The 115,586-nt window shown below is 36.1% G+C and overlaps 10 protein-coding genes and 10 pseudogenes across 13 annotated transcripts; 13 read left to right on the top strand and 7 right to left on the bottom strand.

Annotated features, from left to right (window-relative positions):
* Window positions 1–5,422: 5,422 nt before the first annotated feature.
* On the bottom strand, window positions 5,423–9,168 carry LOC120216730 (putative MO25-like protein At5g47540). Of its 2 annotated transcripts, XM_039214079.1 has the most exons (11): window positions 8,702–9,166; window positions 8,227–8,388; window positions 8,029–8,147; window positions 7,876–7,950; window positions 7,574–7,667; window positions 7,225–7,284; window positions 6,830–6,898; window positions 6,314–6,412; window positions 5,952–5,996; window positions 5,748–5,850; window positions 5,423–5,664 (listed from the first exon to the last, which is right to left on the bottom strand). In XM_039214079.1, exons 1-11 carry the CDS (start codon window positions 8,819–8,821, stop codon window positions 5,600–5,602), a joined length of 1,011 nt encoding a protein of 336 aa, XP_039070010.1. In that variant the 5' UTR covers window positions 8,822–9,166; the 3' UTR covers window positions 5,423–5,599. The 2 variants fall into 2 exon arrangements, with proteins under 2 accessions (XP_039070010.1, XP_039070011.1); XM_039214080.1 differs by lacking the exon at window positions 5,952–5,996 and having other exon boundaries at window positions 8,702–9,168.
* A 2,182-nt stretch (window positions 9,169–11,350) lies between these two features.
* Window positions 11,351–13,387, bottom strand: LOC120216803 (annotated as a pseudogene).
* Window positions 13,388–13,511: 124 nt separating this feature from the next.
* Window positions 13,512–17,195, bottom strand: LOC120216736 (annotated as a pseudogene).
* A 2,896-nt stretch (window positions 17,196–20,091) lies between these two features.
* On the top strand, window positions 20,092–22,470 carry LOC120216733 (annotated as a pseudogene).
* A 1,762-nt stretch (window positions 22,471–24,232) lies between these two features.
* LOC120216734 (mavicyanin-like) lies at window positions 24,233–25,217 on the bottom strand. Its single transcript, XM_039214083.1, has 2 exons — window positions 24,954–25,217; window positions 24,233–24,720 (listed from the first exon to the last, which is right to left on the bottom strand). Exons 1-2 carry the CDS (start codon window positions 25,126–25,128, stop codon window positions 24,368–24,370), a joined length of 528 nt encoding a protein of 175 aa, XP_039070014.1. The 5' UTR covers window positions 25,129–25,217; the 3' UTR covers window positions 24,233–24,367.
* Window positions 25,218–44,046: 18,829 nt separating this feature from the next.
* Window positions 44,047–46,233, bottom strand: LOC120216802 (annotated as a pseudogene).
* A 1,340-nt stretch (window positions 46,234–47,573) lies between these two features.
* LOC120216729 (2-oxoisovalerate dehydrogenase subunit beta 1, mitochondrial-like) lies at window positions 47,574–49,603 on the top strand. The gene is made up of 2 exons (XM_039214078.1): window positions 47,574–47,675; window positions 48,498–49,603. The coding sequence occupies exon 2, from the start codon at window positions 48,510–48,512 to the stop codon at window positions 49,578–49,580; it is 1,071 nt and encodes a 356-aa protein (XP_039070009.1). The 5' UTR covers window positions 47,574–47,675; window positions 48,498–48,509; the 3' UTR covers window positions 49,581–49,603.
* LOC120216808 lies at window positions 48,326–48,412 on the top strand (annotated as a pseudogene).
* Window positions 49,604–59,971: 10,368 nt separating the features above from the next.
* LOC120216801 (heterogeneous nuclear ribonucleoprotein 1-like) lies at window positions 59,972–62,517 on the top strand. Its single transcript, XM_039214122.1, has 4 exons — window positions 59,972–60,187; window positions 60,457–60,470; window positions 60,785–62,097; window positions 62,336–62,517. The coding sequence occupies exons 1-3, from the start codon at window positions 59,972–59,974 to the stop codon at window positions 62,085–62,087; spliced, it is 1,533 nt and encodes a 510-aa protein (XP_039070053.1). The 3' UTR covers window positions 62,088–62,097; window positions 62,336–62,517.
* Window positions 62,518–63,510: 993 nt separating this feature from the next.
* Window positions 63,511–66,704, top strand: LOC120216731 (ACT domain-containing protein ACR11-like). Of its 2 annotated transcripts, none has more exons than XM_039214081.1 (10): window positions 63,511–63,877; window positions 64,307–64,373; window positions 64,461–64,583; window positions 64,713–64,807; window positions 65,441–65,525; window positions 65,602–65,661; window positions 65,811–65,866; window positions 66,079–66,184; window positions 66,333–66,401; window positions 66,567–66,704. In XM_039214081.1, the coding sequence occupies exons 1-10, from the start codon at window positions 63,747–63,749 to the stop codon at window positions 66,627–66,629; spliced, it is 855 nt and encodes a 284-aa protein (XP_039070012.1). In that variant the 5' UTR covers window positions 63,511–63,746; the 3' UTR covers window positions 66,630–66,704. The 2 variants fall into 2 exon arrangements, with proteins under 2 accessions (XP_039070012.1, XP_039070013.1); XM_039214082.1 differs by having other exon boundaries at window positions 63,512–63,877; window positions 64,316–64,373.
* A 395-nt stretch (window positions 66,705–67,099) lies between these two features.
* On the top strand, window positions 67,100–67,595 carry LOC120216735. The gene has a single exon (XM_039214084.1). The coding sequence runs from the start codon at window positions 67,148–67,150 to the stop codon at window positions 67,478–67,480; it is 333 nt and encodes a 110-aa protein (XP_039070015.1). The 5' UTR covers window positions 67,100–67,147; the 3' UTR covers window positions 67,481–67,595.
* LOC120216800 lies at window positions 67,590–68,601 on the top strand (annotated as a pseudogene).
* Window positions 68,602–69,060: 459 nt separating this feature from the next.
* Window positions 69,061–70,829, bottom strand: LOC120216728 (annotated as a pseudogene).
* Window positions 70,830–72,713: 1,884 nt separating this feature from the next.
* On the top strand, window positions 72,714–75,840 carry LOC120216798 (polyadenylate-binding protein 7-like). Its single transcript, XM_039214121.1, has 8 exons — window positions 72,714–72,769; window positions 73,638–73,897; window positions 74,069–74,175; window positions 74,247–74,436; window positions 74,551–74,843; window positions 74,940–75,092; window positions 75,179–75,394; window positions 75,623–75,840. Exons 1-8 carry the CDS (start codon window positions 72,714–72,716, stop codon window positions 75,818–75,820), a joined length of 1,473 nt encoding a protein of 490 aa, XP_039070052.1. The 3' UTR covers window positions 75,821–75,840.
* Window positions 75,841–77,373: 1,533 nt separating this feature from the next.
* On the top strand, window positions 77,374–81,540 carry LOC120216727 (TMV resistance protein N-like). The gene is made up of 6 exons (XM_039214077.1): window positions 77,374–77,876; window positions 77,959–79,057; window positions 79,203–79,243; window positions 79,582–79,822; window positions 79,905–80,813; window positions 80,898–81,540. Exons 1-6 carry the CDS (start codon window positions 77,389–77,391, stop codon window positions 81,504–81,506), a joined length of 3,387 nt encoding a protein of 1,128 aa, XP_039070008.1. The 5' UTR covers window positions 77,374–77,388; the 3' UTR covers window positions 81,507–81,540.
* A 4,191-nt stretch (window positions 81,541–85,731) lies between these two features.
* LOC120216797 lies at window positions 85,732–87,716 on the top strand (annotated as a pseudogene).
* A 4,677-nt stretch (window positions 87,717–92,393) lies between these two features.
* On the top strand, window positions 92,394–102,332 carry LOC120216796 (annotated as a pseudogene).
* Window positions 102,333–102,719: 387 nt separating this feature from the next.
* Window positions 102,720–104,530, bottom strand: LOC120216724 (ATP-dependent 6-phosphofructokinase 2-like). Its single transcript, XM_039214069.1, has 2 exons — window positions 103,833–104,530; window positions 102,720–103,697 (listed from the first exon to the last, which is right to left on the bottom strand). The coding sequence occupies exons 1-2, from the start codon at window positions 104,478–104,480 to the stop codon at window positions 102,876–102,878; spliced, it is 1,470 nt and encodes a 489-aa protein (XP_039070000.1). The 5' UTR covers window positions 104,481–104,530; the 3' UTR covers window positions 102,720–102,875.
* An 814-nt stretch (window positions 104,531–105,344) lies between these two features.
* On the top strand, window positions 105,345–109,316 carry LOC120216722 (annotated as a pseudogene).
* An 871-nt stretch (window positions 109,317–110,187) lies between these two features.
* Window positions 110,188–112,881, top strand: LOC120216726 (ras-related protein RABB1c-like). Of its 2 annotated transcripts, XM_039214076.1 has the most exons (7): window positions 110,188–110,448; window positions 110,580–110,719; window positions 110,801–110,883; window positions 110,964–111,168; window positions 111,264–111,341; window positions 111,529–111,600; window positions 111,643–111,679. In XM_039214076.1, exons 1-6 carry the CDS (start codon window positions 110,403–110,405, stop codon window positions 111,586–111,588), a joined length of 612 nt encoding a protein of 203 aa, XP_039070007.1. In that variant the 5' UTR covers window positions 110,188–110,402; the 3' UTR covers window positions 111,589–111,600; window positions 111,643–111,679. The 2 variants fall into 2 exon arrangements, with proteins under 2 accessions (XP_039070007.1, XP_039070006.1); XM_039214075.1 differs by lacking the exons at window positions 111,529–111,600; window positions 111,643–111,679 and adding an exon at window positions 112,511–112,881 and having other exon boundaries at window positions 110,197–110,448; window positions 111,264–111,332.
* Window positions 112,882–115,586: the final 2,705 nt, after the last annotated feature.

The raw sequence follows: 115,586 nt of genomic DNA, 5'->3' as shown, positions 1-115,586 counted from the left end.
TCTGTTCTTCACTCTGCCTGGCCAGGGCAGGTGAATTACTACTTTCAGCGGGTCTATCATCTCCCGCTTCATTCCTAGAACTACCTCGTCCAGACATCTATAAAAATACAACCATATAGTTCTATTAGCAAAACAACATACTTACTATTCCATCAGATCAGAAGTTTCTACTATTTTTTGTGTATGTATACATTATCAGACACTCTAGACTCCGGTTTATACCGTGAATCGACTAAACCGTAGCTCTGATACCATTAAATATAACACCCCTAACTCATATTTGACACGAATACAAGTCCGAGATGTCACATTGACTTTTCAAACTTTGATTCTTAAAGAAAAATCCTGGAATTTAAAACTTTCATTAAAACAAAATACTTTAATGTACATAAAAGAGATAACTTAATACAAAATTGATTAGAGCACTTGTAATTAACCACTTATTACATACCAACACTTATTACACAACAAAATACATACTTTGTCAATTACTTCTGATCTAACTTCTTAGTAATGTTGTTGTCCGTGCCACTGCAATTCTGAATCTTCTTATTTCTTGGTACCTACGTGTAAATCACTTATACGCTAAGTCATAGACTTAGTGAGATAATAAATGAATATGCAACAATATCTTCAAGAATATACATTCTTACCATTTCCTTCATGATATTTCAATATACATGTATCTATTACACAATAACATATATAATCATATCATGCATGTACAAGACTTACCTTCTTGTACCACTTTCACTTTACTTTGTATTTCAATTGCCCATGTATATTATTGAGAATAGAGGTATGTGAGTACATAGAGGTTGTGCACTAATACTGTCACCACAGCTCGTATCAATTCCCTCATAGGGCACCGAACCTTAGTTCAGTATTCGTCCCGAAAGACTGTCATATATGTCCCGTAGAACCACTACATCCCGAAGGACTATTATACCCTCGACTCTTGGCATGCCAATTACACCTATAGCTCTCATATCGTATACTATGGGCATTATTCTTATATTTCATATGTTCATGTACTTATGTCATTTCTCTTGTGATCATGTAGTTCATGTCATTTCATGTCATTTCTCTTGTGATCATGTAGCTCATGTCATGTTCTCATATCATATATCATATCACATGTGTATTTGAATCTATTCATATATATACATCATTTATCTAATCACATGAACATATATATGCCTTATGCATGTATTACAATAATTATCATGTATGCATGTTCACAACTATTGTATTATGAAAATCAATATAGGAATTAGACTTATCACAAGTCTTTTTCCATTATATTATACATATAGTATACACTCACCTTAGCTTTGCTTTGATTCGATTCTAATCCTTTGATCGTTCCGGAATAAGCTTACTTTTAGTATCTACATAATCACACATGGATCTATAACAGTATTATAGTTAATATACCTTAATGGTTCACTCTTTAGATTAAGATAAATGCCAATTTCCTCTTTTAATGAAGGTATACATCGATGCACTACTTGTGCATCGGTGCATAAAATGCATTCGATGTTTTATTATTAATGGGATGCATCGATGCACTAATTGCATTTGATCTTTTTATTTTAAAAGAGTGCATCGATGCACTACCAGTGCATCGATACACCTTCAAACACTTTCTGGGTTTTAACCTTGATGCATCGATGCACTATGAATATGCATGATGCACTCTGCCCAGAATCCTCTTTTGAACCCAAAATTCATTCATTTTGGATTAAATCCTTCATGTTTAATCATCTTTTTCATTCTTAACTATAGTACACATCCTTAAACCAATTTATACTCATTTATTTCATCTTAAACCTCCAATTATATCCTTCATATAAAATTCAAGAATTACATCAATAATTCAACATGTTTGAATTCCACTTTTAACACTTCGTATATCTTAACTAGATTGATGAAAAGTCAAATTTAACTTTCAATTCTAGTTATGAACTCTATTCCAAGATTTCATTTAAGAACTTCTAATCTTAAATCTCTCCTAACTCCATCATCCTTTGATGTTAAGATAACTTAAGCTTTCTTTAAGCTTAGTTATCATCTAATAATCAAAACTCAATATTAAATTTAACAAGAAACTCAATAATCAGAAATCTTACCTTTGCTTTGGTTCACACGCACAAGGAAGAAAGAAGAAGAAGAGAACTCTGGAAGCCTTGGGTGTTTTCTCCCCTTTCACCCACGTGTATCCTTATATCTATACTTATCCTTTCTTTAATTATTTTTCCTTGCAATTACTCTATTGTCCTTCCATTCCTTCTTCCTTTCAATTCCATCCTACACAATAATTTACATATAAATCTTTATATTATTCATTCATTTTATTTTAACTACCAAATTCTGAGACTTTACAATTTAGTCACTAACCTGGTATTGAGGATGTTACAATACCTATGTTGGACAAAGGGTGGTTGCCACATTGGACCCAAAGACTCCATTGCTGCTTTGATCCTAGCTCCGCGATCTGAAATGACACATATTTTTTCTCTCGTGATAACATATGCACATAAATTTTGGAGGAAAAAAGCCCAAGAATATGTATCTTCTCCTTCGACAAGAGCAAAATCAACTGGAAGAATGTTGCGATTGCCATCTTAGACAACTGTCAATAATAAAACTTGCCTGTATTTTCCATACAAGAAAGTCACGTCGATCTGGACCACAGGCTTGTAGTATTTGGCAGCATTAATGCACTGTGAGTAGCTCTAAAAAACTCGGTAGAATTGGCATCGATCGCGAAGAACTCGATCATTATGGTATGCATAGGAGGTTTCGAAGTCCACAATTGTCCCAGGATTCAACATCCGCACCAACCTAAACCAACCTGGAAGTTTGTTGTAAGATGTATCTCATTCGCCATGAAGTTTAACAATGGCATTTTGTTTTGCCAACCAAGCTTTTTTATAGGAGACGGTGTACCCATACTACGATTGTATAGCTGAAATCAACACTGCAACAACTATATGAGATCTTGCTTTTACCATGGGCATGATGGCTTGGCATATCACTTCAGAGTACAAGTTGGGATGAACTTGGTTGACCCCTCCAGTACAACATGTGTGAGGACCGTTGTATATTGTTAGTTCCCATATATTGTTTTTCCTCTTCATTTTCGATACGCGAACCATCCAATTGCATCCGTTTTCGTGTCGGGCACAGTAGCATACATATTTTTCGGTCGTCGATCGGTTGACTCTGGACTGAACAGAATTACGGATATTGTAATTTTTGATAGCCATCATCGCTTCTTCTTTGCTTGAAAACTCCATGCCTAAAGATAACTCACCATTATTTATTGATGAGTAATATCCATAGTCACCGAGATGAGGCATATCCGCAAATTCTGGCCCGTACATTGCACCATAATCAGCTTCATACATGTGTGCAGGAGGGTCAGTTTGTGCCATATTTCCTGGAACTTCATCATCATCGGAGTTGAATTGCGGTGATTCTGGGTGAATGAATAGTCCAGTCTCAGCACCATCCGCACCAGGCTCATGAAGTGGTTCTTCTAGTGGAGATGATTGTTCCTCCATGCTCTCCACATTTAGGTCGAAGAACCTACTACTTGCACGTCTTCCCCTTGAACTGGAAGGCATATCGACATTGAGATCGAAAAAGCTCGCAGTCGAATGCCTCCCCCTGGAGCTTGAAGCCATCGTGTCAAATGAAAACTGCACAGAATGTTGCGTCGATGACATCTCCATATGGTCAAAGAAATTTGCAGATGAATGCCTTCCCCTTGAACTGGACGCGGTGTTTCCATACGGATTGTTCTTGGACCCACCTCGGTACATATCGTAAGGAGTTGCGGATGAATGTCTCCCCATTATGGCATTAAAATCATTACACATTACTGTAGTCGGGCTGTCAACTTGATTAACTTGTTCAGCCAGCCCATAGTGTGAGCTTAAAGATTGACCCCGAACAGCACGCACTTGAACAAAATGTGCATACATCTCAACAGCGGCGTCTGAATAATTACTTTGAGCTTCAACCATCATTTGAACATCATCATTGTTCGAAAGTTTGAACGCTGTATAAGTTAATGGCAACAATGATGTTGGAAATCTGTACTGCAACGACGACATTCTTCTGTTACTTCCAACATGAATCTTCCTCGAAATCTTCGTTATCAGCTCCTCAAGAGTTATGTTTCTCTTGAATGATATTTTAACATGCTCATTTGATACGAAAACAACGCCGGTTTCATCTTCTCAAATTTCACCATTATAATAAACAATAGCTGAAAGTCACGCCATTCTTTGAGTTTAAAAGTACGACAATATTTATATCTGCAAAAAAAATAACTTAAACAAACATGATTAAATAAATTATATATGAACGAAAATATAACACAATTTTTTTTACACATCAACGTAAATAATTTAAATAATATAATTTTATATTATTACCTGCACCGCAAAACTATTTCGACGTATGCTCCCGCTTTTCAATTTTACAAACATAAAAATTAATTAAAAATAATTAGTATAATATTTTTTCAAATAATGATAATAAACAATAAGTATAATTAAAAAAATTATAACGAAATTACCTTATAACGAAAAATCACACGAACTTCTAAATCAAATATAAGAAGATTGCCAGAATTATTACTCGTTGACGGAATTGTTGTATTAATTTATAAGAGAGGAGAGATGCGAGAACCGGTATTTATAAACATATAAGGCGCGGTACCTGTATCGCGTTATATGTAATTACTATATAGCGCGGATCAGGAACCGCGTTAAATATAATTTTGGTACGGCGTATAGCGCGGAGCAGGGGGCGCGCTATACCCCACGTGTAACCCAGTCAGCGTATAACGCGTTACAGGGGGCACACTATACTCTACGTGGCGCCAAATCAGCATATAACGCGATTCAGGGGGCGCGCTTTACTGCTACGGATGTTAGATCAGAAAATATAATCTGACCGGTGTTAGATCGATATATATACCGATCACCAGTGATTTTTGAGGAAAATCGCCAAAACCATGTTATATTTTTTATTTGGTCAACTGAAATCAGTAAGTTAAAGAAATTAAAATAATAAATCTAAGAAGAAAAAAAGGCAATGAATTCAGATGTCTATATTCGTATTCATTATTTGTGAATTCAAATAATAAGTACAAAGTAATGCAAAATCAAATAATAAATATGAAGATTAATATTCACACATACTTTGAATCTATGACGAATGCTGAAGATTCACATTCAAATGTGATGTGGAAACTTGAAGGTTATTCTACTCTAGTCTTGAGCTAAGAAGATCCATGGAATATGGCAATGTGCAACCAAGAAACCAGTCTATTAGTCCTTTTCCTTCCACAGACAAGACGCTAATGTACCCATCCATCCAATTCCAAACCACTTAGAATTAACGATGACGATGAAGAAATATTTTATAGTAAGAACCTCTTTTACATATATGTATAATACTGCACACGGGTCCTAAAAGGACAACAACAACGCTGTATGAATCACAATCAACTGTTTTAATAACATTAAAACCAGAAATAACAAGAATATCATGTATTAAAGCCAACTATGCCAGGCCAGTCTTAAAGATTAAGGGCGGCTATTTCTTTCACAACTTGAGCCTTGTCTGCCTCAAACTGTTCGTCCGCTGCAAGACATTCAACTGGAAAGATAAATAAAGTGTCAAACATATAAACTTACATGGAAAAAGGTTCTGTTACCGTAGTGTACCTTTATCAGGTTTGAAATCAGCAAACAAACGTAAAAGCTTGCTTTTATTTGCAACCAGTATGCTAACAATATCTGGAGGCTTGTTTTGATTTGCGGCAAACAACTGTAGAAACACAGATATATAACCAGAGAAAATGATGAGCCATTTAATGTTTCATATTACTATCTAAGTGACCCAAGAGGGAAAAGAATTTAACACGCCACCTTGAAAACATGAAAAGCTTCTAATTGGATGCTCTTGCTTGATTCCTGCAGAAAAGGATTTCACTATTTAGTGTTTGAATTCTGTAGCTGTGTTTTAATACTTGAACAAGGAAAATCTGTGGTTGCAGCTACTGTGCTGGTGATAGCAATAGTCCAGTACTACACTTCAACCCTAAACTAAATGAATAACAATATTTCCAGACATAGGCCTATCATTCTTGACTATAGTCAGTGGCAACTAAAGCTTCATGTTGTATTTAGTATATTGCTAGAATAAAATAAACCAACCAAGACATCAAACATCAGAAAAATAACATTCGAAAAAACAAACATCAAATAAGAAATCTGGGGAAGTATCATACCCTTAGAAGATTCATAAGAATCCTTAAATTATCCCTTGAGCTCACATATCTGGTCATCACAGCTGAATTTGAGCGGTCCAACAAAATATCCCCCAATAACTGTAACATAAGAAGAGAATAGAGTAAACAAGATATAAAATGTCTTCTAAGACACAAAAAGTTAAGCAGCAAGTGACACTGCCACATCTTATTTCGACAAATTTAAAATAAAAGGGCTATCATAATTTTGACATTTTAAAAAGGGTACTTCAATTGGATTGAGTTGTGATCAAATCTAACGCAACACTTCTAGAGATACTTCTCGAAACAAATTCTTGATGTTTCAGGTCCTAGAAGTGTAACACAAATGTTCTACTCCATGTCCTTCTCAAAACTCGTATTTTCAGCTTGAAATCAGAAAATGAATCCTTTTAACTGATACGAACTCAAGCATGTTTAAAAGCACCTGGCTTTCATTTTGATTGAAATTGAACCACTTAAATGCATGCTGTTTCTTTCTCAACTCAAGTGTCATACCTTAATAGCTTGTCTTCTCGTAATGTAGTTGATAGATTCTAGCAGCTTGGAGTTATATTCTGCAAAAAACTGAAACCAAAAACAAGCTGTTTATTGAACTCTAATCGCTGAAAACTTTCAACATAAATAGAGGCGTGAAGAAGAAATTCAGAGACTATTAATATAGCTATTGTACCATCATTACAGTTTAAAATCATTTGATAAAATTATCTAATCAAACATGACAGAGCAAATAAAATAATTCTAATTGAAACAATTTAAGGTTGAGAGAATCGGGGAGAGAAAAAAAATACCGATACTTCTGAGCTGAACCAATTATTTAGTTACCATGATAAGTATTTAACATCAAAACTTCATAATTTATAGGATGACAACAATAAAGGAGTAGAACTCACCCAGTCATAGTTCTTGGAAAGAAATTCAGCTACAGTCGACTTATGCCTTGTCAGAAGCTCCTGTAAAAAAATGAAATATTACATGACAGTAGCAGTAGGCAGTAGCGACGTAAAGCACTCGATGAAGGAAAGGCAGGAATGACTCAACATCAAACAACTATGTTTTTCTTTTTTTGATGTTAAAATTGCAAAGCAAATCTAGCCCCTACTTTAAAAATTACAGCAAACAGAAAGTAGTTCTGAATTAGATTCCACTGACAAAAAATTGGTGATGGTGGTTGGGGGAGGGGAGTAGGAGAGATCATCTTAATGTAGTTTAAACTTTAACAAGCGGTATCCAAATTTCAACCTTAAAAGTTGCAGCAGCATCAGCAGCAATGTCGAAATTTGGAAGTTGTATATAGTCAAAAAACTTCTTCATGTGTTGAGATTCCAAAACATACCTGTAAATCAGACAAACATGACATATATAGACAACAATATATCAAGAGAAAATTTGTTACAAAAAGGAGATAAATCAAAGGTAAAAAATAACAGGCAAGAGTGCCTCTTCAGTGCAACATCAGAAGGAATGACTTGGGCTAGCCCATTAGATTCACTAAAAGGATGAGAAGCTAAATCTTTAAGGAATAATTGGATCCCTATGCTTACCTTGCAACAGTCTGATGACGTATGCATTCTCTTAACATTGCACCATAATGTAAAGCCATGTCTGTGTTCTCATAACTGAGAAACAACATATAAGAATCAGAATGGTGAAATAGTAATCATAAATTCTACAAACCGTTTCAGATTGCCACTCACCCTGCCATTAAAATATCCATAAGATCTATGTTGGCCACCAAATAATCAGAAGCAATCAACCGCGACTGCACTTGCTGCCTTTGCAAATTTGCAACAACTTGAGTTGCATCTTTCCTCGCCTGTAAAGGAAGGTACTTGTCAAATAATCGTAGAAACAACGATTAGGATAAACTAATAGTCAATTGGTGTTACTGTTACCTCTAAATTCAATTTAGGAAGACAAGTGATCAAGGGTCGTAGCGTGTTTTCTCTAAAGAACTCCTGAGTTAATTGCGCACAAGCTTCAGAGACTGGCTCGGATTCACTATTTCCATAAAGAATACACTTCAACTCCCTTATGTTTTTACATAATTCTGCCATCTGAATCAAAATTACGATCAAATGTTAGGATTAGAGTTCGACGTAGAAGCTATGCTACTTTCAGTTGATCAATCAACTTCTCAAGCTCTGTAAATCCACACCGAATATTAGCCGCAAAAAAGAAATTGATATACATTTAATTCCCATAGAAACTAAAATCCCTAGCTCCAGTTAATTGAACTCATATCGGATCTAAAATTCGAAAACATTTAGATTTCAAAAATAAAGGAGGAAAAATGGTCCAGCCAGATCAACAAAGAAAAAAATAGAAATAATTAATGTGCCAAAATTAAAGGTGCTTGATGAAGAGAACCTTCTCTTCGCGCTTGGATTCACGGCTATCGGGGGAGCGATCAGCATAGATGAGGAGATCACGCGTTTGCCGCACGATGTCAACGGGAGTTCGCGGCTTAGATTTGAAGAGGCCCTTCATGTCTGTAGGCGATGACTTGTCGCAGATGTTTGCCGTAGTGGCGGTGTTAGGTGGCGCAGCTGGTTGCGAGAGCCTCTGCGCAACGGCTCCGCTAGCCGCACCGCCTTGCTTCGATATACAGATTCCTATTCTTTCAACAAAAAGTCACTCAGTTTATTACGTTGGCTTGTTTTTTTCTCTTCACAGTGATGAATGATGGTGCGTTTGGCTTTTGTTCTCAGTGTTTTCCGCGATTTGGTTATTGTGATTGATTGCTATTTCATCCAACGGCTGCCGTTGAATTTGCTTGCATATGAATCACTCACGCTAACTGTTGGTTGGTCGGTTACTCATTGCCGATTTGCCGTTGTTTTTGTTTGGGTTCAGCTGAGCTGAGCTGCGTGTTTAGTGCTCTTCGCTTGCGGACCGACATAGGATTACGCGACATCACAGATTCAGTAGGACCAATAATAGATTGACACGTACACAAATTCGAGTTAGAAAAGTGGGTGACCATTTGGGTGTGGCTTTACTTACAGGTTTTTTTCGGCTTGGATTAAAAATTTTCAAAGGAAAAGTTGACTTCTAAATCACATGGATATTGATAGGATAATTTTACTGTATAACCGCCTAATTTAAGATTAAAAAATTGTGATGAAATGAAAATATTTAAAAAAATAATATTTTAAGTTATGTTTTATAACAAAATATTATATTTTTCATTACATTTTTTATTATATCTATTTTTCATCATTTATTAGTCTTAAATTACTCTTAAACTAGTAGCATCTAAGTTTTCTTTTAATATTTTGTGTCGTTTTTTTTTCTTTGATTTTTGTTTGATCGACGGCGACAATAATTTTAATATTGATTATCGATTGTCGGTGAATATTACTTCTGTTATTTTTATATTATGTCTTTATATTTTTTCTTGAATTTTTAAATTTTGAATAAACATCTATGTCCTTGTGGCACGCGTTTCCTCTGCTCTTATAACACAATCTTCATATTTTTCGAAACGTTTTTTCGCATACTTTTGCAGTTGTTTTGGCTTTCGCACAAAAATCATCACAACATTTATTTTCTGATAGATTAGTCGATGGTCACGTATAGTCAGATCTTCTTTTAGTAAAAGATTGTTTGTCAATATAATCAGAATTGTGCAGCGAAGCAGCCTATTATATTATTTGACTCGCTCTCAACTCCTTTATAATTTCTTCAAGCATCTCATTTGACAGAGACAATGAGTTTATATGAAGATTAATGATTTTTTATATTCGTTATCATTCTAAATAGAATATTTTAATTTTCTTCGTATTTTAAAGTTTATTATTTACTTTTGTTTGAGTATTTAGATGATTATTATCTCTAAATTTATCTCTTTATTCTGATGTGATATAATTTTTATTCATTATATTAATAAAATTTAGTTGTCATTGTTAAAAAAAATTACCCTTAAACTTTCCCAAATTAATTAAGTATTTTAACTATAATATTTAGAAGTCCAGACGAAAAGCATAAACAATGCTTTTATATTGCTTCATAGATAAGGATAAGACCCACAATAGAAAATTTTAATTTAATTTAATTTAATTTTTTATTATGGTTATTAATATTGTACTATTTTAAATTTACAAATTATATATACAAATGCTTGTATTTATCCAACATTCAATTATAATTGATGTATTTATTTCTTAAATTTGCATATTGAAATCAATATTAATTTCGTATATATAAAATTAAACTAAAATTAAAATATATGTCTATAATTGTTTTAATTTTAATGGTAAAAAGCTAGTTAAATATTTTTTATTACTTTATCAATGTTTATTAGATTTGTTAAAATAATAATTACTTAAATAACTACTAATTTCAAAAAGAATTCTTATAATGTCATTAATTATAAATGTAATTTAAAAATAAATAAGTAAAATGAGTAATTTCTATAAATTATGGCATAGATTTAGTTTGATTAAATAAAAAGAAAACCTTCCTTAATTTCCTTTCTTCCATTTTCACATGCAAAGAAGAAGAAAAACTTCCATTTCCACCTTCAGTATATTCACATGCATCCCCTCTAATTCAATGCTGGGCCTAGGGGTGTAAACGAGCCAAGTAGAGCTCGAGTATTACCAAACTCGACTCTAACTCGAAAGCTTTATATATAAGCTCGACTCGACTTGAAAACTCGCAAACCTAAAATTTTTAAACTCAACTCAAACTCAAAAAATAATATTAAAAGTCGACTCAAACTCAAAAAGGCTCGAATTCAAAAAAAAATCAAGAGCTCAACCAAAACTCAAGACTCAAGCTCAATTTTGAGCTCGATTCAAGCTCAACTTTGAGCTCATTTGAAGCTCGAAACGGGTTAGTTTTTAATTGTTGAAACCCATCTTCTTTTATAGACTCTCTTTACCCTTTATTCTCCAAGAACCGCCGATGTGGGATATTAACTACTTTCAAACAGCTCAGCAACTCTTTTGTAAAGCACCATCTTCACCTTCATGCTGCCTTTTCCTCCATTTTCCTTAGCTTCACGAATCTCTTCTATTTATTCTTTCTTCCACTTGCTGCTTTGATCTGAATGTCTTCTCCATACAATTCCCCATGTGTTCTTTTTTCAACCGCATCACTCCAAATCACATATCATGTTGTTCCCTCCAAGTTAAGCATCTTTTTCTTCCCTCCAACAAGAGATCCTTCCATTGTCAATCCTCCTGGACTCTCCTGTGAAGTAAGGCAGCTTTCGGTAGAACCATCAACCCTCTGAAAAAGCAGACCAGTTGGCATATCTTCTTCTTGGCCACATGCATTCACGACCTCAGCAGATTGGGCAGAGTAAAATCCAAGTGGATCCACTGAATAATTTCTCAGCATCTTATTACCAACGTCCAGGTTATCTGTTTTGATAACTTCAACACTTCCGAATAAAATGATCAGCAAGCATCCTAGCAAATCTGCAAGTGTTTTTCAGCCTATATAGGACACATAATAACATTAGCCAGCTTGACGATGGTCTTCACACTCTGATCTGGAGGGTTCTATCAAACATATTGAGTAGGGTTTTCCTACAATCAATCAATTATATAAGCCTCATAACAAGTTTCTCCATATCAGAGAAACTATGGAATTGGACAAGACCCCAGAAACATTTAATATGCACTGCAACACTTTTAGTTACTTCATAGCTACATTCATAACAAGGAAATAACTACAAAAGGAAGAAAAAGATTACCTCAACTTGCAAATGTAATTTACTCTGTACTTCCATCTGTGCCCTTAATGCCTCCCTCACCTCATAACCCCTGCACGTAAAACTCATTTACATCAAGTAGCTTAAGATTTGAAATCCTGGCAACGAAACCATAGTTTCAAACAAGAGAGGAAAATTCTCACTCGTTCATGTCAGAAGTTGGCAAGTTGATGGTATAGTTATTGGTTCCAGGGCTTTCTAAAAGATATGAAGCTGACATCCCTTCATGAAAATGAAGAAAAGAGAATTCAGTTTGTATTTCAATCACATTTGTTTAAATTTTCTTATTTGTTTTAAATGTTCAGGTGTCATTTATGTTATTTTCCATATTATTTTAGCTTAAACCGAATATGATCAATTGCATATAAGACCCTATAGTTTATGCGCATTTTGTATTTAAGTCATTGGTTTAATTCTAATTTTGTAAGTTTAATTTTACATTTACATGAATTTAATCATCATTCTAAAGTTAGTATATTTAGCTTAAATTAGTCCTCACCACTAGATTTATCTTGATTTAGTCTCTGTTTAGGATTTTTTTCTTTAATTAGTTGTGTATATTTATTTTTTATGTTGATATATTTATGTATAAATATGCGATTTATTTATTTAACAGTCACATAACATCATTTTGCATAATTTGTATGTTACCTTCATGTGCATAACTTAACTTCTATCACATAATCAGATTTAGATTTAAGGTTTAAGGTATATAGTTTATGATTTATGGTTTATAGTTTAAGGTTTATTGCAAAGACATTAATTAAAATTTGAAGATAGTTGTATTATATAATTTTTAATATATTTTTAAATTTTTATAATTATCAATAGTGTATTTTTAATAATGTAATTTAAAAAATCTAAAATTATAATATAACATTTTTTCGAGCTGCTCACGAGCTTTTCGAGTCGAATATCGAGTAGCTCGTTTAGACTCGTTAAGAACTCGAGTCGAGTCCATTCGATTCGAGTATTTATCGAACCTTGATCGAATCGATCTCGAGTAGCTCGCGATCTGTCTCGTCTCATTTACAGCCCTAGTTAGGCCTAACTGCTAGGACCACCAGCATCTTCCACTTTATTACGCCAGTATTAATAACATTAGCTATTAACCAAAACAAATAGCAGTCAAAAAATTAGTTAAACTTGAATTCATCAAACAAGCTTGTGCCGTCAGCTAGTGTAGTCAATCAATCTATATTTGATCACTCCATTATTCGGGTTTGATTACGTGAATGATTAAATTTGGTTTTTACGCTACTCAATGAAAATGTTCGGTCTTTATGTGGCCTCTGGGCTGTTGCTTTCAGAAAGCCACGAGGAGTGGCCATCAACAGGACCGATGCTCAAACGTTAATGGCAGTGAAATGAAATTGCTTTTGCTTGCTGCAAACAAATAATAACCGAGGCCTGTTAAAGGTTTCTGCTGGCAACGAGCTGATCATTTTTACCTGGTATGGGCCAACAAGATAATCATATTATTAAGTATCTAAAGTTTCGGATCACCGGTATAAAGTCAGCCGAATGCAACAATAATGATTTGGTTCTTAAAAGAATTCGGACAACATGATGACGGTTATTAGTTCTTTAGTTATAATCTCACAGGAAACTGAGTCAGTGGACAAAGGCATAAAAAATTGTGGTGCAAGTTTTTCTTGAGTCTAAGCCTAGAACATGGTTTCTAAAGGTATTTCATCTTTTAGGAAAACTTCACCTCAAACCAACCTCTTCTGACGACTGTTTTATATGTTCCAAAGGTGTTCACCTGATGAGTTTTTTCAACACTGCTTCAGCTCGATGCTCAAACTTGGGGAGTGCCCACTCATGTTGGACAATGTCAAGACCATCTTTCTCAGCACCCAGGCTCTAATAAGAATGATAATCAAAGGATTAGGTGGCAGGAAAAGTTGAGAAATAAATCAAAATCCTTTTTATTCTGAATTTCTTTACAGGATGCTTTATAAATTTAAACCATATATCAATCAAATGAAGGCAATGCCTCCCAAGCAGTTTGGTTCATTTTCATTGAACTAAAAGTTGCATGTAGTTATAATCATTTTTTCGCTATTGATTTGACCCCAAAGCAAAGCAAAATGAAAGAGGGACACAACCTGGTGATGCTGATAAAAGCATTGGCTGAAATTCCTCCTACCACAAAGATTCTAAACAGGTAAATATCAAACTCCAAAATCATGGGCAGTTACTAAAGCCGTGGAGGAAAAAACTAAGCTCTAGCCTAAAAGTTAGGTCATTCACAATAATGCCTGAAAGAGAGCCAAACATGATTTTCTAATGAAGCAATAGAACATGGATATGATGAAAAGCCTGACCCGCATGCACATCAGCACAAACCTATATGAATCGGGCAGCCCAAGCTGCACAGAAAATAAAAGCACAAAAGATTGTGGCAGCACAATAACAGGTAGCACACTGCTGGTGCAGTATTGGGTCCATCATCATGGGAATGGAATGCCAAATTCCCTCTCTAAACAATTTTTCTAATTGACAAGCAAGTATTGCGGACAAGACCAAATCATAAACAAACTGGCCAGCCGACGGCAACAGCAATCGTTTTTCCCTTTTGCTAAAACGCTTAACAGCCATGTCTCTCCTACATGTAAGGATGAATCTAATATATATTCCACAAGCCATTCTCTTAAGAGATATATAAATAAAGAACTCTTGGTAAATAAAAAAAGATGGATATTGTAAATAGACAACTATGTTTAGCTTGTGGTATAACTTAATTGGTTGTAAAGGGGCACGTACAGATTCTTTACTTGTTCTTACTTGTAGCAATTCACTGCTTAATTTTTGGATATAATACAAACACAAAGCTTATCCACAATATATATATATATATATGGATACATTATCAAACATCTCCCTGCCTCCAAGATAGTGGGGCAAACATTATACAAGTTACATGCTCAAGAAATGTAACATCAACAAAATGATTTGGGAATGAGTAGAGAACTTGTCATAACCCATAAGTGTATTAATAAAAGGTAGCACACCTTTGTTACCTGTAGGACCAATCAAATTCTAAGCTCAAGGACTCTTTGGAAGACAAGTTGTTCAAACTCTGAGGCTGAAACCTGTAACTATTATTCAAAATTCCCTATTCAATACCTTTTAAGGCATCGTCCTAAGCTCATCTGCCACAACAACCCTAATAAACTTAAGTATTGCAAAAGGATTTAAACTAGACTAAGACTTGAGTGTTAGTAAAATAAAAATTTTAATTTGGTTCCTATACATGCCACTTAAAAAAAATAATCTCCATTAAAGACATAAATAACAGGATTTTGACTAATATAAGACCATGCGAAACAATTGAATTGATACCTTTGATGGATCAAAGCCAAATCCACTCATCTGCATCATACGCTGTGTATCATCCGTTGCTGCAAAAATAATAATGATAATAACAAATAAAACTACAACTTTTGTAACGAAGCCTACAATAGATGATAAATCCAAGAACCGAAGAAACTATCAATTGCTATCTAATATAAAACATGATAGGAAGTTTGTGATCCAATACTAACCATTTTCCTCTCCTAGAATCAGACTAACTAAACCCCTCAAACCAAACAAATTGAGGAAATACCTGGACATTAAAGAATTTGTTAATAATTGGTGTAATACTTAGTCAAGAAAATTTCTCAACAACAGAAGAGATCAGAGAGAAAAACCAATTACAAGGACATTTATGAAAAGCTTCTTGCATATAAAATAAGACCATTACCATGAGCGGCTACTAACGTAGCTCACATCAACTGTGCTAAGGTCAATTCCATTCTGTAACATTGATCTGAACCTTTGAGTCAATGGGAAGGGTATTTTGGCTGCAAACGAGAAAGCAAATAGAAAAGATAACCACATTATCATTTACCAACAGAACAACAATAACAATAAATAAAAAGCTCAATAACACTACGTGATCAGTTAAGTTAGACTTTGATTATGCACAACAAAAGATTATGTCATCACCATGCAGAAAGAAAGAAAATGGTAAAGATCCATCTAATAAGAAAGGTGTTAACTTTGGCAACTTCAGTACATCAGATGCATTAAATCAATTTTGTAAATAGATCAGCAAATTCAATCTCAAATGTAGCATGAAAGGGGAAATACTTAAAAATTTTGGAATGAAACCAGTAATAAAGAGCCAGACCTGCAACAAACCCAGAGAAGAAGAAGTTGACCCAAGCAAAAGTGAGAGTCTGACAACAAAAAATTTATAAAAAAAAGTCAGTTCTCTATCATGAGCAACTACACCAAAGCAAGCGAAAACCAAAGGAGCAAGCACCATAAAAATACCTGAGGTATAATCATAGAGTGGTTTTTCTTCATCATATCCATGGCCATGGGTCAGAGAACATTTGAGCTTAAGCGTTTTGAGCCTGCCCCTTGGGGACAAACAGTAATCCATTTTCCTACAAAGTGCCACAAAATTACCTTTAGTTTATCCTTTTCTGAGAGGGAAAGGAACATACACTTGATGGATCATTTTCATCAATTTAAACTGATTTTAGCGAAGCTAAATATTAGCAGATCTACAGTCTATCGATTAGTTGCAATCCCAACAAAATAATTATTTATCTACTGCTAATGTGCAATCGGCTAACAGCACAATAAGCTTCTAAACAAGAGAAGAAGAAAATAAGAGTCAAATTTCGAAAGAAGGAATCACTAGTAAAATTTATGGTCATAGAAGTTTTAAAAGAAGAAGAAGAAGAAAAAGGCTAACCTCATTTTGCTGAAATAAACCCTACGTGAGCGAAAGGACTTGGGAGGGATAAAATTAGCAGCAGCTCGCAAATTCCGAGCCCGAACAATAACTTGCCTGGAAATATAAAATGGGGAATCGATGAAGCTGAGACATATTTATTTTTATCGAATTTTTGTTATGTATGTACGTCTCTCTCTCTATATAACAGAGCTGGGAGAGATACCCCTCTTTGACGATCTTAGGATCGGGAACCTGAGAGGAGCGCATGAGCTTAGAAACAAAGTAGCGGAGGATACCAATGAGAACCATCACCACTGATAGAGGTATCAGCACCCAATCTCTGATCGCCGTATCCAGCACCAGATCTGCCGCCATCACTACTATTTGCTCCTCCGTCCAAAACAAAGAGCTTGATTTATGTTTTCTCCCTACTTCTTTACATTGAATTGATGTCATTTCAAGGGTAAAACAGGGAAAGGCCATTCAAGTATTAATAACCTTTTAATGTAATCACTTATGTTTGAAATGTTATATTGATCATTACTATTATCAAATTATCACAAATTTGTCGCTTGAATATTAAGTTAAAACAGTTGCGAAAGTTTTTATTTTACGAAAGATTTTCATATGAATCGCTTTCGTTGGTTCAAGTAATTTATATATATGGTCTCACTTGAAACATGATACCTTTTTCTATTTCTTGTAATATATTATTTTTTAATACGCGGTGATTATAAAATAATATATGTTCATATATTATTTTAATATATTGAGATCGCACAAATCTTATAGACGCATCTATTCAAATCTTTTCTTTCTTTTTTTTGAGAAAATGATATTTACTTTTACCATTGAAATCACTCAATAATTTTGTTTAATATACTAATGTGTTGGTGAGGGAAGTATGTAGGCATGTTTCTGCTAAAGAGTGTTTTGAAAAACTAGGGCAGCAGTTCAAACTTTCCTTACAGGTTTGGACATCACCTATTTGTTCCTCGTGTCACCTATTTCCTTACAGGTTTTGCTCACGTCCAGAGTAGGTTTCTCAATCAATACAAACCAGCTCATCACTAATCAATATTCGATTATAAAATTCAGATGAAAGCAGTTGAGACAGCAGCAGAGGGATTGTTCGCCTAAAATTTATTACGAATTTAAAAAAATGGGTATTTTCTGGAACAATGCATAATTGATCCCCCCATGAATCAGAGAATATTAAAAATAACACCATGCAGGGACATTTATTTTCACGTTAGTCATGCATAATCCTTCCGATTAATCTCTGATTCATCAATCTTTCCAGTAACAAGTTGAAATGGTGATACGAGAGTACGACTTAACAATGGAAAGTACTGAAAAAGAACAATTCTCGAAGCGTGTCAAAATTTCCTCCGAACTCTCGCCCCAGTAATAAATGTCATAGAAATTGGAAGTCTTAAAACTGCGTGAAGCGACTTTGACGACTGATCCAGAGGGTTGGCATCTGCAAGTACGACATTAAATTCAGAATCATTACTTGAGGCTCGAAGAGTTGATTCAGAGTACACAAAGTGTTAACACTTCAAACTGGGTCTGAGGTAAAATAAAACAAAGGGTCAAGAGCAGTTAGCATAGGTTATATAGTCTACCAGAGAAAAGTAAAAGTAGAGTCTCTGTCTTCGCCGATTCTAATCACATTTACCCCCGCCCTTTTTATTCCAATAAGTATATCTGTCTCCGAGAAAAGGTCAAAATCCATATATTAAACAAAGAGTTTAAGCAATGTAGGCTCTAGTGCTGTATCTCTCTTATCTCCAGCATTGTCCTGTTAAATAAGAGATTTTTATAATCGAAAAGCCAGTTCTTGAATCGTGGTCTTCTTGGAAGCTAGTGCGGGAGTGACATTCACGATCTCTCCACGCATGTAAATGAACTGAACGTTCAACGAATCGTTCATGAATCGTGCAGCAGAAAATTTGTTTATGTTGGCTTATTTATTAAATGAACGAACATAAATAAGATTTTGTGTTCGTTTAATTAAATGAACGAACATGAACATAGGTCTCGTTCGTTCATTTACGTTCGTGAATGTTCGGTTATGTTCGTTTAGTTATGTTTGTTTATGTTCATTTATTTATGTTTAATCCAATCTTCTTAAATCAATTTTGGTGACCAATTTCTAAGTATTTTAAAAATATTAATTAATCTAATATTCTGATGACCAACTCTATCTAAAACTAAAGAAAACATCATACTTCTTTCTAGAAATAGATGGGAAGATAAATGTAACAATCGGAAGTATACGAGCATCGGTAAAGAGAAAAATATATAGAATTTGCAAGAAAACAAAACAAATGTTTCTATATAATTTATGAAAAAGAGTGTAATAGCGGAAGTAATAGGTTTTTCAGGAATAACTCATTAATAAGTAGAAAATACACTTTGACAATGAACTTTTGTTTTCATAGTTCTTTTGTGTCCTTTAGTTGTGGAGTAGACTTTAAGTACGTTAAAATTTTAAATGTTGGTTTAGCAATAATATCAGTTATAATATATAGCATCGAAGGGATTTCGGATCTATGTTATTGCCTTGTAGTCCAATTTGTATCGTTCGAAATCTTCATGCTGTTAAATTTTCTACTTTGACAACGGAAATGACCATTATTAACAAACCTCACTAAAGTCTGACATTGATGTCACAAAACTTTTAGCCGACGAATTTATTAGAATAACATAATAGAAAAAGATTGGTCATATGTAATCATGGACCACTAAGATAAATGTTATAGTTTTAAATTAAAGTCGTGTGAATCATTTAATATTTTTAAAAGATCGATCGAAATATTTGATATCTTCAAACATTTCATCGTTACTAATAAGCTCTTATGCTATTTATCACTGTAAATTTGGTTAATTTGCATTGTCGATTATTTTTCATAAAAGAACAATGGAAGGTAGGGTCTCCAACGTTTATGTTCGTGTTCGTTTATTTATTAAATGAACGAACATGAACAAGTTATATTCCTTAATAAACGAGCATGAACAAAAAAAAATTATTCGTTTATATTCGTTTATTTATTAAATGAACGAACATGAACAAGTTATATTCCTTAATAAACGAACATAAACAAAAAAAATTATTCGTTTATGTTCGTTTTCATTTATTTATTAAATAAACGAATATGAACATACATCCGTTCGTATTTACGGGCCACCTTTCCCTCTCTCTTTGTTTCGTTTCACGAATATACATATTTTCGGATGGCCAAATGGCTTCCTTGAGTGTTTGAACATTCCTTCGACGAACCCAGCTCCCTCTTTTGCTGTCCATTCCCTCTATTTTTGTTTTTATTGGTGTCTTTTCTTGTTTGAAGGGTTACCCTGTTCTTTCCTTGCTATTTGGTTTCTGTTTACCTTTCTGAGATTCTTAGACCCATCTTTTCAATACCATTATTATAATTTTGTTTTGAATTGGGATTCCCCTCAACTCTTGTTGTTTTCTTCTGAGATTCTTCGTAGACCCTAGTGGTATTTTTTGGCTATTATTTTCTGTTATTTTGCGCTTTTGGCAACTATGTTAGTATTATATATTCTTGGTGAGTGAGTTTTGCCCCTTTTCTCTTTGTACCTGTTTGATGGGATGTTGATGTCTATGTCAGTTGGTGAGGATCCAAGTTCCAAGAGGGGTTTGACAAAGATGGGACTGTTGTTGATAGTAAAGCTTCAGAGACAAAAACAGCATCAAAGATGCCTGCAAACGGTTATAAAGTTGAAGGGCATAACCCTGGGTTCAGTAGAAAAGCCAGCGAGAGTTCTTTTTGTCCACCTGAAGATGAAGACGACGATGACGATGAAGAGAGGGGGATTGAGTTGGGCCCTAACCTTAAAGAACAACTCGAAAAGGATTAGGTTGGTTTGCTCCATCTCTTCCTTCATATTTCAGTTTCAGTTCTTTTTCCCCGCTTCACTTTTAGCGCTCATCTTTTATTTTCTTTGAATTTGAGGATTCAGGATGATGAGAGCTTAAGGAGGTGGAAGGAACAACTTCTTGGGTCCGTGGATTTCGACTCCGTTGGAGGTTTGACTTCTCATACTCTACAGATCTATTCTTTGAAACTTGATGGTTTCTTTGACGGTTGATGAAGTTTATATGGTGTATTTATAGAATGGAAACTGATCTTGAAGTTCAATAAATGATTTCAGCTAGCAAGTTCAAAAGTTGCATAGTCGGTAGAGCATAATTGCGCTTTCTAGAGCATTAGTGTTGTCTTTGATCTCCTCCGTGTTTCCATTCTCTGTTGCAAGCACTTAAAAATCTAAGGAGAAAGAAAAGAAGAAAGGTTGCCCCTTCTTTGTATCCTGACATTTGAATCCATTGTTTATGAAGGTATAGAAAAGCTGGAACCTGATGTTAAGATCCTGAGCTTTGCAATCAAATCACCTGGTAGGCCTGATATGGTGCTTCCAATTCCGGATAACGGAAAGCCTAAAGGCCCGTGGTTTACCTTAAAAGAAGGTAGCAAATACACCCTGCAATTCACTTTCCAAGTGAGCAACAATATTGTGTCCGGGCTCAAGTACACTAATATGGTTTGGAAAACTGGTGTCAAGGGTAATTCCTTTTTATCTTTCCCTGTGGTTCGTATGGAAGAATTATATTCTTTTATATAAACTTTAGGTTTGATGTTCTTCTCGATGAATTGTTGTACTTGTATCAGTTGATAGCACGAAAGAGATGATAGGGACCTTCAGCCCCCAGGCAGAGCCTTACACACATGAAATATCTGATGAAACAACTCCATCTGGGATATTTGCTAGAGGATTTTATTCAGCTAGAAGTAAGGTAAAATAAACAATAAATTTTTTTTTTTCGTTATCCGCTATACACTGTAATTGCACGAAATGGATCTGGGTTAGTATGAATCTGGTTTGTCCATCGTCCAACTGTTTGAGCGGGTATGAATCTGGTTTGTCAATCGTCCAACTGTTAGGGCTAGTATGAATCTGGTTTGTGTTGCTTTTATTATAACAAGCTTATGACTTATTTTGCTATTGTTACTTGATTTTCTTGTCAGATGGTCTCTCTCTCTCTGACACACACACACACATATATGAGGAAATCATTATTTTGAATCCAGTTTTCACCACCAGGCAAAAACTCAATATTGATCTTTTCACCATACAGACTTCCAGAGAAATGACCCTTAACAATCGATTCAGATCTTGAACAATGCTACATCAATGATCCCCTAATGTCCAAGAACTAATACACTAATAAAGATCCCATTAATAAGTTGTCCGGATCCATGTGAAACAGGATTTTGGGATTCAAATTTGTGGTCATCTCATGTTGTAGACAGGAAACCATAGTTGAAACTTGTACAATTTTCAGCGCACGAGCCTTACTAAATGTTTCATTACTCTGTTTTCTCTGTTTGCAGTTTGTCGACAACGACAGCAAGTGCTACTTGGAGAGTGAGACTAGGAATGGCAATCGTAGATGACATGCGAACGAATCAATTACAGTTAAATCAGTTTGCTCGTGCCCATTGTTTGTCAAATCACCTTTAGATGTAACCATAGTTCATTTCCTGTTTGTATTTGCTCCTGTGTGAGAGTGAGACTAGGAATCATCTATACAATGGAGAGAGTTAATCAAAAAGCGTTCTGCTTTACCTGAGTTGCAGTTAGACATTAATTTAGGATGGATTAATAAAAAGTTAAGCTTTTGCTTTCAATTTTCCTTCATGTTGTGCCATTTGGTGAAACTTGTAAAGGGGTTGTTTCATAATTGCATGATGTAATCTTGTTTCCTTCACTGTTAAAGTTGAAAGTTGGCCAAAGCATAAACACGAAAATTTGACAGATTTAGTGGCGGAATTTTAGCTAATATCTTCAGTTTTGAACAATCAATATTAATTTTTGCTAATATCTCCAGTTTTGAACAATCCAGATTTAAAATAAGAAATGTTGACGAGCAAACCTCACTTCTTGGACAGAACTACTTCCGAGTGAAAACAACTTTTCAGGTTGCCACAAGTGTGTCAATGTGCAAAGCCACAACTTTTTCGTTCAACAGTTTTATAGGTCCCGTACCAAAGAGCTTATGGAACTGTACAAGCCTCGTTTGAGTTCGACTCCATTACAACCAGCTTTCAGGGTCTCTAGAACAGAACTTTGGAGTTTATCCTAATCTGAGTTATTGTGAGTTAAGCCACAACAGATTGGAGGGGTTGCTTTCAGTTAACTGTGGAGGATGCAGAAACCTGGAGCAATTAAAAGTTGCTGGTAATATGATCAGTGGCCAAATATCTGAGGACTTTGGCATGCTGAGCCGACTACCTCTCTGTACCTCTTCAATTTGAGCAATAACCATTTAGCAGATGAGGTGGCACTTGAAATTGGAAAGCTCTCAAGTCTTGACGATCAAGATCTTTCAGAAAACAAGCTAGATGGGAGAATCCCAGGCCAACTTGGTGAATGCTCAAAGCTACGTAATTTGTGCTGGAAGAAGAACTACTTCAGGGGACCTATCTCATTCCACCTTGATTATATGGCTTTGTTGGGGTCACTTGTTCTTAGTCAAAATTTGCTCACACGGCAATACTTCCAGAGCTTGCAAAGTTGACCATGTTGGAACAGATAGGCATCTCACACAATATGCTGTCAAGTCCAATCCCCTCTTTATCCAGTATGATGACTAGCTTAACATAGATCTACTTCTCATTCAATGACCTGGAAGGACCCGCTCCAAACAGTGAATTCTTTTGCCATGCTTCCCCATCAGCGTTCAGCAACAACAAAACCTATGTGGCGAATTTGAAGGTTTGAGCCCTGAAGTAACACATCAGTGGAGACAAAAACCTATAAAATGAACCACAGGCTCCAATAAGTATCAGGGATGGTACTTTCTTTAGCTCTGTTTATTCTATACGCACACTCCCGTAGAGCAAAAATGAGCAGGTAAAGGAAACTACGGTATCAAAAAGGGGAGCGGGAAATCCACTTCATTTCTGAATTATGATGGGAAGATCGTGTACAAAGATATAATTGAAAAATATTGTATTGGGGTCCGGTGGAACTGGAAGAGTGTACAAGGCAAAGTTAAGAATAGGATTTGTTCTGGCCATCAAAAAACTATCTTCTCCAGACGGGGAAGAGGAAGAGCGGTAGATCAGATGGGACGTTTTATCAAAGAGATTCGATTGTTAACAGAAATACGCCACAAAAACATCACCAAATTTTATGGATTTTGTTGCTAAGGGCCGCACAGGTTCCTAGTTTATGATTATAGTGAGAAAGGAAACCTAGCTGATGTCCCAAGGGATTAAAGCCAAAGAATTGGAGTGGAGCAGCAGGATCAAACTTGTGAAGGAAGTTGCAAATGCTTTGTCCTACATTCCATAAAATACTTGAAGAAAACTACTTTAGCTTTAACACACTGTTATTTTCATCATGATGTTCTTTAAGTTTTACAGGGCCATGTCGCAAGTATATCGAATACATAATTTGAAAACTAAAGTAGATTTTCATATAATAAACTCTAGCCTAAGAAGTTAAATAGTGCAGACAGACGGGTCACAACTCGCAACAATTAAATAGCCATATAGCGAACGCAAAGCCAAAGCCCGACCAATAATAACACAGAGCTCCCATGAAGCCGGACTGATCCGGAAGGGGTTGTGGGCGGCGCGGCGGCAGCCACTGCGACTTTGGGCATTTTAGCGTCGGTGTTCCCTAAAGGCCCCACCTCTACGTGTAGCTTTAGACCGTTCTTGCAGCTCTCAGCTTTGCTGCTTACGAAATAGCGGATCCCTTCCCCATCCAATGGGATGCCATTTAAGCCGTCCGTGTACATTCTTAGGGGGTTGCTCACATCGCACGACTCATATTCTTCCTTGCTATTTAGCTCGGCAATACTCTCCTCCGCTGCAGAGTAGGCGAACCCTGTGCAACATTTCAAGTTAACCATAATCAAACAGAGAAAGACATGAGGAAAGCAGTGATTTTCATTCAAAAAGTAGGAAGCTTTGATTTTTTTTACAAACCAAAAGACGACGAAATTTAACAAAAATTGGTTATTGTATCATGGGGTCGTACCATATATATATAGCGTTTCTGGTATGTGTTTCTATGCTATGCTAAGCTAATTGGAAAGGAAGAGTAAAGCAAAAGCATACAGATTTTGTCTCCAACACTGAAGCTCCTACCGGAGGACCAAGATGCCACGTCGGAGGAAGGGTCCCACCCTTGATCACCTCCGACTACATGGTGCACTTGTGCTCCAGCCTTTTTCCCTCCGAGGGTTGCTTCCATGACAACCACTGCGACGATCACCATCTTCAGAATAGCCATTTTCACGGCACAGGGAAAAAAAAGTGCTACTGCTTCTTCGAGAGAGAAAAAAATGAAAAGAGAGAGCGGAGTGTTTGTTAAGAGCAAAAGAGGCGCTTTTTAGAACGGTGGATGGAAAGGTCTCCTTCAACAATGCTCTGGGCATTCGGAGTATTAAGGACTGGGCGGGGGCAGGATCCCCATGCACGGCCCATTACTATTAACAACTACCACCAACAACCATTCTAGTAAAGGAACATGTATGTACTCTATTCGATGTGTTCATCTTACTTTCCAATTGCATATTGACCATATTTACCACACCATGAAATGGAAGTAGTATAATGAATCAATATCATACTGTAAGAAATATAATACCAGTACATCTTACTGAACTGTGCATTAATAGCTTTGTATGAGCATGCGTGGCCCATTAATTTTTCTACAGTTCTACTTTCCAAACTTGTGTCATCCACCATTGCAACGGATACATTGATTTATACACAGCATAGCGATTTGCTCATTTTTTAACTATAAGCTGACGATTTTAAAGTTTTAACACTGATAACCCACAACTCTTAATGTGTATTTTCTTCATAATCTTTTTCGCTAGTGATCAACGTAATTGAAAGCATGTGAAAATTCGAGGTTTCCTCGAAAGTATCGTCCTGAAAAATATAGTCATAAAACAATTTGCAGCCATATTTTTCCCATTTGTCATTATGCGAGTATGTATACGCCCACGGCCCAGAATGTTCCACCCCAACACTCTTTACATGAATGCAATCAGTCTCTGCCCCGTGCATGGTCCCGCCCCAAAGTTTGTTTTGCCATTTGCATTTTGAAACGTGGTCCTTCCTTTGTCCATTTCCATGGGTTTTTTTTCCCCTTCATAAAGCAAATGATCATTTCCCTTGGGACGAGTCCCCTTCTAGGTTTCCACATCGTTGGAAGATCCACCCGCCAATTCGCTGCCTTTTTAAACTCTACCAATACCCACAAACCAATTTGTTTTCATTTCCTATATAAAATTATAGTAGGGGCAATAACGAGTACTGTTCCTCTCCGGTCTCCGAAACATAATTTGTCATTGAGTATCAAAACCAGTCAACTGTTCTATATAACACCATCACATTGCCAAATTTAATCAGATATATAAGAATATGGTTAAATGTTTAAATAAATATTCAATCTTTTAAAGTATATTCACATAAATATTTAATCTTTCAAAATAATTGGATAAGGGTTTAATGTTTTTAAACCTATTTAAATAAAATTAAAACTTTTCCAATTTGATAAAGTGAGAGCTGGTACCCACCTTTTTAAACCAATGTTTAAAAAATTAATTCAATTTTCATTAAAATCGTAAAAGATAATATTATTTAAATTAAGTAATGATATCATAAAACTAAAAAAATCAGATTATATTAAATTTAAAGTATACAAAAACTCAAATTAGTTTATAGGAAAAAAAACTAAAACCAATACTGAATGCACATTTTAGTCAACTTCGCTATTCAAATAATAATGTAATAACTCAAATTTAAATTCGAATAATAATACTCGAAATTAATAATAACAAGAGGATTTCAAAATAAAATTTACAAATACAAATTCCGATTTTATAAAAGAATGGAAGTATCTGATTTGCTGCTATTGCTATATTTCAAGTTTTCAACTGCAAATTGCTGTGCAAACCCCCCACGTTAGGAAGGAATGCTTAGCGGATGGTATTTATTTAAAACATGGATGACATAACAAACCTAAAGCGTGAGAAAATTAGAGAGAAGAAGAAAATTCCAAGGAAATCCAGGGGCATTTTGTTTCTCTGGTAACATTATTGTGTTATATGTAGGGATCGGTTCGGTTCCGATCTTGATCGAAAATTATATATCATTCACTTCACTCGACCCAACTCTAAAAATATACACTCTTCATCTTAATTGAATCCAATCCGAAATAATATATATTATTATTGTGAGAAAATAATATATAGAGGGTATTATTGTAATTATATCTAAATATATAAGGTGAAATTATAATTTTTTTAAAATCGGATATTTTTTATCCTAAACCCAATCCGACCCGACCATACCCGAACACAACCTTTAAAAAAAATCAGACTTGACTTGACCTGAACTCGATTCTTTTTCAAAAAAATTCGACATATTAAGTATGGTCGGTTGAAACCCATTGAGTTCGGGTGTCCCGTGCCCTCCCTAGAGGTGGGTATACGGGCTACCCGCCCGTTTAGCCCGCGGGTTTTGACGGTGCGGGCTTAAACAGAGCGGTTTAAAAAGCTCACATTCATAAACAGTTTTGAATTTTAAGGCCCGCGACCCATCCATTTAACCCGCTGGCTAAACGGGCTTACCCGCGCCCCGTTTAATAAAACTAATTTTAAATGTTGTAAATGCAATAAAAAATAATGTTTTAACTTACTACACCTTTAAAAATGATTAAGCAACTTGAAAATGAAGGTAGCACCGTCAAAATAATAAATAATATTTAAATTTTATTTTAATAACCAGAAATGATTATAAAATAATATTTTAATTTTTTAATCATATATATATATATATATATATATATATATATATATATATATATATATAATGATATAATTACTTAAACTCAATTAAAAACACAATATTCATTTATATCACCAAATTGAAAAATATAAAACAATAATCACATTATAATTTTATAAAACACGATTATTCAAGGCTATAATATGAAGACACAGAAGTGTCTGCAAGCAGAAATTCAAACATAAAAATTCAACAAAGTCAAACATTATACAAATCTAACAAAAAAGTTGTCAAGTAGTCTTAATAATTGTATTTTATGGATACTTTAAAGAAAGACTAAAACATAATATGAAAATATAAAATAAAATATTTACAGTATAAGAGTAAATTTAAAAGATACAATTATACTAAAATTGATAAAATATAAGTCATTAATTTGTTAAAATATATTTATTTTGTAAAAGCATTTAAAAGTTGAAAAATATGTTTTCAATTTTTTCTTTTACTTTTCTTTCTTATTTTTAATTCAAATATTACGTGTCATGTGATATATTATTAGAATATCACGTGACTTTTATAATTAAAGAACGAAATAGATAACATACTTCATGAAAAAAAATGTCAAAATTAAATAAAAAAAATCTTTAAATACCAAAGTGATAATGATGTAAATTTTATAAGACTAAAATACTATATAATTTTTTTAATTTTTATTTTTTAAAATGAAGAATAATTTGATACATTAATTATGTATATTTAAATGAGAAAAAAATATCAAGCAGCGGTAGAATTATGACAAACGCCCTAATAAATTTAAGAACTACAATAGTTATAAGTAACATCATATTTATAGGTAATTTATTTTCTTTTTCTATAAAATTCTTTAAGTTTATTTTCTCTAAAATTTTATAAATTTTAAATTAAGAGGGCTTTAGTGGGTTTCGCGGGTAGCCCGCGGTTATACCCATTAAACATGTGGGTTTAACGGTCCGGGTTAAAAAGCCCGCAATTTAAATGATCTTCAATTTTTGAGGCCCGAAACCCACACGGATCGCGGGTTAAACGGGTAGCCTACGGGCCTTAGCCCATATACCCAGCTCTAGCCCTCCCTACTTCTATGAACTCAAAACGCATGGTCTCATTTTGCTACGCGACAAGCTCCCAAAACCATCCATCAATTTCCCTAATACTTACTTTTGCCAGACGATCTAACGTGGCTGATAATGATTGGATCCCTGTTAATCTTTTTTCTCTGAACATTATTCTTGTTCTTTTGATTGGACGTGATTCATTTTTCCTCTGAGATTTTGATTTCCCGTTTTATTTATTTGTTTCTGTAAATTCTTTGGAGTTCAGGCTGTGTTGAAGAGTTCTTGGCCACTGAAGTCGATGCAACTAAGAAAAGCCAGCGAGGTTCATCCAAGATTTCATTCCTTTGATCGAAGAAAACAAGACCTCGATCAGAGCATTGTTGAAAGTAAACAAATAATAATGGGGCGGCTTGAAAAATGGTTTTGGGTGGCTAATGTAGTCAAAATTAGGTAACCAAATTGTTGAAAAAATAAAGGGATAATTACTAAATTTAATCCCTAAACTTTAGGGTATTTATAAATTAGTCCTTAGGTTTCAACTATAAATACCCTAGCTCATTTAGCTTCAAAACAATCCCAAAGCATTCTAGCTTTCTTCCAATACTAGAGAGAATTTAGAGAGTTTCTTGAGAGTTGTTTTCTCCTTTTTTATCAAAAGAGAATTATCATTGTTTTCTCCTTGGTAGATCGATAGAGGTTGTAATTCCTATTTTCTCATAGTGAAATTCTTCTACCGTGTCCCGTAGTTTTTACCCTATAAAATTTAGGGGTTTTTCACATAAATTTTGTGTCTCTTTTATCTTCATTTTTATTTTCTCAAATTATTAGTTGTGATTTTGCTCTATCCGATAGTCGTCTTCCGCAATAATTGGTATCAGAGCCAGATTAGAGTGTGTAATATCTGCTTATTGTCTTTGTGGTTGCCACCAAAAGGTGGATCCCCCAACATAAGAAAGTAAGAAGTTATTACCCATTCTTTGAAGGTTCTAGAGAACTATTCACGATAGTGAAATAGTGGGAGCTATCCGTAAAAGAAGCTATGACAACGAAATTTGATATTGAAAAATTCAATGGGAGAAATTTCTCATTATGGAAATTGAAGATGAAGGCCATCCTGAGGAAAGACGATTGTCTAGCAGCTATCAGTGAAAGGCCGGTGGATTTCATAGATGACAACAAATGGATCGAAATGGACGGGAATGCTATGACAAACTTTCATCTAGCATTGGCAGAGGAAGTATTGTCAAGCATCGAGGAAAAGAAGACAGCTAAGGAGATATGGGATCATCTCACCAAACTGTACGAGGCCACATCGATGCACAATAAAATTTTCCTTAAGAGAAAATTATACACTCTCCGTATGCCAGAATCTACTTCAGTGATAAAGCACTTAAAATACGTTGAACACTTTATTTTCTCAGCTTACATCATTAAGCTGTAAATTAGGAGAACAAGAACGTGTCAAACTTCTACTTCAAAGTCTACCGAATTCGTATGATCAACTCACCACCAAATTGACAAACAATAATGTCACCAGTCTAGTCTTCGATGACGTTGCAGCTGTTGTTCTACAAGAAGAAAATTGGCGCAAGAACAAGGAAGACAGACAAGTAAATCTGCAACAAGCAGAAACATTGACAACAATGAGATGGAGATCAACAGAACGTAGCCAAAGCAGCAGTCACAAACATGGTAGATCGAAGTCGATGAGCAAGAAGAATTTAAAGTGCTACAACTGTGGAAAGAAGGGTCACTTGAAGAAGGATTGTTGGAGTCTAAATAAAAACTCCAATCCACAAGGCAATACCACAAACACTTCAGATGATGGAGATGCTCTATGCTGTGAAGCGTCAACCATCGTGGAAGGAAGAAAACGATTTGCAGATATATGGCTCATTGATTCGGGAGCAACATATCACATGACCTCAAGAAGAGAATGGTTTCATCATTATGAACCTGTCTCAGGAGGATCTGTGTATAGTTGCAATGATCATGCCTTAGAGATCGTTGGCGTGGGAACCATCAAATTGAAGATGTACGATGGAATAATCAAAAGTTGTTCGAGATGTGCGGCACGTGAAAGGCCTGAAGAAAAATTTATTATCTTACGGATTGTTGGATAATAATGCAAGCAAGATTGAAACACGGAAAGGAATCATGAAGGTGTTTCGTGGAGCGCTTGTGGTGTTGAAAGGCGAAAAGATAGCTGCAAACTTGTACATGCTGAAGGGAGAGACTTTGCTAGAAGCAGAAGCCTCTGTTGCCTCATGTAGTTCAGATTCTTCAATGCTATGGCATCAGAAACTTGGACACATGTCAGAACAAGGAATGAAAGTTCTTGTGGAGCAAAAGCTACTTCTAAGCTTAACAAAGGTATCACTTACTTTGTGTGAGCATTGCATAACAAGTAAGCAGCACTGGTTGAAATTCAACACGTCAAATTCTAGAGGCAAAAATGTTCTAGAATTAGTTGATTCTGACGTATGGCAAGCATCAGTTACATCCCTAGGTGGAGCAAAATACTTTGTCTCATTTATTGATGACTACTCTAGGAGATGTTGGGTGTATCCTATTAAGAAGAAGTCAGATGTGTTTTCAACTTTCAAAATCTTCAAAGCGCGGGTGGAACTTGATTCTGGAAATAAGATCAAGTGTTTCAGAACAGATAATGGAGGTGAATACACAAGCGAAGAATTTGATGACTTTTGCAGGAAAGAAGGCATCAAAAGACAGTTCACAGTGGCAAACACTCCTCAACAAAATGGAGTGGCAGAGCGGATGAACAGAACCTTGTTAGAAAGAACAAGAGCAATGTTGAGGGATGCATGCCTAGAAAAATCATTATGGGCAGAAGCAGTCAATACCGCATGTTATTTGGTGAATCGAGCTCCATCAACTGCAATAGAGCTGAAGACACCAATAGAGATGTTGTAACATCCTCCATGCCGGGTTAGTGATTAATTTGCAAAGTTTCAACAATTGGTGATTAAAGTAGAATAATTATATAGTTAAAAATAATGGTTAGTAAATATGAAATGTATGTAAGGATAAAATGGTCATTTGTAAGGAAAAATTATAATTAAAAAAATATTATGGGGTTCTATTAGAACCCACGTGGGGCTTGTGGAGGAAACAAATGTTTCCAGAATCCTCTCATTTCTTCTTCCTTCTTTCTTATCTTCTTCTCTTCCTTCTCCAAACGTGAAGCTTGCAAGTAAAGGTAAGAATCTGAACCTTGGTAGTTTCTTTGATTTTTAGATTGGAAATGGAAGTTTGGATGTTATATAAGCTAAAGGAAAGCTTATATGACATTAAGACAACAAGATAAGTGTTTTAGAGATAGATTTGGAAAATGAGTTTTTAGATGAAATTTTGATATGGATGAGTTTTTGAAGTTTGAATAAGATTTTTGACTTGTCAATAAGTTAATTAAGAAGTATGAGGTAATAGAATTGAAATTAGAACAAGTTGGAATTTGAGTAAGATCTTCATTCTATATGGATGATTAGTTTTTTTTTAGTTTAGAGGTATTGAATGGATAATAATTAGTTTAAGTAAGTGTATGAAAGCTAAGAGTAGTAAAGAGAGTGAAATATGTATGTTTGAGCTGAAATGAGATGATTTCCGAGCTCAAAATAGGATTTTTGGGCTAGGGGAATCGGTACCCATTCAAGGGGAACCGATACCCCCTCAACGAATATGAATTTCCAGAATGCTAGAGGGAATCGATACCCCCAGGGGGACCGATTCCCCATGAAAAAAAAGAAGAAAAGAAGAAAAGAAAGAAAGACTAAGCTATTAATTCCTTAAGTTAGTAAGCTATTAAAGCTTAATTTCAAGACATAGACATCTGATAATCATCTTGGAAATTATGTTTATGTAGATACCGAGCCTACACGAGTTCGGGAACAATCTACAAGTAGGATCGATCGAGGAAAAGGCAAAGAAATATAGGTGAGTGCATATGCATAGCATGATTATAGAATATACTCCATTCTAGACTTGTGATAAGTCTAGATTTATATCTTGGTACATGAGCATATTCTGTATATGAGACATGACATGAGTTCATATAAAATGCATTATATGACATGAATATGTGGGAAAAGTTATGAGCTATGTGAAAAGGTAAGAATTTACATGTCTACGCGATATAGACTACGTGAAATGTAAAAGCCCATGTTATGTAGATGAGAACTATAGGTATAGTTGGCATGCCAAGTGTAGAGGGTCTACGCGGTCCTTCGGGACATATGTATATTCTTTGGAACATGTGTGAAGTCTGGAAAGACGCATACTTGATCCCTAGTATATGTATATGATTCTTAAGGAATTCTATGTGGTCCTTATGGACATCATTATATGGCACTACGGTGCAATTCTACGCGGTCCTTCGGGATATATATATATTCTGTGGAACATGTGTGAAGTCTTGGAAAGACACATACTTGATCCCTAGTATATGTATATGATTCTTAAGGAATTCTATGTGGTCCTTATGGACATCATTATATGGCACTACGGTGCAATTCTACGCGGCACTTCGGTGCATTTATACGAGCTGTGGTGACAGCATAGTGCACAACCTCACATTACTCAGATACCTTAGGTTCTCAATATGCTATCATGGGCCAATAAACTTATTAATACAAATTCATGAATGTTAAAGTCATACGCTTACAGGTATGGATATCGATGATGGAGACTACATTGATTAAATACATGTTTGCATCTCATTTCATATGATCATGACATTTTCATTACATTGCCTTGTTATTATTATTGCCTCACTAAGTCGATGACTTAGCGTGTGAGTGTTTCACACGTAGGATCCAAGAAAATAGACGAGACAGGTGAAGTAGCTTGACAGCATTACTCCTGCAACCACCAGATCAGAAGCAACTTAATCAGTAGGTCATTTTGTTATGTAAATGGCAGTTGGCATGTAATTAAAGGGTTAAGTTGTGTATGCTCTGAATATTTTAGTAAACTTATATTACAATATGTATATTATCGTATTTTCTTAATATAAGTTCAAATATTTTACTATTATTTGTTAAGAGTTGTGTTTTAAAGTCAATGTAGTATCTGACTCATATCCGGGTCGGGTACGGGTTGGGGGTGTTACATTTAATGGTATCAGAGCTATGGTTTAGCCGATTCTAGGCATAAACCATAGTCTATAGAGTCTTTAAATGGAATACATGCCAACAAATAGTGAGAACTTCTGATCTGGTATAGTATGAGTATGTTGTTTTGCTAATAGAACAATGTTTTTATTCTTATTAGATGTCCGGACATAATAGCTCCCGAAGTGAAGCGGGAGAAGATAGGCATGCTAAAAGCAGTAATTCACCTGCCCTGGCCAGGCAAGGTGAAGAACAGGCATCTCAAGGAGTGCCTGTGCAAGATCAAGATACGTTCTTCAGAACGTTAGACGCTATTCTGACGCATCTTCAACCTTCTGCTCCACTAACTCAAAGAATTAAAGTAGCAAAAGAGTTGAGAGGTTTAGGAGCTCCCGAATTTAAGGGAGAAGCTGAGGAAGGTCCAGTGTCAGCGGATCTTTGGTTGAATGATTTGAAAATCATGTTAGATGGTCTCCACTGTTCCGAAGTGGAGAAATTAGATGGAGCTGTATCTTTATTGAGGGGTCAGGCGAGGATATGGTGGACGAACGTCACCATGAGGATGTCAACCGACCAGTTGACTTGGTCTTTGTTTTTAGAAGAATTTAAAAACAAGTATATTGGAGATCAGTTTATCCGACAAATGAAGCAGGAGTTTATGAATTTGAAGCAGATGAGCCGCTCCGTATATGAGTACGAATGTGAGTTTAATAAGCTGAGCATGTTTGTAGCTGAGCTTGTGCCTACTGAAAAAGATGCTTGCGAGTGGTTCATGGAGGGCTTGCGCCCTAGACTTAAAGAAATGTTGATAGTATTAAACTTGTCCTCGTTCCAGGAGGTGATCAATCGTGCAAAAGTTCTTGAAAGGGCTCAGAATGAAAGATTTAGGGACTCAAGAGTTCAAACATCAAAGAGAACGACTACTTCTTCTAGCTCAGTACCAACAAAAAGGGGAAGAGACTCGGGATTTCGATCACAAACTAGATCAGAATCAGTTGCATCGTCTGCTAGGGGAGCAAGTCAGGCAAGACCTAGACAGACGCAGTCAATGGAATCTGGTGCTGGGAGATCTACTCCGAGTCAAGGGAGACAGTGTCAGCACTGTGGGAAAAACCATTATGGGGCTTGTCGTATGGCTGCTGGGACTTGTTTTCGATGCGGAGATGACAGACATTTTATCCGGGATTGTCCTTTGATTGTTGGTGAGCCTGCACCATCTGGAAGAGTTGGTTCTTCCTCACAAAGAGGACGAGGAAGAGGCAGAGGAAGGAACCCGTCTGAATTCTCTGCTCAACCTGAAGTTCGATCCACTGCTCGGGTATACAATCTAAAGACAAGTGAAGACCGTGATGACCCTGATATTATAGCAGGTACTTTCAGTTGTATGAATTAGTATGGTGCTGATTGATCCGGGTTCTAATTATTCTTATTACAAGTAAGTTAGTAAAGGAGTTGAGGATTCCTATAGAAGCTACGGTAATGTGTGATAGTAACTAATCCGTTAGGGCATAGTACTCAAGTGGACAAAGTCTGTAAGGGGTGTCCCATAAGGTTCAGGGAATTGAATTCCCTGCTAATCTGATGGAATTACCCTTTGACGAGTTTGAAGTGATTCTGGGAATGGATTGGTTGTTTCATTATTATGGGAATGTCGACTGTAGATTGAAAAAGGTAACCCTGAAGAGTCCAGAAGGAATAGAAGTTAATGTGATCAGTGAAATGTGTAATCCTTTAGCAAATGTAATATCAGTGATGTCTGCCAAGAAATTATTGCTACAAGGATGTCAGGGTTTTCTTGCAAATGTGATTGATTCAAGAGCTCAAGAGAAAAGGTTAGAGGAAATTCCAATAGTTCGAGAGTTCCCTGATGTTTTTCCTGCTGAATTGCCGGGATTACCTCCGGATAGAGAGGTAGAATTTCAAATTGAAGTAATGCTAGGAACCGCTCCAATTGCAATGACACCTTATAGAATGGCTCCAAAAGAATTGCAAGAGTTAAAGAATCAATTACAAGAGTTGCTAGAGAAGGGATTTATCCGACCAAGTGTATCGCCTTGGGGAGCTCCGGTGTTATTTGTTAAAAACAAGGATGGATCAATGCGTCTCTGTATTGATTATCGACAGCTTAATAAGGTGACCATCAAGAACAAGTATCCCCTTCCGCGCATTGATGACTTGTTTGATCAACTAAAAGGAGCTTCAGTATTTTCGAAGATCGATCTACGTTCGGGTTATCATCAATTGAAGATCCAGGAGAAAGATATTCCGAAGACAGCTTTCAGAACGAGATATGGTCATTATGAATTCATCGTAATGCCATTCGGAGTAACGAATGCACCTGCCGCTTTCATGGATCTTATGAACAGGATTTTTCAGCCCTACTTGGACCAGTTTGTTGTTGTCTTTATTGATGACATACTGGTGTACTCGAAATCCCATGAAGAGCATAGCACACACTGAGGATCGTCTTGCAAATTTTAAGAGATAAAAAGTTGTATGCCAAATTGTCCAAATGTGAGTTCTGGTTAAAGGAAGTAATTTTCTTGGGGCATGTGATCTCGGCAGTTGGGATTAGAGTAGACCCTCAGAAGGTTAAAGCTATAATGGATTGGGAAGTTCCTAAGATGTGTCTGAAGTTCGGAGTTTTCTTGGACTTGCCGTTACTATCGAAGATTCGTTAAGAATTTTTCGATGATTGTGCTGCCTCTAACAAAGCTATGAGAAAGAACGTACCATTTGTTTGGACTTCTGAATGTCAAGGAAGTTTCGAAGCTTTAAAGAGAATTCTGACGGAAACTCCGATATGGTTCAACCGGAATCTGGCAAATTTTGTAGTATACAGTGACGCATCCCATACGGGTTGGGGTGTATTAATGCAAGAAGGAAAGGTAGTAGCGTACGCATCGAGACAGTTGAAACCACATGAAAGGACTCATGATTTAGAAATGGCTGCTGTAGTATCGCTCTCAGGATTTGGCGTCATATCTTTATGGGGAGGTTGTTACTTATATATGGATCATAAGAGCCTGAAGTACCTGATGACTTAAAAAGATTGAATTGAGGCAACGTAGATGGGTAGAGTTCTTAAAGGATTATGATGTGATAATTGACTATCATCCGGAAAGGCTAATGTGGTAGCAGATGCTCTGAGTAGAAAGACGTTTGCAGCTTTACGAGCTATGGATGCAAGATTATCTTTAACGGAGACGGTGGTCTTTGTGCAGAATTAACCCTTAAACCAGCATGGTTGGAACGAATAGGAGAATTGCAAAGTAAAGATGAAATGTGTTTGAAAAGAATTGAACAAGTAAAGAACAAAGAAATTAAAGACTTTGAGATTAAGTCAGATGGAATCTATATTGTAAAGGAAGAATTGTAATACCCGACAATGACGACTTGAAGAAAGAAATTTTATCAGAGGCTCATTGCAGTCCGTTAACGATGCACCCGGGTGGAACCAAGATGTATATGGATTTGAAGGATCGATTTTGGTGTCAGGGATGAAGCGAAGCATCACCGAATTTGTGTCTAAGTGTTTGATGTCAACAAGTCAAAGCCGAGCATCAAGTTCCATCAGGATTATTGCAACCGCTTTTCATTCCTCAATGGAAATGGGAAAATGTTACGATGGATTTTGTTTCGGGGTTACCCTTGACTCCGAACAAAAGAGAATCAATCTGGGTAATTGTTGATCGATTAACTAAGTCAGCGCATTCCTTCCGGTTAGAACGGATTTATCTATGGAAAAGTATGCAGAGCTGTATATTAGAGAAGTTATTAGATTGCATGGAGTACCTGTTTCCATAGTCTCTGATCGAGACCCTCGATTCACTTCTAGATTCTGGAATCTTTGCATGAAGCGTTGGAATCGTTTAAACTTTAGTACGGCTTTTCATCCTCAGACTGATGGGCAATCAGAGAGAACTATTCAGATATTGGAAGATATGTTGAGAGCATGCGTAATGGGATTTAAAGGATCATGGGAAAAGTATTTACCGCTGGCAGAGTTCGCTTACAACAATAGCTATCAGTCGAGTATTAAAATGGCTCCCTATTAAGCTCTTTATGGAAGGAAATGTCGTACGCCTTTGAACTGTAGCTCAAAGATAAAGAAGTGATTGGTCCTGAGTTGATTCAGGAAGTAGAAGAAAAGGTCCTGATAATTCAGAGTAATCTCAAAGCTGCAGCAGACAGACAGAAATCATATGCAGATCTAAAAAGGAAAGAAATTGAATTTCAAGTTGGAGATAAAGTGTTTTTAAAAGTGTCCCCATGGAAGAAGGTGTTGAGATTTGGTCGAAAAAGAAAATTGAGTCCTCGGTTTATTGGACCATATGAGATTGTAAAGAGAGTAGGACCTGTAGCATATCAGCTAGCTTTACCACTTGAGATGGAAAAAATACATGTCTTTCACGTTTCAATGCTTCGAAGATATCGATCGGATCCCTCCCATATCGTAAATCCAGAAGAGATCGAGGTACAACCGGATATGACTTATGAGGAAGAACCGATTCAAATTTTAGCTCATGAGGTTAAGCAATTGAGGAACAAGACTATTCCTTTGGTCAAGTGTTGTGGAGAAACCACAAAGTAGAAGAAGCAACGTGGGAGCGTGAGAAGGATATGAGGAATCAGTATCCCCATCTCTTTCTTATTGAAAATTCGAGGACGAATTTTCTTAAGGGAGGGAGATTTGTAACATCCTCCATGCGGGTTAGTGATTAATTTGCAAAGTTTCAACAATTGGTGATTAAAGTAGAATAATTATATAGTTAAAAATAATGGTTAGTAAATATGAATGTATGTAAGGACAAAATGGTCATTTGTAAGGAAAAATTATAATTAAAAAATATTATGGGGTTATATTAGAACCCACGTGGGCTTGTGGAGGAAACAAATGTTTCCAGAATCCTCTCATTTCTTCTTCCTTCTTTCTTATCTTCTTCTCTTCCTTCTCCAAACGTGAAGCTTGCAAGTAAAGGTAAGAATCTGAACCTTGGTAGTTTCTTTGATTTTTAGATTGGAAATGGAAGTTTGGATGTTATATAAGCTAAAGGAAAGCTTATATGACATTAAGACAACAAGATAAGTGTTTAGAGATAGATTTGGAAAATGAGTTTTTAGATGAAATTTTGATATGGATGAGTTTTGAAGTTAGAACAAGTTGGAATTTGAGTAAGATTCTTCAATTCTATATGGATGATTAGTTTTTTTTTAGTTTAGAGGTATTGAATGGATAATAATTAGTTTAAGTAAGTGTAAAGCTAAGAGTAGTAAAGAGAGTGAAATATGTATGTTTGAGCTGAATGAGATGATTTCCGAGCTCAAAATAGGATTTTTGGGCTAGGGGAATCGGTACCCATTCAAGGGGAACCGATACCCCTCAACGAATATGAATTTCCAGAATGCTAGAGGGAATCGATACCCCCAGGGGGGGCCGATTCCCCATGAAAAAAAAAAGAAGAAGAAGAAAGAAAGAAAGACTAAGCTATTAATTCCTTAAGTTAGTAAGCTATTAAAGCTTAATTTCAAGACATAGACATCTGATAATCATCTTAGAAATTATGTTTATGTAGATACCGAGCCTACACGAGTTTGGGAACAATCTACAAGTAGGATCGATCGAGGAAAAGGCAAAGAAATATAGGGAGTGCATATGCATAGCATGATTATAGAAATATACTCCATTCTAGACTTGTGATAAGTCTAGATTTTATATCTTGGTACATGAGCATATTATGTATTATGAGACATGACATGAGTTCATATAAAATGCATTATATGACATGAATATGTGGGAAAAGTTATGAGCTATGTGAAAAGGTAAGAATTTACATGTCTACGCGATATAGACTACGTGAAATGTAAAAGCCCATGTTATGTAGATGAGAACTATAGGTATAGTTGGCATGCCAAGGGTAGAGGGTCTACGCGTCCTTCGGGACATATGTATATTCTTTGGAACATGTGTGAAGTCTGGGCCTTAGAGATCGTTGGCGTGGGAACCATCAAATTGAAGATGTACGATGGAACAATCAAAGTTGTTCGAGATGTGCGTCACGTGAAAGGCCTGAAGAAAAATTTATTATCCTACGAATGTTGGATAATAATGCAAGCAGATTGAAACACGGAAAGGAATCATGAAGGTGTTTCGTGGAGCGCTTGTGGTGTTGAAAGGCAAAAGATAGCTGCAAACTTGTACATGCTGAAGGGAGAGACTTTACTAAAGCAGAGCCTGTTGCCTCATGTAGTTCAGATTATTCATGATATGCATCAGAAACTTGGATACATGTCAGAACAAGGAATGAAAGTTCTTGTGGAGCAAAGCTACTTCCAAGCTTAACAAAGGTATCACTTACTTTGTGTGAGCATTGCATAAACAAGTAAGCAGCACCAGTTGAAATTCAACACGTCAAATTCTAGAGGCAAAAATGTTCTAGAATTAGTTCATTCTGACGTATGGCAAGCACCAGTTACATCCCTAGGTGGAGCAAAATACTTTGTCTCATTATTGATGACTACTCTAGGAGATGTTGGGTGTATCCTATTAAGAAGAAGTTAGATGTGTTTTCAACTTTCAAAATCTTCAAAGCGCGGGTGGAACTTGATTCTGGAAATAAGCAAGTGTTTCAGAACAGATAATGGAGGTGAATACACAAGCGAAGAATTTGATGACTTTGCAGGAAAGAAGGCATCAAAAGACAGTTCACATTGGCAAACACTCCTCAACAAAATGGAGTGGCAGAGCGGATGAACAAAACCTTGTTAGAAAGAACAAGAGCAATGTTGAGGGATGCAGGCCTAGAAAAATCATTCTGGGCAGAAGCAGTCAATACCGCTGTATTTGGTGAATCGAGCTCCATCAACTGCAATAGAGCTGAAGACACCAATGGAGATGTGGACTGTAAACCAGCTGATTATTCAAACCTCCATATATTTGGAAGTTGTGTACGTGATGTACAACTCCCAAGAAATCTCAAAGTTGGATCCAAATCCAAGAAATGCAAATCTTGGGGTATGCTGATGGAGTCAAGGGGATCGCTTGTGGGATACCACTGCCCGCAAAGTGATCATCAGCAGGGATTTATCTTTGTAGAGGATAAACTACAAAGAAAAGAAGACGATGATAGCACTGAAAAGTTAGAGACTACACATAAATGTGGAAAAGGAGTTTGAACAAGGTGATTCTTCTGAAGCAGAACCAGCACATGATGAACAAGAACCAGAGAGTTCTGAAGCACCAACAACTCGTCAATCAGATCGTATGAGAAGACGTCCCAATTGGCACTCAGATTATGTTATAGAAGGTAATATTGCATACTGCCTTTTAACAGAGGACGGTGAGCCATCAACATACCAGGAGGCAATAAAAGCTCAGATGCTTCATTGTGGATGATGGCGATGCAAGAAGAAATCGAAGTCCTTCAAAAATAATACATGGGACCTTGTGCCACTACCACAAGGAAGGAAGCCGATGGTAACAAATGGGTCTTCAAAATCAAGCGAAATGGTGATGATCAAGTTGAGAGGTATCGTGCAAGACTGGTGGTCAAAGGATATGCTCAAAAGAAGGTATTGATTTCAATGGAATATTTTCTCCTGTGGTTCGACTAACAACAGTTCGAGTAGTTTTGGCAATGTGTGCTACATTGGACTTACATCTAGAGCAGCTAGATGTTAAACAGCTTTTCTTCATGGAAATCTTGAAGAAGAAATTTATATGCTCCAGCCTGAAGGTTTTGAAGAAAAGAAAAGAAGAACTTGGTTTGCAGGTTGAAAAATCTCTGTACGGTCTAAAGCAGGCGCCGAGGTGTTGGTGTAAGAGATTTGATTCCTTCATTATGTGCCTTGGATACAACAGACTTAACGCATACCCTTGTGCTTATTTTAAGAGGTCTGGTGATAACGATTTGTTATATTGCTGTTGTATGTAGATGACATGTTGGTTGCAGGACCCAACAAAGATCATATTGAGAATTGAAGGCACAACTGGCTAGGGAATTTGAAATGAAGGACTTGGGATCACAAACAAGATTCTAGGGATGCAAATTCATCGAGACATAAGTAATAGGAAGATTTGACTTTCACAAAAGAATTACTTGAAGAAGATCTTATCAAGATTCAACATGCAAGATTGTAAGCCAATTTCTACCTCTCTTCCTATTAACTTCAAATTATCCTCCAGTATGAGTCCTAGCAGTGAAGAAGAGAGGATGGAGATGTCTCGAGTACCGTATGCATCAGCAATGGGAAGTTTAATGTTCGCTATGATATGCACAAGACCAGACATTGCACAAGCAGTGGGAGTTGTTAGGCGGTACATGGCGAATCCAGGCAAAGAGCATTGAAATACAATAAAGAGGATCCTGAGATACATCAAAGGGACCTCAAATGTTGCATTATGTTACGGAGGATCAAATTTACTAATCAATGGTATGTAGATTCTGACTATGCAGGGGATTTGGATAAAAGCAAATCTACTACATGGTATGTGTTCAAAGTTGCTAGTGGAGCTGTAAGCTGGGTTTCAAAATTGCAGTCAGTTGTGGCTACATCCACAACAGAGCAGAATATGTAGTAGCTACACAAGCCAGTAAAGAAGCAATTTGGTTGAAGATGCTATTGGAGGAGCTTGGGCACAATCAAGAGTATGTCTCTCTGTTTTGTGACAGTCAAAGCGCCTTGCATCTAGCAAGGAATCCAGCATTTCATTCAAGGACAAAGCACATACTAGTTCAGTACCATTTCATTCGTGAAAAGGTGGAAGAAGGGACGGTAGATATGCAGAAGATCCATACCAAAGACAACATAGCAGATTTCATGACGAAGGCAATCAATGTTGATAAATTTACTTGGTGTCGATCTTCTTGTGGACTGTCAGAAACGTAAACAACATGATGGTACAAGGTAGAAAGAATGGTGTGAAGATATGATTGTTCTAATCAAATCTTCAGTGAGAGATTGTTGAAAGTAAACAAATAATAATGGGGCGGCTTGAAAAATGGTTTTGGGCGGCTAATGTAGTCAAAATTAGGTAACCAAATTGTTGAAAAAAATAAAGGGATAATTACTAAATTAATCCCTAAACTTTAGGATATTTATAAATTAGTCCTTAGGTTTCAACTATAAATACCCTAGCTCATTTAGCTTCAAAACAATCCCAAAGCATTCTAGCTTTCTTCCAATACTAAAGAGAATTTAGAGAATTTCTTGAGAGTTGTTTTCTCCTTTTTTATCAAGAGAGAATTATCATTGTTTTCTCTTGGTAGATAAGAGAGGTTGTAATTCCTATTTTCTCATAGTGAAATTCTTCTACTATTGCCCGTGGTTTTTACCCTATAAATTTAGGGGTTTTCCACGTAAATTTTGTGTCTCTTTTATCTTCATTTTATTTTCTCAAATTATTAGTTGTGATTTTGCTCTATCCGATAACCGTCTTCCGCAACAAGCATGTGGGGCGATACCACCTTTGGTGTTCCTTCTTATCAACGGATCTAACATAGGCAAGAAAGATGCACTAACAACCCAAGCAAGAGCAGTAATAGATGCTTATAGTCGGGAGGATGCATTAAACATCGTAGGGGCCAAGTGCATCTTATTATTTTAGAAAAATGATTAAATTTAACCTAATGTGTTAAGGAAAAAAAAGAAAGAAAATAAAAAAATTTACATAAGCATTATTCTTAAGAAAAGAAAATTAAAATTTTGGTCCTTATAGTTGATTGAATTACTTTGTTGATTAAACATTGTTACCTTCACCATAAAATGCAACATGTATCTCATGTAAAATGCTTAGTTTTGCATCAATTCTGCGTATGCATTTATACGTCGAACATCAAGTAATGGTTTCTTCATATCGACAATTGATGTATTCGTTGAAAGTTAATTTTGCAGGATGAAAGCTCTTCTATTATTTATCATGCATTAGCTGGCAAAACAAATGTGTTTTGTCATACTGTACCTTGTGGAGACTTCATTATATAGAATATGCAAAAGAAAACGGTGGAACGTATGAATTATAAACTGAAAATCCTTTTGTGGGAGTAGATATCAAGAAATTTTTCATTAATAAGATTTCTTGTACAACAACATTATAAGTTTACCAATGGACAGTAAAAGTAAAACCGAAATCGGGTGGAATTACAATACTCAAACAAGCCAATTGATATGAAGGCCAAGGCCTAGGAACTAAGCAGGCGTGGGGCTACCCCTGGACTTTCTCCTAAATTCTTTGGGTCTGTAACCAGTCTCTAGCATCTTCTCAACCTCCTCGAACGGAAGTCCTTTAGTTTCAGGAACAAACGTGTAGATACAAATAAAGCCAGTCGTACAAAACCCAGCAAAGAGGAGGAAGGTTCCAGCTGAACCAATAGCTTTGGTTAAGGTCAAGAAAGTCTCGCTGACAATGAGATTGGAGATCCAGTTGGACATGGCAGCTATCCCCCCACCCAAACCTCTATACTTGAGTGGGTAGATCTCAGAGTTGACAATCCATGGCACAGTTCCCATGCCAGGGGAGAAGCAAATGATGTACAACCTAGAAGTATGATTGCCACGAACCCTATTTTGCTCGGACAACCCACCTCGAACCAAGTACGATTTCCCCCTGACATCCATCCTTTAGCTCTGTAGTCGCCGCCAGACAAGCTCCTGGAGAAAGCTGAAGAACAACAAACCAAGTGAATATGAATATGGTACATGGTTTTGACGAGTGTAAAAGAATTGGAGAGGTAAAATGTGCTTACGTGATTAGCTTTATTAGCACAGAAACCGCATTCAGCTTTAAGGCAAGACATGCAGTTCCATGATGCTGGATTAGCAGCTGACGTATAACTGGGGCATGTAGCATTTGCAACAAATTTCGTGGATTCCGACGGGTCAATCTTGGGAGCGTGGAGGGAAGCTTGCCAGAACACGGCGGACAACCCTAGGAGGCATACGATGATACCCGCCATTGAAATGAGCATCATCTTCCTCCGCCCGGTTCTGTCAACAAAAAACATGCTCACCACAGACCCAAGAGCATTAAGACCCGAAGTGACCAGAGAAAGTGTCATTGCAGTCTTGTTCGAGGCAAACCCTGCGAACTGAACTATCATTGGGCTGTAATACATCACCGTGTTGATGCCTGAGAATTGCTGAGCCACCTGGACTATCACCCCGGCATAAAGTCCCCTTCGGACTACAACGTTTCCAAAAGCACCCTTCAACTTTTGCTTCATAGAGTCCCCAATCTCTTGCTCGACAGCCTTTTCAGTTTCCACAGAGATTCTCAAAGTATTAATCTCCTCGTTAACTTCGTCAGCAGAATATATCCTTTTCAGTATGGCCTTGGCCTCTTCCACCTTGTTCTGAAGTGAACATAATGAACAATATATCATCATCATAATTGTTATTGCCTCATAAACATCAATCAGACAAGATTTTAACCTGTCTGTAAAGCCATCTAGGAGACTCGGGAAGTGTCAGCATCAACATAAACTGAACCAGGGCAGGGAGTCCAGCTACACCAAGCATCCAATGCCAGGTTCCTGGAGTCTGAAACACAATAAAAATTTGTTGTAATTGAAGTGGAAGTTGACTCCAACATTCCTACACTTGAACTTGAGACAATAAGAGATGATAAATTTCGAACTATAATGGTCATTATGACATACACGAGTGAATGCTTATGACATACACGAGTGAATGCGAGATTGACTACGTAAGCCAGAAACTGCCCTGTTGTAATAAGCAAGCCGTTGGTGCTAACAAGTGCACCGCGGATTCTAGCAGGGGAAGCTTCTGATATGTAAAGAGGTACGGTCATAGAAGCCATTCCAACACCTAAACCAACGAAAATCCTTCCAAGAATAATCATCCATGGAGCCACAGAAACAGCCATCACCATGGAACCAACAAAGAAAAAAATATCAGCAACCAGAATCGATATTCTTCTCCCGAACCTGTCATTTATCCACCCTCCAAATCCGGCTCCAAATATAGCACCCGCCACAGCCATACTCACAATGGTTTCCTGCAACAACGTCATCATCATCAAGTTATCAACAATATTTCCTCTTAATTTCTCCCGCAAACACCGGTCCTAACCTGTAGCCATGTTTTCCTGTCAACTTCATTGAAGTCCTGTCTGATATAAAGTAGAGCACCCGATATAACTCCTGGAATCCAACATTAATGGTCATTTATATCAGTAAATAGAATTATGAGAGTGGGTAAATGTTATAGACGCTTTTTACCTGTGTCATAACCAAATAGAAGCCCTCCAATTCCAGCCGACAATGCAAGCTTCACAGCGTAAGGAGTCCTCCATGTTGTCTTCCAGCATTCAGTAAACTCCATCTCGTCTGCTTTTGCGCCACCACCTTCCGCCATCTTGTCCCAAATGCAAAACGAAATTTCCCTTGTTGAAAATAACAAAATAAAAAAGGGTAAGTTAGAATTAGACACTTGTTTCCTTTGTTCGAATTGTATGGTCTCATCCTATAAATAGACAAGAAGGTTTTACCAAATGTGACGGCCTCTGATATGGTTCAAGTGAACTGTTTGATTTGTGTAGTTGCAGAATGATTATTAATTCCAAGTGAACGAGTTAAATCTTCTTTGTTTTCAACGTTGAATAAGCCGATGTTGACAGTGTTTTAATGGTGTTTGCCATTGTCTTAAATTAACTCCTTTTTTTACTATGTTTAGAGTAGTAAAATGTAGCTGTCTGAGGTTCAACACAAATTTCTGTGTCGCACAGACACCATCAATTTTAGGACATGACAATTATAGGACGTCCTTTTGAACTGCCTTTTACTTTTTCTTTTGAGGTTGAATTCATGTGATGAATGGGATTTTGCTTTTACTGCCAAATCAACCCAACGGCTCTCTTCGATTTTATTTGGATAAGTGCCTTTTATTTCTCCAAAAAGTAAGCAAAGATTGCTACTGCCAATATTAACAATACTTTGATGCTTCTAATTTAACAAGCCAAGTCTCATCCCTAGTCTTACTGTTGGAATTAAATAGAATGATATTGATTTACACTGTCGTATTTTATTTTATATATATATATATAAAACAATATTTGTTTAAAAATAACTCTCAACCATTTAACATTAAACTTTCACACCCATAACATTTCCGCTGTTCGAACTCAGGACATTAAAAAATAAGAACAATTCTTTTACTTCCGAAGTGACTATATATAGTGTAAAAAGAATTGAAATGTATAATATGACGTGATATCAATTAAAGGAACAAAAATGTAAAAAAAATGAAATTATCACAAAGTTAAACGTCACACTTTTATCCTAAACCTTAAACATAGTTCATATTTAACAAATTAATATCCCAAGTTCAAATTAATCCTAGTTTAGTTCAATCTAAAGTAGTCTCAATTTTAACCTAAATCAAACCTAATTTGTTCCAATATAAACTAAATTAAATTAAATTAATTTAAATTTTAGTACATAATCTTTGATTGTTATAAATATATATATATTTATTTAATTTGACTGTACACGAGTAATTAGTCCAAAATATAAAGGTGCACTCGGTCATATATATCAAGGGGGAAAAACCCATAAAATATGTAGCTATTGGGTTTTCGCATTGGGCCATCTGAAATTTAGGTCTTTGTGCTCCATTAATATATTGGATTCTTAATTCTACAACAGCAAAACCTAGTGAGAGGCGCCCACTAAGTCAGGGCTATAAATCAACACAAGATCACCTCCTGCGTTAGCACCAGTAGATTCTTTTCTTCAATATTCGCGTCCAAATCTTTTAGTCGTTTCGCTTAAAGTTGATCTGCGTAGGAAAAGTTACTAGTATGTTTTCTTGCTTACTTTTTGCATAAAGCGTTTCAAATTTTTGTATTTTTCCCAATTTATTTCCTACTTTACGTATTGTTTTTTTTCTTCTTCATGATTTTGTGATAAATCTACTGTTGGGGGGGCGTTTGGAACCCTAATCTTTGAATTGGGGCAAACCTGATTTTGTTTGTATATCTCTAAGATAACGTCATATAAAAATGATCATTGATGTAGACGGTGCTTCCTTTGGGTAGTTCCCCCATCGATAAGTCTCTCATATTCCATCGCCTTATGAAGCGGCGTCGCTGCTTTTACCATTTTGGACTTGCCATGGGACGTATATTCCAATTTTTTTTAATTTCACACTATGTAGCTTTGATTTGGTTTTACTGATGGTAGTTTGAATATGACGGGGGATCAAAATCCTTTTCTTCATTTGAGGCAAATCGATAAATTATCTTTGTATATCTCAAAGATAACGTTGTATAGTAATGATAGTCGACGTTGATGGTCCTCCTTTGGGGGATTTCCTCTGTCAACGGCAGTCTCATATTCCATCGCCTTGTGGAGCGGCGTTGAGGCTTTTATCATGTGGGATTGGCCATGAGACTCACATAGCTGTTTTGTTTGTTTTATTTAAAATAAGAGATTTGGTTTGATGTTGTGGGCAATGAGGATATCAATCACAAAATACCTCTTTCGGTACTGATTGGCTTCTTAAGCTTTGATGTTTTTCTGCAATTCTGATGCCCTTTTAACTTACAGCCTTTTTGAATCCGTGTTCTTTATATGTTCATAGTGAAATTCGTTTTCTTGCATTTCGTTTGCTTGTTGCAGAGAGAGAGAGAGATGGCTTTGAGAAATATTATGGGCAAAAGGGTCAGGATTGGGCTTATGGGGAGGAGGCTACTTTCAACTGCCACCTGCGATGTTGAGAGCGGCAACTCTAAATCCATCAACCTTTACTCTGCTATCAATCAAGCCCTTCACGTTGCACTTGAAACTGATCCTCGTGCCTTTGTTTTTGGAGAAGATGTTAGCTTTGGTGGGGTTTTCCGTTGCACAACCGGACTCGCTGATCGATTTGGTAAAGCTAGGGTTTTCAATACTCCCCTTTGTGAGCAGGGTATTGTCGGGTTTGGAATTGGCCTAGCTGCCATGGGAAATCGTGCCATAGCGGAAATCCAATTTGCAGATTACATTTACCCTGCTTTTGATCAGATTGTAAATGAAGCTGCCAAGTTTAGGTATCGGAGTGGCAACCAATTCAATTGTGGAGGCTTGACAATAAGAGCACCTTATGGCGCTGTGGGTCATGGTGGACATTACCACTCTCAATCACCTGAAGCGTTCTTTTGCCATGTTCCTGGCATTAAAGTGGTCATTCCTCGTAGCCCACGGCAAGCAAAAGGGTTACTGTTGTCGTGCATTCGTGATCCAAACCCTGTAGTATTTTTTGAACCAAAGTGGCTTTACCGTTTGGCCGTTGAAGAAGTGCCTGAGCATGATTATATGTTGCCTCTATCAGAGGCAGAGGTCATTCGACAAGGCAGTGATATAACACTGGTAGGGTGGGGAGCACAACTCTCCATCATGGAACAGGCCTGTATTGAAGCAGAAAAGGATGGAATTTCTTGTGAACTTGTAGATCTGAAAACTCTAATTCCCTGGGACAAAGAAACAGTTGAAGCCTCAGTCAGGAAAACTGGAAGAGTTCTTATTAGTCATGAAGCTCCGGTTACAGGAGGATTTGGTGGAGAGATCTCGGCTTCCATTGTTGAATCTTGCTTCTTAAGGTTAGAAGCTCCGGTAGCTAGAGTGTGTGGCCTGGACACCCCATTCCCTCTTGTTTTTGAACCCTTCTATATGCCAACCAAGAACAAGATATTGGACGCCATCAAAGCAACAGTGAATTACTAGAAAAATTCCCAAATAAAATTTGCTTCACCAGGATATCAGTGTTGCGTATAGCAAGAATTATATGTATGTTTATGTAAATCTCAACTCTTATAATAATAAAAAATGATATTAGATTTGAGATCCAAAAAAAAAATTTATTCTCTTCCTATCGTATGAATGCTTTATTACTTCTAGAAAGGGAAAAAATTCTCACCCTCGAAGAAAAATCATGTATGGAATATTTTATTAAGAGAAAAGTAGCCTTTCTTTTTAAGTCTGATATCAATTTTCCATTGGACATATTCCCTCATTGTATTTGGTATCATTTCAAGTTCAACATTTGCTTTCATATTGTTTAATTTTTAAGGCAATGGACAACCTAAATTCTTTTTAAAAATTCCCTTCTATTGTTAATGGTTCTCCTTTTTCTTTCTTTAACACCACCGCTAGTTGATGGCCATGAGATCCAACACTACAGGTATCGACCCGATCGAATTGGTTTTTTGGAAAAAAAAATTAGGTTCGGGTTGGGTCGAATCAAGTTTTTTAAAGGTGGTGTTCGGGTCGGGTCGAGTCGGATTCGGGTTTAGAGTGAAAATACCCGACCCGACCCGGGAAAAAATATAATTTTATCTTATATATTTATGAATAATTATAATAATACCCCTATATATATAATGTTTTCAATTAAATCCTTGTTTTTTATTGAATAAAAATAATATTTTTTATTATTTCAGATCCGATCAGATCGGGTTCGGATTTTATCTAAAAAAATTAGGTTTGATTCGAGTTGGATGGAGGATATATATTTTAAGGGTCAAGTCAGAGCAAGTGAATGATGTAAAATTTTTAAATCGGGGATTTGTCAAAACTCGATCCATGCCCATCCCTAACCGCTACCCATGCACATTGAATCTTTCAGCAAGAGGTCAATGTCTATTACGGAAAATAAAAATAAAAATTGAATTGATGATAATTTGAATGTTTTTAATAAAATGATTGAGAAATATCCAAAGCCTTTAATTGGTAAATTCACTAAACTATTAGCAACTGTCGTTAGAATGAAATGCTACACTATTATTATTTCCACGTGTAATCAAATAAATTTATTTGGGGTTATTGAAATGAAATAAATTCTTATCCTCCTTACTCCAAGATAAAGATCTTTCAATGAAAATATTATTATCATCTCAACCTTCACTTTGATTTATTCACCCTCTTTATTTATTCTATCATTAAAAAATAGGGTAAACTACTCAGTTGGCCACTTAACTATTTAGCCATTTTACTTTTGCCATCAATCTTTTAATTTTATCAATCACACCACTTAACTATTTAATTGTTTCAATCAAGCTACTAGCCGTTAACTGTTGACGGAAATGATGATGTGACAATTAAATGGAATTGGCATAATTATAGTTATGTGGCTTAATTGAAATAATTAAATAGTTAAGTTGTCAAATGAGTAGTGGTTTTTAACGGCCACATCATTATTTTTGTCACTGTTAACGACTAGTGGCTCGATTGAAACAATCAAATAGTTAAGTGGTGTGATTGACAAAATTAAAAGATCGATGGTAAAAATAAAAGGGATAAATAGTTAAGTGATCAACTAAGTAGTTTACCTTAAAAAAATAAACTAATACACATTAATCTGAAGGTTATTTAGTAACGACAGTTGTTTTTTGATGATAAAAGTGATGAGTTTGATACTTTTAGCATGATGGATTGTGAGGTGACGGTCCTCGCCTAAAAAATTTAAATTCTTATTGTAACCTTTCAAGATCCGATCTTGACGTTATGGTCGAATCCAAAGATTATATTGATCACCGAAGTGATATTAAAAAAAATTTAACAAATAAATTTTCAAATAATTTATATAGTTATTACTTTATCATAAATTATGCGGGCAAACAATGTATTCAGGAAATCACAAAAGCATACCCAACAAATTCAGTATCACAAACAAACTTGAATGCAGACATGAACTAGTAAACTCTTAACTAGCCAACCATCCTCTAAGTTTCACAAGACGCATTCCTCAGAACCTGCAATCAATCGAACCCCAAACAGAATGCAATGAATCACATAAACAAGAGCAGTAGACCTCTAAACAAGACAACGCAAGGCACGGGATACAAAAATCAGAATACTTTTAGAAGCAAGCACCATTACATATAGTCACAGAACAAGAAACGTTATTCAAACACGTCACAGATAAATCATAAACGTGTTTGATAACCAATCAATAAATTAAGTAGTACAAAACAAAAATCATATTAACATAGATAAAGACACGCATGGAATCAGATAAATCAACATGACATTGATCAACATTATTTTTAATTCCAGATTTAATAGAAAATTATTTAACAGGATTAAAACAAATTTCATAAAAGAATTCAAGGAAAAAGGAGATGTGATGACTGATATAAGTAACTATATTAATTTCACGAGAATGGATCGGCTGGCTCTAAAGAGTGGCGGCGTAAGGTTGAAAACAAAACTAAAGCTCACGTCAATAACTTTATAGGGTTTTTAATCCAAAAATATAGTTCTGTTAACTTAATATATTGATAATAATAACAATATCCTCTTAAGCAATACTGTTCAAAAAAACAATCAAACAATATCCCATAATAAACATTAAAATAAATAAATAAAAATAGATAAGAGGAAAAATGGGCGGTGGATTAGAGCTAAGCAGGATACGGAATCTCAAATTCATTACGGGTTAATCACGCAAAAGATCCTCAAAGCTTTTGGAGTATAAGAAAATGCCCCAAATATTTCTATGATTTTCGGAAAGTATCTTTAAAAGTTCGCATTTATTCAATTTAAAAATTAAACCAACAAAAAATTTTGAATTATCAAAACTGAAATATTAACTAGGTATTTATATTGAAAATACCCGATTTTTCGGGTCGGGTACCCGACCCACTAAATTTTTTGGGTTTCCGGATCGGGCTCAGGTCACAAAATTTTGCTTAACCAGGTACCCGCTGACCCATTACCCGATTTATTATATATTTATTTATTTTTATTTTATTTTATATTAATTTTTTATTTACAATTCTCAAATTACTTCACTCTAGCATTCTAAATTCCTAATTTCTTAAATTATTTCACATTAACACTCTAACTTATTTTTTAAAATATTTATTTTAACTTCGAAACATTTAAAATTTAATTATAATTTTTGTTTTAATTTTTAATAATTTTTTAATTATGTAATTTATTTTTTAAACTTTTTTTGTAAAATATATATTATAGACCTTTAAATTTTTAAATTTTTAAATTTTTCTATATATTTTTTAAAATAATATAATTTAAAAAAATAAAAAAAAAAAATATATGAACCGGATACCCGGGTTTTACTAGTCGGGACACGGGTCGAAATTTTGGTACCCAAAAATTCTGGTACACCCCTTATTAACATTGATTTTGGGGCGCGACACTTAAATATTTTAGATATTTTTATATTTTTTATTGAAAATCTATTTTTGTCTTTAAATTTTATAAATTTATCTCCCTTTAAAATTTTATACGTTTATTCTCTTAACATAAACTCTTACATTAGGACTTTTAGTGCGAGCTAGAATTTAATTGGGGGGTTGAGAAATGTGTTCAAGATTATGGGAGAATAAAATAAAATATATTGAATAAGGAAAAAAGTGAAAATTAGAAAGTCAAAAACATGTATAAGTGAGAATAAAATCTAATTTTAAAATGTCATGTCATCATTATGCTAGTAAATTAATTGAGTGATAAAAATCAATGGTCAAATTAAAAAAAATCTTTTTTAGTAAACAAAATAAGAATGATAAGAAAGTTAAATGATGAAATGTGTAATTTAACATTTCATTATATAATATACGTGATTTTAGTTCCAGTTAAATTAGCACAGTACCATAATTTCTGTTCTGGAATGATAATTAAACTAATAAAAGTAGGCAATTACAGAAATATCAATAGAGATTAGAATGTGTGAACAATGGTAGTCTAATAATAATGACGGTGGTTGTGGTAATCAGGGCCGTGGCTGGGGACGCAAATTGCGCGATCGCGCAGGTCTCCTCAAAAAAGGGGTCCAAAAAAAAATATAGTGGCGTTTTACAAATAAACGTCATTATAGATAGACCTATTGCGACATTTTTTCAATAAAACGCCACTATTATTGCGGCTTTATTGATAAAACGCCATTATAGATGGATTTATTGCGGTGTTTGTCAAGAAAACGCCACTATTATTTCCCCGAAATCGAATATATCTAGAAAATAGGGGCCCATTTATACGAATTTGTACATGGCCCTCGAAAACCCTGCCACGGCCCTAGTGGTAATAATAATATAAAAACCCAACTAACTTTAGTAGACCCAAAGCGTTAATAACACGTTTGGTTAACAGAATGTAATATTACATTTGAAAATAAGATTATTGGAATGTAATATTACTCTGAGAATATTGTATTATTTTGTTTGGTTTTCTTAGCAGAAATGTAATATTATAGTGTTTAGTTAGAAGAATAAAAGATTACTTTGATGCATATTTTACCAAATTATCTTTGTGATATATATTTTTTTAACAAATAAAACTTTAATATTGAATTATAAATATTTGATTGAAAATTTATAAAAATATTTGAATGAAAATTTATAAAAATATTTTGATTATTACACTATATAAGTTTAAATAAAAATACATTTAACATATAATTAATATAATTAGTATACTAAATTTATAATTTTAAATACATCATATTTATTTATATAAAATATAATATAACATGAATAATAATATTGTGATCTGGAGTAGACAAATATATTATTTTTAATGTATAAGATCTATTTTTTAATAACTCAAAATTAAATATTATTTTAAATATTTATATTTTTACGATAATATTATTTTCATCTCATAAAATTATAAAATAATTAATATATTAAATATTAAAAATATAAAATAATTGTAACTACTCAAATTTATTAATATTTTATTAAATTAAACTCTTTTTATATTATTATTATTAATTTTATAATTTAGAGTATAACACGAAAAATAAGAATTGTAAGGGATTCATATGAAAATATATATTATTTCAAGGGTATTTCTTTCTAAAATGGTGGAAACTGTTCATTACCTAAGAAATTGGAAGTAATGACATTCCCACAATTTTAACATAAAAATGCTACTATTGGTAATAAGTTATTACCTGATAATAATTTTTTTCGTGAACTAAACATGATAATACAATTCTGAAAAAAAATTATTGTCACACCCTAATTTAAAGGGCTAAATGTTATTAATTTATATTGAATTAAAGTAGTAATAAGGGAAACGTTGAGGACAAAGAGTATAATTTTACCATTTTTATATTCTAGAGAGTTTAAAACTCTCCCATTTTAGGAGAATTTTGAAAATGGTAAGTTTTTTTTTCTATCTTATTCCCCATTTCCTATTTTATTTTTCTCTCTCTTCAAGAGAATTTCATTGATATTTCATAGCCGATCAATCGTCTGTTGACAACACCATCGACGTCAATATGTTCTTGGCATTGAAAGGAGTCGATCAGCGATCGTGGTGTCGTCGCTGTCGTCACCGTTGAAGGAGGTGAGAAAAAGGAAGTTTGATCGTTTGTAAATATTGTTTTTCGCCATTCTTCGCTGCTCATCATCACGAAAGGTGCTTTCACGAGAATCCCAAGTTGCCGATCTACATATCTGAAATATTTGGTCGCCATCTGACCACCGACGTCGTCATACGCGCCCCACGCACCGCCAACTGTGTGTGGGTTTCGTCTGTAGCTTAAGGAGTTTCCAGAACCAGTCTGGATCGGTTCATACCGACCGACCAAGCCGCCTAATCGAGCTAACCGAGCCATCTTATCGAGCCGATCGAGCCACGATCGAGTCGATCGAGCTGTTAACCGAGCTGATAGTTGTTGACATTTGACCGACGGTTGACCGATCGTTATTCGGGCATTGACTTTTTTTAGGACAACCTATCATGTTGTAATTTATATTGTTATGAATCCGAGATATTATGGGATGTCGAAATCAAGTGTGAGGGCGATCGAATGAAGTTTAATTGGTCAATCGATATGCACGAAAATTGAGGTAATATGTTGAGACTGAATAAATGCATAGATGTATATGATTGGTATATTATGCATGTTTGGTTATAGATGGACTCGAACCGAATACGATTTAAGTGATAAATTAGTTAAGACTCAATTGAATTGCACAAAGGAATTGAAAGATTGATAAGAAATAAATTTAAGGTTAGCGATTAATCAACAAAGGAATTAATCTTAGAATCCTTAAACTTTGAATATTATCGTTAAATGTTTTGATGTAAAAAATGCTTGAAAAAATTACAAAAAATGCCCTTATGAAGTAAAAAGAGAACGAAATTGACCCAAATAGTGGAATTAACCTGATAATTCATTTTTGACCTGATAGAATTACATATCCACCGACTGAACTCCTGACTTGTTTGGAAGACCTGTAAATCGGTTGGAAGACCTAAAATTCGGTTCATAATCCTCGTGATCAGTAATAACTAAAATAACCCTAAAAAGTCATCCTTGATCTGATAGACTACTTATTCACTTGATAAATACTCGGTTTGTTTAGAAACATCATGATTACCGATTTTAATTCCTGAGGCGGTAAAAGATTTTGAATTTCTGATTTTAGAATAATCACCCAATGATTAAATTACTGGAAATGATATATATATATATATATATATATATATATATATATATATATATATATATGATTGAATCAAAGAAAATGATTGGAATACCCTCGTTCTTAGAAATGACAAAAATAACCTCAAATGTTGATATAACCAAAATACCCATGAATTTTAAAAAGACCAAAATACCTTGAACTCTAAGATGACCGAAACAATCTTTAGTACAAAAATGATCTGACTTCCCTCATGACCTAGAAATAAGTGAATGTTATTGGATAATTCTTGAAACACCAAGAAAACCTAAGTATTATATCGCCCCTAAAGGTTGTGGAGTACGACTCAAGTACGTCAGTCATCTTGGAGACTGTTGCAATACATAAATAAAACAAATATCATCGGAATACGTACAATGCCTCAAGATCCGTTCAATGATGGTTCTGAAGATGATCAGTTCGACTAGTGTTGTCAGTAGTAAAGTGTGAATATTCTTGAAGTGCATCAATTTGAGTGGTTGACAGGTATCGCAATGCTGAGATTTGTTCAGTTCGAGTTGACTCGATATCTTGATAAATCGACATGAATCTTGAATATCGTAATTCATCATTTCACCCTTATTGGATTAAGTTGCTAAGAATCCAATAAAAATCAAAGTGTCCGAAGGCCTAAATAATGGAATCGCTCTGGTTATATCTGAAATCTTAATTTATTATGATGTAAAGGTCTTTAAATACCTTTCTGATACACCTAAAATCCTAAATTATCCTAAAGTATCAATATCTGAATGTCTGTTTAGATCCGTTAGCAATTAAACCCTTTTAATAGGGACATCGATCCTTAAATCCGATCAATTTTGCATAAATTCATATTTTCTATTCATGATAATTTCCAAGCGCCTTCGAAAAATATATGATCCTCTAGTGTGTCCCTATTGAAATAAATGTTTTCTTTGATTTATATAAAGTACAATTTTTTTATTCTGACACAAGGTACAATTAGCTTCTGATTTTTGATATTATTGTCTTTTATCTGATTTGTTTTATTGAGGTACTGTCTGGGTAGGTGTTTGGAGACTCTGAGGTTCAGCTAGTTGGTAAATCCTTTTTGTTCTAATCATTCATATTAGACTTATAGATCCTAGGGGTCTAGGGTAAGTCCTTATGAATGTTTGTTCTAGGGTACTGCATTTGGTGTACGGTTGGAGGGAAACTATGTATTTTAAATAAAAACCCAACTTTTGATTTCTTTTTTCCAATATTATTGGTTCTATCTGAAATTGTTTTATTGGGGTACCTTCTAGGTAGGTGTCTGGATTCTATGAGGTTCAGCTAGCTGGTAAATCCTTTCTGTTTTGATCATTCATATTGGATTCCTATATCTTAGGGGTCTAGGGTAAGTCCTTATGAATGATGTTCTAGGAAACTTCACATGGAGTATTTGGATGGAGGGTACCACAATGATTTTAAAAACTTGTTTTTACTGAAATAACTAATATTGTTTTTAAACTATGATTACATTTTATTCTGGTTTTGAAAGAACACACTAGACGTCTGTTTCAAGCTGTGAACCTTGTCTTCCGAATGCTTCCTCTGAGCTATAAACTACTTGTCTGTTACATGAAGAAATAACAGTGGAACCTCAGCTCATCATGAAAACTTGTAGATGTTTGAATCAATAAGAAATTTTTTTATGTTTGTTATTTATCTGCATATCCTTAACATCACATGGTAGTTCTGTATTACTAAGCTTCCCAAAGCTCACTCTGCTATTCACCATTTCAGGTTAAAAGATCGATCCAGTGTAGCTATCGAATTCAGTAATGGGAGTTCCTTCGGCTTTTCTTATAGAGTATGGTACAAGTGTAATTAGGAGGCATGTAGGTCACATTTAATTTTAATATTGAGTCTGAAACTTTTATGATGGGAGGTATGAACGCATTCTGTTTTACGATTTGAAAGTTTTCTACACTTTGTATTTTTATATGTTTTAATAAAAAAATTAAATTTTTCTGTTATTTTTATTGTGGGTCGTTCTAGTGCCCCTAATGTGACATATCAGATTAGATCGGGTCACCTATAACAGTCTAGGATTGCTACAATTATTCACCTTGATAATAATATTTTCCGCAAACCAAACTCCCCGTGTCGTGTTAGGTTGTGAGAGGCGGCATGTGTTTTACTCCTAGAAAATGGAAGGGAAGTTGACATCATGTTAAATTTGCCACAAAATCATTTTATTTTGTTAAATTACCATGAATTTACTACTACTCAATAAAATCTGGATGTATTGAAATGTCTTCTGTCACTTGCCATTAATTAATTGTAGAGACCACGAAACATCGCAAATCCAATAATCGAATTTTAAATATTACTATAAATAACATAACCAGAATCACCCAGCACCTTGATTTTGTTTTCCCCCTAATTAAATAACGATCTATAAGGCATTAAGTTGGAACTCAAATTGAACCATTGTTATTATTTGATAAAGTCGTATCCTCGTCTTTCTTCGTAGGCTGGAGCCGACCACTTGCCTGCCTGTCAGGCCAGACGGTAATTAACAACAATTAATTAATTCCTCAATGTTTTTTTATAATATATCTTCATATGGGATAGTCCAATAATGAAAATCTATACAATCATTATTCTTATTTAATTTGGGATAATTAAATTAAAGAACCCTTCAAACAGCTTTATTTCCCCACTTTAAATATATATAATTGAAAAACATTATTAGTGTGTAACTAACTCTGAGTTGGTTTTGGTGCACAACTAATCCCTCCTGTCTTTCACATTTTATTTTATGATTTCCAATTAATAATTAAGGTCGGATACGAAGCTATTTATTCCGATATAAGCTAAATATAATTAGAATTAACCGTCCAATATTTCAACCGCGTTAAGACGACATTTTACATAAACTTCAAACTTGGAAACACAGAGAAGTTGTCCATCGTCTCCTTTAACAACTTTCTTGTAAGAAAAGGCCCCTCACTGCCCTACGCCATTCTCTGTCTGTCTTCTAAATTTGTATATATAAATACAAATATCCATTCTTTATCCGCTCTCAGCCTCTCTGTTGGATGCACAGAATCCATTCATTTACACCACTGGCACACGTGTTTTTTCTTCTTATTTATGCATCCCAATTCCATTGATATTCAAACACAGTAATTGCCTCATTGGAAGAAAGAAACAAGAGAGAAAACGAGGGCCTTTCAGCCCTCTGTTCTTGTTATGCTTCATCTCAGATCTTAGATTATCTTGCTTTCCCTTCTGGATTCCCCCCCCCCCGGTATGCTCCATATCATTCTCTCAAAACTAGATTAAAGCTGCTCTATTTTTCATGCTTTGGTTTCTTGGAATCCTGGATTGTTGATCGATCTGTAATCGGTCTTATCTTATGTTTTTCGATCGAATCCAACAACATAAATAACCAAGCTTGGGTTGATTTTCGTGTCCCGACAAGGCACGGTTATCTTCGTTTAATCTACATTACGATGTTTATGTTGGAGAAATGATGATCAGTTGTGTGTTGCATTTAAATTCAAGAGAGCAAAGCCTCAATTGTATCTGACATTATTTACATGAAATTACGAGTCGGATTCTAGATCAGATGTTTTCTTTGTAGTGATATGTTTATTCATTTTGTTTATGATTGACTGGGAATTCAATATTCAGCAAGATTGTATTGGTATTGTGTTCAGAATGGAAATGGAGGTTGGCAAGCTATTCATCGGCGGTATTTCTTGGGGCACAAATGTGGACCGTCTTAGACAGTATTTTGAAACTTTTGGGGAAGTTGTGGAAGCTGTTATAATGAAGGATCGGACCACAGGTCGTGCCCGTGGGTTTGGGTTTGTTGTTTATGCAGACCCGGCTATTGCAGAAAAGGTTGTTTTGAAGCAGCATATGATAGATGGTAGAACTGTAAGTTCCTAACCTCTTTTTCTTTAAACTCCCTTGTAATATGGTATGTTCTGAAAAGTACTTTTGCTTTGATAATATGAATTGTATAGCATGCAATTCAAAACATTAGAGACTTAGAGTTATCCAGTTTCTTGTCTCGGTGTAGTTGATGGCCGCTCATATGATCATTTCTTTTTCTTTTTAATCATGTTTTTTAATTAAGACATGACTTTGTTTTATTAATTTTGATGTTTGTATTGTACTTGTACATTGTGAGGTTTGATTGGCAGCATGTTGCTATTGAGTAAGAACTACTCAAGTAACATGTATTTACCCCTTTCGAGGCCATTGAAGGTGATAGATTCCCAAACATCAGTCAATGTCAACAGTTAGGGAATCTGTCACCTAACTGAAGCTGTGACATCAGTTTCATTGAGATGAATCACTGTATTCAGAACACAGTTTGATAAATTGCAAAATGAACCATTGGTAATTATTTAGCATCAAATAGATGATGCGAACATGTAATTTGTATGATGGAGAAGAAGAATGTCATTATAGATCTTGTGTTCATGTTCCTCAGTCGTACACTACTGAAAGTTTCCAAGATCCATAAAGTAAAATTCAGGGGAAGTTATCAGCTTTAGGTGGATCCTTTATTTATGATTCAAAAAGATTGTGCACTTCTGATGCTATTATTTATGTTGTGAGGTTGAAATTGTGTTTAACTCCATTTTCTGTCTGGTTTTCTCTTCAGGTTGAGGCAAAGAAGGCATTTCCTAGGGAGGACCAGAACATTCTCAACAAAAACAATAATAGTGCTCTTGGATCATCCGGTCCTTCTCGTACAAAGAAGATATTTGTAGGGGGCTTAGCATCCACGGTCACTGAGAGTGACTTTAAGAGGTACTTTGATCAGTTTGGTACAATAACTGATGTTGTTGTGAAGTACGATCACAAGAATCAGAGGCCACGGGGTTTTGGATTCATAACTTATGATTCAGAAGAAGCTGTGGATAAAGTCTTGCAAAGAACATTTCACGAACTCAACGGGAAAATGGTCGAGGTCAAGTGTGCTGTTCCCAAAGAATCATCTTTAGGTCCGAGTCGGAACCAGTTAGGTGGATATAACTTTGGTCTCGATAGAGCCAACAGCTTCCTTAGTGGTCACATGCAGGGTTATAATACTAATTCAGTTGGGGGTTATGGTGTTAGAATGGAAGGTAGATCTAGTCCAGGTACTATTGGTCAGAGTGGATTTTCTCCATCAAGCCCCAGTTATGGGTTTGGACTGAATTTTGAGTTAAATTTGAGTCCAAGCTCTGGATGGAACTCAAACCTTAGATCTAAGCTGTGCTATGAACGGGGATTGGACACTTCGTTTAGTGGAAATTCAGACCGGTTTGCCAGGCCTTTTGGGTATGGTGTGAGCAGTGGAATGAATAGTTCTGTGTTAAACTCAGCAGGTCAAAATATTTGGGGAAATGGAAGTCTTAGCTATGCTACCAACTCCACAAACTCTAGTCCTATTGTTGGATCTCGAAGTGGGAAAACAGATGCAAGTTCCTTTGGCAGCATTGGATCACTTTGGGATCCCTCTCCCAAGTCAGGTCCAGGTGGAGGTGCTGCTTCTGCTTACAACAATCTTAGGTACGGAAGTGGAGGTTTTGGTGTTTCGTCCAGAGTGATAGGCCACGGGAGAACCAGTGATGCCCGTGCATCATCCCATAGTGCTTCAAATGATGGTTATTCCGATATTTTTGAAGATGGTTCATTTTGTGGGGAATCTACATGGCAATCTTTGCCCTTAGACCTAGAGCTGTCTGGCTCTTTCGATTTCGGTCTGGGAAATACAACTTCTGATGTTATAGCTAATAACTCTGCCGGTTACATTAGTGGTTATGGTGTTGCGAATAGGTAGTCAAATGGGGGTAAGACTTGATTTATTTTCTAATTTACTGTTCCATTAGTCTACTTTTCTTTTTACCCCTCAGACATATAGCCGTCTCTAACAAATTAATGTCTCTGCATCTTTCATGATATAGAACATCATCAACAGATGTTTAGTAATGAAAAGAACTCCATTTACCAGGTGTTAGTCGACAGACAGATAATTTTAGGTGCTTCATTCTGGTGTACTCATTTCCTGTTGCTTGCCATCTTTTCCAGGAATTGCCACATAGGCCGATGATTATACGATAAGGTAGGATATTTGGTGTGTGAATGACTGGATTTCTACGTTTAACATTTCGGTTATATACGAAAATACGAGTAGAGCTAACCCTGTTTACCTATCTTGATGGACCTGTTATAGAGACGAGTTACATAGAAGTCATACTTGTGCCTGAGGTTTTTCTTTTCATTTTCTAGCACAGGTTTTCCTTTACGGGAATCAATTAAATGTAAAATCAAATTGTGGGCATACGCTGGTTATTGTATTTTTTCCCTTTAATTTTTCCTTCATTTGGACTTTTAGAGTAGTTCCAATTGTTATGGTGAGTCAATTTACCGGGTTCATGTATATTGTAGATATCAGTGAGTTGTTTATTTCTCCTTCAATTAATACCAAAATTGTGTGGTCATTTGCTCTCTTTATCTTCTTGTCCTTTCCTGGAGCTAGCTTTGCAGTCATTTTCATCACCTTCAACTCCCATGACGTGGGATTTTTATCACCGGAGCGGTCGATTTTCAAAAAATTTAAAATTATATTTTAATTTTTTTATATAATTTACATTAAAATTCTATTTTAACTTCTTAAAATTCTATAAGTTTAAGTTCACTACCCTTAATTTAAAATATTATGTCCGTCCCTATGTATACATATATATAACAGTCAATTAACAACTAATTCATGTCGGCAAACGTCATTAAACTACCTTGATTAAAGATTTAAATTACAATTATGCTTTTATTTGTATTATGTTTATAATTATGAATATAATAAGTACTATTATGGTCATTGTAGATATTATAATTGTACAAAAATAATTTCGAACAATACCGTTAACACGGTCTAATAACCGCTATTCCAATAGTAGAATACCATTTAAATCTCTAACCATGATATACAAAAATTCAACAATACAAGTAAGCGTCGCCGGCTTGAACTTAACGTCATTGCACATGTTGTTAGGATAAGGGCAATTTGGGCACTGTCAGATTTAAGGGTAGTTGTCGCATACAAACGCCTCCAAATTATTTTATTGTCATTTCCGCAACTAATAAGGCCCTGTTTGGTTACGAAGTTCTCAAAGTCGTCGTTTGCTTAGCGGGTGGAGATTGGAGAAATGCGAGTACCAAACACGTCTCAGAAAATTTGATGAATCGGCTTAAACGTTGGGGGAGATATTGTAGAGGAGGATATTAATAAGTGATTCGAAAAGGGAAGAAAACGAAAAGAGAGGAGCAAAATAGATTGAGTGTTATCTTCTTCCTCTAATCTCTAATGGCGGATAAAACGAGAGCCTCAGCTTACTACTCTCATTGCTTCAACCTTGCTTCCTCTTCTTCTCTTTGATCTCTCTGTTTCTTTGTCCTCTTTGCTTCTGCTTCTTTCTCCAACTCTATAATTACAGTAGCGATGGCTTCTGCTGCTAATTGTGCAGTATATTTTTGCAGCAACACTAACTGCCTTACTGTATTTGAAATCAAAAACCATTCTTTGCCTGCTACCATTGTTAGCAGACAACCCAACACTCTTGGGAGAAGAAGGTATGATTATGTTAAATCTGACCTTTATCTTCTTTTTTCAGTACTACTTCTCTGGGTGTTGGGATTGTTGGTTGGGAAATTCTATATGGTGTTTCTTATGCCGCTTGAAGTGAAACAATTTAACGCAGTTGTAAACCCTTTGGAATTGGATAACCTCATTTGGATGTAGTTAATTTAATCAACTTATCCAGATTCAATACAACTTGAGGTTTTCTTTACGAAAAAATGAGTTATGATATTAGGAATCGAATCCGAGTATGATTCTAGTGTTAAATCTCCCTGTCCGTTATAGTTTTAAACCACAATGCAGATTTCATGTCTGCCATTGGGATCTGGCTGCAATTTTGCTTCCCAAATTTTCTTCAGTTGCTAATGCTACTGTTTAACTGGCTTTGCACTTGCTAACATTGTTTTTATCTTGAGTTTTAATCATAACAGGCTCAGATTGTCATCATCAACGACCAGAATCAATCCACCATCAGCCACTGCCATAGAGGTATGGAAGAGCAGTAATATATTTGATTGATTGTTGATCGTGTGTTAACTCACTAATGATCCGTTTCTTATGGTTTTATGTTTGAAGAATGATGGGAGTTTGCTCGATACAGTTCCAACCCCCAAAGTTATAATTGATCAGGACTCTGATCCAGATGCCACTGTTGTGGAAATAACCTTTGGGGATCGCCTTGGAGCTCTTCTTGATACAGTATAAATCCAATTTTACTTGACCACTTTAGAATATCTATATTTTTCTTTCCATTTACAATTTTGTTTTCTCTTTTATGATATGAAACTCTTTTATGTATAATCTTAACTATTAGCTAATGAGCTGCAGATGAATGCACTTAAAAGTCTCGGGTTGAATGTTACTAAGGCAAATGTCTATCTGGATTCATCTGGGAAGCACAACAAGTTTTCCATTACTAAGGCGTAAGTTGTATGCCTTTTAAGTTATTTTCAGTTTGTATTTTCGTGGTACTCGGTTAAGCCTTTCTAGCAGATTACATTTCCTGCCACATTTTGATATCTGAAAGTTAATGAGTGTAAGCTTTTTCTTGTTTGTGGTTAATGCTTACCTAATTCACCATAACTCAGTTTTTAGGCTAGGATTATTTTCAAGTGAGGTTGAAACTACTAGATATATCTCTAGAAACATCAGAAATTATTAAAGCTGTATTTATACTTACTCCTAGAAACACAGATGTGACAATGGTATTATATGCATAACAGATTACGTCTTTCATGGACTGCAAGCTGGTGTAATATCTACATCATATTGGTTTTGAATCTTCAATAGTTTAGATCACCATTTTGCTTGAATTATTGGAAAGAAGTATGGTTATTCGTTTCCCTTGAATGAATATCATGTTACATCGCAAATCAATCAGAATCTTTTTGTCTGATTCATAGAGTCAATACACTTGGAGCAGTTAAAGCCAACTTTGGAAATTCAATGCTGTTATTAACAAAACTAGGATAAAAATTGAATGTTCTGTCTCAGTTGTTATAAATGCTATTTCAGATGCAGTTTTACTAATATAGTGACGGTGTGTGTGTCTGCAGTAGTACTGGAAGGAAAGTTGAAGAACCAGAACTGCTTGAGGCAATACGTTTGACGATTATAAACAACTTACTTCAATATCATCCGGTAATCATCTTTTCTTTTTCCTTATTCCTGGTGAGGTATCTCCTAGTGAAGTCTATTGACATGTTATGTGGTCCAGGAATCAAGCTCCCAATTAGCAATGGGTGCGACCTTTGGTGTTGAGCCACCAAAAGAAACGGTATTCCACTTGCAGAATCTCGCTTTTCATGCTTGCTACTGAGGCCGGTGCAACTGGTCATAAGTGTTACAATTGTCAATCAATTATTGAGCTGAGTATGATACCCCACATTAATCTTGGCTTAAATTTTGCATTTTGGAATTCCTCAGGTTGATGTGGACATTGCAACCCACGTAAGAGTTCGTGACGATGGTCCTGACCGAAGGTAATGGTTACCCTTATACCTTATACAATGCAATCCCTGCCCTTGAAATTTTGATAGCTTAGGGCCTTGGCCGCATATTGAAAATTTTCTAGTTAGCTCCCATGCCTGATGATTCTTTGGTGTATTAATGTAAATGAAAGGATTGATATCTTTTCCGTTTTACCTTCTTCATTTCCATAGAGTTTTGTTTAGCTAAAACAAATTCGGTTCAGCTTGCTATTTGTGGAGACAGCTGATCGCCCAGGGTTGTTGGTGGATCTTGTGAAGACTATTAGTGATATCAACATTGCAGTTGAGTCTGGGGAGTTTGACACCGAGGTGACCAATCAGTTACCATTTTCTTTTTGTCACCTACGAAATATGATTTGATGATCATCTTCTCACCTTCTTTTCAAAGAATCGTATTAGCAACTCTGTAATAGAATAATAATTAATTTTTTCTACTTTTTGGACTTTTGCCACGTAGGGTTTGCTTGCAAAGGCAACGTTTCACGTCAACTACAAGGGTAAAGCCCTCATCAAGCCTCTGCAGCAGGTAAAGAACAATACAACCTAAACCAAAGTTACTCATTGTCTACCTGCTCTAGAGAAATGTGATCTTTTTGAAAAAACTTCCATAGGGTTAAGTGTTAACCATTAGGGTGGGGGGCATAGTTTTGCTATATGAAAATTTCCAACGTGTTCTTATGAAATCTGGCAGGTTCTTGCTAATAGTTTACGATATTTCTTGAGGCGTCCAATTACGGAGGAGGCGAGTTTTTGAGCCACCATAGCCAAGTTTAGGAGCAACTTACCGATACCAATGGGGTGAACTTTAGAATGTTGTTGTTGCCAATAATCTCCTCTTGTAGCAACTCTACAACTCCCCAATTACTGTTACTGCAATGATACTTGTATAACTATTTTAAGTCATTTGATCACAACTTTGTTGGCTCAATTTGTGGATTTTGTGAGTAATTTGATGCCATTCCCACTTTTATTTTTATTTATTTTATATTTCTTAAAAGACTGTAACTTTAAGTTTGGGTACACTTAAATCAATTCATCCATTTCATATATGAATAATTGTACTTAGTATAAAAGTGGTTGTATTTTTTTATTGTGCGTTCTTGGTGTAAAGATTGAACAGAAGTGCTTAACGTGTTATGCATTTACTAGCCTCAAAACATAAGTGAAACGACGACGGCTTAATTACTGGAAATAACATGCACACAGTTACCCCCTGCCCATAAACAAAACCCGAAAGGGGAAGGCAAAGATGAGAAATCCAATGCTCAACGGATGCACTCAACGATGGAGGCCGCGCAAAATGAGCAAAACAGTGAAGTAAAGCCTGCCGATATCCAGCATCAGGCACTTTCGAAGAACGCCCAAAAGAAGCTTTTGAGGCAACAGAAGAACGAGGCGAAGAAAGCAAAGATGAAAGCGCAAATGAAAGAGCAAAAACAGAGGGATGCGGAGAGGAAGCGAAAACAGTGGGAGAAGAAACTGGCCGCCTTATTCAAGAAAAGAATTGAGGAAAGAGAATGGAGAAAGATCCGAGGAAAGAGGCCAGAATATCCAGAGACTGAAACAAGCCAAGGACACCGGCCAAAACATCGTCGTCGATCTTGAATTCTCTCATCTCACGACGAACTCCGAGATCCATAGCCTCGTACAACGGGTTGTCTTCGAATCTTCAGCAAATGCATAAATTTGTCCCTTTATTACGTTGTATCCATAATGTAGTTCATGTTGTCGTCGAACCCTGCAGATTACGTACTGCTATGATGTAAATGGAAGATGTAATCTGCCTGCTCACCTCTGGTTGACTGGATGCCAAGGGGAAATGGAAACTCAATTGCAGATGCTCTCTGGGTTTGATAAGTGGATTATTGAGAAGGAACAACAATCTTATATCGAAGGGTTTTCCGAACGGAAAGATGATTTGGTGTACCTTACGGCGGATTCTGAAACAGTGCTGCATGAACTTGATCCCGCCAAAGTTTTATATTTTTGGCGGATTGGTGGATAGAAACCGGTGGAAAGGTAACTATGAAGAAAGCCAAGGAACAGGGAATTCGTACAGCAAAACTCCCTATTGGAGATTATATGAAGATGTCCAGTTCTCAGGTATGGCTCCACTTTCTTTCATCACGTAGAACAATTGCACTACTAAGAGTGTACTGAATTTTCTTTACCTCTTTCAGATGAAACTGTTGGTTTATTATCTTTATTCTGATGCAATTATGTGTTAGTTGCAAGGAAAAACCGAAAAGGCAATAGCTAGCTTAGAATCTCTTGGGGATTAACAATGCAAAGTGCAAAGTGCATATTATATCTTAATGATTGCATGCTATAGCTATACAACTTTCAAAGAATGATTAGGATGTAGATAGTAGGGTCTGGATTATTGTTTCTGATGATGGTCATGCTTGGTAGTTGGCTCACTAATCAGACTAACTTTCTAACAAACAAATAAAGAAGAAAATGTTTATTCTATAAGCTTTTCTTCTCTAATTACCATTTCTTTCCTATGAGTGCAGGTCCTTACAGTGAACCAAGTTATAGAGATACTCCTCAAGTTCCTGGAGACTAAAGACTGGAAAGCTTCCTTCTTTCAAGCAGTTCCTCAGAGGAAAAAAACCGAAGGAGATTCAGGAAACTGCCAACAAGTAGATGGAGTAGAGTTGGAGGAGGAAATTACGGAATCTGAGACTAAAAAGAGGTGCCTTGAAGTGCTTTTTCGTGACTAGAAGAGCTACCTGGATTTTGGTTTATACCGACACTTCTCCCTTTACATGCAATGGCTGTACAAGTGGAAAAATCATGACACAATTTATTGGCTTTGTAGTTCCATCACTTGCCTCTCCATTTGTCAATGGTGTTTCGATTCATACATTTAAAACTTTGGCTAAAGTTGTAGATAAGTGGATGCTCACTTTTGAGTTTGTAAGGAAAAAGGTAAAGTGCATACTGAGTTTTTAAGGAGAAAGGTAAAGTGGAAGATCCAACATTCACTTCATCTTTTCCATTATTATTCTCTCTCCAATATACAAGAGCTAGCTAAAACCTGCAAATGTGTATTTATAAATTGATCAATTGATGTCCAAATGAGAAGCCAAAATGCATAGGAAAATGGATGACTTCTTGTCATTTCCAGATACACGATGGATATATATATATATATATATATATATATATATATAACTGCTATTTTCTCATTCAAGTCGCTTTGTTTACCTAACGCTATCACAACTACAAAATAAAAAGGCTAAGCTAATGTTTCTTTAAGTTTACATTAACGCTAAACCCCCTTGCTCTTAAAGACTTCAACAGAAAACTAGAAAAAAAACAAAAATCTGTACTGAAGTTACATAATGCATGGAGTAACAGGCTCTCACCCCCTAGCCGAAAATGTCGACATTGCTCTATTTACCCAGCCAAGATAGAGGGCCTTATCCCTCTCTGCAAGTCTATAGTTATTGTCATACTCCTTCAACATATCTCTTACAGCCATAGTGACCGAAGAGCTCAATGGATATTGTGAAAAACCAGCCATCGTTAACCTTGACCTCCACTTTCCTAGAAGTTCATGCCTTTCCACCCTCTCAGTCCCCTCACAAGCAATCATATTCACGCTATCACGAGCCACACGTTGCTGCTCAGCATTGATCCTTTGTTTGTCGTCTCTTGGACAAGCTGCATCTATGGATTCAAACATAGCTGAATAATAGTCCAGTGTCTCAAGATACCTTGAAAAGAATGGAGATGTATTAGTATTGGACTCTTGCTCAGAAAGAGTCACAACCTTGGGTGACAGACTCTTGACCAGCCTCAACAGTCGATCTCTGTGATTCGAGATGTTTGCACTCTCATCTGGCATGTGATGCAATATGTATGGAAAGTTCATGGCAAGGGCTTCTCCAGGTTGAACCTTAAGATGCTCTAGTTGAATTTCACAACCAGACATAGCGGCATCATGAAAATTAAACGCCATATTGTACGACTGAGCAAATACCGATAGCCTCTGCCCCACAATATCAAGTCCCCCACCTCAAGCATGAATTGATTGAGAATCATCAATACCAGTCATGCGGATGGACGGTGGCCCACCAGGACGTTTTGCAAGTGCTGCAAAAAGAAACATCCACTGGGTCCCGTGCTATTTGGAAATCTATGATGTGAATTCTTTGTTCATATTCCATGACTTCCCTGACAACAACATTACCCGACGTGTATGCAAACTTCCAGTATGGGCAGATCCTGAAGAGAATATGCATGTACGACATCAGTTCTGAGCTCGTTGGCTCTTCGCATTTTAGGGCTTTGTAGATGTTACTCCCTGAGGATTCCAACCTCGCTCTAAGCCCTTCCAGCACATAAGCACCCAATCGTTGGATAGGTTCCCCGGACACTGAAACTATTTTCTCCAACTCATGCATTAAACAAATCACTGTCAACATATCACCATCGTGCAGTGCTTGACCACAGGCAACAAGGATCTGCTTCAGGTCTAAGTTAGGGATCATGTCCACCAGTTGATCACAGTTTAAGCTAGCCATTGAAGCAGCTTGGTGGGCCCCAGTAATGAAGCAGCCATTGCAGCTATCTATAGTATCTGATTCAGGCCCCAACAATGCGAAGAGCCGCTGAATGGTGATCCATAAGTGTTGTCGGGGGAATGATGAGGATCAGACAGGTATGATTGAGAACCTTGTGGGGAGAAAGGACTCCTGCTTGATGAGATGCTTACGGCAGAAGGGGAATCAAAACCAGCAGCTGCCATAGATGACTCCAGGGTAAAAACTTGGTCCTTGTAGGCCTGAAAGGAGACGTCAGATCCTCGGCCGACCATATCTAAACATGCATTGTTGTCTAATATCTGGATATGAGACAAAGAAAATGGATCGTTTTCTTTAACAGGTTGTTCATATAACCTGTGTATAGTGGCTGAAGATTGGTGTTTCCGAGATGTTCACATCTAACGCTAATACCATCAGTTGCTTGATTGAGCAGACTTGTTAATGGAAAATAAACAAGATTGTGCAAGTCTCGATCCCCAGCATCAATGTGGACCATCAATTGCTTTGGTTGTGCAACGCAGAAATATCAAAGGAACAAATGCAACCTAGTAAAACAAATCCAAGAAAATAACAGAGATTAGACTATGTAACTGATGGAAGCACAGTGCACTAGTCCAGAGAACCAGAGGAGGGGACAAAAAAGAAGCAATAACCAAAGGAGCCTACATGGAGATGGAGAATAAGTTAAGAGGGAAAAGTTTCTTTAAGCAACAATGATTTGAATAAGGAGTTAATCAACCATAACCATAATAAAGTGAAACACCAAAGAGAGAGAGAGAGAGAGAGAGAGAGAGAGAGAGAATATCAAGAAACCGACAATTCGATGTTTAAAAAATGCAATTAGAAGGATTTATTCCGAGAAGGAAACCTCAATATTCAGAGATCAAGCATAGTACCAACTTAAATCTCTCTCCAATGAAAATAATATAAATTAAAGAGGATATATTATAAAGGCCCAAGGTTATAGTCCAAGGCTACCAAGCCAGCCAAAAGGGGACTATTGAGAAAAACAAAGGACGAGCGAAAAAGAGAGGAAACCAAAACCAGATGACAAGGAATGAAATTGGGCAAACCAAAAGCTTAAAAAAGTATATCAGCTACCGGATTCACGATTCATTTTTATCTGTAGAGCTGCAAAGAAATTGAAAAAGCATATATAACAGCTCTATAAAGTGGTTTATAGAAATTCAAATGAAGAAGAAGAAGTTTTTTTATGAGGTTAGAAAGGCCAAACTTCCATTTTCTTCGGCAGCGCCACCAATATGAAGTCTTGTTGATGGCGTAAGAAACGCAGAATATAAAAAAGTGAAATTGAAGGCTAACCTAGCCATTATTCTTCCCCAAATCATGAGTTATCAACAAAATCATTTGAATTGATCGATCCAGGAAAACAAAAACAGACAGGAAAGAATTGAAGATTGTAATGACGAAAGCATGAGCAGATAAGAAGGGAGAGAGTAGGCATATACCTTTGTAAACTAATAATCAGCTTTTAGCTTTGGGTGTCTTTAAGTTCCTTACTCAACCAACAAAACCCGTGTCCTTGTCACCTTGTGTGCGTTTCTGTTTCTCTCCACAGATATCTGATGGCTTTGTTTATGGGATTCTCGTGGTAGAACCCGGAGATATAGATGCAGGCGGGGCTCAACTTATACCGAGGGCCGTTGAAAAGTTTGATTTTAAATTTATCTAGAATTGATATTAAAAAAACATTTTAAAAATTAAAAAATTTTAGTTTTAGATATTAGATTATAAATTATAAATATATTAAAATTAATATTATATAAAAATATATCAATTTAAATTATAAAGAAATATTTCATGATGATTTATTATTATTTATAAATGAAATATTTAAAAAACATAAAATTTTAAGGCATTGTAATGAACTAATATAATTAATTTATCAATTTTAATTTGAATAAATAAATCATATTTTGAAATTATATAAAATATAATTATTATAAAATTAAATAATTTATTTTATATATTTAAAATAAACTATAAAATGAAAATAATTAAAAAAATTGAAGGTTAAAAATTATATTTTTTTCATACGAATCAAACTTTTAAATCACAAAAGTTCAAAATTTAGATGAAGTAAAAAAAAATCATCATTAATCTATAAAAAGAAATATTCTTTTGTTCACCCAAATTTGAGGGAGGCCTAGGGTTAAAAGATATTAGAGGATGGAACAAAGCTTGCTCTATTTCTCTTATTCGAAAAATTATGGCCGGTGAAGATTCGCTATGGGTGGCGTGACTTAATGTCTATGTACTTAATGGGCAATGCTTTTGGCAGTTTGAGGGAAAGGCTAATACTAGCTGGATTTGAGAGGTGAGGCTCAATTAGTTCTAAATTCTTCTTTGAATTCTCCATGTATTACCACTAGCTGGATTTGGAGTAAACTTAGGCCTGATGGGATTAAAGTGAGTTGGTATTGGTCTCTTTGGTTTCCCCTCCATGTCCCTAAACACGCCTTTATAGGGTGGATGGTCATTTTAGATAGGCTTCCTACCAAGGATCGTGTGTTACACATGGGGATTGTGATGGATGGGGGGGGGGTGCGTATTTTGTGATGATCGGGAAACTCGTGACCATCTTTTTCTGAATGCTCTTTTGCTGTGGTGTTTGGGAAGCCGTGTTGATCAAGTGTTTTCTTCGGAGGAGAGCTCTGGGGTGGAATGAGGAGCTCGAATGGGTTGTGCATCATCTTAAGGGCAAATCTTTGATTTCTTTTATTTTGAAGCTTGCTTGATGGGATTTTATTTACTTTGTTTGGGAAGAAAGGAATATGAGGCAATTTACAGGTGTTTGCAGGGGACAATCTTCGATTTTGGTGGCCATTGAGGAGATTATTAGAATAAAACTTGTTTGTAGATGTATAGATACTGCTGATGTTGTTAATAGGGATTTTTGTTCCAATTGGGGTGCTCATTTGTAAATCTTTGTAAATGGGGTTGTTGGGTTTTTTCTGTCGACTGTAGCAGTTTTCCTGCTTTCTCGGATAAATACAAATACTTGTTCGACAAAGTTCCTGCTTAAATTTCCTTCATTACTGAAGGGGTTATAACATATTTATATGCTAAAAATGATTTTTTAATATAATGTTTGTAGTTCAATGATCATAATAATTGATATTAGTGATTATATAAATGATAATAATCAAATAATAAAATTCATCTAATATATTTTATGGTCCCAGATTTGTTGGGAAATTCGTGAAAAACTGTGACAGGATTTTGCCAAGTCCTGATGTTAAATATAAAAATCTGTATGTGAAGAACTTGGATCCAGATGTCACTGAAGAGATTAAGCAGGAGAAATTTTCTGAGTTTGGGAAAATTGCCTCCCTGGCTGTAGCAAGGGATGAAAATGGTGCCTCGAGAGGTTTCGGCTTTGCGAACTTCGAATGTCCCGATGATGCCAAGCGGGCAATGGAGTCAATGAATGGATCAAAACTTGGTAGGCTTTCTTTTACTATGCTTTACTTACTCTTCGTTTTATGCATATCCTGGTCCGTGCATACTGGAGTTTAAGTAACATAGTTCTAACACTCTTTGCCTTCATTGATGGCATAATTCAATCCAAGAGAGGCCTAACACACTTAGTTTGATGTATGCTTGTATTCATTAGGTTCAAAGGTTCTACATGTAGCAAGGGCACAAAAGAAAGAAGAACGCGAACAAATATTGCGTAATCAGTACGAGGAACAACGGAAGGAGCAGATCATGAAATATAAAGTAAGCTTTGCCTGAGCTCATTTCTCTACATGATTCAGTTCATGATAAGTTTATCTTTCTCCAAATTTCAGGCTTCAAATGTTTATGTGAAGAACATTGATGAAGATGTTACCGACGATGAGCTGAGAGACCTTTTCAGTCAATGTGGTACAATTACTTCTGCAAAACTTATGCGAGATGACAAAGGAACAAACAAGGGGTTAGGATTTGTCTGTTTCTCTGCTCCGGAGGAGGCCGCTAAAGCCGTCGGCATGTTCCATGGTAAGTTAACGAGTTTTTATAATAATTTAGGAAGTTATTCACTTGTGTCTTGCATCTCAAGTTTCATGCCTTAATTTGTGAACGATCTTTGTCCCGGAATTGTATATCTTTTAGGATATATTTTCCATCGGAAGCCTCTGTATGTTGCTATTGCTCAAAGGAAGGAGGATAGACAAGCACAATTGCAACTTCGGTATGAGCAGTGTATGGCCCGATTGGCAGGACCTTCCACAACTATTCTCCCTGGAGGATATCCTCAGCTTTACTACATATCTCCGACCCGTGTTGTTTCTCAAATACCTCTGAGGCCGGGGATGATGTACCAACCTTTAAGTTTTTGGCCAGGATGGAGGGGTAATGGCTTTGCACCATCAGCCAGACCAGTCTTTCAACCATCACTGCCCATGGTATGTATCCATTCTAGGTTCCTATACAAGTACATTAGAGGTACAAACTACTATATGACTACCAGTATATGAGTACTTATTTATGCTATTTCGTAGTTTCCTACTGCTCCAATGCAAACCAGGGCAAAACGGGCTCGGATGAACGGTCCTTCTCTTATGCAGGGCAGTCCTCACCCGGTCACATATGTGCCTCATTCGCAACAGTTGACTCAGACAGTGAATTCTTTGGAAGATCAAAGTAACCAACAGGTTAAACTTTTCCCCCTCTCCCTTTTACATGGATTCACTTGTTATATATTTTCGAGTCTATGTTGATCGGATTCTTCATTTTGCAGTGGACTGGGCAAGGTAAATATGTACCAAACGGTCGAGCTAGAGAGGTGAACAAAGGCTCTGATGCGGCACCAGGTGGTTCGAACTCTGTTTTAGTTTTTACACAAGGGAGTGAGATGCTGAGTAGCATGCTTGCTGCGGCTTCACCCGAGCAGCAAAAAACAATACTTGGTGAACGAATTTATCCCCTTGTTCACAAGCACCAGTTAATTTCCATAGCCTAGAACACTTGAACATATACAATTACTTTTTAGACACGATCCGACATGAATATCTTCATTTTTCTTGAAAATTTATGTCCGACACTTGTGTCGGTTGCATATTCATTATTTGAGTACATAACTCTTCAGTGACCTGAACATGGAGAATCATCCCTTCGAACCTATATCGTGATACGAATATTGAACACGAATACTTCATAGCTAACATGTTTCTCTTGTATACAGCCTGATCTGGTCCAAAAGGTAACTGGAATGCTTCTAGAGATGGACAACTCTGAACTGCTTCTTCTGTTAGAGTCCCCAGAATCACTGGCAGCCAAAGTGGAGGAAGCCGTGGAGGTTCTCAAGCTCTCAAATGCAAAAATGTCCGGCCAAGATGCCCTTCGTACCAATTCCCTTTCTGCTGGAGTTGCTGTCAATTGAAATCTTGGCTGTCCAAAAGGAAAAAGGCCATTTCAGTGATTTTTAAGAATTAATATCCAATCTCAGCAGTGAACTTTCAAAATTTCCCCTACAGTTTAATTGTTATTTATGAAGTAAATTGAATTGAAAGGATTCATTGTTGAGGATATAGTAAGTTAGTAAGGTATCTTGATGGAGAGGTTGACTTACCAGAAAATTTGACGCCACCGGCTGCATTTCATGGGGGCGCAGAGAGATTTGAAGCCTTTGTGCATTCGTTCTCGTCCTCATCCTCATCCCCGTCATTGGATAATATGATTTCATATCCATTCTTGGAAAATGGTAATGCTGGTACTAGCTAGCTTCGCTTCTATTTCAAGCTCTCCACTTCCTGAGGACAAACTATATACTGTATTGTGTTTGGGACTTTGAGCTTGTATTATATGCAAAACCGTGCAAAAACCTAATCAAAGGGAATAAAAGATTTCTCTCGCGAACATGATGTTTCAATGATATTTTTTCTGATCCAATATTTATGTCCAAATATAATCAATCATAATTCAAAGAAAAATATGAATTCAATTAAAATCAAATCATTAGAATCATTTCTAATTTCTCAAATCTGTATTCAATGGCCCCAATGCAATCATAAGTTCTTGTTGCCCTAGGAGGAGGATGCTGATGGTGGTGACATTTTCTTTGACCGGAGCAAAGTAGAAGACTATGGCAGTGAGTATGGCAATACATTATTGTTTTTAAATCTACATTACTACAATTCCGGCAAGAACCACAAATCGAATCATTAATCTGATATCAAAGGTGAAGCTAATTAGATTTGCTTTGCTTTTACTGTTTTGTAATTCACCGTCATTGTATTATTAGGGAAACCACGGTAGATGCTGGGCATCTTTCTTTTATGATTTCCACACAGTGAGTTGTGAAGTAGCTTCGAAATTTAAGTGCAATTTTGATTTGAATTTCAACCATTTTGAAGGTTTTAATTATGTTTTGTCAGCTGTAGGTACTGGTTGATCATGGCTTGATCTGAAGTTACTTCCTTAGGCTTGTAAAGTTATTATCAATTCCTTTGGCTGCAATTACTCAGATGACTTTGGAAATCAAAGTTTACCTTTTTTTCCATAAAGAAATGACTGGGTAACTCTCAACTTTGATTTGATTCTCATAATTGAAGCAATGCTTGTCAAATGTGGGGCTTCATAATTAATGTTTAATTGACAAGTCTCCCTCTATCATTTTTCTTATACAAGAAATTAATGTTCTCTTAATATATATATATAGATTGATTGATGTGAAACGTAGAAAGTGATGGGAAGTAGAACAAGTATGACATGACTCGGTTATGAGGGGGAAAATATCAACCATAGAAGCTAGCCCCGAGTATACGCATTGAACTAAAGCGTGGAAAATGCAAATCATAGCCAGTAGCCACATGAGTTTGAAAGAAAACTTGGACCAATTGACGGGAGATAGAACAGGATAATATCAGAGTTTGAGAACTATTATTTCTTGTTGATGAACAAAGCCTTCTCAAATCTATAAACCCAAAATTTTCCTTCTCATAATTCATCATGTCATTATTACCTTCAACTTTATCATGTATTTCTAGAAAGAAATACGATGTTTTCTTGAGTTTTAGAGGTGAAGATACCCGTAAAAGCTTCACAGATCATCTCTATGATGCTCTAAATCGAAGTGGAATTATCACTTTCAAGGATGATCCAAAGATGGATGCCGGTGAAGAGATCGCACCACAACTCTTCGGAGCCATTCAACAATCATGGTGCTCGGTAATTGTTTTTTCAGAAACCTATGCCTTTTCAAGTTGGTGCTTGGAGGAGCTTGTTGAGATTGTTAAACAAAAAAACGAGAAAGGACATAAAGTGTTTCCAATCTTCTACGATGTGAATCCATCTGATTTAAGAAAACATAAAGAAAAAGTTGAAGAAGCATTTGCCAAACATGCAGAGAGATACATGGAAGATAAAGAAAAGATTCTGAGGTGGCGAAATGCTTTGACTCAAGTGGCTAACATCAAAGGATGGCATTTAAATAACAGGTAAATCATTCTTTTCTTTCCTGTTTTCTTGTTTAATTAATTTAATAATTATAAAAATGAACTGAATTTTATTTCTTTGTAGGCATGAATCAGAGTTTATAGGAGATATTGTTAGAAAAATATCAGCAAAATTATGTCAGACATATCCAATTGTTCATGATGAGTTGGTTGGAATTAGTTCACGCTTGGAGGAGTTGCATTCCAAAATAGAGATTGGGGAAGATGACATCCGCATCATAGGAATTTGCGGAATGGGTGGCATCGGTAAAACAACTCTCGCAAGAGTTGTATACGACCAAATGTCATCTCATTTTGAAGGTAAATGCTTCATTGCTGACGTTCGAGAAGTTTCAGACAAATTTGGAATTGTTTCTCTACAGAAACAACTTCTTTTCCAGATCTTGTCCGGTGAAGTCTTCGAATTTTTCAATGTTCATGAAGGGAATGCCATAATTAGCCACAGATTATCTAACAAAAAGATCCTTGTTGTGATTGATGATGTGGATAATTTACAGCACTTGAAATGCTTGGTTGGAAGGCATGATTGGTTCGGTTTAGGGAGTAGAATCATTATAACAACAAGAGATGAACACTTGCTCCAATCTTACCGAGTTGATGATGTGTATAAGCCTTCAACATTGAATGACAGCGAGGCACTTAAACTTTTCAGTTTGAAAGCTTTTGATAGTGAGACAGCACCAAATGATGTTTTTGTTGAGCTTTCTGAACATGTTGCAAAATATGCCAGTGGTCTCCCCTTAGCTCTTGAAGTCTTGGGTTCTTTTTTGTGCGGTAGAGATGTAGCTCAATGGAGAAGTGCAATCCAAAGACTTGAAAAGGATTCTAACAAAGAGATTATTGACAGACTTCGAATTAGCTTTGATGGATTAGAAGAAACGGAGAAGAACATATTTCTAGATATAGCATGCTTCTTCAATGGGGACGAGAAAGATTTTGTCATGAAAGTATTGGATGGCTGTGAGTTTTTCCAGGATATTGGAATCGATGTTCTCATTAAGAAGTCTCTACTAACTGTTGATGAAACCAACAAATTGTGGATGCATAACTTACTACAAGAAATGGGAAGAAGAATTGTTAGGGAAAAATCTATTGAGGAGCCTGGAAAACGTTGTAGATTGTGGGAGGAAAATGATGTATATCATGTGCTAACGAAAAACACTGTAAGTCTTTCCAAGGAAATTGCATATTATATTAATGTTAAAGACAAAAATGATATACACAATGTAATTTTTCACAAGTTTTATCACAGAAATTGCCTCATTTTATTTTTTTTGTTTCTTATGTCTTACTTTTGAATGTTTTTAGGCTACGGAAGCGATTGAAGGCATGATCATTGACAATAAAAGGTAGCAAAACATACATAAACATGCATCCATGTGTAAATTTCATATTTTGTCAAAAGTGACCCTTAAAGTTTTATTATATCACTATACTCAAATTACACCGTTCCTTATTGAGTTATACTCTCTTTCTTATTTTACTCACTATACTTTTAGTTTTTCTAATTTATTTTGAAAATACTTGAAGAATCATCTCTATGTTTATATTCGGATGTGTGGGATACGAGTGCTTGATGGAGCATAGATAAATTAAGTGTTGGAGCAGCCTTGCTTTTAGGTATGAAATGCTTTGGGATATTTTTAAATTTGAACAGAATTTTCGTTGTTTTACCCTTGGTTATCAGGATATCTAACAAGATGCTCAATTTGAATGTTAATGCTGTCTCGAAGATGAAAAAATTGAGATTGCTCAAAGTCCTTTGCCTCTTAAATTGTGATGAACTCAAATATCTTCCTAATGAGTTGCGGCTCTTAGATTGGATGGGATATCCTTTAAGATTCTTACCTCCAAGCTTCCAACCAGACAACCTGGTTGCACTTCTGCTACCATACAGTCGCATTGAACAACTATGGAGGGGAAATATGGTAAGAACTAATTCATATGATCATTGTTTTTTAACTTATTTTAGGAACTAAATCTTCTCTAATTTATTATTATTTTCAGCAGCCCCTGTATAATTTGAAAGTGCTCAACCTCAAAGGGTCCGATAACCTGATCAAGACACCGGACTTTACAACAGCCCCAAATCTGGAAATTTTGATATTGGAGGGTTGTACAAGAATAGTAGATGTTCATCCATCAGTCGGAGTTCTTTCGAGGCTTAAACTTTTGAATTTAAGAAGCTGCACAAGTCTTAGGAATCTTCCAACCAAAATTGGAATAGAATCTCTTGAAACATTAATCCTAAAAGATTGTAGAAACCTTATTAGTCTCCCAAGCAGCATAGGTGGGTGTAAATATCTAAAAACTCTTGATCTTTCAGGTTGCTATGAAGTTGAAAATTTACCGGAGAATTTGCAGCAAGTAGAGTTGTTGGAAGAGCTTGACTTAAGTGAAACAGCCATAGCAAAACCGCCATCCTTCATTTTTCAACTTAAAAATCTTAAAGTTTTGTCTTTGAATAGGCTCAAGGCACCATCATCTAAGTTAGCACCAAATCTACCTTCTCTTTTCCAGGTATTCCAAAGAGGACGGATCGAGTCTGTGCCTCTTATGTTACATTCACTGTCAGGTTTGATTTCACTAAGAGAGCTGAAACTAAGGAACTGCAATCTTCGTGAAGGAGATATTCCAAGTGATATTCATTGTTTACCCTATTTGGAAAAGCTTGAGCTTGGTGGTAACAATTTCATCAGCGTACCTGTGTCTGTCATTAGATTTCTCAGTCTTCAATATCTTGGATTGTCAAATTGCAGGGAGCTTAAATCGTTTCCTAGTCTTGGTGCTTCTCTAGAACTATTTGCAACTCCATCAAAGTTTTGCAAGGCAGTGGATTTGACACGGTTTAATGGTCTTCACTGCTACAAAATAGTTGAGAATATCAATGCATTAACAATGCTGAAAATCTATCTTAAGGTCGATTTATCATTCTTTGTATTTACAGAATCTCATTCTTGAAGAATTACAGTATCAGTTACCAAACAACATTTTATTTTGCAGATAGTTGCATGTTTAAGAAAAAGTTTTGATGTTGTTATGCCCGGAGGTGAAATCCCAAAATGGTTCAGCCATCAAACAGTTGACTCTTCAATCAAGATACCACTGCCTAACAATATTCAGAATGATAGTCAATGGATCGGAGTTGCCTTCTGCTGCATTTTTGTCAATGATGATGCTTCAAGGGATGAGGAACTCACATGTGATGCTATTATCCATCATAGGAATTCTGGACAAGCTGATTCTGATGGATCTGGTTTTCGGGGTAGAAATCCTCGACGTGTCTCAGGGGACGGCTGGATTTTTTCTAAAGAATATAACCAGCCCATAATAAAGGACCACCTTTATTGTTGTTTTTTGTTCCGTGAAAGATTATATCCATTTTCCCTGGAGGATAAATGTGGTGAAAGTGAAACTGAGAATTCATCAACATTGGATTGCTCAAATCAGGAATTTGATGAACTCCAGTTTTCAGTCACATCCGATGATAGTCACATAAGTGTTAAGGTGAAGAAATGTGGGCTTCGAATAGTTTATCAGAAAGATTTGGAAGATATCAATGAAGATTCCGCCGCAGATGGATCAATAGCTGAAGGTCCCCTTATAAAGTGAAGATATAATGTTTATGAAGAGACCGAAGCCGTGATTGCAGCATTATTGCTGTTATTATTGCAGCTGTAATTACTGCATGCATGTTGCATGCAGACTGCCATGCAGGGGCAGTGTCACGGGCACAAGTGGGGAGTGCATGCAGGGGAGAGACGCATAGAGTGTAATGCGTATTTGGGGTGTACTGTAGCAATCACTTCATTTGAAGAAATAATTCCGAGACAACATTATTTTACGAAATAAAATTATCAGCAACATTAACATTATCTGGAAAAATCAGCCATATTTTATGATGAAGCGAACATAAAATCTATAAAGCCTAAAATGGTTGCCTTTTCTGACTTTGGCTTCATGTTTTCGAACGAAGGATTTGATATTGACGTTGATAAACAACTTGGAGAATCTTGGTGCTTTTCCTTTACACTATTAATATACTTTAAACAAAGGGCGTACCAATATATATATACACACATTGGCTCGCTTTCGTTATCTTGAATACCTCAGCGTGAGATGAAAATCGAGATTTGATGATGCTCATAGATATTTAAACAAACAAACAAACTTATAAAATATTTTTAATCAAATAAAAAAGAGGTTAGTGTACCTTTTTGACCTCTGATCTTTCGTGCTGTTTTATTAAATTTGGCATTAAGCTGTGATTTAATCTCTAACTTTTATGAGAAAGGCGGTTGGGCATCGAAGAAAATGTAGATAAGAAGTGATTGTGATATTATATTATTATTCGAATTCTCTTATCAAACCAACCTTTCGGTAGAGGTGTTCAAAAAAATATAAAATCGATAACCGTAACCGTTAATCGGTGTAACCGTTATATTTATCAGGTTAATTAATCGAACCATTAATACTAAACGGTTTCGGTTAACCGAATAGCTAAAAAAGATAGTTAACGATTAAGGTTACAGTTACGAATTTTGATAAACGGTTAACCGTTAATAAATTAAATTTATAATTATATCTCTAAATTTATTTTATTTTTACATAAATAACTTAATATAAATTTCTATTATTTATAATTTATATATACTTTTAGTAAAATTTGTATACAAATAACTTAATGTATATATATATATATATATATTTTATTTCTTTGAAAATATAGAACACTAATATAATTATATGTTTATTGTTAGGTACTAAGATATTAGGAGATGTACATACTTACATCAGTGTAAGTATATGTTAAGTGCTATACTTTTTTATTTTATTTACTTACATTGTTGTGTCAAGTGTTATACTTTTTTTATTTTATTCACTTACACCCGTGTAATATGTGTTAAGTGCTACAATTTGTTGTTTTATTCACTTACACCAGTGAAAGTACGTATTAAGTGCTACACTTGTTTATTTTTTCACTTACATTGGTGTAAGTACGTGTTAAGTGCTACACTTGTTTATTTTATTCACTTACACCGATGTAAATATGTGTTAATTGCTACATTTTTATGTAGTATGAATTATAAAAAAAATGACAAATAATTATAATTAATAGGTTAACTTGTAATCGAATCGTTAATAATGGTTAACCATTAACGGATTAACTGTTTTTTAATGATTAGGTTATGGTTAAAAAAATCTCATAACGGTTATAACGGTTAATCGTCCATGAACAACCTTACCTTTGGGTCCATCTTTGGCAGGGGCTCTAAAACCGACCCTGTGATTCAAAGGTATTGTCGGTAACACAGACCCCAGGAGGGGCGATCTTCGATCAACTTTCGTAAAAGGGGAATATTCCCATCTTCAGTGCATATACATAGTTCATCGTTAACATCGAAATCAATTGATAAATGGAAGTTGTTGGGGGGTAACAAATCACAAGAGAACGATTCCCCGATTGAATTTATATATAACCCTAATCAAAGGTACACTGACCTCACTTCATATGTGTTTTAGTTGGCTCCATTTCTTTAGTCTTTCTTGTAAAGAAGAAAAGGTCGTATCACGTGAGTGGAATAATCTCCCTTCTCTTCCAAAGAATAAAGGAAGATCATAGACTTAGAATAAAGTAAGTGCAGAAACACAAATCAAACTTTATTTAATAAAATATTATTTTAATCAATTTTTAATTTTCTCAATCTTTGTACTCAACTCTCAAAGTCATGTGCAATATATGAAGGATTAGTGGAGAATTCAATTAAGCCATGGTTAACACTAATCAAAAGACCCAGTTCTTAGCTCAATCAAATTTCTTTTTGACTGTTTTGGTTCTATTATAGTATTTTCCCTTCATACTTTTTGTTATGTTCACAATCGCAAATGGTTATGCCTTATGGGGCTAATAACAGCTGAACCTCCGTATATTACCTAATTTTCTTTATGTATTGATGATAATACTGAAATATATATATATATATATATATATGCTATAATTTACAAATCATCAATAATGGTTTTAAAAACTAAAAAAAGAACTGTACCAACAATCCGCTGTAGTCTAATTGGTTAGGATACTTGGTTCTCACCCGAGAGACTCCCGGCAACGGAAGCTTTTTTGCTGTCATTCATATTTTCAGGGCACCGTTTTCTCATTCCGATTCAAAGCAGTGATAAACTTATAGTTTTACCATCACTATTGCATTCTTCTATGGATCCCATTCGAGCAACCTATTAAACATAGCCCTTACAAACATTTCTTTGATCTACTTAGACTACTTTTATTTTTACCTGACAACAATCACAAGAACGGACGCAAAATTTTATATTAGGCGGCGAACTTAAACTCAAAGGAGATGATCTAAAATTCTAAGGACAAACTAAAATTCTAGGGGGCGAAACAGATTTTCAACTAGAAATGCATAAATTTTTTTTAAAATTTATGGTAATTTTAAATTTTTAGGTTTGACTGCGCCACTCGCCCCCTCGGTCTATCCCTGTTCACAACACTTTTACATCTCAAGAAACATCATCATTTACCCATAAAGTAGAGCTCCATTTTTTCCCCTCTTCAACCGATCATGTATGAAGTAGAAGGTAACCAACAGTGACTTAGGTACTTAAAAGTGTTGGGCCTTCTTCAGTTGGGAATAAAATGTTATGGATGTTTTTACAATGATGTGAGTGACTGGAGTGTGGAATCATCTTGTGAAGGCATCAGCACTTGGTTTGCGCCCTCCATATTTACTAATTAGAAAGTTCTGTGCAGCCTGATCAGCTTCATCTTCAAAAGCCTCTCTGCTTATTCCCTATGTTGTACGAATCGCAAAGACTATTTTCTAGGGAAGACAGCTGATCCTGCCTGTAAAAAATTGCCGATAAATTCAATCCAGGGAGCATTGTTTTTATTTTAAAGCCTAAAGCAAGCGTGACAATTTTAGTGAAAGGTAAGGCTTGCGAAAAATAAATATGAAGAAGACACGTACCTTCTGGAGACGACTGAAAATACAAATTCGGCTCGAGCCGGAAAGTGATGCAACGGCTAGGGAAGCAAAGTGTTGGAAACACACTAAACCAAACTTGTGGGAAGCTGACCGAGAAACTGAAATGCTTTGGATAAAATTTATATTATTCGCTTTTGCTAACAACCCATTTAGTCTAGTTGGTTAGGATACCCAATTCTCACCTGAGAGACCCGAGTTCAAATTCCGTTAATGGAAAATGTTTTTGTCACGAAGTGATAGATTTCATGGTTGTTAACGGGCACCTTTTTTTCTCCTTATTGGTAGTACCCTACTGGGTCATAGCTGCTAAAGTAATGCACTAAAAGAGTTTTATGCTCCATTTTGCTGAACAATAACATGCAAAGGTTAATTTCTTTTGGGGAAATTTTATTGGTAAAAAAATGAAGAAAAAGTTCCAACACATACGATAACAGCTGAGAAAAAAGGTAATTGCTTAATGTTCCAACACATACGTAATGGGGTTTATGGAGAAACACCTACGCACAGGGGAGCAAACGTGAACTATTATTAGACTGTTATAATTCTAAAAATTTGTATGTATCCCTAGAAGACCAGTCATATAGTTATTTTAAAACAAGGCTGCCTTGGACGGAGTAGTGTAAAGATTATGGTTTCTAGGCAGCAATTTGAGCTTCTCCTCAGAAACACCTACGCACAGCAGAGACCCACTGTCCATAGTCCCAATGAATGAGAGTCGTAAATTTTAAAATAACTTCCAAATAATTGTTCACTCTTTATTTACATGTAGGAAAGAAGTGAAGATTCACCTTGAAAAAAAATGAGATAAGAAATTATTATTGGTCGAGACCATGGACAGTGGCAGAGCAACATATGGTTCCAGGTGGGCACGTGCCCACCTTGAAATCTTAATTTTCTTTGGTTAATTCCTTATTTTACTAATGGTGTCTGTCTTGAAATTTTAATTGTGCTTATTCATTCAAAAGTTTTGTCTTACTAGCATATGTGTGTCCACCTTCAAAAATATTTCTGGATCCTCCACTAATTATGGATGATGTGAATACCATCAAATAATTTTTCCTGTCTTGGAGATTGCATCGTTGGCATGGCCTTGCCACGTGGTATAACTTTTTTTTCATCACTATTACTGTAGACATTGCCAAGTGCTATCCTCTTAAATTAAAAATCAACTAAGATCTGAAGATTTACTCCTGAAATTGTCTTCGTGTGAGAGAGCGAGAGGGGGATCCAGCTAGGGTAGAGTTAGCCAGAAAGGAGAGACTGATAGAACGCGGAGGCTTTCTCGGCTACCGTAAACTCCCCGACAATACCACTGGTAAAGTACATAACTTGAAAAAAAAATGGTGAAAATTACTGCTTGGATCTATGTAAATTTGTTGATTTTATCCACATGCAGCTGCACTTCCGATATATCTTTATATAATGTATACTTCTTTATGAGATGATCCTACTATATATCCACCCCTTATCTGGTAGCTCATCAGGAACTCTTGCATGCAACTGATACTATTTGATGCATCGATATTAACATGCTGATGGTCTCTTCAGTTTTCCTTGTTTCTTACTTTCTTATTTGATGCCATAGAGTTTTCCTTATCTTTTTGATGTGTTTTTCAATGGTCGATGATAATGTCCGTCTTTCTAATTTTCTCCGACTTCTTCATCGATCGGGTCGCGTACCGCTGCTCGATTTTCTGTCTGGTGGTTCTTTGAGAAACAAGATGATGGAAACTAACTTAACCAAAGCAAATGGCTCACGGCAAGCGTGAATACAATTGTTAACGCATTGGCACTTGACTCCACCAGAACAAGTGGCAGCCATGCATTCATTCTAGGCCAAATGAATAAAGGCAGCATCTCTATTTCAAAACTTCAAATTTAAGTCGAACAAAACTTTTCAGCTTAAACAACTCTCGGTTCCTAACCCGCCTTTTGCTTGCTTAACTGCGTATTATAAAACCCGAATACACACAGAGCCTTCTATACGGTGAAAAAAGGTCCTCTGGTGTCATGGCTCGTGGATAATTTTTTTTAACTCACTGGGCCCGGTCTTCACCTGGCTTCAATCGTGTTCATTGAAATTTAACATATTTTGTCCCATGCACCCTAGTAGGCTAGTAGCGGCCTAGTGATCAGGGGTTCACTCTTCCTCTCCTTGTCCTTATAGTGTCTTATGTCTGAAAAAAGGTTGAGAATGTTTGTTTGGTCCAGGATTGAAGGTGCTGGAGATGAACATGAGAATGGGTGAAGCCAACCATACAAACAATCACCACTCAAACTCTGATGACAACGAGTGCACCGTGAGAGAACAAGATCGCTTCATGCCAATCGCTAATGTTATCAGGATCATGCGCAAGATTCTCCCTCCTCACGACAAAATATCCGATAATGCAAAGAAACAATCCAAGAATGTGTGTCCGAGTACATCAGCTTCATCACCTGCGAAGCCAATGAGCACTGCCAACGTGAGCAACGCAAGACCATCACCGCTGAGGATGTCCTGTGGGCAATGAGTAAGCTAGGCTTCGACGACTACATGGAACCTTTGACGGTATACCTCAATCGCTACCGAGAGCTGGAGGGTGAGCGTGGATCAATCAGGGGTGAGCCGGTGGTGAAAAGAGTAGTTGATTATGGAGCTTTAGGGGTTGGTGCTTATGCACCTTCTACCTATCACATGGGGCATCACCATCGCCATGGCAATTGCTTCTTCGGGAATGGAACCATGGGAGGATATCTCAAGGATGAGTCCAATGCAGGCTCGTCACAGGCTGCAGTGACAAATGGGGAACCATATGCCCTGCAGCATAAATGAGGAAGCCGCACGCTGCAGCTATGATTGTAGTCATCGAGGATAAAGAAATGCTTGCTGTGATTTTGATATTTGTTTCTTGAGTGCTTAGCTAATCAGGTGACACTAATTAAGTCAATGAACTCTTTCTTTATGTCGACTTGCACCTGGGGCGACTTCTACTTCATTTCCATATTTAAGGTGTAATTTTTATGCTTTAGAGACTAAGACTTTCTGATCACTATTGTTTGCTAAAAATGCATAAAATGATGATAATGAAAAGAAGAAAAAAACACTGCACATCATGATCACCGGTACGGTGGATGAATTCGAGCATCCCCGAACAGGGTGGAATTTTTATAAAAAATCTTATTAAGAATTAATTTTTAAAATCTTTAATTAAGCTCCCTATAAAGTATAATAAAAAATCGCATTAAATTGGTTAAACATTTTGAAAATTAAATCATAAACTCAAAATATTAAAAAAAATTTGATCAGACTTGCAAAAGTTTTTTTAAAAAATTGATTAGGCACAGAAGCTTTCCCGCCGAGATATGTTTGCAAGTCGAATGAAATGTAAGCTAATTTTACAGCTTAGCTTCTTTCCTATCATCTCTCTCGGTTCTTGGGTGAAAACTTTCAGGTGGAAACGCGGACAAATTTGTAGGCATAGAGTAAGTGTGTATTGATCCTTGGTTTCGATTCTAAGGCAGTAGGGGGGAAGGAAAGATAGCTGGTTGTGCCGGACCCAAAACGTGATTATAGAAATAAACAAAATCCATGCATGGAAGATTTGAATAGGCAATCGGCATTAATTAAACAGTTTAATATTCCTACAAGACTTGCAATGCATGCTCAAAGCTGCTGGCAAATCATAAAACCACGTGGCGTACAACAAAAGTCATCACAAATGGCTGGAAAATAAAGGGTGGCGCAGTACTTCCTAAACGAAAAAGAAAACGGGAAATAGAAAGGGCATAAGTTGAACGAAGCCAAAAGCAGAGCCAGGGTCCAATGCAACGGCGGATGACCTTGGGTGTCCCTGGCCTTTCGTAAACCGGCCTCCTCTGCGGCCGTGACCGCCACCTCTTCCGGCTGTTTTTCCTGACGCCGATGATGCCATCAGAGCCAAAACAATGCCAATGACCATGGCAACTACAACCATGTTTGCAGCCTTCTTAGATGAAAATATATTGGACATCGTTGTTCTCGTAGCTAAGACCTCAAAAAACAGAGATGCACAAAACAAATCGATTGTTTTTCTTTAGACAGGGCGAGAAGAAACTATATAGGGAGAGTTGGGGATTGCTTGCTTCTTTGGAAAGGAAAGGTTACCCGAAGAAGTTGACATCTTATTTTTCGTCAACTAATTATTACGGGGTTTATGAATTATGAATGGTTTGACGATTGAACTGTTTTTCTAACATTTTCACCGCCAATATTATATTTTTATTTCATTTTAAATATTAACCTAAATAATGACATTGTCTCATATAATAATAGTTTGTTCTTAAAAATTTATATATATAATATTGATTTAGCTTTAATTTAATAAACTAACTCTTAATATTTATAAAAATATTAATAAATATAATTTTCCAATAAGATGACAACTTGTGTCATCATTTTATTGTTATTTGTTAAAAAATAACAAAACTATGAATAAATTTGGAGGGGTGAACTTGGGACCAGAAAAAGATAACACTTAAGTGTTGTACTCAACAAATAATTATTATATGATTCACAAAAATAATATTTAAATAATAACTAAAAAATATATTATGTAGTTTTTAGTAAATTGGAACCTGACCTATTTTTTAAAAATAAAACTCGTATCCAATCTGATACACACATATATATATGGATTAGGATCCATTTACATCTAGTGTAAAATTTTTAGTTTTGCATCTTTTTAGGATCATTGAATGAGAATAAATCAAATGCTGAGATTAACTCTTTGTTTTTTTCCTAGTGAATATCTTCTCATTTCTTACTATAAATCTCAACATTTGATTTCCCCTTATATAAAAATGTGTAAAACTTTTTAGTTGTACACTATGTATAATTTGAGACTGATGAAGATTTAGAGATCATGGAATTTACTGATGATTTTGGGGTTTCTATAGAAATGTTTTAAATTTTCGATGAAAGTGTACAAGTTAAGTTTTAAGCTAATTTGAGAGATGTTTGAAATGGTTTAATTTTGAGTAGTAGATTAAAGACTAAATCTTTAGGGCTAGAGAGCAAGAGTAAGTAAGTAACTTATCAGCTAAAAGTTTAAAGTAAGAAAGATGATTTTAAGTGGCCATACATAGATTATCATCAGTTAAGTGAGATGATAGTGGAAGATGAGTCTATACTAATTCTGATTTATTTGGGTTCGACTTTTTTCTATGTTAGTACGAATTCAGTTAGAGAAAAAGGTATTCTGATGAAACCCTTTGATAATGATCTAATAGCGATGAACCCGCTGGGTTATAGTATCTGAGTAAAGCAGATAATTAGAAATTGTCCGAAAAATATACAAGAGGTATGTCTCGGTGAGACTTATAAAATTGTCATTTGATAAGTTTGAGAATAATTTGGGCATGATTTGTTTACTTCTATATTATGGTTAGGAAGGTTGTCGCATGGAGTGATTATTTTGAAAGATGTGAAAGGTCTTGAAATAATATTAATCTGAGAAAAAATGAAATCATTGCCCAATATGATATCAGCAGTAACTGCTAAGAAAATAGATATTAAAAGGCTTGTTAGCTTATTTGGTTAATGTGATAAACACTCGAGCATTTAAGGTTAAGTTGGAGAATATTTTAACAGTTTGGGAAGTTTCAGATGTATTTTTTGATGAATGACTCATATTATCTCCTGATTTCGAGGTGAAATTTAGTATTATGAACAATCACGTTAACATCATAATATAAAACGTTCGATGTTCTTAGTTAAAAATCAATTAATTTTCTCCATTTTAGAGCTACATTAAATATAAAGGATATAAGAATCACACTATATTTTTAGAAAAAATAAAATACCTGAAATATTAATAAACTTATTTTTAATTATTTTATGGGTAAACTATACCAGTGACACCTAACTATAACCCCTTTTCATTTTAACTACCATTTTTGAATTCTTATCAATCATGCCACCTAACTATTTAAATGCATTCAATCAGGCCAACTGTGGTTAACATTAACGGAAGTACTGACGTGGCAGTTAATGAAATTGATATAATTACATATTTGGTCAATGTTACTTATATATTCTCTTGATTTGGTCCCAAATTTAATAAATTAAAATAACATCAATCTTCCAATTGGATAGTGTCATGTTTCACCATTGAATTTAATGATTAAATTTATTTTAATTTAATTTAATATATTTATTTTCTACCAAGTGTCACCCACTTGTGGAAAGAAAATTAAATAACTAAAGAGGAAGATAGCTTGGAATCAAACCCAGGTTACTTGGGATTAAAGGGGGAGCTCAACCACTGGGCCAAGCTAATTGTTTGGTTATAATTTGACTGCATGTAATATATATCTTATGTTTTAGTGGAATCTTATATTCTTAATTTATTAAATTGGGACCAAAGTGAGAGAATATATAAGTAATAGTGACCAAATATATAATTATATCAACTTTATTAACTGTCACGTCAGTACTTACATTAAATATTAATGACAGTCTGATTAAATACATTTAAATAGTTAGGTGACTGATTGACAAGAATTCAAAAATGGTGGTCAAAATAAAAAGGGACTATAGTTGGGTTGTCATTAGTATAGTTTACCCTTATTTATATCTTATATTTGTCTTCTATTTTTGATTATATTAATTTATTTGAAAATTAATTTTTTAATATATGTTTGTCCACGTGAATCGGATATTAATGATACATAAGCGCCGCCAAATTGTGGCTTCCGAAGCTTGAATGAAGTTGAAATTTAACTAACGCCAAGTCCAAGCTCGGCCGCCCACCACAATCCTAATCCATATTTAAGTGAGAGTCTGGAGTCAATTACCTATTCGAATATTACGTGCGTCAGTCTTAATATATAACTAAAGAAATATGTTATTGATTTTATTATTATTATTTTAATAAATCTTATAAAAAATTACCTAAAATATTATTTTTTTATCGATTTTGTTATTATTAGACGTTTTACTGATTTTATTAATATATCCGGTAAAACGCTACCTAAAGTATTATTTTTTTATATTAATTTTGTTATTATTAGGTATTTTACCGAAAATGTTAAAAATATTAATGTTTTATGTAAAAATAATAATATTTTAGGTAATTTTTTACCGAATTTATTAAAAAAATAATAACATAATCGATAACGTATTTCTTAACCGTATATTAAAGTTATTGCATGGTAGAACTTCTCCTATCGAAAAAATATCCGTACAACAGTCTTAATATACAATTAAGGAAACATACTACTAATTTTATTATTATTTTTTAATAAATATGATAAAATAATTACGTAAAACATTATTATTTCAGATTTCAGATTTCCTTCTTTCTTTTTCCACTCCCCTCACCCATTTATAAATACCAATAAGCAATTTGTCAATTACTTATGTGCTGCTTCACTCTACTTGTTTAGAGGAGAGAAGGTACAGTAACAATCATTGTAGAAGAAACTATTGAGGAAAAGACACTGGGTCTTTCAAAATCTTGGCTCTGCGCTAATGGCGGAGCTCGGGTCAGCATTTCTCAGTGTGTATTCTCAACTCAAATCGGAGCTCTTCAGGACCCTTCTTTCGAGTTTACTGATAAATCTCGTCAATGGGTTGATCGGGTATTCCACTTTCTCCCCCTTCCTTATGCGTCTATATAACAGACTATACATGTCGTCATGTTTTTTTTCTTCTTAAAAATGCTTCTTTTTTTACCGTCCAATCTACTTTACCCCTGCAGATGCTGGAGTACAATGTACCCGGAAGTAATATAACTAGTACTCTTTGACTCGGTTTGTTTTGTAAGTTCTTTTTGGCTCGGATCTTGATTCACTTTAACTTGTCTGTTTCCTGTTTTCAGGGAAACTAAATCGTGGACTCTCGGTTGGTGTATTGAATGGGTATCCCTCTAAATCACTCTCTAATGTTCGTTTATCATTTTTTTCCATATTAACATAACATAATGACGAACAAAAACTGCAGCTTCAGGCTTATTTTCTTGTTCTTGATGACATAATGGATAACTCTCACACCAGGCGTGGCCAGCCTTGTTGGTTTAGAGTGCCTAAGGTATGTGCTAAGTCTGTACCTTGTACCAAGTCATCTTTCCTTCTGTTTATATTTCCCATCTGCCAAAAATAATTTGTCTTCGGTTGAACTACTTGTAGGTTGGTTTGATTGCTGTAAATGATGGAGTTCTACTTCGCAATCACATCGGCAGAATTCTCAAAAATCACTTTCGTGGGAACCCTTACTTTGTAGATCTTATAGATCTGTTTAATGAGGTGATGAATTTGGATGCATCTTAGATTCTCTTCATTCAAAAATTATCCCAAGTTTTTTGACATATTGTCTTACATAGGTGGAGTTCCAAACAGCTTCAGGACAGATGATAGATCTGATCACAACAATTGAAGGAGAAAAGGATCTATCCAAATACTCATTGTCTAAGTGAGTGAAACTTTAGCTATTATTTGTTTCAAGAAAATATAGTTGTACAACTATTATGCGTAAAGCAAGTGATAACTGACCTGTTATTATATTGTTACTTTTTTTTTTGATAAAAAGTGAGGCCTCGTTAAAAACCTCTTCATAACCGTCAAGCTACAAGAGTGCCTCAACGGACATTGGAAGGAGGAAAAAAGTATCTCAAAATTTTATTGCATAAATACCAAGTACAAAAAGAGTACAATACCACCAAACTCAATCTACCACCTCAACAATGACCAAAATTAAACCATGTTGCCACTCTGGGGAGACCAGCTCACAAAATCTAAAAGGATTCTTTTAGAACTCGAAACACAATCAGCTAATGAAAGATTCCCTACTAGGCTATCAAAAGAAATCAACATTTTAGGAAACTTTGAAGAAAACCATGTTTTTACTCTATACTTCGTGAGAAAAGATAACATGGGAAAATCTAGCTTCCCTTTGTTAAAAGCGATCTCATTCTTCATCTTCCAAATTGACCACAAAATGACTTATGGGATGAACCCCAAATGATCGATCGAGACACAAGGTTAAACCAAACGGAAATCAACGCAGCATGACACTCAGGAATAGCAAAAGAAACATTCCAAAGACGCAAAAAATCCCCTATAAACCCCATGACACTTTACACGAAACAAACAAATGAAAAACAGTTTTCGGAACCAACCCTTAAAATTGACAAGATGGATCTTCAATCCCTTGCACCCCACGTTTAATTAAATCCACTTTGACTGCTACCTTCTTGTGAACCACCTGCCAGACAAAAGATTCGACCTTAGGAGGAGTCACACCAGACCACACGTGTCTTAACCACAAAAAACTGTCATCCGAACTGTCAAGAAGGATTCTAAGGCAAGATTTAACTGAAAAACGATCATCTCCTTCTCCTAACCACACAAGGTTGTCATCAATCAAAGGCGAGGGATTAAAATTATACACCAATGAAATAAGATCATTCCATTGCACCATCTCTCAATCGACAAGATTTCTTCTCATAGGAATGTCCTAAAAACAACCTGAAGAGTTTGATTTCTTGAAATCAACAATCTTTCCCTCCTTGTTATTTGAAAGAGTGAACAACCTTGGAAAATGCTCTTTCAACGGAACTCCATCAAGCCAAGCATCATGCCAAAACAAAATTGAATCCCTATTGCCCACCTTCATTTGAAGATTACTCCGCAAACAAACTCCAAAATCATCATCCGAGCAGTAATTTTTAACAATCCCCTTCCATATCCAAGATGCTTTGTAAGAGGCCGAATTTCCCAACCCCATTGAATTCGGATCAATTTTGTTATTGCAGCAAATAATCCTTTTCCACCAGAAGTTTTTATCATTTGCAAATTTCCACGCCCATTTTCTCACGCTCTGTTCATAAGCTCTAAATTTGGAACCCCAAGCCCTCCCAAAGCCTTAAGCTTGCAAACGGTAAACCAATTTAACCAATGAATTCTGCTTTTATCAATTGAATCCCCCCAAAGAAATTTTGCCATAATTGAATTAAGTCTATTCGATACACAACTCAGCATTCTGAAAATTGACATAAAATATATTGGCAGGGAAGCAAAGAACATATTTTATCAACACAACTCTACCAGCAATAAACAATGAAGCTGCCTTCCACCCAGCCAATTTCGTGTAAAACTTTTGAATAATCGGGTCCCATAATGATGCCGAATTTTTCTTCGCTCCAAGAGGTAACCCCAAATAATTTATTGGGAAGGAACCTATGTACACCCTATTGTAGCAACCCACTCACTAAGAATCCTTTCATTCACGTTGATTATGTAAAACCTGTTCTTGGATAAATTAATTTGCAAGTCAGACATCATCTCAAAGATAAAAAGCACCCTACTCACATTCTTTAACTCCCCGATCGAAACGTTACAAAAAATCAATAGCTCGTCTGTAAATTGGAGGTGAGAGAGCTCAAAAGAATTACCCTGACTTCCAATCACAAAACCTCTAAACAAACCTAAACTCACAGCCTTTGACAACATCAAGCTCAATAATTTGCTGACCAAATTAAAAAGAAGAGGAGAAAGATAGCAACCCTGTCGAATACCCTCACAATCCGAAACTCATCCATAGGAGAACCATTCACTGAAATTGAAGTCGAAGACAAGCACATTTTCATCCAAGATATCCACCTCTGCCCAAACCCCATACAATCCATAATTTTCAGTAATTGACTCCAATCAATTGAGTCATAAGCTCTCTTGAAGTCAACCTTGAATACTATTCATTCAAGACCTTTTCTTCTCCAACAATCAATCCCCTCTTTCGCAATAAACGAACTGTTGAAATGACTCACAATTTACTGGATTAAGGCAATGGTATAAATCAGAAGGTGGTTGCGACAGTTGAAAGCCAAAACTAACTCAGTTATAACTGTCATTGACTTTGACAGTTGGTTGTTGAACCGATCAACTTGGAGAGGGTCTTTAGTTATAAATAAAGATGTAAGTGAGTTGAGAGGGTTAAAAAAGGAGAGATCAGATTGTATTGAGAGATTTAGAGAGAGTTCTTACTTCTGGTTCTAAATCTTGTAATCTTGTTTCGTTTACTTTACTGAAATTGATTCCTTCCTGTGGATGTAGGTCACACTGATCGAACCACGTAAATATTTTGGTGTTCTTGATTTTCTGGTTTGTTTTCTGGATTCTTGTTCTATGTTCGTTCTTCGATTAGTTATTGGTAGATTGCACAACAAGTGGCGTTGTCTGTGGGAACAAATCAACGACGATGGGATCTGCCAAGTTTGATATCGAGAAATTCACCGGAAAGAATGACTTTGGCCTATGGAGAGTGAAGATGAGAGCCCTTCTAGTACAACAGGGAATTGTGGAAGCACTGCAAGGACCAATAGCGTTGCCTACTGAAATGCCCGAAAAAGAAAGAAATAGTATCTTGGAAAAGGCTCACAGCGCGATAATTCTGAGCCTAGGTGATAAAGCTCTGAGGGAAGTGTCAAGAGAGACAACGGCTCAGGTTCTCTGGGCTAAACTTGAATTGCTCTATATGACTAAATCTCTAGCCAACAGACTCTTCTTAAAACAACGTCTGTACTCCTTCAAGATGCATAAAGAGAAATTAATCTCAGAGCAGATTGATGAGTTTACTAAGATCATAGATGATCTTGAAAACATTGATGTCAAGATGGAGGACGAGGATAAGGCTTTACTGTTGTTAAACTCTATACCCAAGAGTTATGAGCATTTCAAAGATGCAATGCTTTATGGAAGAGTGCAGACAATCACTAGATGAGGTTCAATCGCTGATTAGAGCCAAAGAGCTTCAAAAGAAACATGATATGAATGAGGAGAACAGTGGAGATAGTCTTACTGTTAGAGGAAGATCAGATAGAAGAGACAAGAGGAACAATCAGAACAGATCAAGATCGAGAAAAGGAAAGAAAAATGGAAATCAGTCATCAAAGGGACCGTTCAAGTGTTACCACTGCCATAAAGAAGGCCACTTCAAAAGGAATTGTCCTGACAGAAAGAAAAATAATCAAGAAAAGCCAAAAGATTCAGAAGAAGTAAGTGTAGTCTCTGATGGCTATGATTCGGCTGAAGCTTTGGCAATTACTGAATCAGAACCAAGCAAAGAATGGATTCTTGACTCAGGTTGCTCCTTCCATATGTGTCCTCATAAAGATTGGTTTGAGACACTCCAACTGGTAAATGGTGGAACTGTACTACTTGGAGACAATAAAGCATGCAAGGTGGTTGGTAGTAGAACAATCAGGATAAGGATGTTTGATGGAGCTGAAAGAATACTGCAACATGTCAGGTATATACCAGAACTTAAAAGGAATTTGATTTCTTTAGGAATGTTAGAATCAAGTGGCTATTCTTTTAAGGCAAAAAATGGTTGAATACGAGTAACTAAAGGCTCTTTAATTGTCATGAAAGGAGTTAGAAGTAATGGTCTATATTCACTAATTGGAAGAACTGTGATTGGTAACTCGTCAAATGTAGTTCAATCTGAAACTGACAAAGCTAGACTATGGCACATGAGATTGGGACATGTAAGCGAGAGGGGCCTACAAGAACTATCTAAACAGAACCTGTTAGGTGATGACAAGATTAATAAATTGGAATTTTGTGAACAATGTGTGTTGGGGAAGGCAACTAGAGTAAAGTTCTCCACTTGAACTCATACAACAAAGAAACCATTAGACTATGTACACAGTGATCTATGGGGTCCTGCTAGAACACAAACACATGGAGGTGGGAGGTATTTTCTGTCTGTCATAGATGATTACACTAGAAGAGTGTGGGTTTTCATTCTAAAAACAAAAGATGAAGCTTTTGAACGGTTCAAGTACTGGTTAACTCATTGAAAACAAGATGGAAACAAAATTGAAGCATTTGAGAACTGACAATTGCCTGGAATATTTTTCAGAGCAGTTTAATGAGTTGTGCAGGAAAAATGGCATTACAAGGCACAAGACAGTTCGAAATACTCCTCAGCAGAATGGATTAGCCGAGAGGATGAATAGAACTCTCCTAGAGAGAGTGAGATGCATGCTACTGAATGCTGGTTTACCCAAAAGTTTTTGGGGTGGAGCTGTGTCAACAGCTTGTTATCTTATTAACAGATGCCCATCGACAGCTATTGGAATGAAGACCCCTTTGGAAATGTGGTATGGGAAACCAATTAACTACAGCAACCTCAAAGTCTTTGGATGTTTAGCATATGCTCACATCAAACAAGATAAATTGGAGGCAAGAGCTTTGAGGTGTATTTTTATTGGCTATCCACAAGGAACCAAGGGTTATAAACTGTGGTGTATGGAGCCTGGCCAACAGAAATGTATCGTTAGTAGAGATGTGGTATTTGATGAGTCCAAAATGGCGAACCTGCAAATTTATGTTATTAAGAACAGTGTTACTAAGGAGGGCATTCCAATTGAGGTGGAGCTGCATCAACAGAAAACAATGGCTGATCAAAGGACTGGAGTGCATGATCAAGATGGAGAAAACCAACAAGAAGCTGAACCGGAAACCAGATTGGATGACTACAATCTGGTGAGAGATAGACAAAGAAGAACCATCAGACCACCAGACAAATATGGCCATGCAGACCTGATCTCTTACGCATTGAATGTTGCAGAAGAGATTGAAGAGGCTGAACCAAACAACTTCAAAGAAGCACTGAAAAGTAAGGAAAGACATAAGTGGACTAAAGCAATGGATGAGGAAATAGCTTCTCTGATGAAAAATAAAACCTGGGAGCTTGTGAACATACCAAAGAACCAACGAGTAGTAGGTTGCAAATGGATATTCAAAAAGAAGGAGGGCATACCAAGTGTTGAAAAGGCCAGGTATAAAGCCAGGCTTGTTGCAAAGGGATTTACACAGGTCGAAGGAATTGACTTTAGCGAATTTTTTTCACCGGTTGTAAAACATTGCTCAATCAGGTTGATTTTAGCACTAGTTGCTCAATATGACTTGGAACTGGAGCAATTAGATGTTAAAATTGCTTTCTTACATGGAGAGTTAGAAGAAACTATCTATATGGACCAGCCAGATGGGTATTGCACTCTTGAAACCAAGGACAAAGTCTGCTTACTAAAGAAATCACTGTATGGACTTAAACAAAGCCCAAGACAATGGTATAAAAGATTTGATGAATTTATGTTAAGGATTGGTTTTGTTAGAAGCAGTTATGACAGCTGTGTATACATGAAGAAGCAAGATGGTGAAATAAGTACTTATCTGCTCCTATATGTGGATGATATGTTAGTAGCTAGCAAGAGCAAGGAGGAAGTCCAAGAAATTAAAGATATGCTCAACTCAGAATTTGATATGAAGGATTTGGGGCCTGCTACGAAGATCTTAGGGATGGAAATCACAAGAGATAGAAAGAAAAACAGACTGTTCTTGTCCCAGATGTCATATATTCAGAAAGTATTAATAAGGTTCAACATGAATAAGGCCAAGCAGGTTACAACACCAATTGGCCAACATTTTAGATTGTCAAACTCTCAAGCACCTGAGAGTGAAGATGAAAAAAAATACATGGAGAGTGTCCCTTATGCTAGTGGGGTTGGTAGCATTATGTATGGAATGGTTTGCTGTAGACCAGACTTGGCTTACGCTGTCAGTGTTATAAGCAGCAGACCAGACTTGGCTTACGCTGTCAGTGTTATAAGCAGATTCATGGCAAATCCTGGACAAGCTCACTGGGAAGCTTTGAAGTGGACCCTGAGATACTTAAGGGGTTCTATTGAGTTAGGACTGTTGTTTAAGAAACAAGAAAATGAAAGGGAGAAAGTGGTTGGCTATGTGGACTCTGATTATGCAGGGAGCATTGACACTAGGAAGTCACTAACCGGATTCGTTTTCACAGTCTTTGGTATTGCAGTCAGCTGGAAATCCAATCTCCAATCTGTTGTAGCTCTTTCAACAACTGAGGCTGAATACATTGCTGTGACAGAAGCAATTAAGGAGGCTATGTGGCTAAAGGGCATGGTTGAAGAACTTGGTATACAGCAGAAGGTTGTAACCGTGTTCTGTGATAATCAAAGCACAATCCACTTGACAAAGAACCAGGTCTTTCACGAGAGATCTAAACATATAGACGTGAAACTCCATTTTGTGGGGGATGTTGTTGCTAAAGGTTCGATAATAGTGAAGAAGATACCCACTGAAGAAAATCCAGCTGACATGCTCACAAAGGCACTGCCAGTAGCTAAGTTCAGACACTATCTGGACTTAGTGAACTCAACTGAGAAGTGAAAGCCCTTTGGGGCTGAGAGGAGGGAATCTTTTTTGGAGGTTTGTAATTGAGAGTCAAGGTGGAGAATTGTTGAAATGACTTACAAGTTACTGGAATAAGGCAATGGTATAAATCAAAAGGTGGTTGCGACAGATGGAAGCCAAAACTAATTCAGTTATAACTGTCATTGACTTTGACAGTTGGTTGTTGAACCGATCAACTTGGAGAGGGTCTTTAGTTATAAATAAAGATGTAAGTGAGTTGAGAGGGTTAAAAAAGGAGGGATCAAATTGTATTGAGAGATTTAGAGAGAGTTCTTACTTCTGGTTCTAAATCTTGTAATCTTGTTTCGTTTGCTTTGGTGAAATTGATTCCTTCCTGTGGATGTAGGTCACACTGACCGAACCACGTAAATATTTTGGTGTTCTTGATTTTCTGGTTTGTTTTCTGGATTCTTGTTCTGTGTTCGTTCTTTGATTAGTTATTGGTAGATTGCACAACACGAACAATCCATAATATGCCTCCCTAGAATGAAGGAGAATTGGGAAGGGCCAACTACTGCATCCATACATCGCCGTAATCTCCTAGATAACACCTTCGATAAAATCTTATAAAGCCCTCCGACTAGGCTAATCGGTCTAAAGTCCTCAATACTTTCTGAGCTCATCTTTTTCGGGATAAGGGTAATGAAAGAGTGATTTATTATATTGTTACTCAAACAGCGATTAAATTCCATCTTTCGCCTTGTTTCAGTTTTCCATTTCAACTCTTTCCGGTAGTAGTTCTTATGTATGTCCTCATCTATATTTTGGTTAAATATCTCCAGGCACCGACGCATTGTTCAGTTCAAGACTGCCTATTATTCTTTTTATCTTCCTGTGAGTATCAGTCTCCATTTCACTTGAAGCGTGCACATTGAATTGTTTGCAGTCTTTTCTTCTGCACTGTTTTAGAAAGGGACATGGCTACCGTTCTAACGATATTGCTCCAGGCCTAGTAACTCAAATTCTGCCAAATCGATAAAGCACATGTTCTCCTTGCATCTTGCATGTACTCTTGGATATTCTTTACACATGCTTATGTACGTAGTTTGTTAGTTGGATTAATGAGCCTCTGCTTTACTGGCTATATCACCTTTCAGACCAACCATATTGTTTCTATTTCTCCATATATCATTCTGGGTGGCACTTACATCTAATAAATTTACATACGACACTTTCTCTTAATACATTTAATCATTTACTTCTGAGTCTGATGGTTGTATGAGCAACCTGCCTCTTATATCACCTGAATGAACGCAGGTTTCATGTGCACTGGTTATGGCGGGTGAAAATCTTGACAATCACATCGATGTAAAGAACATTCTTGTTGACATTCTTGTTGACATGGGAATCTACTTCCAAGTACAGGTAATATCTGGCCAAATTCGTCCAACTTTTAGCATATACAATTTTATTCTGCAAATAAAGTGGATACATGAGAGAACTGAAAGCTGAATTCAATAAATTTAATAGTTTAGGTGTTAAAACCTGTCACAGGCTCTATTGAACTTTTAGAGATCTGTGATTTAAATGGAGCTTTTAGAAAGTTTATTTTAGGCATTACTCAGCATAATTTATGATTCCCAAATGTGCTTTCGATCTGCTTTCTTGGTAGGTGGAGTCAATGCTCTTCCTTTTTCACCAGATCCAACATGCTAAATTTGATTTTCTCCATGTTTGCAGGATGACTATTGGATTGCTTTGGCGACCTGAGACCATTGGTAAGGTGAGATATGGAGTATGGAACTAAAATTCTTCCACTGAAACTTTGAAAGCACTTGTAGTTTGTTTTATGCACAGTCTTACTCAGACTCTGCGCAATCTCAGATTGGAACCGACATTGAAGATTTTTAAGTGCTCTTGGTTGGTGGTTAAAGCATTGGAAATCTGTAACGAGGAGCAAAAGAAAGTATTATATGTAAGATTGGAACAGTTCTGTCAGTTTTGTTATTTGCTAATAAAATTTGATAAGGTTTTGTTACTCATTTGATGTTATGGTGTGCTCCCAGGAAAACTACGGGAAACCAGTTCCTGTCAATGTTGCTAAAGTGAGGGCTCTATACAATGAGCTTAATATCAAGGTTTGATATTATTCTAGATTTCTTCTTGCAACATAGAAAAAAAAGCAGGAAATGGTTGATTTGTTTGCTACTGTTATCATTATTGACAGGGACAGGGTGTATTTGAGTAGTACGAAAGCTCAAGCTAAGAGAAACTTGTAACCTCAATCTATGCTCATCCTAGCAAAGCAATGCAAGCAGTGTTGAAGTCTTTCTTGGCAAAGATTTATAAGAGGCAGAAATAGAGTCTGCAGTTTCCAGAAACGAAAGTGTCTGGAGCATTTCCCACTCTTCCATTCTATGCTCATTTATTCATCTTCATGTTATAGTCAATCTTCTTCTTGTACTCTATTCCAACGAACATTTGGTTCCGGATTTTTAAATAATTTAGGTGTAGTTCAGTCCTAGCCGATTTGAAAAAAAAAATCCAAAATGAGATGCGTGCTCGTGTCTACTGATTGGCTTTTCCTGGTACTAATGCTGAATCGTTTGTTGCATGATGATGGGCTTGTTGATATTTGTGTACTGAATCTCCTTTTCCTTCTATATGGATTATTAAAATTTATACAAACATATCAGCTAATATCGACACAGATAACTGCTGTCGTAGTAATTTCTGCCACTGTGCTACTACCAGACTGAAATGAAGTAAAAACAATATAAAATGAAATTGTCTAGGGCTTGAGAAAATCAGGCTGATTGGTGACAGACCTGACCCATTCCCATTTATGGTCCTTAACGTTCACTTCATTCTTAGTCTGTGCCACATCTATCAACGGGATATATGCATGGTTTCCGTTTATAGGACCAGTCACAAAACCGGTATATCCCGCCATTACCCCATGAATAGCCGAGTGAGCCACAAGTGTACAGTACAAATTGTCCGTAGCATTTGCGGCCACTGCACGTATCATGTAAGTAGGATCTATGTACTTCACAGTAAACAACTCCTGTGGATGGTCTCTGTCCCACCATTTCTTCAGCTCCGACTTCAACCACGCACCGACATCTAGGAAAACCCGGTTGCCCGAATCGTCCCTTTCCTCTTCCTGGGATTTGGTTCTGGGTATTAAATCCTGCCCTGCCCCTTCAGCAATGACCACCACTGCATGCCCCCTCTCTTTCAGCCTCTGTTCAAGGAATTCGAATAACCCTCCCTTCCCTTCCAAATAAAACCCAGTTTCGGGAATTAAACAGCAGTCTACGTCTCTGCTGCTCAACGTAGCATGAAGGGTTATATGCCCTGTGTTTCGACCCATTAGCTTCACTAATCCGATTCCATTCACTGCACTCTCCGCCTCCACATGAGCTGCATGGATTGCTTGCTGTGCCATTTCTACAGCTGTCTGGAATCCAAATGATCTATCGATTATACCCACATCGTTGTCTACAGTTTTAGGAATTCCCGTAACTCCTACTCTCAGCTTCCGCCGCCGAATCTCCTCGAATATTTTGATAGCACCACGCATTGTGCCATCTCCGCCTATAATGTAAACCTAAAGAAACCCACCCAGAACGCAGGATGTTATGGATTAACATACATATATAACAATAATTGCTTTAGGAACTACATATTATACATACATACTTATATACATACACATAAAGGGCAGAGCACATAACAAACAAACCTGATCAAAGCCGTGGTTCTGAATACCATCAACAATCTTTGTGAGATCAAAGCCACCCCTAGAGGTTCCAAGCACAGTCCCGCCTCTCATATGCCAGTTATGTACCATCTTAGGACTGAGTTCAACAGGGGGAGTGGAGTAGAAACCTCTGTAACCAGCTTTAATACCATATATTTGGCGCACCCCATAGAGGTCCCAAAGGCCAACAACCAGCTCCCTTAAGACCGTATTCATCCCAGGACAGAGTCCCCCACATGTAACTATAGCAGCCCTGGTGGCAGTAGGGTCAAAGAAGATGTTTTTACGAGGACCAGCTCTGATATATGCCAAGTGGTGAGAAGGAGAATCTAGCGTTCCAGAGGGAGAGAGGCGGCTGACGATGTGGCGGAGAACTACATCGGATGAGTTCATGTAGAAGCCGTCAGAAGGATGGAAGAATGGGTTACTGTCGAGTGGATTGGGGCCTGCATATTGGGGGTCTTCCAGGTACTCACTCAGATGAGGCAGCTTTTGGAGGGTTACAGGAGAGAATGAAAAGGCATGATGATCGTCAGAGTGAACGTTTAGCTGCTGTTGAGGTGGTGGTGGGTTTTGAGTGGCGGAGCCGGTGGTGTGAGAGGTTGCGTCTGGCTGTGATAAATTAGCCATGGTGGACGAGTTGCAGCTACAGACAGACAGTTGTAGTTATCAAACGCAAATGAAAAGCAAACAGAAACGTGTTTTAGTATAGATTTAGCTTTGAATATATCCATCCTGATGACGATTATTGTCTGTGTGTGGCATGTTTTGCTTTACACACGTGGCTATGTCTTCGGTGCCACGTTGTTGTGTGGACTTTTATTTACTTCTAGAACTTTACTAGAATAATGTTGGCCTGGGCTGGGCTTCGGACTACAAGTTGCTGTGAAAAACTCGAACCGAGCAATTTACCATACAAACTGTATCAGATTCAGATGGAGAAATTCAAGTCCAAGACACGTAAGATGCCACCATGCTCACTAAAATAAAAAAGTTGCGAAACATTTCTGTTCAAGGAATGTGTCAGTAAAGCTTAACGTGTAACTAAGATTTCAGTAATGTAACCAAGAAATGTGTTGCTTTTTGCCTTGGATGCTTAATTAGAAGTTCTTGTAAAATAGAACCCTTTTTACTATAGCATTCTTATTTCTGCATGCATATGAAGTTTTGCATATAAGTGATATATTTGAATTGAATTAAGGTTCCTTCTCGTTATAAGATTTCAAAAGTTGTAAACAGGGTTCCTTTTACTGGTTGTAAAAAAAACGAAAAAAATGAGTGATGAAAGTGACAAAATGTGAGCAGTGTTGATGTGGACGTGGAAAGCGAAGTGAAGAAAGAAGGTAAATGAGGACGAGCAAGGAAAGGGAAAGGAGCGTCCTAATGTCTAATCTAATCCAATCCTCTCGCCTTTCTATCAATTATGAACAACCAAGTGTCATCACATATTATCTCATATATGCAAATATATATATATATATATATCATATCAATATTTTTCCTTCTTAACGGCTTTTAGCTCCCGGAATAAGCATGAGGAGGGCGACGCAGCTGGTTCACGCCACCGCCGCTAATGTCCTGTCTCAGCCACCCAATACTTCTCCTTTCAGCGCTCCATTTCTGCCCAGTACTAATAACCTAAGCCAGAATAAGTTGAATTTGTTCTCCCACAGGTCTTTGCTTTTCAACCGGAACCAGATGTGGAGACGGCACATGTTGCTTGCAACCACACCCGACCTAAAAGATGGGAATCTCAGTATCAATGGCGAGGATACCCTGATGGGTGTCCCACAAAACATCGTTGTCACGTCATTAACGGATACCGCAGCTTTTGTCGGCGCTACTTCCTCCCACACCAGCTCCCGACATGTTTTCAAGCTAGGAGTCATCATCAAGTAATCACTCCTTTTAAGTAAATTTAGAAAATTTCTTTCATTCACTAAATAATTGTTTGTTTATTTTAGATTATCCAAATGTGTTATCATTTCATTTATTTTAGATTATCCAAATGTGTTATCATTTCATATCATGTATGCAGGGATGTGAGGCTACTCTGTCTGTTTAGATTTAAACTTTGGTGGATGATACCCGGACAGGAAGTTCGGCAAGCGACATTCCTCTTGAGACTCAGATGCTACTCTTGGAAGCAAAACAAGGAGCAGCTTCTCACGGACCTAATTATATCCTTTTCTTGCCTGTTCTGGATGACAATTTTAGAAGCAGTTTGCAAGGCAACTCTTCAGATGAACTTGAGTTTTGTGTCGAAAGCGGTTAGTATTTGTTGGTTAAGCTAAGGCTGCCACTTGCCACACATCCTAATTTTCACTTTTGGTTTCATTAGTTTCCCTAATGATTTGGACTCTTTTTTTTCTTTTAATAGGCGACCCTGCAATTGTTACATCACAATCCCTGAAAGCAATCTTTATGAATTACGGAGACCATCCATTTGATTTGGTGAAAGATTCTATGATGTAGGTAAAATCTCTGAAAAACGTCGGAGTGTTTACGAATTGTTGGAGTTCATATATGTAGCAGATAGACATGATATGATTATGTTTTGATTTGAACTATATATTATATCTCCAGGATTCTGGAGAAGCAGTTAGGGACCTTTGCCCTCCGTGAAACGAAACAGGTAAGTTATTGGCCTACCAATTTCTAGGCATAAACTAACGCTAGCTAATATGAAAACAGAACGAGAAAACTGAAACATGTAATGGCTTTTGAAGTGCAGATGCCTGGGTTTCTAGATTGGTTCGGTTGGTGCACATGGGATGCATTCTACTCTGACGTTAATCCCCAAGGAATTAAAGAAGGGCAAATGAGGTGAAAAACAATAACAATGTTCATATTACTTCCACACCTTTGTTGTTAATTTTTACATTTTTGTTCATGTTCTCTCTCTTCTATTCTGTCTCTTACAGTTTATCCCAGGGAGGGACACCTGCAAAGTTTCTGCTAATAGATGATGGTTGGCAAGATACAGTTAACGAGTTTCTGGAACTAGGGGAGCCGTTTATCGACGGGTTACAGTAAGTACACTCTTCCTCCATTTATTCTATCTAATCATTTTAAACAACATATATTGATTCGTGATATCTCCCTCTAAATATCAGGTTTGGTAGCAGATTGCAAAGCATTAAGGAAAATAAGAAATTTCAGAGAATAGAAAATGAAGTTCAAAGAAAGGCTCCTGGTGATCTCAAGCAGTTTATTTCAGATACTAAGAGCACTTTTAACCTAAAGTAAGTTTTTTCTAGACCTTTCACTTGTATATATTTGACAACTGCACGAGATTTTCTTCTTACCCTGTGTTATTTTCTGATTTGTCAGGTATGTTTATGTTTGGCATGCACTGCATGGGTATTGGGGCGGCCTTGATCCAAAAGCGGCGGGAACTAAAACTTATGATCCAAGATTGCGATACCCTATACTCTCACCGGTGTATTTAGAAAATTTGAGGGATATTGCAATGGATTCTATGGGGAAGTATGGTATTGGTGTGGTTGATCCTGAAACAATGTCTCGGTTTTATGATGACCTACACGGGTACCTTGCTTCACAAGATGTTGATGGGGTTAAAGTTGATTCTCAGAACATATTAGAAACCATCTCCGAAGGTTTAGGAGGCAGTGTGTCACTTGCAAGACGAGTCCATCAAGCACTTGAAAGGTCTATAGCAGCCAACTTCAGTGACAACGGCATTATTTGTTGCATGGCTCAGAGCACAGACTCGATTTACCAGTATATAACTTGTTCTTAACTTACCAATATTTCCATTTTTTTTAAAAAAAAATAAGACTGCTAGTTCAACTTTTCTGAATCTAGGGTTGCTTGTAACTGCTAGAAGAACCAAGCAAATAAAGTATTATGTCTGTTTGTTTAGGTCTCATCACTCTTTCATAGCAGTTGAGTGAATTTTTTTTAGACTGGTTGTGTAACATGAATTTACTTTATGTTCAGCTCATGCTGTTTCAATTGATAGTAACTGTTCTAGAGAAACATGTTGATTAGTTACGGTTTTGTTGCCGCAGCTTAAAACAAAGCGCAATCTCACGAGCCTCAGATGACTTCTACCCTAAGCAACCGACAACATGGGCGCAACATGTAGCTGCTGTGGCTTTTAACAGCATTCTTCTTGGTGAATTGGTTGTCTCAGATTGGGATATGTTTTATGTATGGCATGCCATCCTTTTCTTTCCTTATTTTATCTGTAAAAATCCATCTCATGGTATTTTGATAAGCTTCTTAACAACTTTCTAGAGTCTCCATGATGCAGCAGAGTTTCACGCGGTCGCTAGAGCAGTGGGAGGCTGTGGAGTGTATGTCAGGTAAACGTTTTTCGATGGTGTTATAACTGTGTAGTTAAGCTTGTTGTTAGTTATACAAGTACATGAAACATGTCCCTGAGACTTGAGATATAGCATTATGACATTCCTGGTTATCTGCCTCCCCCTGTTTCTGTTTTTCTGCTCGCGAATAAATACGAATACCACGGTGTCTGACCACAAATATACGTTGTATGTATGTATTTATACATGTGTTTTTGATAACAGTGATAAACCTGGACGGCATGATTTTGAGATACTGCGGAGGCTTGTACTTCTTGATGGATCAGTACTAAGAGCCAAATATGCCGGAAGACCGTCTCGAGATTGTTTATTCACTGATCCGGTCACGGATGGGACGAGGTACATTGAATTTGAGTCCCTCTTGTAGTGCATACAAATTTGCAGATTCCTAAATTAATATCCAGATGTTGGGAGCGTTTGTTTGTAGTCTTCTTAAAACATGGAACTTGAACAAATGTACTGGAGTTATTGGCATCTTCAATTGTCAAGGAAGCTGGCCAGTGCCTTCCACAAACAAGGGAGACCAGACGGCTCCCGGCACCGAGCTCTCCGGACAGGTCTCTCCGGCTTGCATTGAGTATTTTGAGGAGGTATCAGGTCAGATATGGAGCAGCGAAAGTGCAGTCTTTTCCTTCAAAACAGGTGGTGTTTCTCGATTGCCGATGGAAGGATCATTGACCGTTGCATTAAAACCTTTGGAGTGTGATGTGTTGACTGTATCTCCTATCAAGGTTTTGCGTTGATACATGGCATCAAGTTCACTTGTGAATTTGTTTTTTTGCTGATTAATTTAACAACAAAGTGACAATCACAGGTTTACAATGAAGAAATCGAGTTCGCTGCGATTGGGTTAGTGAACATGTACAATTCTGGGGGAGCCCTGGAGTATGTCGAGGGCTCCACTGCCACCGATACTTCCGGTTCTACTAAATATACACTACATGTTAAGGGTAGAGGAGCAGGTTGCTTTGGGGCATACTCTAATTGCAAGCCCGTCTCTAGTACCATTAACATGAAACCTGTGGATTTTAACTTCGATGCGCTACAATATCTTCTTACCATAACCATCCCTCCCACATTCAACTCATCTTGGGACATTGCCATCTCTTACTAACTCCTAATTATTTGTTTATAACATTTTGATTTGTAATGTGAAATTCAATTATTATCATTAATATTAGAATATTTTAATCACCACAAGCGTGTTTCAATATTATTATTTTTTTATTAAAATCCGTATTTTATTGAAAAGGAAAAAATCTATTAAAATAAAATAACATATAAAAAATAAAAAGTAAAAATATTAATAACCATCACTTAATTAAAATTGACATCATCTCCAATAATCAGTTGGTTTAATGGTATAAAACATAAGTCCCTTGAATAAGGTCAGAAATTTAAATCTTGATATTTGCAAATAGAGCAAACTGAATTGAAACAATCGTCTCACAATAAATCTTTACAAAATTCGATCTAAAATAATCAATTAATAAATCAAGTATCGATAATTGGAAGAAAAAAATCGATCGTCTTCACTTTTTAAACAACAGAAAAAAAATTAAAAGAACACTTATTAAATGATTGTCCCTTTTTCCCATATGTATGGGTTAAGGGGAGGTAAAATAGTAGGCTACCCCAACACCAGGTTGAGAGCAGCTTCCGTAAGAGACCTCTGAATTATGAGATGTCCTCCGTGGGACTCGATCCCACGACCTCAAAGTTAAGAACCTTGTGCTCTACCAACTGAGCTGGATGGTCATTTAAATAACACTTATTATTAAAAGAACACTTATTATTATTATAATTTAAATAACACTAAAATTGGGGCATCATTTGTAATAGTATAGACTAAAAGCATGTACACCGAGTTTGAATAAAGAGTTTTAACTTCGTTGAAGTATTATTTTTTGAGATGCCTAAAGGAATACGTCACTTTGATATAAATTAGTATCACGACGAAGCATTCGTAAAGGTTCCATCAGGGTTTTTTTTTTAGTTTAGTTAATCAAATGACATTCTGGCCTTGCCGAGTTTACGCTGTCCACCTCCTAGGGCTTTTCTCAGTTAAAATCGGATTCCAGGTTCAGATCATCCAAACCAACCAAAGATAATATCAGTTTGTTTTCCCCTATATTTTTGTTTTTTTGTTTGGTGACTCGGTCGTCGTCGTTGTCGTCTTTTCTTCTCAAGCAGAATCAGAATGTCTTACGCTTACCTTTTCAAGTACATAATCATCGGAGATACCGGTATATATAGTCAATCTCTTCTTTCTCATTTGTTATCATTATTGTCGATTATTGATGAATTCGCCATCTGATATGGCTTTGATGATCTCTCATCTGATTTGATTTGATCTGATCTGATCTGATTTTTATAGGAGTGGGGAAATCATGTCTTCTTCTTCAGTTCACCGACAAGCGGTTTCAGCCGGTACACGATCTTACCATAGGTGTTGAATTTGGGGCCAGGATGATCACCATCGACAACAAACCCATTAAGCTCCAAATCTGGGACACCGTAATTTTCTCCCTCTTTCTCTCTTTTTCTCTTTTAATATTTGTGTGCTTATCTAATTTATTATTTTATATACATGGGCAGGCAGGTCAAGAATCCTTCAGATCCATTACCAGGTCATACTATAGAGGAGCTGCTGGTGCCCTGCTTGTCTACGATATTACCAGGTAACTTTTATCATATTCATGTCTGGACATCTCCAAACAATTTTTAAGTCTAATTTGATAATTGATTTGATTCTACACAGGAGGGAAACTTTTAATCACTTGGCTAGCTGGTTGGAGGATGCCAGGCAGCATGCTAATGCTAACATGACCATCATGCTCATTGGTAACAAGTCTGACCTTGCTCATAGGAGGGCTGTAACCACTGAGGAAGGCGAGCAATTTGCAAAGGAGCATGGTTTGATCTTCATGGAGGCCTCTGCTAAAACTGCTCAGAATGTTGAGGAGGTCTGCCCTCCGTTTATACTTAACGTCTCTTCTGGTTCCTATTCTATGCTTTACCACTACCAACTATTTTTATTCCCTTTTCTCTTATTATGCAGGCATTTATAAAAACTGCTGCAACCATATACACAAAGATTCAGGATGGAGTTTTTGATGTCTCGAATGAGGTTATCTCTCTCATCCACTTTTATATCTCCTTAGATTATTTATTTTTAATGTTTCAAATTAGTCACATTTAATTAAATTCAGTTCCAATAAATCCATATGGTATATAGTTATTCATGCCTGATGACCATTCTGAAGAGTTTGGTTGATTGTGTTATGAACTTCTATAGTAGCTTGAAATGATGAAGGGGTGAAGAATATTGCTTCTTTATTTTATTTTTCCCTAGTAGTGAATTTTCTGATAATTGTCAGTTTTAAGCTCTACTAACCATATAATTCAAAGAAAAAAGTGATAATAAATGCTCTACTAACCATATAATTCAAAGAAAAAATGATAATAAATAAATCCGAAGACTATTTTATTCTATTTACATAGTTCTTCATGTTTGAAAGCAACTTTCAGGAATACCTTGTTAATTGTTACTAAGATAAGAGTTTGTTTGTCCTACTTATATGCTATGTTTAGAATTTCAAATTCACAAATACTTATAGGATTTCCCATTCGTTGCTAAATAGGCACCCAGCAAATCCATGGATTTGAGAAACAACGGTAGATGTCACGTTTACATCAGAGTTATCACACTGCTCTATTTTTGAAATGCAAGATCCTTAATTCTACCAGTGATTTTTTAATCAGAATTGCTAAAAAGGTAATTGGTCATTGTTTCTGTGCTGCAAACAATTGCACTTCCACTTTGTCAATGACCATTGCTTTTGAAGGTGATGCAATATTACAATTTAATAAGATAAAATGGAATATGCATATTGACTGCAGAAATATAATTCCAAGTAAAACATTACACAACTGGTTTGATAACTAAGAGTTGAAGTGTGGGTAGGAAGGTTGATGAGCTTCATGGGTAATATTGGTTTATGTTGGGTGTAAGAAAAGTTGCCTTACATTTAGGTGTCCTTAAAGACTACCTAGATCTTGGTCCCAGACTATTGCCATTCTTCAACAGTGTTATACCATTATCAATATTATTCTTTCACTAGTTTTGAAAGTTTGAATGGTGTGTGGAAGTGGATATTGCAACACTTGATGCAGACTTATAATGGAAGTCACTTAAGTTCGAATACAAAAGATGAAAAAGAATTGTTCTGTTTATGTTGCTTTTCCATGTTACATGGATAGAATGCGTGAATTCTGTTGCTGACATTTCTTCTTAATGGTTTGAAGTCTTACGGCATAAAAGTTGGATACAGTGGGATTCCAGGGCCTTCTGGAGGCCGAGATGGTTCTTCTTCTCAAGGTGGTGGTTGCTGCAATTGAAGTTTGAGTTCTCATTTTCAAAAAAAAGAAAGAAAGAAATACATCTGGTTCATGTAACTTTAAACATTCTTTTAGTTCCTTGTTTAATTTGATAGCCCCTGAATACTGCGTCAAAGTGTGGTTTATATAATCCATGTACATGCGTTCTCCATTTGATTGTAAATTTGATTTCATTTGTGAGAATCGTGATGAAGAGAAATTGTGAAAAATAAGTTGATTTATGTTTTGATGATGTGTTTATATTTGAATCGAGTGAAAGCTTGTATTTTTCAGGGCTATTTCAGATTAAATGTTGATGTATATATATATATAAGCATATGAAAATATTGAAACGCCAAATATTGGACTTGTTTCGGAACAGGAATGCCTTAGGTTTGGTTTTAGACTTTCTTCTGCAAAGGAAGACTGCTTTAGCCTTAACAATGCGTAAATTTAATAGGAGACACCGTGGTGTTTATAGGGATCGTAGCATCAGATGCTAAAGTAATTTTTGATTGGTTGTTTGGTTGGTAAAACCTAATCCAATCTCTTGGACTCTATTCTATTCTATTTCATCTTATGTTTAATAGTTATCGCATATAAGAATGTTTTTTTATAAATGGAATTAAAACACTGTTAAGTGTTTTTAAATTATTAGTATACTTCATATAATATTTTGTGAATAATTATTTGATATATATATATATAAATGAGACGTGTGTGTGTTGATCTTGAAACAGATAGCCATCCATCTATTCGGTAAACAGTTATTATGTATTAGAATGTTCAAAACATAGCTGTTTTAAGATAGCCATCCATCTATAACACATTCAAACCTGTACAAACTTGGACAGCTATGTTTTGATCAAGGTAGATTTCAACAGATGCTACCAGCAAGGTGAAAATAACAAAGATCTGTAGGGACTGGAACCTGGTTTACACCGTATAGCAACGCTTTCTCTAGCTAACGCCGGAGGGGAGGGGAGATGATATTTGTTCAAACCTTTCTGAATGCCCATACAGGTTACTTCTGGGCGTCACTATTCCTTGAAGCTTCCAACCACCATATCCTGCTACAGCAAACGCCTGAAAAGTTGACACTAGTTCAGTAATGATTCATCCGTCCAAAAATTTATAAACAACAGAGATCTCCAATCTCAAATCTGACAATAATTAGTTATGATGATTAAGCAGAACTTGTTAAGTTTTTGCATTTCATAATATACGTACCCGTCCAAAACAGACATTATGATTTAACCACCAATTTCTATATATGGAGGGGATCAGACAGAATAAACATCATAAATCGTTGGCTCCAAACTCTTCTTTTATGTGGCACCAGTTCTATTGAGACATGCCATGTTAAAACATCAGTTCTCATTGATGAATCTATCATAAGCGCATTAACCTAGATGCATAAAACAACTCACCCTGAAAAAGAGGTGGTCTCAAATCTATGAACACCAGGAGCAAAAGCTACAGGCATGGCCCTTAAAAGCTTAATTTTTCTAGTTTCGAAGGGCATTATTCAATCCAGTTCTACACAGGGTTGATCCCACTTCCTCCATCCGTCTACTAACCATGCCCTAATTTACAAGGCAACACTGTTTATCCAACAAATAACAGTTTTCAAAAGTTTGGCATTAGGTTTCACGAATCATTATACACCCGAGTGATTATACTTTGAAAGTGTATTGAATGTCCACCCTGTAGGCCTCTACAAGAACCTTTGAATACTCTGATTTTATGTTGGTCATACACTTCTACTCTTTTGATGTGTGATAAGCATCCAGCAAACAACGCATGGATTTAGCACTCCAAATATAAAGACAAAAGAAAAAAATATATATACTCGGGTTAGGATGTACATATCCAACATCCACGGAGTACCAGCAAAAAAGGCCTTATTTCATGCAATTAAGCAGCAAGAACCTGAACAACCTCAACATTCTTAGCAACCACACCAGTCGCAACGTGTCATCAACATCGAAGGGACAAAATGCCAATAAGAAGACAAGAACCTTTTTCTCCATCAAGATTGTTACATGAATGTTAAATGTGGGTTACAATCAACAGTCCACCGTGTCTAGCCCTTCAACTCAAGGATCAACAACAACACCTAATTGATCATCCTTATTTTGTGAATGGTAGTTTAGTTTGGACAAAGTATTTTGTGTTTGCTAAGTTAGGGTAACTCATTTTGTGAATGAACTTCCTTTTGTAGCCGATTTATCAGGTGTATAAGCTCCTAAACTAGATATATTTTGTAGTTGATTTATCATGTTTATCAGTTTATCTATATAACACATTTTTCTCACATTTGTCTCAATAATGAATATTTGCCTTGAATTTATATCATGTTCTCTCATTTTTGTCTTCAATCTATCTCCTCATTTTTATGACTTTACTAAAATCATGAACATAAAACCATGAACAATAATTTAAGCTTCAAAGTTAATCAGTTTAAATTGCTAATACAACGATTACACAAAATCAATGTCATCCATTAATCATACACAACCATTTCACCAATTACACAAAATTGTTTCATCGATTCTTTATCACCATCACTCGTACAAAACCCATTTTACCACCACCCTTCCCCACCATCACATATACACAACCCATTTCACCAATTCCTTCTCACCGTCATCCACACACAAAATCACCTTCACCGATTACTTTCCACCTTCACCTAATTTACTTCTTAACCCACATTATCATCATACACAAAATCAACAAAAAAAATCAACAAATTCTCCCTTTCGTTTCCATTTAATTCATTTTTCTTAACATCCAAAAAATGACCACTCTTGTACGAGGTGTCACAGGAGCATCGTATCAAACAAAGAATCAGCAATGGGTGTTTGATCCTTTGTCACAATTTCTACGACCAAAGAATCTCCTAGATGGGTTATCTATTGTCCAAGAAGTAATAATCTCAGCTGGTTGTCCACATCGAAAAATAGATACACCAATGTTTTTTATTTTTTTTTCTTTTTCT

Source organism: Hibiscus syriacus, unplaced genomic scaffold (genome assembly GCF_006381635.1).
Source record: "Hibiscus syriacus cultivar Baekdansim isolate YM2019G1 unplaced genomic scaffold, ASM638163v2 tig00110163_pilon, whole genome shotgun sequence".
Lineage (NCBI taxonomy): Eukaryota > Viridiplantae > Streptophyta > Magnoliopsida > Malvales > Malvaceae > Hibiscus > Hibiscus syriacus.
Note: the sequence above shows the minus strand (reverse complement) of the source record. Positions and strands in the feature narration are given on the sequence as shown.

Bases quoted from the DNA above. Each gene is read 5' to 3' on its own strand.
- LOC120216730 (XM_039214079.1), bottom strand. From the start codon at position 8,821: ATGAAGGGCCTCTTCAAATCTAAGCCGCGAACTCCCGTTGACATCGTG. The intron at 8,148-8,226 runs GTAACAGTAACA...CTTCCTTTACAG, and splicing joins TTCCTAAATTGAATTTAGAG to GCGAGGAAAGATGCAACTCA. The intron at 7,951-8,028 runs GTGAGTGGCAAT...GTTGTTTCTCAG, and splicing joins ATGGATATTTTAATGGCAGG to TTATGAGAACACAGACATGG.
- LOC120216734 (XM_039214083.1), bottom strand. From the start codon at position 25,128: ATGGCTATTCTGAAGATGGTGATCGTCGCAGTGGTTGTCATGGAAGCA. The intron at 24,721-24,953 runs GTATGCTTTTGC...AATGTTGCACAG, and splicing joins CAGTGTTGGAGACAAAATCT to GGTTCGCCTACTCTGCAGCG.
- LOC120216729 (XM_039214078.1), top strand. From the start codon at position 48,510: ATGGCTTTGAGAAATATTATGGGCAAAAGGGTCAGGATTGGGCTTATG.
- LOC120216801 (XM_039214122.1), top strand. From the start codon at position 59,972: ATGGAGGTTGGCAAGCTATTCATCGGCGGTATTTCTTGGGGCACAAAT.
- LOC120216731 (XM_039214081.1), top strand. From the start codon at position 63,747: ATGGCTTCTGCTGCTAATTGTGCAGTATATTTTTGCAGCAACACTAAC. The intron at 64,374-64,460 runs GTATGGAAGAGC...TTATGTTTGAAG, and splicing joins CATCAGCCACTGCCATAGAG to AATGATGGGAGTTTGCTCGA. The intron at 65,662-65,810 runs GTATTCCACTTG...GGAATTCCTCAG, and splicing joins TTGAGCCACCAAAAGAAACG to GTTGATGTGGACATTGCAAC.
- LOC120216735 (XM_039214084.1), top strand. From the start codon at position 67,148: ATGCACTCAACGATGGAGGCCGCGCAAAATGAGCAAAACAGTGAAGTA.
- LOC120216798 (XM_039214121.1), top strand. From the start codon at position 72,714: ATGGGCAATGCTTTTGGCAGTTTGAGGGAAAGGCTAATACTAGCTGGA. The intron at 74,437-74,550 runs GTAAGTTAACGA...TATATCTTTTAG, and splicing joins AGCCGTCGGCATGTTCCATG to GATATATTTTCCATCGGAAG. The intron at 74,844-74,939 runs GTATGTATCCAT...GCTATTTCGTAG, and splicing joins TTCAACCATCACTGCCCATG to TTTCCTACTGCTCCAATGCA.
- LOC120216727 (XM_039214077.1), top strand. From the start codon at position 77,389: ATGTCATTATTACCTTCAACTTTATCATGTATTTCTAGAAAGAAATAC. The intron at 79,244-79,581 runs GTAGCAAAACAT...CTTGGTTATCAG, and splicing joins ATGATCATTGACAATAAAAG to GATATCTAACAAGATGCTCA. The intron at 79,823-79,904 runs GTAAGAACTAAT...TATTTTCAGCAG, and splicing joins AACTATGGAGGGGAAATATG to CCCCTGTATAATTTGAAAGT.
- LOC120216724 (XM_039214069.1), bottom strand. From the start codon at position 104,480: ATGGCTAATTTATCACAGCCAGACGCAACCTCTCACACCACCGGCTCC. The intron at 103,698-103,832 runs GTTTGTTTGTTA...GGGTTTCTTTAG, and splicing joins AGAACCACGGCTTTGATCAG to GTTTACATTATAGGCGGAGA.
- LOC120216726 (XM_039214075.1), top strand. From the start codon at position 110,403: ATGTCTTACGCTTACCTTTTCAAGTACATAATCATCGGAGATACCG. The intron at 110,884-110,963 runs GTAACTTTTATC...GATTCTACACAG, and splicing joins CTTGTCTACGATATTACCAG to GAGGGAAACTTTTAATCACT. The intron at 111,333-112,510 runs GTTATCTCTCTC...AATGGTTTGAAG, and splicing joins TTTTTGATGTCTCGAATGAG to TCTTACGGCATAAAAGTTGG.